Source organism: Rhipicephalus microplus, chromosome 2 (genome assembly GCF_043290135.1).
Source record: "Rhipicephalus microplus isolate Deutch F79 chromosome 2, USDA_Rmic, whole genome shotgun sequence".
Classification (NCBI taxonomy): Eukaryota; Metazoa; Arthropoda; class Arachnida; order Ixodida; family Ixodidae; genus Rhipicephalus; species Rhipicephalus microplus.
In genome coordinates, this window is record NC_134701.1 from 251,210,799 (window position 1) to 251,352,709 (window position 141,911).

Genomic DNA, 141,911 nt, shown 5'->3' on the forward strand with positions numbered 1-141,911 from the left:
CACAGCACAACACGCGCGCAACCGCAAACAAGGATAGCAACGGACCTAACGATATCCCAATGTCTGGTGGCAAATCCATTCCCGATCCCCTCGACGTGACACAGGTTGGCAGGCGCAACGAAGTCATCAGGCGCGCGGGTACCGTGAGAGCACGGAAATCTCCAAACCAACCTGAAAAAAAATCTGAAAGCGCTTTAGCGAATGAAGAGAAGCACTGCGGTCGCGATGCCAGTGAGACGGCGCTGCCGACGTCCTCGACTGCCAGCAAAAAAGAGGCGCTCTCGCGACTCATGGAATCGATGCGTTTGGTCGAGATTCCAGGAGCAAGCTGGGACCTGGCGCCGGTGTCGTCTGTGAAGGGAACGCCGCTGCGCCTCCACGAGTTTAATAACGACGATGTGAACGTCAAGGACAGCGGCGAGGTCACAGTTTGCATTCGGACGTCGACTCGACGAAAGTCCACCATGGTGTGGCCCTTCGGCACATCTCGATCACCCCCACCCTCGCAGTGAATTTTGTGTAATACGTATATGACACTATGCGTAGACATAAGACACTGCTTCGCAATATAGATTAATTTCGACCGGGGACAAATAATACACTTTAAGCGTAACGACGTAACTTTGCAACCTTTCTCTTATGAGATCGATGTACCGTGCTAGGCAGTCTGATGACAACGGAACGCTCGTCTTGTTGTTAGGCAGCGTCACCTGCTGTTCGTATATACGTTCCACGCAACGTTCGTTGCCTCTTCACGTCGATTCGATTGATACGGCACTTTCGTTGCGCGGACACGAATTCAACAACAGCATTCATTATTATTCATTATGAAAGTGAACGTACATACATGTGTCCAGTTTCTGGAAATTTCACCCGTAGAATAAACAGCACTGGTGGATCGCAGGGAGGTTTAATAAGTAGGGATCATAGCCTTGGTCGCATAGTTGTTAAAGTGCGGTATTCTACTGGCCTTTCAACGACACGTCTTTCTTCTGATCAATGATGGCACAGACAGCTGTTTAAAAGGCCAATAGCGATATCTATTTTAACGCACCTCTTACTTTAGGGATAGTCTCCCGAGGCTAACTTTTGTCTTTTACTTACCAGCGTAAACACTTCTGTAAGCGGTAATATATTGCCGGCTGTAAGCATATCGCACGTATGTCATCAATATAATGCCCAACATTATTTTCTTCATGGTACCCGTAAAGAAATGTAAAACCAGTCACTCGTGGCATAAATTTGAAAATTGAATGAAAAATGAATGCTCGTTTCTCAAACAGCACAGTTGTATGTATTGCAACCAGAAAGCTTTTATCAATGAAATGATGGCGGGAGGGAGGAGGAGGGTTTCAACGTGCGTATATACGCATAGACGCATGCTTATAAACACGTGCATAAATCGAAAATTTTCGGTAAGAGTGGGCCCCACCCCTATCTATGGAGAAGCGTTATGGAAGCGTGGATGCGCATTATTTTCAGCAAAGAAATCCGCTCATCGAAGTTGAGTCTCGAATATAGTCCCACTCTGAATGAAATGGAATGAAAAAACTTTATTTCAGTCCTGCAGGACGCGCGTAGCGGGTGTCTCCCACGTAGGGACCAACAGCTAGGGAGTACCTGGCGGCCACTTCGTGGGCCTGCTGGACGGCCAACGACGAGAAGTGAGCTCCCGAAGGCCCACTTGTTTGAGGTAGAAACGAGAGGAGTGTAACACTCCCAGAGCATGTGTGCGAGTGTCACCGTGTGTCCACACGAGGGGCATGTGTCGCTTGAATAATAAACGTGAACCGTGGCAAGGTTTAGGTACGTGTGGGTGTGTAATAGCTGTAGGGTTAGCGCCTGCGGTCTGTTAAGTTTCGGATGGGGGGTGGAAAAATGCGGTTTCAAGGTAAAAGTGCTTCGTTATGTCATTGTATAACGGGTGCATCCCGATTGGTCTCTAACTCAGCAAGATGAGCCTGTGGCGGTGCGGTCGGTAAGTGCGCGCGCTGCATAATGGGCGATCTCGTTGAGGAGGGCACCCGGCACCTGGCCGAGATGGGCGGGGAACCAGATGACAGTGTGGTGCTTCAGGGCACTCTGGTCTGCTCTGCGCAGGATGCGTAACGCCTGGTCGGAGATGGCTTCGCGTTCAAAGGCTTTGATGGCCGGTCTGGAGTCTCTGTAGATCAGTTCCCGTATGCTGTCGAACATAGCTATAGATATAGCAACTTGCTCAAATACTTCGGGATTTTGGGTGAGGATTGTGGTAGAGTTAAGAATCTGCTGCGCGGATGATATCACGACCGCGGTGAAGGCTCGGTTGTTGTGATAGGCAGCGGCGTCCACGAACGAGATGTTGTCCGCTTCCATGTCTATGCGCTTGAGAATGGCGGTCGCCCGCGCAAGGCACCTGCCTCTGTTGTATTCGGGGTGTACATTTCGCGGAATGGGAGCGATCGTGATAAGGTCGCGGATTTCATGGGGAATTAGAGTCAACTCTGGGGGTCGCTGGCCGTAGAGGAGAAGAAGCGGAGCTCGCGCAGAATATGGCGGCCCGCCTTGGTGGTGGTGAGTTGGGTCAATTGCACGCGTTCCTGAGCTTCTGCGATCTCTTCTAGCATGTTATGTACGCCAAGCTCGAGGAGTTTGAGCGTCGGAGTAGTGATAGGGAGGCCAGGGGCTCGTTTGTCCACCTTGCGAATAAGCGCATTGAGGTAATCGCCCTCAGCACGCAGCCATTTGTGTATAGCGGTAACATAAGTATAATGGCACAAAAACAAACTCGTGTACAATACGCAGCAGGTTGTCTTCTTTAAGGCCACGGTGCCGGTTGGCTACTCTACGTACGAGTCGTATGGCATTCTCAGCCTTAGTCCTGAGCTTGTGTGCTGTTTGGGTGTTGGTTCCGCGGGACTCGATGATCCCGCTCTGAACAGAGAGATAAATAAGCATGTACAACCGCACACACTGCGGCAAGCACTAGTAGGGCCCTGGAAGAGGCGCTTCACCTACACTAATTTATCATAATCGTCATAATAATCATAATAATAATCATCACCTCCATCCTGTCTACTCCCCCTTCAGGGAAGAGTCCTCTCCCCTGATCCGCTAATCAACCCGGTCCTGTGCTTTCTAGAGTAATTATAGATAGCCTTATACTGATCAAAGTTGTTCCTCTCTCTGCAGCACAATGCTTGCGAATGTAGTTTATTGACGGAATAAAATGGGCGCGGGCGGTTGCGTTAAACGGATGCTCCTCTTGGAGGCGACGCAGCGTGGGCGTTGGAAACGTCCTTGCGCTGTTGTCGGGCGAAGTGCAAGAACACCTCGGTCAGGCTGACGTCGCTGACCACGTACTCGCAGACAAGACCGTGGGCTCGCAGCTCTTCCATGCCGGCGAACAGCTTGTGCCACAGCTGCGCCATCACGTGGAAGCGCAGCAGGGCGCCGTGCTGGTGGCGCCGTCGAAGCTGCGCGCCCGGGAAGCGTTCCTCCAGAACTTTGCAAACTAAACCTGCAGCAGGCGAGCCGGGTGCAAATAAACAGTGTTGCAGGACTTGAGAGCTTTCAAGGGCCCGAAACCACTTGAATTCAAGGATGAAAAGTGTTTTTCTTCTCGCCGTTACTGCGAACCGAATCCGAATTTGGAAGTCCGGACGGCGTGTCACGTCACCTCACGTCAGCGATTCTCCTCGTCCGCGTGGCTCGCGGACGGATGAGCTCAACCTGTTCACATCGGGATTCTGGCGGCGGAACACCGCAGGGCCTGTACAAGCGCTACCCACACAGCCGCACCAAGCGTGGCGAGACACCTGCCGCACGCAAGCGGACGGCGAAAGTGCGTCGCCGATTCGCTCTTTTGCACTCCGCTTGCGTGCGGCATGCGTCCCGCCACGTGCGGTGCGGCTGTGTGGGTGGCACGTGTTCCAGGGCCGTTCCATGCGCTAGCCGCAACGCACGTGTCGGCACACTTGCCGCATCCGAACGCAGGGTGAAAGAGCGTCGCCGATAGGCTTATTTGTCCCTCGCTTGCTTACGGCAGGGGTCCCGGAACGTGCGTTGCAGCTGTGCGGCTAGCGCATGGAACAGCCCTTAGCGGACAGACAGGCTAGTAACCGGTACATTTTTTTCCCGCTCGAGCTATACAGTTGTCCTCGCAGTTGATTTCGGCTCTGCTTGTGTTGTTCATTTCTCGGGCCGCATATTTTAGGGCCGCGCGTTAAAATTGTCCATGCGTGTTCTCGTCGTTCATGGGTAGATAACTAGTGTCAATCAACTGTGGCACATACCCGCCTACCAGCTACACATAACCACCCATGGGTATGTGCCCCTATCTGGCAGGAAGTGTTTGACGACGTACGCGACGGGATTCGTGTCTTTCTTGACCAGCGCGTCATATTCGTCAAACCATCTTACCCTTCCATGCTATTTTGGCTTACGCCAAGTTAAGGTGACCACGAAAGCACTCTAACGTAAGTGGCAATATTATATATATATATATATATATATATATATATATATATATATATATATATATATATATATATATATATATATATATATATATATATATATATATATATATATATATATATATATATATATATATATATATATATATATATATATATATATATATATATATATATGCTCGGAAATGCTTTGCATTTAATAGATCTTTTTTGGTTAAACTTCGTTATCCGCGCTTGCTCAGTCGAAAGTGCGCAGAGATTCATCACAGTGACATCCTTCCATATTCAGTCAATGCATAAAACGACCACTGCCCCCCCCCCTTCTGTTTATGCAACTAGGAGGGCGGCCGCCTCTCTTTGAAGCTTGTTATCTTTCGAACTCGGCCAATTAAAATGAAGAAAAAAAAACGTTCCCCCCCCCCCCCCTTTTTAAGAAGTAGTCTTCACCCCAGTAACAGTTTTAGTACGGCGAAGCTCGCTTTAGTGTCGTTTGCGGCAGAAGGTAGTGATTTTTCTGTGTGGCGAGACTTCACCACACTCTAATGGGGAGCCTTGCTGCTGGTATATAGTGTAATGTGGTGCATGCATATATGCAGACATCACATTACACCAACTATGCAAGTGACGTGGCTGTGACTTACATTCGCTGCTGTTGCTATTTTCCCAACTCAAACTCCAGTCGTGGATTAGCGCCAAGCATGTTGGCAAAGTGCGCCGATCGATTAGGTGGGGCCAGAAGCAATTTAAAACTCAGAATGACCATTACGAATACAAAATAAAGACATACATATAAAAAGAGAGAACGCCATGCTAAAATTTGTGAAAGAGCCGCCCCTTCCTGAAAACGCCTCTTACGCACCGCTGGCGCATACCTCGACTGCACGGAGGCACAAATAGCGGTGGTGGGAACGCGTGTATAAAAAAAAAAAGTGCGAGCTTCCGTTTTAGTTGCTCTTGTACAGAAATAACAGACAGCAATACCAAGTATAGAGGATGTTATTAAAAGTAACTGCAATGAAAACAAAGATTACAATTACTTCTAATAACATCCCTTACGTTTTCCCTGGCATTATTGTCTGTTAGTTCACATTAATACTATGTCTAACAAAAAAAAACGAACCCTTAAATGTACGATTATTTCCTTCATTCTTGTACAGTCTGACCAATACGATGTGCGTGGAGCGCGGACACGAGGCATCCTCTGAACACCCACCTGAATCCTGTGGCAGGCATCGTGCGAGAATCGTGGCCCCTCGGCCGATGTCCTCTTTGAGCTGCTGCGTGGATCCGAGGCACGCGAAGCGTCCCTCGCACAGGATGGCCACCCGAGAACAAAGGGTCTCGCACTCCCGCATGCTGCGCGCCAGAAGGCAACAACGTGCGTACTCAACCGCCGTAACGCAATGTTCACGAAATTTTCAGTGTGCAGTAGCATATATTGAGAAGATATCCAGACATAAGCAATAGTCGGCATTGATAATGATTGATATGTGGGGTTTAACGTCTCAAAACCGCCATATGATTATGAGAGACGCCGTATTGGAGGGCTCCGGAAATTTCGACCACCTGGGGTTCTTTAACGTGCACCCAAATCTGAGCACACAGGCCTACAACACTTCCGCCTCCATCGGAAATGCAGCCGCCGCAGCCAAGATTCAAACCCACGACCTGCGGGTCAGCAGCCGAGTACCTTAGCCACTAGACCACCGCGGCGGGGCGTAATCAGCATTTCAGTAGAAAACTTTGGCGTGTGTTTTTTTTTTAGTAGTAGTCTTCACCTCAGTAATAGTCTTTATGCGGCGAAGCCCGCTTTAGCGTCGTTCGTGGCAGACTGCGGGAATCGTAGCGCTGAGCCATGCTCCCAACTAGGGCTTTTCCTTTTCTCAACCTCTCTCTCTCTCTCTCTCTCTCTCTCTCCTGATGTCAACTCAAGGACCAATCAACAGATCGATTGATCAATTAATGAATGAATCAATCATCCTAACTTCCTCATCTACGTTTTCACACTATCTTTTCCTACGATCTTTCCACTCTCAACTCTTTCTGCCCTATCCTTCTACTATAAACCCCTTAATTTCCCCCCTTCCCCTCCTACCGCATTTTTCCACGCGCCTTCGTGTGACGGAGAGGGCTGGCGCATTTCATCTCTGCCTGAGCCCCAACTGGTGGAAGCCTTCGCAAACTTTCACTCGCACATAAGCCATAATACGCGCAAGTGGGAGTTTTCGATTTGGATTTTGGGCGTAACATGACAGCAACAGCTAAAGTGAACCTCGAGGGCCCATATAGCTAGTATCGCAATACTGAATCTTTGCTTTAGCGTGTGGCTCGTGTAGATAGGATCTGTAAACAAAACAGCGGGAACCGTGTGCAGCCCACGGTTACATACCAGTGCGAAGTGAGCAGTATGGAGAGGTAGAGGTTCCGCTTGACGGCCGTGAGTATGTTCCAGATGCGCCTGCGTGCCTGAGGGTCGACGGAGGCTGTCGGCTCGTCCAGTAGAACCACCCTCGGATGGCCCACAAATGCAACAGCCAGGGACAGTTTGCGACGTGTGCCACCGCTACAAACGCGGCGTCCGTTTAAATGTGCACCTATACCAGATGTGTCATGTTTCGAGTTGTGTCACGCTTTTCCGTGTCCTGTTCGGGTCTCGCTATATTGCGGCCGATTTAAAACTATTGTGATGCCAACACGACTGGCGTCGCAAGTGATGTAACGTTTGCGTAAAACTGCGTGTGAAAGGTGGTGGCGGAAAATTCAAAACTATTGATCCGTCTGCGTACTTGTATTCATGTTGTTGTTCAAGAGAAAGTAACAAGGTAAAAAAGAATGAATCTAAACAGCCGCTGAAAAGGAAGAAATCAAATTACATCCACTCGGTCAAATCTTTAAACTACAATAACACGCTAAGCGGGTTTCTCAGAAAGACATCTTTTGTGAAATATCAGTTTATACAGTTCCCTGGATGTTAATAAAAGGTCACCTCTTGTATACCAGGTGATCGCTCTGCCATGTGACCTAACGAGGAAATAACAGCATATCGTAGCGCGAAGGCGAATTGACTGACAACTCGAGGCACAAGGCAATAGTAGTGACAGCCTTCTCTTTCATGTGTCCTCATCTTGCGGTATCTTTTAGGACTGACCTTTCGTGAGCAGGTACCGCATGCAAGCAACCGCTATACCCAGTTCGGGGATTATACCTGTACTTTCCGGTGGTGACGTCGGCGTACTTTGCCATGTCAACGAACTGCAGTGTTCGGTCGATGACCTTTTCCAGGTCCGTTTCCGGGATGCCGCGGAGCCGACCGAACAGCGCGAGCATCTCTCGTCCCGACAGCAGGTCAAGGGTGACGTCCGTCTGCGGGCAGTAACCGATCCGAGCCTGGTACTGCGTGGATACAAGCCACGGCAGCACGCCTCGCGTGAGCTAGTTATGGACCAAGATGTCCCGCGCTATTTGCTATCGTCGTCACAACAGTCGCGGCAATATTACACGGTGCAGTGTATATCAACGCAATTGCACAGCACAAACATAGATATAAGTTACTGCAGTAAGCATGGAAGCAACGAACAGCGGAATAATGTAATGTTGAGGACACCATTATTGTATCTGTGATGTTCATTCTGAGTTGCACATCGCATCTGGCATATGCGATACTTCCCGTCTCCCGGATCGGCGCACACTGCCGACTTGCTCGGCAGGGCTAAGTCGCGACCATGACGCGCTGGCCGAAATGGTGAGGTAGGAATGAAGTTGAGAGAACGAAGACGAGGTAGCATGTTCCATTACGGCCGCGATTCGATACAGCGATGTGCAAAGACTCATGTAGTTGGATTGTGAGGTACGCATAGAAAAAGCCCAGGAGGTGAAGATTGATCCCGAGTTTCGCACAAAGACATGTCCTCCAATCTTATCGTAACACTTCAGCTACCATTTTCAAACCGTCGAGAGCGAACTATAGTTTCACAATATAGGCCCATGTTTTGACCACCCCGACGTTCATGCTAGTTGGCCGCACGCGCTCATAGAACACACCGATGGTGCGCACTCAAGCTAGTTACTCGCGACACCACTCATATTATACACTGATGTCACTTACTCATAGTGCGCATTCATTGTACAACTTATGTTACTCGCTCAACTTACGCACTCATGGTACGCACTCACCTTTCTCCTCGAGGTGGCGAGATCGGCATCGCCAATGAAGGCGTTGCCCGCAGTGGGAACCAGATCTCCGGCCAGCATGCGGAACGTGGTGGTCTTGCCAGCGCCGTTCATGCCCAGCAGACCGAAACATTCGTGGCTGTTCAGCGTGAACGAGAGACCGCGCACGGCTTCAACGCTGCGGTAGCTCTTCCTCAGATTGTCTACGCACAAGACCACCTGCGTACATGGAACCCGGGCCCCGAAATTCGCCCTCTTAAATTTATCAGCTGGGTACGAGGTCGCTTACGTGCGCAATCGAAGGCGTTCAAAATTATAGTGCAGTCTTACACTGCACAGAATGGATGCATAATCATCATGATGGAAGCAGCGCACTGACATGAGAAGATGACACAGGGCATCACCTATCCTGTGTTATTCTCGTGTTGTCTTTTCCAGATGATTTTATCATGATGAACCAAACAACCTAGTTCTGCACACTAATGCGTCGTCAATTCAGCGAACACAATAGCACCAACATAGCCGCAATGCACATTCATAGCTGGCTGGGACACACAGAGCACTTACTTATTGGGTGTGATGTATAACAACTAGTTCAACTTCAATGCCAGTTACGGAAACGTCAAGTATACGTGACGACAAAAACATCCTGCAATTAGCTTGATGTTAAACGCGCACTCTGCAAACTAAGCATAAACATCGCCATTAAGAACTGGGCAAAACCAAAGACGAGCGAGTTCATGTTCCTTTAGCTTTGTTCCATCTTGATTCCTCAGTTTTCGAGAACTTTCAACTCAGTATATCAACAAGCTCGCTTCAAAACCTTTCTTGCGTAAGAGAACAACAGTTCGCTTACGATGTAATGATCCGACCTCGCCCCCCTCCGAAAAATATTTCGGAGTAGGGCGGGGTATAATCATTACATCGATCGAGACAAAAAAGTGGAAGAAAATGGCTTTCGCCTTCGAGCAGCTTTATCAGGGAATACACAAGGGACCATGAGTTTATGTGCCATGGTTCATAAGCTTTTGGCAGATGGTTGTAAACACACACCAAAAAGGGTAACAGTTTCGGTATTCTAGTATACATTCTGAGCGTTTTGCGCACTTCAGGGTTAACAAAAACAAAAGACACGACAGATGGGTGGACATGACCACAGCGGATGGTTCACGTTGTCGTCGTGTCCTCCATTCTACCCTGCCTTTGTTTTCTTCTTACGGCTATCTGAGTTACGCTAAACACCCAGAAAGAGACACACACAATTTTCCGTACCTTTGCTGCGACGGGGTTAGACATCTTCGAGCGCCGTGCGACGATCTGCTCGACGCGGGCGCGCTCTTCCTTCACGCTGCGGTGTTCGTCGACCGCGGTCGGGACCGCGCCCTGGATAGCCCGCAAACGTGTGACCAGGCTCTCCACGAGGCCCGAGTCGATGAGCGTGACGACAGAAAACAACGCGACTCCCACGAGCAACATGATGCACACGTCGCGACCGGCGCTCATCTTGTCCCAGGTCAGGCAACCCTTGGAGAGGATGCAGTCGCGGCACTTCTCTGGGCGCGGAATGAGCACTCTCACACAATGCTGAGGCGGCACAGTCTGTGCAGTTTCAACGCAGTTCATAGTCTTGACTTTCGTGTAGGCAAGCAGCGCAAACGATCCTATACACAAGGTTACAACCCACAAAAAAATGTTAGTCGACCCATATACTTCCAAGGCGTCTGCCTTTCACCTGCGGAAGACTGTCATGCTAGTTGGTTCACGCTCAAACCATAATTTTTTTTTCCTTTTCTGATTTAACGTAAGTCCTACGCATAACAGCAGCGAGAGGTTAGTCGTTAATACTGTAAGGCTCACAATACCGGCAACATATGTTTAGCTAAGCAGCGATGTCAGAATACCTGCCGATGTTTATCAGGATGTTCAAGTTTTCGGCCTAAATCCAGCTACGCAAAGCCGTCTGTATTGGAAGTCCACTATCGGAAACGCTCGAGAAGGGCTTGACATCACGAAAACGAGCAAATGCTATTGGACTGAGCAGTCATGCCAATTCACTGTGTGAGGGACAGTGATGGCTGCGTGCAGAGCTGACATCTTTCTCTTAGGTCGTAACAGAACAAAACAATTTGTTGCGTTCAATTAAGTCAACATTGCTTCCCGTAGAGTCGAAGTGCTCGCAGAAATAAATGTACCAATAAAACGTGATATTGAACTGGAGCCGATCGTGGCCACCGGATTTTCTCAAATGTCTAATCAGCGTGCGCAGAAGAGAACAGTTCACGTAGGGGACTTATATGATAAGCATACCGGTGTCGTTTTAAAACTTGCCCCCCCCCCCCCCCCATGTGTTCTGGATACAACTTCGGACTTTATACGGTACATGAAGGCGACAGCAACGCCAAAAATGCGCCTATGGTTGTTTTTGCAATATAATGTTATTGCAATAATCATAAATGCACGTGAAGTTGCCCGAGAGGTCCTAATTCACTGCTTAATATTTTATAAGATTTCCCGCAAAGGTGTTTCTTCAATATAAGATAACAAAAATACACTTTTATGATCGATGCAAGCAACATATTTAAGGTAGCATAGGTAATAACTTGTTTACAGCGAGGTCAACATGCTGTTTCCTCTATCATTCCAAAGTTTAGGAACAGCACACTAACTTGGACAGCACTCGATGAATCGATTGAGGTGATCAGGAATTTTCTCCAGGCCAAAGTTTTCGCAAAAGAGGAGACGATCGAAAGTCGACATATAACGACACATAATGCTTTCTTGCGAAATCTGCAAAGAAAAAAAAAACATATTGAGTTCGTTGTCAGCTAAGATTGTTACTAACGAAGCATCCCAGTATAATTGATTGATATGTGAGGTTTAACGTCCCAAAACCACCATATGATTATGAGAGACGCCGTAGTGGAGGGATCCGGAAATTTTGACCACCTGGGGTTCTTTAACGTGCACCCAAATCTGAGCACACGGGCCTACAACATTTCCGCCTCCATCGTAAATGCAGCCGCCGCAGCCGAAGCATCCCAGTATAGTAATATAGAAAACTCGATATTAACATTTGCGGGGAACTATATATAGACCTCGTGTTTAAGAAATAAGTGAATGAACACTACTGAACGGCAGTAAGGTGTCTGCATTTCGTGTTATTTCGCATGCGGTTCGCAAGAACGCATCCTCTTTGTGTCCAGACAGCAGTAGATTAACCATTTTAAGCGCACGCTCTGGGAGTGCGATTGTTTACAGCGCCACACGGGCCAATGAGTTGTGGCAGAAGCATTTTATTAATTAGTGGAGAGACACGACTATAAATGAAGCAACGCCAGGCTGTCCCGGTCGCACACAATGCGGCGGTGAGGCTGGGCCTCCCCGTTCCAACGTGGGAGCGGCCTGAAGTATCGCCCCTATGAAAACGGTGTGAAGATTCTTCCTTACTTCACTAAAACTTACTAAACTAAAGCTTGACTAAACTACCCACTGGTTTATTAGCACTATACTCTGTCGATATAAAGGCAAGTAAGAAAACGCATGAGATTTACACAAGAATAAAAAATAAGAGCATCTGTAACCACTCAAGACGGATACAAGGACTCCATTGATTGATATGTGGGGTTTAACGTCCCAAAACCACCATATGATTATGATAGACGCCGTAGTGGAGGGATCCGGAAATTTTGACCACCTGGGGTTCTTTAACGTGCACCCAAATCTGAGCACACGGGCCTACAACATTTCCGCCTCCATCGTAAATGCAGCCGCCGCAGCCGAAGCATCCCAGTATAGTAATATAGAAAACTCGATATTAACATTTGCGGGGAACTATATATAGACCTCGTGTTTAAGAAATAAGTGAATGAACACTACTGAACGGCAGTAAGGTGTCTGCATTTCGTGTTATTTCGCATGCGGTTCGCAAGAACGCATCCTCTTTGTGTCCAGACAGCAGTAGATTAACCATTTTAAGCGCACGCTCTGGGAGTGCGATTGTTTACAGCGCCACACGGGCCAATGAGTTGTGGCAGAAGCATTTTATTAATTAGTGGAGAGACACGACTATAAATGAAGCAACGCCAGGCTGTCCCGGTCGCACACAATGCGGCGGTGAGGCTGGGCCTCCCCGTTCCAACGTGGGAGCGGCCTGAAGTATCGCCCCTATGAAAACGGTGTGAAGATTCTTCCTTACTTCACTAAAACTTACTAAACTAAAGCTTGACTAAACTACCCACTGGTTTATTAGCACTATACTCTGTCGATATAAAGGCAAGTAAGAAAACGCATGAGATTTACACAAGAATAAAAAATAAGAGCATCTGTAACCACTCAAGACGGATACAAGGACTCCATTGATTGATATGTGGGGTTTAACGTCCCAAAACCACCATATGATTATGATAGACGCCGTAGTGGAGGGCTCCGGAAATTTCGACCACGTGGGGTTCTTTAACGTGCACCCAAATCTAAGCACACGGGCCCACAGCCTTTCCGCCTCCATCAGAAATGCAGCCGCCGCAGCCGGGATTTGATCCCGCGACCTGCGGGTCTGCAGCCGAGTACCTCAGCCACTACAAGGACTCCAGATAAAAGGCTTGCGACTTAATATCAGTGCAATTTGAGAGCAGGACTACATCAGCATCGATGATGATGCACGACAACAATACAATGGTCGCTACAGTTTGCACGCACATATATCCATAAGTTGTCGTTCATTGAATCCAGTGAATAATAAACAATATGACGCGCAGTGACACGCACAAAACAAAATTGCATTTATACTCGACGCTTGCACCGGGGACCAACCATTTTGAAGACCGGTCCACGATCTAAATGTCGTATGCATATATAATGTGCCTTTCACCGAAATATCTAAACATTATTCTTACAATTATTAACTTATTATTATTATTATTATTATTATTATTACATGCTGTCGACTCACTTGAAGGCAGTTGGAGAATCCCCAGGCGAGGGAGAAGCTGGGTATTGCCCTGAAGAGCCACAGGGCGGCATCTAGTCCCGCAGTGCCCCTCGTTTCGTTTATCGCCGGCTCGATGAGCGCCGGCAGCAAGTAGAGAAGCGACATGCTCACGTTCAGAATCATGCCTGCGCGCAAAACGCACAATGGCATGACGTATGCCTCAATTTGGCTGCCGTGCAGAGAGACAGGCTATAGATGTTCCCTGACAGCGCTCTAAAAACCACCGCTATCTCACTCTAGAGAATGGCTCTCTCTTGCGATGACAGAAAGAACAAGCCTGCCCTGCCGGTGAGCTAATTGAACTCCTGTCTTTAGGCTCATAGGCTCATAATTGCTACTTTCCGGTTACAAGTATATATTTTTTTAAAGCACGTAGCACTTAAGAGGCCCGCCTTGTTCGCCTGTGCATCTCTCGTGGCATGAGCACACTCACAAATAAGAGGTTAATACAGGCCTAAAACAAGGCTAGTAATGTACAAAACCGGGTTATAATAAACGAAGATGGTCTGAAATATCATAATTAACAAAAAAACAAGAATTATTAACAATAATTCGCTTCAAAGCGCTAATAACAATTAGGAAACAAGCAGCTGACACCACGCCACGCAAGAGAGGACGCCGCCGCCTCGCTGGGCGCGTGATTGCTCCTCTCACCGGCGCTTCTCTGATGCCATACAGATAGACTAACAAGAGCGCAACGGATATCGATGTGTGCCAGTGCTAGCACTCCCTCGTGTTTCACAGCAGTAGAGCTGCGTTTAGCGGATAATTGATAACTACGCCAATCGCTACACAGGAAAGACGTTAGCGCTACACTTGAACGACATATAGCACTGGACGTAGTTTGTAGCGTCTTTCAGCGACGCTAACAACTGGCGGCAATACATTTTTTTTTCGTTTTTAAAGCTGCGATTTCACAACAGCCGATACTGGTGACGTTGTTGTCACCACCGTTGTACATCGCAGCTATCACGCATGTACATAAAAAAAGAACGGTCTCGAGGTGGAAGGGAACCCAGGCACACAGGTGACCAGGTATATAGTACCCAGGTATATAGTAGGCTACAACTGATCTGCCCCAGAGTGACACGAGTACTTGAATATCCCGGGAAAGGACAGTTTACAAGCGTCATGTGTCGAGAGGAGACGCGTTGTCGCACGTAATATTACGGGGCAGAAGATTAGGGTCGCATTAGGCGTCACACTACGTGGACGGTGACACGAGAAAGTTGTACACCCATCACAATTGGCTCAGCAATTATTCATAACCCTCATCATCATCATCCAACGCAGAACCAATGAAGTCTGCACCCACACAGGTGCTCATATATTGCCCCAGGTAAGTGTATAGAAAGCGCTTCGCTACTTCGTAAAATGGCACGACTGATCGAGCAGTGTGTGATGATGTTTATTCAACTAGAGAAGTCGCAACGAGGTCGCGACGGAAAATGGGCGTGCGGCAAGTTCGACAAAGGCGGCACAGCTTCTCGCGCAATCAGAGCGCGGGGCTTTTCGTGCTCTTCCGAAGGCGCATACGCGTTGGTGCGTATGCTCCACTACAAGTGGATAACTCATAACTGCACTTGCAGGTGCCCTAAAAAAGTTAAGAGCGGACTGTATGAAGGCTGCTTTATGAAGGCGTTCTTTATTATGGGATATAGAGAAAGCAGCATGCAGTTCCTTCGTTAGTTTTTTGAAGCGCTGTTCCCTTTCTTCCAATACCACGTTTTCAATTTTGCGAAAAATAATATACAGTTCCCTTTGGTGGAGAAACTAAAGACAACACTTTCTATTTCAAAGTCTTACCGGTGACGATGCTGATGCTTGCGATAGTCACGTAACCCGTCGAAGGTTGGTCGCAGAACAGAGACACAATGTACGCGAGTGGAATCGACGCACACCCGTAGCTCATCATCAAAGCGTACAGGGAACCTGGAAAATTATGAGGGGTTACAATCGTTAGACAGGCATCATTCTTTATGGAATGAACTGCAAACGTCATTTCGATAAACCAGGCATAACCAGAGAGTATAAGGTGCTTAGGCAGAACGAAGTCAGGCTTTGTTGTATGCGTTGAGGCGGAATGATGACAATGGTATTACAGTGGGCAGCTTATTAAATTGGCCTATAGTTATTATAATTTAAGTACCCAACACCAACGACTATCAGCAATCAGTCATTTTTGGGCAACATTAACCGACATTAGTCAGACATACAGAGCTCCATCAAAACAGAATGCACATCTTAAATCGTTCACCTTTTAAAGACGGCCCTTTTGTCATACACGGGAACAGTGTTCTCTGGACATGGTGATGCGGACCATCCTTTACCAGCTTCGACCTTTAGAATACCACGCCGATCCGAAAGCGATCGATCCTAATCGTCAGTGGTCTATCAAATTATCCTAGACACTGGTGTTGCGCTTCACACGTTGCATCTATTAAAAGAATCTGCGGCGAATGTTGAGCGCACTATAACGAACTATGCCAAAGTCTCCAATATTCTCATGCAGGGATACCCCTGAACTTAACCACGGATTTCCCTCCCAGACGTATAAGGGTTGTGCACGTGCTAGGACGCAAAAATAAGTGCACTCAGATGGTCATTCAAGGAACGTACGCTGAACAGCATATGCCAGTTATCTCAACATTGAATGTATATATTGCAAGTATACTTGCGGTCGCTGGAAAGTAATGTATACCCAGCCTGAATAAGCGATACTCATGGCCGATTGCATGAGTATAAAATATTACAGCAAAGGAGCCTTAATTACCGCAGGCCCGTAGCCAGAATATTTTTATCGAAGAGGGGGGGGGGGCACTTGCTAAAAACCTTGACTATTAAAAACACCCATTTTTATTGCTTATTTTCAGTAATAAACCCCCTCCCACCATCACAAATTTGAGAGGAAAGGGGAGGGGGGGGGGGCTGCAGGGTATTTTTTCACAACTACGGGCCTGTTTTACCAGGTATACGTTCTGTGTATACTAACGTGAGCGCTATGACACGGAACACGCGAACGCGTTGTGAATAGCGTCAAGCCCTAATTTGACTGATACCCAGATGGCACTGAAAAAATAAAGGACGACGCCTTTCTGTGAGCGAATGCCACTCCCACCATGCGTCCATTTTTACGATGAGCGAAACATATCACACAAATAACAGTTTGATATCGTAACGTTCGTTGTAGAGCTCGAGCGCAGCAAAGAGCAGTACCGTTTTTTCGAAACCACATTTTGCTGTATCCTAATTTTGTGTCACATGCACACACACAAGCGAATGCATGAAAAAGCGATATTTTAAAAGACACTACCGCATTGTGCTCGGCATTTCACCTTATAGGAAGCATGCACCGACGTCATTTCAACCGCCATGTATTTGCACAGCCAGCGCAGTAAAATGCACGTTTGCTTATCTTGATGTGCTTATCTTCAGAACAGTGAAGCTACGAATTGTGAAACAAAATAGCGCAGGCTGACGTCACGTGAATGCCATGTATAATCACGAGCGGGCCGCAATAATGAATCAGCTGCAATGCTTTTCTTCTTTTTTTAATCAGCTATAGCTATAGGCGGCCTTGCCGACATATGGCAGGACTGTGGTGCCATTTCGGATTTCTTTCCCCCGTTGGGGTTTAATATCCCGAAACCCCCATATGATTATGAGAGACGCCGTAACGGAGGGCTCCAAAAGTTTGCACCTAAATTTCAGAATCAGAAAGATTGATTGATTGATATGTGGGGTTTAACGTCCCAAAACCACCATATGATTATGAGAGACGCCGTAGTGGAAGGCTCCGGAAATTTTGACCACGTGGGGTTCTTTAACGTGCACCCAAATCTAAGCACGCGGGCCTACAACATTTCCACCTCCATCGGAAATGCAGCCGCCGCAGCCGGGATTCGATCCCGCGACCTGCGGGTCAGCAGCTGAGTACCTTAGCCACTAGACCACCACGGCGGGGCGGAATCAGAATGTTATTTTTTATTTTCTAACGAAATTGTTGGGGGTCCGTCAGACGAAAAGCAGCATTTAAGTACACGATCGAGCCTCGAGCATTTGTGCTTCCATCGAAAGTGTGGCCGCCACGGACTGGATTAGATCCCACGACTTGCGCCGTAACCACTAGACTACATTGGCGGGCATTAACCACCCGCGTCGGACCCGAGGATATTTACGACGCGCTCGAGCGTTCCCACTCGTACTGGACACGTTAGCATTGTCCGTATGAACAATAGTCTCGAAGGGACGCTGTCGCCGACTTTAGGCTCATTCCCGCGCTTTTTCCTCCGCGCAAATCAGTTCGATTTGATTGTCGCACTGTGAAGAGCAACGCCGTACCGATCGTCGCAGTGTCCGAGTACAGCTGGTGGCGGTCAAGCATGAAGAGCGGGCTCAGGATCACCAACGAGCAGCACGCGTGCAACGCCAGGTCAACGGCGAACGCCGAGCCCCAGAAAGCAGCCGAGCTGGCCCCGCACTGCAGCTGAAGTAGCTTCACGTTGCGCACTCGTTCCTGCGACCAGTGTGTTCGCGTTACGCCACACCGAAAATGCTTCTGACTGTCGTAACCGTACAGGTAATTATTTTGCCGCGGCTTTGTCAGGCACCGCGTCGGAAGTTTGCTACAGATACGCGGATGAACTACATAGGATAACATGTAATTACAGAAGTTCAAATTGGCATCTGTAGCCTATTTTCATGTGTACAACTGACATTTGATTGATTTGTGGGGTTTAACGTCCCAAAACCACCATGTGATTATGAGAGACGCCGTAGTGGAGGGCTCCGGAAATTTCGACCACCTGGGGTTCTTTAACGTGCACCCAAATCTGAGTACACGGGCCTACCACTTGTGTACAACTGACAAAAAATTAAAAAAAAGAGGCAATGTCAAAACAATAACTCGAATTCCGATTTAAAAAGGTGGCTTCATGGCAGTACTTTACAGCTACGTAAAAAAGCTAGCTTTGCGGCCATACACAATTCTTTTCAGAAATTATTACTAATAGCATACTTCAGGGTGGGTGGGGGTTATACACGAGAAAATTCCACACTGTTTGTGAAGGGTGATTTGCAGTGTCGGTAAAATTCCAGTGGCGTTGGTTAGTGCGAAATAACGTTGGACAGTGTGCACTAAAGGGTGGCTATAGAGTTGCTAAGCGCTGGCTAATAATGTTATCCACAGTTTTGCCGCCACTTGTCTTCATACCAATACAAAAACGCGCGTGCACATTATTGATCTCCGAATGAACAAACGTCACGCTAAATAATCTCAGCAAATAGCGTGACATCGTTCATTGACACGCGGTCTCTGAAGTGGCCACCCGCCCTTATTACAGGGCGCAAAATGAGCTCTTCATATTGTCTGCCAGGATGCGAGATAAATTGGATGTTGAGCAACAATTAAGGGCATAATGAACAGACTTCCACATATGACTATGGCGGTACGTCTAGAAAAACTAGGCCCACTCTGACCCCCCCCCCCCCACACACACACACAGACATGCAGTCTCGCCTCGAGCAGGGGCGAAGCCACTAACATAATTTTGGGGGGAGGGGGGTCAACTAACATTTATGTGCGCGCGTATGTTTGTATGCGTCAGTGTAAATATGAACGCAAAATTGAAATTTTTCGAAGTGGGGAGTGTTGTGTCCCTCACCCACCTGGCTATGCCTATGCCATTGTTTCTTACGTCGCGCAAAGCATACCTCCACTGGAAAGAGAACGTAGGTAGCGCCGAGAAAAGCCAGCCCGACGGGCATGAAGACGGCGCACATCAAGCGCGTGGCAAGCACTATGGTGGGGTCCGGCTCCGGCCTCGGGTTCTCCTTGGGCAGCGGGTGGTTGACCACGCGCAGCCGCCAGCCGGGCAGGAAGGCGCGCGACGCTGCAACTATGGATACCGCTGAAGAATGTGGTGAGTAGCCGCTGTGCCATGCTGTCACCTGTACGCGCCGCAAGGTACAATATCAACGGAAAAAGGAAGTCACAGGTGACCGGCTGCAGGAGCGGCAAGATTGCGACAAGAGGCGCTGCGTTTTTTCCGAGCGTGCCGATATCGAGAATGTCAAGCACATTCAATTTTTTTCAAAGTAGGGGTGACCGGCGAAAACACTCCAACAGGTAGCTTTTTCAGGGCAACTGCAATACGGTTGCTCGCAACTTCAGCGAAAAAAAGGAAAAGAAAGGGACATGGGCCGATAAGCAAGAGCAAGCGTTTCTTTAAGATGTGACATTTCGAATGGGCCAAAAGCGAATTGGGCCAACCGCCGGTCCGCCAGCCACCTCTGCTCGGTAACCGAGCTATCGGCGTGCTCGTGAATAACGTCGCCACGTGTAGCGATTTTCTGGCTCCCTCCACCATTCAGTTGTATCAATCTTTTTGCGTTGAAACTGTGCATATTTTCATACAACGGCTACCTCTAGAAAAACTCACAGGGTCCCTTTGCATTCGCCTAAGACGACTCGCCGGCAAAATCCATCTTTTCTTCTCAGTCTATGCACTGATCCTCCTCCAACCCCCTACGAAAGCTTTCTGCACCTTACATGGTTTTGCATTGCCTCAAGGATCGGAGGCATGTCGAGTTTTCTTGACCTCACCTGGTTTTTCACTGCCTCCGTGATCAGCTCCTCTTTGACCATGAGGCAATGTCATGTGACGACGGCGCCATGTTATGTAGAAATACGCGACGTCATGATGACAAATTTGAGCTGTCTGCGATTTTGTGTCAACGTTATATGGTGACGTCATCACGTCATTATTTTTTCTTTTTCATATCTCGTGTTGACGCGTGACGTCGCAGGGCACTGACCCTGTTGTCGCCACTGGTCAATTTTCTCGTTTGATTATGCATCTAGAGCCTTAATATCACAATAAGTTTATAGGAACCCAGGAGACTGTCATAAAACGCTGTAAATCTTACCGGCACCAAATGTGCCAAGCTGTTAGAGTTTTTTTTTTTGGGGGGGGGAAGAGGGTATACATCAAAATATAAGAAAGCTTTATATAGGTTCATGCGGACATGTTTTCTAATTTAGCTGGAAGTTAGGAGATGATTAGCCGTGACATGCTGTAAATCAATTGAGTTCTGCTGCTCTCACCAACTTTGCTACGACGTTTTGTGGTCGAATTTTCCGGAGCCCTCCACTACGGTGCCTCTCATAATGATATGGTAGCTTCGGGACGCCAAACCGCAAACATGAATTAATGCTAAAACGGTTTAACGCTCATTTACATGTACCCACGGCATTAGGTACCAAAAAAAAAGAAAACATTATATGCTCGTAATGTGATTTCATTCACAGCGATGATGAGAAATTCCATACTTAGTTCATCATCTATGCTTCGACGTCAAGGTCAGCAAGCCTGCAATGAAGATTACTACAAAAGAAATATGTTGCTTTCGCAATAAATTTAATGTGCCATCACTCCCCAGTATAGTCGCACGTCGCTCACAGTTACATGCTACATTGACTTAATTCAAGTTCGAAAACGATTCACATACATCAAAGCATTATGGGAAGGCTAGTTGCACTACTACTAAAATCCCCCGCTATGCTTCACATTGCGATTTGTTGAAGTATTATTTCGCAAAAATTCTGAGTGTAAGATGTGAAATTGAACGCGGACCCACGGTAGTATCCAGGAGGTTCAGTGAAGCCACAGCGCCAAAAACGCGCACAGTGACCAAGGAATAGGACATGACGTGCAGACGTCTTGCCCTTTTCTTTGGTCCATGTGTTTTCGGCACTGTGGCTTTAACAAATGTATCAAACTGACTAGCTCATAAGTCTTTTTTCGTAGCCACAATTCTTTTAGGGAACGAAAGGGGGGGGGGGGGTACAACTATTCGGTATGTATACAGTCCTTAACTCGAACGACCCACAGCGTGTCCTTAACTATTTTCGTTGACGCCAACGCCTCATAACTTTGGGCTCTGTAGCTGAGATGTTACAATGCGTGTCGACATACTATCCAAGTATATCGAGGTATTATCTCGGCAACAGCGTCCAGCGTTTTGCAGTTGTAATCGGTCAAACCAGACCAGGCCACGCTGCAGAGCGTTTGTGTTAACCTTGCTGACGGCTGTACCTTCGTGAGTGTTTTGTATATGTTCGTCTATATATACACACGTAAAACTGTAGAACTTCGAGCGGTATAACCCCCCTCCCCCTTTTCCACCCCAAGCAACCTTCAACTCCGTGGCTACGTTCTGCAGTGGTGAGTATTGCGGTATACGTCGCACCTCCACGGCCGTCTCATTGTCCGTGTCCAGGCTACCTGGCAGGAAGGCGCTGTCCGGAACTCCGGACAAGTTGCTGGTGGATCTAAACTGGGCGCCGATGATATATTGCGAACGGTAGCGGCGGTAGTTGGTCAACGCCAAGTTCTGCAGCCACGGTTGCGGATCGGCAGTGCCAAGGTCGCGCACTTCGGCCCCTTGCTCACCTCGTAAGTACCTGGAAACATGTTTTGTTTAACAGGTGACAGCGTTGCGAGTTCACTACGATCGCCAGTGAATGCTCTTTGCCGCATTTATAGTCGACCAGCAGATAAACTCATCTCAACAGTGTCAACGAAAAAGCTATTGTTCGCTCCAGCCTTACGGACCAAAGTTACGGAGCTAAAATGAACACATAAAGCCGACGAAATGTCCTTGACGATTGCTGGGGCACCTGGAGTGTATTGATGGTATCCCATTCGCTATGTTGGCCTATGTGAATTCAAGTCGCACACAATGTTAAGATTTAGGTGCGTAGCCATTGCATAGGTGTAATGATGCCCAATCAACGAGTGCGTAGACAAGCTCAACGTGTGTTAGCGCCCCTTCGATTATCCTACATGAAAAAGAGTATGGCTTTCTCCAGAAACATCCATTCCTCCTCCTTGCTCGTTTCTCGTACAAGGTGTAGATTTGTGCCCGCACGATAAATGCATTCGTTGTCAATCGGTGCCCGTACTTGTGTGTTCCTTACTCGTCCATGTTTTCAGGCAGCGCTTTCACGCAGATCGAGGTCACTATATGAAACAATGAATCGATTGATTGATAAGTCGTACTTTGAGGCCTGTAGTGTCTATAAATTCACCATCATAGGTTTCTTAATAGGGCAGAATATCGAGGTCAAAGTTTCACTTTTAAATTTCGCGCCGAAATATCCGCGCGTTACGTCATGGATTTCAAAGCGCATTTTTCGTATTTTTGTGACATCGATGCGGCGGTCGGGCTTGGCCTGACTGTGCCAACGTGGGAGCGGCCCGTTGCACGTTTACTCGTCCATTTACAATACAGTTTCGCATCCATCCATGGGTTAGACGAAGTTTACTGAAAATTGTTACACTAAGTGTATCCATAGCCATTCTCAGATGACAGTGTATGCACTTCTTTTTTACAGATTAGGGACAACGGAGAACCTAATATAGACCGTTAAAATGTAACGTCACGTTTGGTGCGAGAATCACAATGTGGCGACTTAAATCACAACATCATTTTCGCGTGTTTTCTCGCTTACCGGGCGTGATTTTGGAACTGCGGAAAAGTAATTTACTGATACGAGAAACATCTTTTTTCTGTTCATTGTCCTTTTAAGTCAGGGGATGGCAGAGCATCTTACAGAGCATGCCCCTCGTACAATGCTACAGTGCCCCGCAAGCGGCGCTGTTAGCCCGCAGTTAATAGCAATTACTTTGCAATTAATCCCAATCGAAGGACAAGGTCGACCTCACTTTTCGTATTCCTGAGCGGCAGGTTCACTCGAGGTGGACACATCGGTGGTGTAAAACGCGACCGTGTGTCCGAAGACGTTCAGCAGCGAGTACTCGACGGGCCCGGAGTAGGTGAGCTTCCGAGAAATGTGCGTCTGGTTGATGTAGGCGAACAGCAACAGGACCTGCCAAAGCGCAAAGCGACACGGTCAAGTCCCACAGAGCAATAGACAGTTCAGATGTCATGCTGAGTCGCTTTATGAAGTCGGCCATGCGGATATTACGCTACGTCGACACTCGTACTTGTGATGATATCCATACTTCTCTCGCACTTGCAATTGACCGATTTATGGGCTTCAGAGCCAAGAATGAGAATTAGGCCCACGATCTCGAGTTGCGTTCAAATGCACTGCTTCTCTTCTGCATCCCACCCGCAGCTCAACGCCAACTGCAGCGAGTAGCGGAGTCGTGCTTAAAAAGACATGAAAGAGACCAGCACAAAAGAAACAGGACAACACGCTTAATTTGTTTACGTTTTTTTTATTTCATGATTTCTCGAGCATGAATGTGAACCATCCGAGTCTCCCATAGTGTTGAGTACCAAGAAATGTACTCATCAGAGTGGGATACAGAGTGAATGGATATGTAAGCAAACTCGTGAAACGAACAAACTAACGCAGAAAAGACGTTCTTGTTGTTGGAGTTTAACGTCTCGAAACCACCATATGATTATGAGAAACGCGTAAGGGAGGGCTGCGGGCCTCAAGCATTTTCACTCCATCGGAAATGCCGCCGCCGCGTCCGGGATTCGATCCCGCGACCTGCGGGTCAGCAGCCGAGTACCTTAGCCACCAGACCACCGCGCCAAAGAGAGTCAGAGTTAGCAAGGTGAGTGATCGAGTACACTAAAAAAAAAAAAAAAGGATTTGTCTCAGTGAGTCCTGACCTCTTACGTATGCCATTCTCTTTGAATCTCTTTTGGGTCACGAGAGTTTTCCACAAGAGTACAACGACCATCTCCTAAGAGAGTTTATGTGTTTCTTTAAAAGGAGCCGTTAACGTGATGAAGTCAGGACTCACTGAAAAGTCAAATTACTTTTTTTTGCTTTTACCGTGTAAGAGTGAGTGAAGTCACTCGTGAGAAAAGTGGTCGAGCAAGTAAGCGAGTCAGCGATTGAGCAAAGTTGTGAAACAATGAGCTATAAAAGGTGAGCGAGTGGGTCAGGAAAAGAGCAAGTGAACAAAAACGAAGCGAGGGTACCAATGAGAGAAACCATTTTCGTAACTGTAAAGTTAGCCTTTCTGCGATTAAAAGAAAACCAGCATGTTCAAGCGCAGTTTGCTAGCGCTATATGACGCGGTAAATATAGACTCAGCTCTTTCGATGCAGCCACGCATAATGCACACACCCGAGCATGTGCAACCTTCTGTCCACTCGAATCACAACAGGCACCGCCGTTAGTTTGGTGATTGTGCAGTGCAAAAAAGCGTACGTGCAGGTTATATAAAAAAAAGGGGGGGGGCTATGAGGAGGTGAATGGATGAGCCAAACTGAGCGAAGCACTGACCGATAGCGGCAGCAGCAGCATCAGTACGGGCAGCCTTAAGTCGCGGAGATCGTACTGTAGCTTCTTGGCGACGAGCGCGCCAAGCTGCTGACTCAGGTGGGGCCGCAGTTCGCCGGTCGACGAGAAATTCGCCTCGATCGCGGCGGCAGCAGGGTAGCCGACCGCCGGCTCTTGTCCCGCCACGTGAACGTCGGGAAGCTGCTGCTGCGGCGCCCGTTGCTGCGGTGGAGTGCTTCTGCGGTCCGAATCCAGCTCGACTCGCCTCATCACATCTTCGAGCGCCGCCACGTCGACCGAGAGCGATTGCAGCGCATGCCCCTGCCACGCCTCCTCTAGCTCCTTCAGCAACTGCGTGGCAAAACAAAAGTGACCCATATTTGCGACAAGAATGCTAAATCCGATAAGAGACGACCGGCCAGAGTGTTAACACCACTTTTTAGCTATCTTATTTATGATTTCTTAAATCAGTCCATGACACACATGAGGTTTTGTAATTTGATGTGTCCTCTCCAGTTAATAGGAAACATCTCCTGGCACTTCAGCACTGTACTGGTTCCTTATCTTCTTTGTTACCGGACGCCAGATACCGGCTACCTCATTGACATAGCGATTGCCGCGGTTTGCCATCCAGAAACCGCGATGTGATTATGAGAGACGCTGCAGTAAAGGGCTCCGGATATATCTAACAATCTGGGGTTTTTCCACCTAAATGCGAGTACGCGAGCGTCTATAGCATTTCGTCTTAGTCCCATTTTAGTTTTATTTAGTCCTATCTATACCTTTCTTCATCCCACTGGGACATTCAGGGGATGACCACAGGTTCTATATTGTTTGGTGACGGTGAAGTATACAAAACTCAATCCGAAAGGGACTGAACTATTTAGTAGGCAAACTTGTGCCCAGAATTAGAATTAAAACTCGAAGTGCGATTACAGCGGCGGTCACACTCGCCGGTAGTCTATAAAAAAACTGATCAGTGTGGTAAGGCACGCCGGCACTTTATACGCGTGATGTCGAAATTCAGCGTTATCGCTGGTGGCCACGTTAGTTGCACAATGAGCCCGACGGTTCGCGCAGTGCGCGCTAACTTATCAGACGACTCTAGGATAAGCAGGAAAGTTCTCAGGCATTGCGCCGCAGTTTGTGCTCAGAGCGACGGTTACACGTAAACTAAGCATCTGCATATAAATACAAAAGGGAGGACGCGTGACAATGTACAAGCAATATAAAGTGTTTGGTGATGCGATGGAAATACATATTGCTCGCGGCACATTAAGGACCTACAAATACACAAAATTAGATTGCTTTCTGTAGGCTTACAATACCCCTCAGTGGTTAGCTAGTCTGCGAGGGCTTCCAAGACAGCTTGCAACCTTACTAATAATTTTAGAACTTCAAAATTTTGTCAGGTGTTCTAGGTAAATAGTGTTATCTCACATGATCTATCAATTAAGGCTCAAGTTACGCAGTTATAGTTATCGTCGCAAAACTGCTCGTTTATGTAATTCGAAAGTAAGTCTTGCCGAAAATAAGAAATAGCAGCTTGAAAGTATTTAATAGCACACGTGCTAAGGAGCTTTATTTGCCGAGTTTTTCCTTATTTAACCGCAAGACCAAAATAAAACAAATAATATACTAACTTGAACTCAAAAAGTCTGGAACGTGACAAGTGTACGTGACACAGTGGCAATTAAAAAATATACAATTAAGTATTAAATAGAGGCCCCGCTAGAAGATCTCGAGCGGTTATATAGCACATAGATAAAGGGTAATTATGATTAGCAGCGTAAATACGAACTGCATGCAGGTGACGCTTACCTCAATGAGCGTATCGACCCGGACGTCTCCAACATTGACATGCTGCGTTCCACCGCGGCGAAGGTAATTAAGCGGCGCCGTGTACTCGCCGTCTTCGATGTGGGCTGCCGGTACGTGCTTTTGAAAGACGCGGGTCAATTCGTCAAGGTCTTCGTGGACGGCGCTTTCTTCCAAGGTCACGCGAATCCTGTAACCCGTACCTGTGCGCAAGAGAGTAACAAGTAGTCGCGGTTGCACGTGTAGACGTGCAACACTCGGGAATTGTAAACCGCTTGGACAACCTTCATCTTTGCGCCGAATAACTAGAAAAAGACCTTTTTGTGCGACGCAAACAGCGCTTATAGATTAACCATGGACCCGCACACCACTGGCGTAGCCAAGGGTGTGTGTGGGGTGGAGGGGGGAGTCAGCCCCGCTTCTCCTTTGAAAAATTTTCAAGCTGAAGTGTGTATGTATACACGCACATACGAACGATATATTTTATGATTGAACCCCTCCCCTCTAAAAAAATGAAAGTAAAACATTCTGGCTACTCTCTTGCTGCACCCACCTGCACAAACACTCACACGGGTATACATGCACGCGGACATGCAAACATGCAGCGTGAATTTTCGGATTCCAGGTGTCAGAATCACAATGCGCTGTAGTAGGGGACCGTCTATTCATTTTGACCACTTGGTGTTAACATGGCCATCGATTCAAGTTCATAGGCGTCTTTGCGTCTCGCGCACTGTGGCCGCCTCTTTCAGTTATCGAACACACGCCCCCTTTGCAGCGCCAAGAGGTGGCCTCTAACATTGAGTTTCCTAATATACACTAGAGGGAATTCTGGCGCTAGTGTCCATGGGAGCTGCAACGCGCGGCGCTTCAGCGAGCATGGGAATGATGGGTAGTACACACATTTGTTTAATCTTCGTACTTCTGGCCTGCTTCTGGCTCCGTGTGTGTTCGTGTGTCTAGGAGCTGTTTTCTCACGAAACAAAAATCGGCAAACGTTCAGCGGTTGTGCTTCACCACCTTATTTTTTTAAAGCTTACCTTTTCAAATCAGGTCACGCAGTTCAAAGGGATTCGTTCTTTTCTTTAAAACGAAACCGCAACCAGCAATAAACGAAGCCACAAGTACGAAGGCTAGGCAAATGTGTGTACTACCCATCACTCCCATGGTCGCTGAACGATCGCAGCGCCAGAGTCCCCTCTAGTTAATTCTAGGAAACTCTATCCTCTAAGTCCGCTCTGCGTGTGCACGCAGATTCGCACAGCAAGTTTCGGCGTGCGTGAACACAAGGGCGTTGCAAAACACCGAATCCGCATGACGGTGTATTCTAATCCCCACTGTGCACGATACCGTAAGTCTTGCGCAGGAAGAGCGAGGAGCCACAGCAGCATATCCTGCCGGCGGCCATCACGGCGATGCGGTCACCCAGCGTGTCGGCCTCCTCCATGCTGTGCGTGGTCATCAGCATGGTCTTGTCTTCGTGGAAGCGCAGGACGCACTCCCAGAGGGCGCCCTTGCACTCGGGATCGGCACCTGCCGTCGGCTCGTCCAGCACAACGATCTGCGAGTCGCGACTTCGATACTAAACGCCTACTCGTTGGAGCATGGGCCACTTCTGATCGCGGGGATTATAACTACTCCAGAAGCGGCTTTTCTACAGATGCGACCAGATTTAACGTTATATCTTGGGCAAAGAAAGCGAGAGCATCGCTACAGTCTTCGCAGTATTACAGTAGCCGCGCCTGCTTATACGCACTCAACCTGTATGTTGCTGTTAAGTACCATTATGTCGCTGTCAACTTCTATGTATAGTCCGACACAGCTTCAGAAGTCCACGGCATTTCCTCAAGTAAGCGCATGTACACAAGCCAGCGCCAATGGGTGTGCACTCGAGAATGACGTCATGAGTTGGACTTCTGATTTCCCCGCCTTCGGAAAACGCTCATGCCGAGTGCTTGAGCGGGATTCTTTCATAGCGGAGACGATCGAGTGCCGCTCTTCGCTCATTTAGGTGGTGCCGGTCTTCTCAAGTTTCATTTGGCGATAGTAACCGTATAAAGAGCTCAATTTTTAGTGGTATGACAGCTGCGTTTTTCACCATCACAACAACGTGATAATGAAAGTTGGACCTCGATGTAACGAATACAAATATAACACATTCTCTGTTATAGTGAAGTAGATAAATAACTGCAATTTACTTTCACACAGCGTTGAGAATACACGTTAATAACGGAGTATGGGACACAGTGAAGTAGTTTCCACGTCATGTGTGACATCGTTGTAATGAAGTTGGACTGTAAACGCCAGCTTTAGTTTACAGTCAATGCATGTTATTTATCGCATATGAATCAAGCTCCCCGGCACATTTCACATAGTGCTTCACTTACTTCACACAGAAATACTACCTTAGCTAGCTCCTGTCAATGCAAAGGGGCGACAAACTTCTGAACGCAACAACTTCGGCACCTCCTGACATCGCATACACATACTGTAACCCATTCCAAGACAAGCAAAAAACTGTTTTTAACTGGTTTGTCTTGTATTGTGCGAAGAGTGGACGGCAGTAAAAAGTGAAGTGAATGACGGTTTCACTACGCCAGATGACATGTTTCCGGGAACCCGGAGTGCTACAATTAAGGCTGCGCAGAACGACACGCTGCTGTCGAAGGAGGAAAGGCGCCTTTGTACGCCAAGCTGGAGTATAGCGAGTCTGCTATAGCACACGCGCGTGTTTGGAAAATATCAGAAAGCAAGATATCGGTGCAGGTGAGAAAGTATAGAGGTGCTTCTCAACTAGGAAAGCTATTAGATGTTACAGAACATGCCCATTAGAAGAAAAAAAAAAGGAAATGGTTACCTGAGGGTTACCCACAACGGCGATGCCAAGTTGAAGCTTTCGCCTCGTTCCCCAAGAAAGCGAGCTGGCGAGGGTGTCGCGCTTATCGGATAAGTTGAAGGCCGCGAGTATCTCCTCGATAGCGTTGTTCGCCGTCACCCAGCTGTCACCCCGAATCTGCACTTATAAAAACAGAGGAAAATGTTCTCTAATCATCTTAAATCTGATTGATATATGGGGTTTAACGTCCCAAAACTACCATTTGATTATGAGAGACGCCGTATTGGAGGGCTCCGGAAATTCCGACCACCTTGGGTTCTTTAACGTGCACCCAAATCTGAGCACACGGGCCTACAACATTTCCGCCTCCATCGGAAGTGCAGGTTCATCTTAAACCATATCCTCTAAATAATTAAAGTACTTCGACCACAATATTCACGCCAACCTAAAACAAACTGAAAGCCTTGCAAAACGAGCAACTCATCTTCTAGCACTTTTATTTTTTACGGTGCCTTCGCTACACCAGTGTGAAGCTTGAAATCATGGGGAGCTTATCATACATATTACCTAAACTACATATCTTTTCTTAAAACATTCGTAATTATAAATATTCGTGGTATATGTTGAGCAAAAGCACGGCTGAAAAAACGCAGGGTGAGCAGAAGCACAAGGTTGCTTCACTGATTAGTCATACCTATATAAGGAGAAAATAAATATGACCAATCAGAGTGAAAGATGGGGAAAATTGGCGAGTCTTGGTATTGGTACACTGCGCAGAACAATACAAGGACCAAAAAAAAAAAAAAACAGACGGAGACCAGCACAATCTGTTGTGTCGTCTCGTTTATTCCACGCTGTGTACAAATAATAACAAAAATATGACGCTACGAGGCTGATTATAATAATGCAACGAATTGGAAAGCTGATTCTTTCATTTGATTTCACTTTCACTCCAAAAGTAGGCCTAACAAGAGAGTATACAAACGGCAGGCTCTGTTCAGTATGATTGGTGAGGCTTTAACGTATGCGGACTCGATGTTCTGGAAAGGGTGTAAAAAACTCCTTAGTGGTGATGCACGGTAAAAATTGTATTGTGCCATGAAGGACACGCACAAAGAAAGTGAAGACACGTTTCACCATCAATATTGTTGCGCAGCTTCCATTTTTTTTACTGCGATAACATAGGCTTATCGTGCTCGATGCAACCTGCAGGCGTCGCAGCTGCACATTGCCGCCATCCCCAATTGGCTTATCAGCGTGGCGGTGAAAAATACGCCAACTCAACGCGACATAAATATGTATACACTGCCAGCAAATGTTATCATAATTCAAAATGTACTGTGCTAGCCATATTTGTCTGGCTCGAATTTCATTTCATCACGTTGCGCTCACTCCCAGAGTCGTTGTCCATCGATCTTGCATGGCTCTATTACGAAACTAATGCCCGTATTCACAAACGCTCCTCGACTCGACTTCCACCCTTCACTTGACAGAGTTGAGCCCTGCGCCACCGCTCGGCTGAAAATGACGCTGCGATACTCAAGAATCGCAGCAGATTATTGCTGATATGCAATGACTTGCCGTGCCTAGAGACGGCGCTCCCATCGGCTTTTTCAAGTGAAGGTGAAGCGTTGAGTGAAGCTAGAATACGGGGGTAAGTCGTTCAGGGGCTCACCCTAGCGAAGAACTGCAGGTGCTCTAGGACGGTTAGGCCGAGGAAGAGTATGTTCTCCTGCGGGCAGAAGCCCATAGAACGGCGCGCCGCGTCCGTGTCCAGCGCCACATCATGACCCGCCACGCACACGCTGCCGGCGGACGCCTCTTCCAGGCCCGTAATCAGTCGCAGCAAGGTCGTCTTGCCCGCGCCGTTGCGACCGAGAAGCACGGTGACATCACCGGGGTAGGCCTTGAGGCTGACGCGATAGAGGGCCACGGTATTCTTCGGATAGACCTGAAACAATGCACGCAGGGGCTACGATTGTCCCATGCAGCGATTCTTTAACTAACGCTAAAGTACGGTTTTGATTGATGTGTGGGGTTTAACGTCCCAAAACCACCATATGATTATGAGAGACGCTGTAGTGGAGGGCTCCGGAGATTTGGACCACCTGGGGTTCTTTAACGTGCACCCAAATCTGAGCACACGGGCCTACAACATTCCCGCCTCCATCGGAAATGCAGCCGCCACAGCCGGGATTTGAGCCCTCGACCTTCGGGTCAGCAGCCGAGTACCTTAGCCACTAGACCACCATGGCGGGGCGCTAAAGTACAGTTTGGCTTATAGATTAGATGAGAGTACATTGGTGGATGAATGCATGGATGAATCAGAAAAAAAAAATTGCTATAAACGACGCTAAAGTGGGCTTTTCCGCACAATGCCTGCTACTGAGGAGAAGCCATTATTAGTGAACACTTTATTGCTGAGAGCTGGAGCACTGGAGAGCTGCCGGCGCTCAATCGTAGATAGCCATTCAGTCGAATCACAAATGCCTTGACCATCAATCGACAAAATATATATCCATTAAGACCTAATTTACTTTTCAAGTGTACCCAAACAAACAGACTTCGAGCTCCGTTATACTACAAGCACGCAGCTTAAACTACATGCACCTGTAATTTCCTATTTAGAGCTGAAAAAGATATGCATCGTAGAAAGGGCCGCATCGTCGCAATGAAGTTCAATTCATTGATTGATTGAGTGGAGTGAGTGAGTGAGTGTTGCTGTTGAGCTACCGCTGACCTTCGTGACGTTGTCGAGCACAATGCCGGGATTGTTTCGGTCTCCGACGCTCTCCAGCGGAATACTCGCTTCTGTGCCGTCCTTCCTCGGATACTGCGAATTGCTGGCCGCCTTGGGATACCAGTAGCTCCCCTGAGAGACAAACATGCAAGAACAGGATGTAGTGGTGCCCTCGACCTGAGGCTAAATAACAGTATGCTGCCCTCGAACGAGCCACTCACTCTGGTGAAAAATAGAGGCTCCTTGGGGATGCCGTACTGCCACGGCCACACGTTGTCCAGGTACCAGACGAGGACGGCATAAAGCACGCAGTAGCCCAGGACGACACAAAACATCACCGTGAGGGTGACGTTGTCGTACGGCGAACCTGTCATGTCAATGTTGCTCCAACGAGCCCCTTGGTCTGGAAAGCAAGACAACATGTAGTAAGTAACACTATATTCAATCAATCAATCAATCAATCAATCAATCAGTCGATGTAAGCATACTAATTCACCAGCCTGCGTTTACTCTTTCAAAACTCACGAAAAAAATCAGGTATCACTACAATGATGTAAGATGAGGGCTGCAGCATTTGTGCACTATTAGTAGTTTCTCGGTTAAAACCAGAACAAAATATTTCAACAAAACAGAACATTGGAGCTAAAGTCAAAACAAACAAAAATTCTTGTTTGCAAAGTTGGATTGCACGGCCGAGTTTGACAGCTATGAAAAAAAAAACAATAATAATAACATCAGAGATATACGCGGGAATCATTTCTAGAACATTTTTCGGGCATCGTTGTCGAAGGGGCGTTATATGCAAGAAAATACTATTGAACAATGGATCTGGACGACCGCTCAAAAAAAAAAAAATTGCCCGCAGCTTCCCTCGGGGGAACACTGAGGAGGATGCGGAGCATATAATTGGTTAACGGGGTGTTAAAGTGCGACTTACTTGGGTCGATGGCTAAATTGGTTAACGTGGTTGTGAAATGGGGTGTTAAATTGCGACTTACTTGGGTCGATGGCTAAATTGGTTAACGTGGTTGTAGGAGGGGGTGTTAAATGAGTGAACACGTACACACGTATGCGAAAGGGCGGCGCTGGTCGAAGGGACGTCGATGATTGTGTTTGTGGATTCGTTGGAATTCATTTCACCGCGACCTTGGACGTCGACGTGCCGTACAAACCAACCGACGAGCGGCAACTGAGCGAGCGAGCGCCGACCTTGAGTATATATACAGCGCGACGGCGCATGAACTGTCAGCTGTCGAATGTTCGAGAAGGGGGAGAAGCGCAACGGCGCATGCGCGCGCGTCAGCTGCCGATGTTCTCGAAGCGCGACGGCGCATGCGCGCGCGTCAGCTGCCGATGTTCTCGAAGCGTGACGGCGCATGCGCGCTACATTATACAGCTAGCGAATGTTCGTGAAGAGGAGAAGCGCACGCGGTGTGTAGAGGAGGAAGGGTGCACAGATGGTGGAGGAGTGAAGCGCGCGCGGTGTGTAGAGGAGGAAGGGATGCACAGATGGTGGAAGAAGGAGGAGGAAGCTTGCGGACGGCGCCGCACTACAAGCCTCGAGTATTAGATGCTCCGCATCTAAAAAAAAAGTGGCTCTTTTAACTCCCACAAAACTTGCGCGATGGGCATATATGCATGCAATGTAATGTGGGAGAAAGATTGCTCGATAGAAAAGTTATACCAGAAGAAGTCGAAATACGCAGACTGCTTTTTGATGCAGGTTCACAGCAGGGAGTTTTTGTAGTTTTTCAGCTATTTTTCGGGCTTTAACGCCTCAATGTACGGTTTCATTTTGCTAATTTGTTTTTTTTTTCAATAAGAACAGTGAGGGAAGACGCTTTGGTGTTCACTTCATTCCGAAAATTTTCAAGCTTGCATGTGTATACACACGCACGTAATAAACAAACGCACGAATATGCATAATGGGTAAGTGGACACCTCCCCCCCCCCCCTAAGAAAAGGTAAATAAGGTTCTAGTGGGACAATGTTACCCGGCCCTACACAATTAACTAATCGGTTCAATAGCTGTCTCTTCCCTCTCTCTGTCACTTTCTCTCTCTATGCCTAACCCTAAAACCATGGTCAGCCGAGACACTTAACTGTTTTCTTCGTGTGCGCTGATGATGCGGACAATCCAGTGCAAGGCCATGTTGGGAAATATGGATGTCGTGACTTTCTAACCGAGCGAGAGATCGGCGTACTCGATGGAGCCGGGAAAGTCCATGAAGAAGACGGGCACCTCGTAAGTCAGCATCCAGAGGCACACGGTGGCGAACACAGCGTACACCGCTGCGTAAAGAGAAGCCTTAGTGAGATGTTGTGGGAGCTATAAGGATTTAAGATTTTTTCGCCAATATTAATGTCACAGTCCAATTTACACGGCGGTGGGGCCAGATATTACATGCGAGGTTACCGTCACATGGTGATCAGTCAAGATTTACCGAGATAGATCAAGACAACGAAAAAAAAGCCTTCGATTTCCTCGCTTCTTTAACAGCGCATGAATTAATGAAGGAGGCATGTAGCTCACGAGTCTTGACGACGCAGCTTATGAGCAGGCAGAACAGGTCGCAGTAGACAGCGTACAACATGAGCATGAACAGAACGAGGCTGATGTCGCTCTGAGGCAGTATTGCCGACTCGCAGAATATGGGAAACGTCAGAAACGTAGTGATGAGGACCGTCTCCAGGGACATCACCATCAGGCTGCTCAAGAAGGCGGAAAACCAGTAAACGGCGTCGGAGATACCAGCGATGCGCAGGAGCTCCTGCGAACATGCGTGAATGACACACTTGTACGTTATCGAATAGTACATGTAAATGATTGCTTTTAATCAATATCATTCGTGTTTATTTTCTCTTTTATGGGCGAAGCTCCTTAAAAGGGGTACTGACACAAAAACTTTGGTTTCGCGTTTTTCTGCTGCAATGCGTTGCCGGGGGCCTGTTAGTCATCACACGATACATCGTTCGCTGCAGCACGCGACAGATAATTATTTACAGGCCCGTCATTATCAATCAGTCTCAGTTTCGGTTTGAGAGAGTTCCAAAAACCACGTGCAACTGTCACCACCTAGCGTGTGCAGCTCTTGAGAACGTCAGCACATAAAACTGTGACGCACTTCCGCACGGTCCACATCAAGAATTATTTTCCAATAGGAAACGGGACGGGAATGTTGCCAAACACAAAACTTTCTACGCGTGCGCCACGGCCACGCACTCGTAACCAGCCGCCAAGAATTGTAGACTTCGGGAACTAACGAGGCGAAAAAAAAAATGGCGCCTATGACGTCATCATAACTTGTTTTGTTGACCGCAGCGTGGTGACGTGAGGGAAATAGAGGGTCACCTCGGGGTTCACCTCCGAAGGTGTCTATAGCACTACGGAGTCGGTCGCTCACGCAAGCTTTAAAATTAATTTAAAATACCTTCCAAGCTATATTGACTGTTCATATCTTGCAGATGATATGCGAATGTTCACGAGAATCGACCCCGCAGGCTATCTCGGCCCCAAAATTTTGTGTCAGTACCCCTTTAAGGCGTGGGTCTGTCCATCCTCCGATATATGTAGTAGTAGTAGGTAGCCACCGGTGGCAAATACTCGCTCTAGAGCGGGTATGTGCCACAGGGGATGTGAGATGTGAAATGGCGGTACTCAGAGTGTTCACTAGATGGACGCACGGACTGACAGATGAACAAACTAGCAGATGGACGGGCAGATGGACGGGCAGATGAACGGACTTACGGACGGGCGCATGGACAGATGGGCGGACGCGTGGATGGACGCACGGATGGTCACGCAGACGGACGAAAGCAAGAACGAACGGACGGACGGAAGCACGGACGGGCTGACGGACGCTTCACCCCACTCATCACCATTCACTCAGTGGGCATGCTGTGATTTCTTTTTTGTATTTGATAGCGGTCACTGTTCTCTGATTACTTTTTAGGGGCGAAGCTCCTTGGGCCGTGGGTCATTCTTTCCTTCGTATGTGGTATGTAGCCACCTCTATATTAGGGAGTTTTAGTGCTCGGTACCCAAGCGGCTTGCGTACCCAGGACGTTGGGGCGGCGGTATTGCGCAGACGTGAAACCCCAAACAGATGCGTCGCAAGATCGCTGGGGCGATGGGGCCATGCGTCCACGCGGCCATAAACAACGCTGCCACCACTGGCCTCCTAGCGGTGATAAGCTGCCCCGGCGCACATGCTGGCGCATCATGTTACCTTCACGGCGAGCAAAGCCGAGGCTGGGCAGAGCTACCACTTCGACTTTTAAGTTCTAAGCGCAAATATTATAGTGGCTAGCCACTATACAAATAGCATAGCACAAAGGCGCGAAATCTCGGACGGCATGGATCGGCCACCTTCGCAAGAACTCACGGTATCCGCACTGCGGATACTCCAGCCTTCGAGTTAAAGTAAGCCAAAGTGCGAGCACTTATAGCGATTGCACGGTTTCAGCCAGCTTACCAAAGCTAGAATGACCTGGAACATAAAAACTAAAAATATGCCAGACCCCGACCAGCTGAATAGGTGGCGCCGTCTAGCGCGGCCATGGTGAAGCAGACAATCACAACATTGTTATTGCAGAAACATTGCGCATTGTACATCTGGCGCAAAAACTGCGCAGCGACAACATTACAAATGAGTAACCTTTTTATTCTTTTTCACCTCTAAAACATTACGCGTAAGCTAACATGTTCATGACTGTGGTTGCATGAAGTGTCACAAGATGCGGACACTGTCGTTACAGTAACCTTGTATTTTTCACTTTTTTGCGTATACCGGGATACTATACACAATAGAAAAAGTGTCCTGATCACTAGGTGTGTTTAATTTAACATTTTGAATCATAAAGATAATTAAATAATACTTATGCGACAAGACGCTATGACGCTGCGAGCGCGTGTGACCTTCGTGCGGCTTGCGTTTGCGTGCGCGTTGGGTATGGGTGGGGTACACAAATCCGCGCGCCCCCAAGCCCGCAACGCACCAAGAGCTTGCGTACCCGGCACTAAAACTCCCTATTATTACTTGCTCAATAGATGACGTTGTGTGTATATGTCTTTGGAAATAATATAACAAGATGGCGTTAGTAGTTTTCACAGCATATCCACGGAGGGAGTGATAACGAGTGGGGCAAAGCGTCCACCCGTCCGTCCGTGTGTCTAAATATCTGTGCGTCCGTCCGTTCGCCCCCCATCCATTCATGCTTCCGTCTGTCTCTCTGTACATGCTTCCATCCGTCCATCCGTCTGTCTGTCCCTTCCTGCGTCTGTTCCTACATCCGTTCATCTCTCCGCCCGTGCTTCTGTTCGTCCGTCCACGCTTCCATCTGTGCACCTGTACATGCGTCCATCAGTCCGTCCGTGCTTCCTTCCATCCGTCCGGAAGCACTGACGGATGGACACACAGACGCACGGACGGTCGCTCCGCCCCACTCATCATCATTCACTTTGTGCATATGCTGTGATTTTTTGATATAATCAATTAGATATAAACTGATACCTTATTGGCAAGACAGAATGTGACGTAAAAAAGACCTTGATTATCTGTATTTGGTGCAACTACAGTTGCACGCCTTCTTTCGTGGAATGCGGCGGTCGCATGGATACGCTTTTTTTTTTTCGATAGACGAACCTGAGCGCTACGTACTCAGCCCGCGGGATCATGACCCGAGCCCAAACGTCACGTGTAACGTGGCTGGTAAAACAGTACGTCGCTGATGACACTCGCTCTGGCAGTACTGACGCTGGCAAACGTAACAAGCCCTGAGCAGCATGGCATGTGTTGAATAGCCTGCCTTAGCACGACGAGAGGGGACACGCTCGTCACCACCCTCCCCTGTCACCTTTTCCTTATGTCCAGCTATAGTTTTGTTTTATTACATTGTCATTCATTGATTCTCAGACAGTGTTTCATAAACTACCTATCGACTAAAGTGACTATAAAATAAAGCGCCACGGCAAGCCACCCGGTCACTGTTCTTGTTTGTGCAATCATAGAATAAGCGATTCAATTTCTGCCAACCGTGGTTTTCTCACCGTGAATCGATGACTAACTTTAATTTCGTTACAATAGGCTTTTCGTTGAAAATTTGCCGGACATTGTGGTTTGAAAGCGAGCGAATATTGCATATGAACTATTCCCCTCCCCTCCCCTCCACATACGATACAGGCAGTGGCAAAAGAGCAATACGTATGCAACACCAGGGAGAACCTTCGCTTTCTTTCCACATTATGCCGTGGTGGCGTGACGTCATACATGACGCATTTGCGACTTCAAGCAATTAAGGTACAAGTGGGCTCTCCGGGAGGCCTACAGCCATTCATTGATTCTCGATCTTTGTTTCATTAACTATAGCCATCCATACCGTGATGTTTGTGATCACTGCGTCATAAAGTGCATGCCCCAGATACTATGTATACAGGGTGGTATAAAGTTCCCAAGCTGCACAGCCTTAGAATCACATAAGATGGTGGCCTGCGAACTCTTGTTCACTCACTGCTCCCCAACCCTCTTTTCAACATACGACCATGGCCTCCACAGAAGCTCTACATGAACAGCACCTTCATTCCGACTGATTTTTCATCCGCAATGCGCTTGACGGCGACGGGTGCCAGGACGATGAAGCCGTAGATGACGCTCACGTCTGTAATCTTGCGCGCGCTCCTGGAGGTGTCGAAGCCCTTGGGCGAGGGAAACCGACGCGTCTGGAAGTATACCGGCGGTGGCTGCTCGCCATCGGCCGTGCTGGATGCGATCTGCGCCACGGCCATGTTGAGCCTCGACATCATCGGTAGCAGGATACCTGAGGCACAGGGAAGAACAAGACGTGAGGTCTGGAAGCTTCCACTATGCTTGCAGTGAAGTATAGAGTGCTCGAGCGCCTTACTATCTCAAAATATACCGATAAATCAAGGGATGTGTGTTTCAATACTTAATAAGATTTAATGGCGAAAGCCATACACGGCTAATCAAACGGGAAAAGCGGCCGTAAACGTAGTCTCCATCAACACGAATGGTACAAAACAATCGTAATCAAAAAGTTAATTATAATTATTAATTACGGTAATGATGATATATATATTATAAATTAATACTGCGATCAATTATGATTTAACACTGATGGTCATGATGACAACACTGCCACCCCAGATGGCTTTCGCTTTCTAGTCTTTGGACGAATGCATGAGAGACCCTTTGAGTTATTAGCATCTGCAGTGAGTCCTGTCTTCTATTAGGAAACTTTATGCTGCCTTCAGTCCAAGGGACTAACGTGTTGGAAATCATTTCGAGTAGACACCGCTATTCTGTTTATCCAGCGTTTCCGTCTATCTTTGTTTCGTTTATTCAGAGAACACCGCAATGCGCTATTGTAAAGAAATTATCAGTTTAATGAATGAATGAACGAACACAGGGTCAACTTCACCCGAAAGCCAAAATGGCGGTCGTATGGTGGCGCCCCCTGGCCGCATTGTCTGCCTGGTGTAGAATTCCTGCCAGGAGGGAAAGCGCAGAGTGTAGCTGAGCGCGCCTTGCTCAGCCTGCTTGAACACCACGCCGTAGTTATTGGCCAGCCCGAGGGAATTGAAGCGCGCACTTAGGTTCGCCACCATCACAGATTCGTCGGCGAACTCTTCGAGCTTCGCAAGGGGGAACGCGAGGCGCAGAACTTCTTCGCCGGAGATGTTCCCAGCTGCACGCAGATGCAACGCCGAACATATCATCAGCTTCAATGTGCCATAGATAGAATCGATGATTGCGCATACGTCTGAGCAATCTTTTGCGAAATATAAATATTTTAATAATTGCGAAATCAATGAGCGTAGCGAACGAGACTCGTTAAGAGCAAGGCAGGCGTACACTAAGTGCTCATATATAACGTAAGTTTCACCTCCTATGATGCACCGTAGGCGTGCAGAGGGGTCAAGTGTCACCGTAGCGAGTACCCACACAATAAATCAGTTTACACCGTGCACAAGGGACTTTTACTTGGTCTATACCTAACACCATTACAACCTAGAAAAAAGGCGTTTTTACGAATCAAAACACCCATACCATGGGGTGTTTTCAATGGCCTAACATCACTATCATTGACAAAAATAAAATCTTCCAGTGAGGGAACATACAATTACAGAATACACCACCATACAGTGCACGTACGCGCCAAACCGTACACACAAGATAGCATAATGTAAAATACTCCATGAGCGGAAAGCTCACGCTAAACAGCGCGAGCTGTTGAATGAATAACATGAACATCAATGACATGAATAACATGAACATGAATAAGATGAAAAGAATAGATGTTAAACATGAGGTACTTGTTGATATACCTGAAGCGAACAGACCTACCCACCCAACAATTTGTTATTAATCCTATACTCCATGCTGTAATCTGGCATGCTGTCGCGTAGGACATCTGTGTTTCGATAATACATAACACCCTTTGCTCCTAAATGGTGCTTTAGGGTATACGTATTATCACTCGAAGACGCTTTGGGAAAGGAAAACACCCTCACCTTTGCAAATTCTAGTTAGGCAAAAGGCTGTTTTGCTTGCTTGAAGCCACCTTAAGGGTGCCAAGTAGTTTACAGTGCATATATTCGTTATCGCAATAATACAAATAAACAAATTGTGCTTGCTTGGCGCCGGCACGAAGGCGATGATGGTGGGGAAGTAGAAGGACGGCTTGACCACTTGCTCGGCCTCCATGCCGCTGACGTTTAGACTAGCGAGAATTGCCGGAGTGGACGTTCCCTCCGGCGATGACTCCTCGCGGCTGCAGTGCAAGTACGTTTGCACCAAAGTCAGCAGCAGCGGCGTCAACACCTCCAGCGCCGTGATCGCCCAGTTTCGGCGCAGCTTGTACAAGTAGACGCTCTTCCAGAGCAACAGGCGCAGCTGTCGCCATCGAACGGATCGAGCGTGCATGTGGACAGCCTAAGCAGTATGGTGGACGACGTGTCTTCAGTCTTCGATATCCTGTGCACGTGCGCAGATACAATCAAGGACGAAGCAAGAACGCACGCAAACGAAACACATGTACATAAAGATTTATCGGATAAAACGTTGCAAATGACGTCGTGGATGCCATTTCTAACCGTACTAGTGCTTCAAGATGGCTGCTATGGTTACGAAACCTGACTCCATGCAATAACGACGTCCCAGGAACGTCTGAAATCGCAAGCGCCGCGTCTTCACAAGCTGGTGTTCCAAAACCACGGTTTCAGCATCGTCATCTTATATATAACATCAAAACGGTATCAACCAATCGCTATAATACAATGATGCTATAGTTGGTTCATACCACTGCTTCGAATACGGGAACAAAAAATAAGGTTCGGACAAGAAAACATGCTGTCTCACTATATATGACAACCACACCTTGCACCTTGTGGACACCCCTCATCTCATCGCAGAGACTGCTAATTCAAGGCGTACCTTGAGCATAAAGATCATATACATATATACATGAAGCCATCGATATTGAGATGGAAAGAAGCGTGTGCACGCATAGGCGTGTGACGGGGTGCATCCACGCGTCTGTTTGAAGACCCATATATGTACGGGACTTAAAACGACCAACGCGTTGTGAAACACCCATCATGGTGAAATTATATACTTTTTTGCCACGACAACGAGACTGTAATACTTAATTTCCTAATGTATGTAGTAACATCTAAGGGCCTGCGCGTAAAGTGCTTTGGTTTAACTTGCGCTGCCTCATGAAATTCATCACCAACCACGGTGTTCTATCGGTTATGAAGCTTGACTGCGCACTCGAAGGTCGTGGGATCGAGTACCGGCTGCGGTGCCCTCATATCGATGGAAGCGAAATATGCTAGAGGCCCGTGCACTAACATTTAGGTACATGTTAACAGCAGGCAGTCAAAATTTCCGGAGCCCTTCACTACGTATGTTCATATCATGCGAGGTTTTTGGACGTAAAACAATGATAGCTATATTAAAAATAAAGCTAAGCTATTACTACAGCGACGTCCTTGTTTGCTTTTCCTTTCTCCATCATTTTCAGTGCCGCTGTTCGAAGCAGTGTAAGTTGCATATGGACGCGGCGCATATGGGAGCAGCACTGAATAAACGTAACACTACACAGCTGTACATAAACAGCGCGTTTACTTTCTTACTACAAACAAGGCCGAGCATCGATACGTCAAAATCAGCACAGGGCAAAGTGTCACCGTTTTCCGTTAACATTCACGCAACCACTCAAAGGCAATTCTTACCTGCCAGCTGCCTAGCAATAATGTGTTGTATTGAATTCACCAAGAGCTAGCTAGCTCTTTCAACCCGACTTGTGGGGCCCGTGAGCTTGAGGTAATCAGAGCTTGGTGCGAGAACTTGTTTGTTTGTTTGTTTGTTTGTATCCTTTAATCCATGGCTCGTACCCACTCTGGGGGATTGGCCAAGAGAACAAATAGTCTCATATGAACGATAACTGCATTATTGCTTACAACGAAAAAAAAAGGGGGGGGGGGAGTTGTATAGTTAAGACAGTATGTTGGAAAAAAAAGAAATAAACCAAAGATTTAGATAGTGAGAAAAAAAATCAATAACAAAGTAGATACTAATAGCTACAACTTGATTTTGGGAGCCGACCAGACAGCTGGTTTTGCCAAACCCGATTAATTTGGTATGTCATGGATTTATCCAGAATAGAAAATTACTTTTCGACCCGTTTATTTTTTAGTATTTGTTAACGAGGGCTTTATGTTGAAAAACGTTTAGAGTCTTGAATAAAATTACACACCGCATCGAATGCATCTCTGTGGCAATTTCCCAAAACAGAGGCACCAAAACTTAGAACATTTTCTGCGGTTAAATTTAAACCTAGCTTCGCAAATGGAATATCTAAAAGTCGTTTCCTAATTAATGCATAGTTACGACATGAGCCAAAATAATGTTCAATAGTTTCTGATTCTTCGCAGAACGGACAAAGGGGGGAAAGTGTCAGACCAGCTCTGTGTAAATAAAAATTTAATGGGGGGACACGGCACCGGAATCTAGAAATTATAATTTCAAGTTTTTTTGACGGGCTCCACTGGGCTTTCCATGGAAATTTGAGATGCTGATAATCTGTCCATTGTGTGATATTTTCTAAACTATCTGTAAAAATAGCGAATTTCCTATATCTAACCCCTGATAAGTATTCTAACTCGGGAAGTACTGAAATTACTGGTCCATCGAGTGAAGCTCGTGCCAAAGCATCTGCCAATTCATTTAATTGTAATCCGCAGTGACCTGGGACCCACACGTCGGCACGAGATTGCGTGCCGACACGAGAACCGAGCGAAAGCTTCTTCGTCTTGTTATGTGGATGAAGACGAAAGTACAGACTGATCCCGACTTCTTCCATTTGTGCCTCCAGTAAATAACCACAAACAACAGTTTAAATAATTTTAGGTACACCCAGCAGTGCCGGCCCTAGACAGTCACCCTGAATACCTTACCAAGGATGTCATTTTTTGGGTGCGTGAGATATCTGAAGAATAGCCTCAGTAAACATTCACACATATTCAACTAAAAACGAAAATATAGTGAAATAAGCAGTTATTGTAATTTTTCTAGTTTTCTTTCCCAGTTATATACAATACCCAAAATGATGCTTCGTGCTCCATTGCCATTTGTTTTTATTTTTAATTTGAAAAATAGTTCACAACAGAGAAAGCACGTGCCAAAATCAGTGCGCTGTTTGGTGGCAAGCCGTCTTCTGTAGAGAGTGTTGCCCTGGCGGCCGAGATTGCGTGCCGACACGTAATCTCGGAGGCCGTTTGGTTGCTCACTACCACGGAGGAAGTGGTGCTCACTACAGTAGGCGTATGGAGGCGGTGGTTGTGATTGGAAGAAGGAAAAGACGCCTAATTTAGAATTTAGGGACCATAGTAGGTGGCTCGCCACTAGGCGGCGCATACGGCAATGGTCCGAAAAGGGGAGCGGGTGGTAGAGGCTCTTCCTAATGTAAGGCCAGCTATGATTGAAGTCGATATTCAAGTCAGCGGAGCTGTTCAACGGAATCTCCCTGACACTTGTATCACGCCGCGACCATTCGGCACATGACGTCGGTCGAAACGCCATGACACAAATCGAGAGCGCACGCGCCCATTGATTCAGTGCCCCGCCCACCTTTCGTTTTTTTTTTTTTTTTTTGCCGTGGCACGCAAAACACAAAACTACACACGACCACACCTGCTTGCCCGGCCTGCACTTCAAATCAAGCACCCCCCCCCCCCCCCAACACACACAAACAAACTGCCTATGCTTCTGGTTCAGGATGACCATTTTTCTTGGCACTGAAGGGAAAGCTACGGAGGCAGAGGTTCTGCACAGGTAGTCCGTTTTGGTAGTCCGTTTTGGCACGCGTCTCGTAACGCTGTGGAAAGTGACGGGGGCGCACCGACAGCATTGTCTTGTTGACACAGACGCCGCTTAGCGTTTGAAGTGCACGTAATAAGGCGGGACTTATTCACGCGTTCAAAAACGCGATGTCACAATAGAATAACTAAAATAAATACGAAAATCTCGGACCTTTACCTCTCCTTACATTCTTCAACACATGTCCCCTTCTCTTTACCCGTCCTGCTCCTGTAAATATTGCTCCACACGGAAAGCAAGTCTTAATCATATCACGTGGGGGTGCCCTAAGCACCCCCTTCCACCGTCCCTCTGAAAAGTAGTTAGTAATAAGGAGCAGTTGGAGGCTGTCTTGGGCAGCTTGAGACCCGACGTTCCGGAGGCCATCCTGGGTTGGGCAGAGAGGGTTGCGGAGGACTACCGAGCAACCTCTCCTAATCTCTGTCCCATTGTTTCTTTCCTTTCCAAAAGGAAAATAAAGTTTTTTTATCTCCTACCTACAAGTGTGAGCTGCGTCCTGTCTCAAATAGCTCTACGTAGAAAATGACGTCACGTTTCTTTTACATTTACTAACACAAACATATATATGTAAACGACTGAGTAGCGGGGGGAGGGGAGGTCGTTTACGAAGTGAATCTGCACCTATTGATCAGAGAATTAGTTCTCCTTTGTTTACAACACTTACTGTTAGACGAGCTGCCTGATAATAATCAGCATTTAAGAAGACAATTTAGGGTATTTTGTCCCTATAGTTGTTAGGGGTGTGCGAATACTAGAATATTTGGAATATTGAATCGAATAATGTTCTGTTTCCTATGGTAGTCAAACCGAATAGTGCAAATTAGTTATACCAAATATTCTTTGTAATAATAAGCAAAGGTGAAAAAATCACACTATCTCCCGCTAAAAGGAACCATGTGTAGATGCGAAGCAGCTGGCGCTAACGCTTAAACTGGCGGCGGCGTTGCGCAGGAGAGAAACCTGGCGAGGCGCCAAGAACGCAGTGATGGACCAGTGTTTCCTGCTGGAACCAAGGAGGATTTAAAAAAAATTGCTGGAGTGGAAATGGCTGCGCAGAAGTGAAGCCGTTCCTCTGGCAAGATGGCGGCTGTAGCGGCAATCTAGGGGCATTAAAACGGGGCGTTAACCTCGCACGCCCAACAAGTTTACTGTGGGAACTTTTTCGGGTCACATAGTGCTTCAAGTGCGTCTTAGAGTTAATAGTTTTCTTTAGTGAGCCTCTAATGGGAGGCAAAGTTCTTTGATGATTCAGTCATCCATACTCGTTTCTGTATGTTATTTCGTCGGGAACAACTGTCTTTTAATATAGAACTAACGCAGCATTTGCATAACATATCAAAGCCACTTGATCTTCAAGTGGGCACTATCAGAAAAGAGCATGTTTCCGCCATCTTGGCAAAGGCAAAAGCTGGCTTCACTTCTGCTGGCAAGGCAATGCAGCAGCTTCCACTCCAGCAATTTTTCTTTAATCCTCCTTGGCTGGAACATGCCGATCGCTACTAATGGGCAATGAGAGACAGAAGACGCTGATTGGACACATAAACCCGCAGTCCAATTTTAGTTTATTATCTCCCACCGGCACTACCATGGATGTATTACACGGGGTAGCCAGTGAACGGTTGTGCAGCGTGAGCAGTCTGTTTTTTCAATCCAGACACTCGCTAGCAGACGCTGCCAGCGTTGTGAGGCGAGAGATGGGGAGCGTAGGAGAAGGAGCGCGCATGCACAATGAGGGTGTAAACACCACGGCGAAGAGTGTCTAGAGGAGAGAGAGATCGCTGCCTGCGTGGCTCGACCCTAATAAGCTTTGCATCAACAAAAAAAAAAAAAAAAAAAAAAAAACCAAAGGAACGAAACGTTTGGAGAGAGAAGTAGCGCTTGTTCTTTTAATCAGCGAATTACAGACATGCATGCAAGCCAATGTTTTACGGGACTACGGATGCTATATTGATGACTTGGCTCAAGGCGCTTCAATTTGGACGATCAGTGCCTCCGAAACTAGCCTATCTTTGTCATAGCATTCATGATGTAGACTCAAATTTGATATATCCTTGTCATTTAAAGCTGCTGAACAGTGCCGCCTTGAGTAATGTGGTCACTGCTGTATTTCTACGTGCAGCTCAGATATTGCAAAGGCTCTGGTTACTGCTGCACATGTGCTAGCTCGAGTTTACACAATCAAGGCGTTATTTTTCATGTTAAAAGTAATTTCAATGTTCCTATGTTAAAGGTTGTGACATTTTGTTTCAAACAAAATGTGGGATTCATGGGCTGTTTTAAAAACGGTTACTTGACCATCCTACGGCTGCTTTGAAATTTACATGATTTTATTTGATTCAGTTTCGAAATTCACTATTTGCACATCCCTAGTCATTGTTACACTGAAATACATTATTTACATTTCAGCAATTATTAACTTACCAATTAACCCATTTCAGATTACTACCAGAAACACCTTTTCTCTTGTGTTTACTTGCTCTAGTATCTCTGAATACTTCTGAATTGTTTGATATCAATGTTAGACCTACATTGAAACCAATCACACTCTTCAGGGAGTGCTACCAGCTACACTGGTTTCGAGCTGCTTTTCTTGCTTCAACACTGCAACTCCAGATGCCCGGCATACCAGCATGAAGGTATCCTTGATGGAAAAGTAGCACGCAGTTTTCAATGTCAGAAATGAATGTCCAGTCATCGAAAGGCTCCCAAAGGATGCAGCTGACTTATGCAACAAATTAAATCCTTGAGACATCAAGTGTATAACGCAGCAACAGCCGATAAAAGCTTCCTTAGAAGCATGCGTTATTTAAAGTACACTATAAACACCATAAAAACTTTGCTAGTGCTGCAACTAGTATGCAGATTTTCTTTGATAGAATAAGGTTGATAGCAACACAGATTACAGTAGCTGTTCAAAATATTGCTCGCATTTACAAATACCACAGATCACATGCAATGTGGCACTGTACATCAGCTCATAAGTCACTTTCATGGTATTTGCATAGACTGGAGTTTGCGTTATCACTGAACATCTAGACATTTTGCTAAGACAGCTTTTCAAGCTCACACTGTCTTCTAAAGTGTATGCTGCTCAAACCAAAACGACATGTGTGAAAGGAGGCAAAGGGTTTATTGTGCTTTGCTGTTTTAACGGTAGGACTTCTGGTATCTGGCACGGGCACCAGGTCCGCCAAACTTCTTGGGCTCGCAGCGCCTTGGGTCAGCCACAAGCAGCGTGCGGTCGTACTGGATCAAGGTGTCCTTGATCTCCTTCTTGGACTGCTCGTCCACATCTGCAAGCAGGCAAAAAATCCAGTCAAAAATATGCAGATAAAGCAGCAAAAAGACAAATCATGCACCTTAAATTAGCTTGGCCTCTGTGAGCACAAATGTAAAGTCTCCCTCAATTTTATCACACCACAGGACAACCACACGCCAAGGATCACTAAATCCTACACAAGCTCATACTACAACAGTGTGGTGAATTAGACTGCCATAGTGGAATAAACTGAACTTGACACAGTGAACCTTCATTGAAGTTCACGGAAAACCAAACACAAAGGGCTTTTGAAAGAAGTGAGGGCCTTGTAGACATTCGCTGTTTAACGTACATACAAGTTGCTAGCATTTAAAACTGAATTTTTCATGCAGTGATGGTACCCCCAAATAACCAAGTACTGCCACACAAATCTGAGAAAGAGGGTCCATAGCATCCAGCCAGCGATACTATTTCCAGTAGGGCTAGAAATATTCTTTAAATATATATGCTCACGACATATATGTCGTGTAATGCAGCCGGAAACAATAACCTGCTGACAACACTGTGTACATACTGCTTGAGGCACTATGTACACCGGAGTAGCAAAGATGAAAACTGATTAAAAATAGTTTTGAACATAATGCACAGGTACTAAGGTAAAAACAGCACATCCTGTGATATAACAATGGTGTACTGTACAGGAAATGATGCTATCTGCTTACTGAACAATTGGGAATGATCACTTTCTCCATGCATTAGACAAGAATGATGAGAAGTTAGTGTTATCTCTAATTGCTGCTGGATGAATTATCTGTCCGTATATCACGTTAGAAAAACTTCATGTGAGTTGAAGCAAAAGCTTATTTTGACTTCCATAAGAACACAGAAGCGGCCCTGGCATCTATAGGAACACAAGTTGCTAAAATTTCAGTTAGAAGAAATAAGAATCAGCTATCATTGTCTGACATTTTTTAACTGTGTGCCTGCAGCACAGCAAGGTGCTCTTTTCCAATGACCGTGCAACTTCATATGTTGCAACGAGTGCTACAAACAGCGCCACCGAGTTGAGGGCATAGCAATATCGTACAACTCACAAACCATCTCTTGAAACTTTAGAAATAACTTTTTCTATAAAGGACATGTCAACTGTGTGTGGTTCCCTCAATGAATGAAAAAAAGCTGAGTGAGGAAGCCCTATTTTGAAGTGTTCATGCTATATAATGGAAACTACCATTTAATTGTAGACAAAAAATAGAACGGTCTAGTAGTATGAGAACCAAATGTGGGCTTACATTTCTGGTAGTATGCAACGAGGGCCTTGGAAATGGCTTGCCGGATGGCTGCATAGGAGAGAAGCATTTAGCATGTTGAAAAACCTGGGCTAAATGGCACTGCGGTGCACAATACGGTGGTGCACCAAAGTAATAAACATTTCCCTGAAAAAAAAAAATTTCTTTAAATGATTTCTTGCAATACATAGTGTTCCTGTGATGTCACTCCCGCCATGCCCGGGTACCTCCCCGGATACCTACGGCAGTTCGCGCGCTGCAGCGCGGTTTGTTGGGGGCTCATCATCTGTTGCTGTGTGCGATGTTGAGAGGGAAGCATTGTGGTTTTGGTTGTCGTACTTTAACGAGCTCATCGGATCAGGAAGGCCTAGTTTATTCACTCAATACAAGACTAGAAAATCAAGATGTGTGACACGTATACCTGCCACAGCGTACACCGCTGCCCGCCACGACCTACGAGGGCCCATTATCTCGCTTTCACTACAAACACTACAAATTGCGTGGCCCAAGAACAAGTGAAAGCCCAAAGTCTCCCGAGCCGCAATTTTAAGAGTGGATGAGCGAAGCACAGCAGCTCCCACCGAAAACGAGTCGGGCAGTGTTAGGCAAGTTTACAAGAGATATAATATTAATATATTGCTGCAGCCCACGCCACCTAAGTAGCAGCCCCCCCCCCCCCCCCCCCGCCAATGTTTTAAACAGTGCTGATGTTGAGCTTCTTTGATTGAAACTTGTGGAAACAGCAGAGGAAAATATTATGCGAGGCAGATAGAGACTTCGCGTGGTGCGTGCCGCGGTAATGTCAGTCATTATTTTTTTGTTCACGTATGTTTTGACACCTTTTTCACCTTGTATTTTTACTTTTTTGTACGCTAATGTACAATGACGTCCCTGAAAATTAAGGAGGCCGTGTTAGAGAATTGACCAATTTTTAAAAATTCTGACTCCCTAACTAGAACCTATCGGCTATACTTCAAACTGAACTAATATTGTTTCGCATCCAATTTCAGTTTGAATGCAATACCCGAATTTCCGCGATCACCATCCCTATTTTACCTGTCTCCCCGACACCTTGATTGTGCACGCAGTGGACGCAGACAAGTTTGCATGTACAGTATCTTGGTAAGCTATCTCTGTAGGCAGGTGAGTGCTTGGCTATGGCACTTACCCGGAATGAAGTTACACCTGAAGACGTAAATACCATTGAGTTTCTTCAAGTAGTCTTCTGTTAATCCGCGCCAACCAAACACGCCGGTACTTTTCGGAAAATCGCTATGTGCGTTTTCAATTTTAGGTAATAACTTTTGGCGAAGAAACACCCCGAAGCTCTGCTCCTTCTTCAAAGACTACTCAATCAACTCGTCTCACTAGCAGCCCTCAAACTTGCATTGTGAGGCAAAACGAAACAAGCGCAAGCACGAGGATACAACAGGGCAGCAATAGGCGACAGAGTTGGTAGGTACCCAGGCATGTCGGTGGCGCATTTTGGAAGTGACAAAAAGGTGCTGCGTGAGGCACGTGCACACTATGTATATGAGCACCAAACCACAATCCTCATGAAGACTCTGAACTCGACAGGTGATAAACGTAATCATGTTATGGCTAAGATGAGTTCAGAGTTTCACTAAAATAATATGAAACCTTCTATTTTTACAATTCAAGTTCTTAAGCCTGCATAACGAACCAGCAGTGTGTGTAAGCAAAATATTGCAGTTCCAGGCTAGAGAGCAGAGAAACATCAACATCTGCAGGCACTTGACTCTAGTTAACCAAACACTAGATGCACTACTGTGGGATCGAATAGCTTAGCAGAGATATTCAGCTGCACTTCCCGTGTACATGTTGCTTGCACGCGTGTATCAGTCAATTTACACATTCTGAAGTGCACACCCAAAAATGCCAGCTGTTGAAGTGACAGCACATTAGGACTACGAGGGAGGAAAATTGCACAGTGATGACCAAGGCCTCCTACTAAATGAAACCACGTACCATAGATCTGGGCCACGTTACCACCACCCTTGACACGGATCCTGATGTCAACGCCAGCGAAACGCTCCTTGCCCAGCAACAGGATAGGCTCAAGCAGCTGTGAAGAAAGGGGAAAGCATAACTTACTTTAACATATTCGTAAAGTACAAACTCATCCCAATAGGAACAGCGTTGTCGACGACGAAGTTGTCAGGGGATCCCTGGAGGAAAACAGGTGTGGTAAACAAGCGGTACCACTCAGCTTTGCAGCAGTGTTGGTGGGCTGTGTACAACCTTACGATTTGTTTTATATGTCACAAGCATCGACCATAGGTTACGATAGTTCATAGTATCGGCAAGAATGAACGTGATCGGCGATATATCGGTCAGATAATGCTGAAAGCGTGCATGCATCCAAAGGCAGCGTAGCAGATGGCGTTCGCACTTGCGCATCGCAGAACACATTTCGTTACTTCTCACGTATATTAGATGCTGCCATGCCCTGAAGGCAACGCTTGAACATCCGTAGAAAATACGAAAAGCGTGACATGTGAGAACACGGGTCAGCTGGCGGTTGTAACGGCACAACGCTCGAAAGTATCGCATGACAACATACGACGATCCCTATGCGTCGCCCACGGTTCCTTGATAACACGTACACACGAGCACCTGACAGCACGCTTACCTTGTAACGCAGCGTCAAGGGCTCAATGTTCTCCAGCGGCCGGCCGTTCACTTTGAGCAGTCCATTGCCGCGCTTGCAGTAAGCAACGGCAGTGGCCGTTTTCTGAAAACACGCATAGCATCGTTAGCGCTACCATACTAGTATTTCGATCAGCGGGAGATGAACACAGTCCATATTATCTCAACTGTCACAGCACACGACTCGATAACGCCGGCATCCACGTGTAGTGGACCAAGCCCGGTGACCAACGCGTCCACAGAACACGCCGTACTAAGTAATTGAACAAAACCATCCGCATCTAGTGAAAACTTAGCCCGAGATACAGTTATTAGTCATAAACACCGCAAAGTACGAGCAAGCTTCGAAATCAATCTGGGACACCTCTGACGAGCGGGATTTGATATTAGGCCTACGCACTCACCTTCCTACCGAACACTTGAACCGATTGTATAGTTTCTTTCGTGGGCCTGCAAAAACATTGGGACGTGAGTATTTGCCCTTAAAGGAATGACAAAATACCCGCAGACGAGCCTAAATATTGGGAAAATTACTTACGCTGCCATGTTTGCGAGCAATCAGACCCAAACGTGGTCTGTACCTAAAAAACACGAAAGAGAAAGGAAGGATCGAAGTAAACTCTCGTTGAGGTCTCGTGGAATCTCGACTAAAATCACTCAGCGAGTGCAATCCGATGTCATAGCCAAAGCCATAATCAATACAAATACAACCAGCCAACGTCTGCCAAAACGAGTCAAACGAGTGTCGACTGCTACACGCAACGCAAGTATGGATAACGCAAGTCAGACTGGAGCATTGCAGACCACACTGACATGCCCGAAAACGCTCGGCTAAAGTGTAGCAGAGGTGATTTGCTAAAATTAATGTGCACCTGAAAGATTTCGATAATTAGTTGGTACTGCCACCGAGATGGCTGTAGCAACACAGGAAAAAAAAAAAAAAAGTTACAGCATATCCACGGAGTGAGTGATGATGAGTGGGCCCGGGCGAAGCGTCCGTCCGTCCGCTTTTATCACATTAGAGCGCGCATCATACAACTAGGCGGTCGCATACAAGGGATGGATAGACCCACAGATTTTGGAGCTTCGACCCTCAAATGGATTAATATGGCTTGCACAGTGGTGCCATGCCTGAAGAAAGTGCAGAGCTGGACAAACACCTGTCAGTAACCTAGCCAGAAATTTAATCAAGGGCGGGGGGTTTTGTCATACTTTATCTATGTCTGTGCGTGCGTTTGTATGTGTGCGTGTACGCAAGCAAAATTGAAAGATTAAGAACCCTCCTCTACTCCACTCCTTGGCTACGCCCATGCCTGCTTTGTTCTACACTTGGAAACAAGTTTAGTAGATTTTCTTCTTTTTTTGTGTGTGTGTGAAGCTCAAAAGCTTAAAGATTAGTTCTCGAATATGTCATACCAAACATTAAAAGCAAACGTTGCTTAATCATTTTTAGTCCTTCACAAAGCACCTAAAATACCGTGTGCCTTAGGAACACCACTACTGAACCGCGTAAAGCTTTAGCTCGGAAACCGTTTTTCTATGCATACACAAGCCCTAAGTAGGTTGTTTATTTATAGCACTTAAATCTTCTGACTGTAAGAAGCTATCATTTTATAAAGGAATAAATCTTAAAAACTGCAAAATGAAGGGAAGTATTCAGTATCACAGACAGAATTTATTTTACATATGCATGCGTAGTTGGGCTATGTAATTGATATGATAACTGCATAAACTGCATAGATGAAAGTTCGATGTTGCATGTTGTGTAGCAATGTGATCATGCTGGCCATGTACTCTTGGCCTTATATACAACCTTATTTAAAGGTCCCCACACTAATGTGTCAAATGCATCATTCATGACTCACCTGCAAACATGCGCTCCAAGTTTGAAGGCATTACACAACCATCAAAAACAGAATGTGCTAAAAAGAAAATAAGTTCTGACTACAAGTGCCATAAAATAACATCTCTTTATTGACACTGGTACTTTGTCTGTAGGCAACACACCTCTACATACGTAATTTTAATGTAGCCGTGCAGATAACAAAATAAACAATTTAAATTGGGCATGACTAATGAATATTGCCACATACGCAATTTTTTTAGTAATTTGCTCCCGAGAGAGGAACACAATATCAATCACTATGTGAATGAGATGCGTGTCATATTTCCTAGTGCAGCTTGCCAGCTCTTGCTATCATTTGGCTCTTAACTCTGACTGACCTAACCAACGTTAAACATTTCCCCTCGAAATGCAAGCCTCGAAGTGAAAGGCTGGGACGGGCACGTGAGCATTACCCACTCATTCAATTCTTTTGCTGGCTTTTTAACACAGTGCTCGGAATCTTCTGTTTTCACTGACGACTTTTTGTCAAATGCTTCTTGAAGAGTTTGTTGCAAGAGGCCTATGGAGTGTGTCGTCACATCACTAGAAGTTCTAGTTTCACTCTCATTTACATCACTAATCATCACATTCTCCTCTTCTCCAGCCACATTCTCCTCTTCTCCAGGGTTAAGCATAACTTCTTTAACTTCTGCTTTCCAGCCAGCTGCCGCATTTACCATAATGCTTGCAGATGTATTAAGACGGTCAGTGTTATTGCTGCCAAGTCTGTCACCGACGCCATCTTGAACACGATTCTCCTTGCCCTGGTTACCAAACTCTGACACTTCGGCATTGTCTTTGGCCCCATCAGCTTTAGCAGAATTCGCAACCCCACTGTCACCCATCCCAGCGGAAGAGTGAACCACTGTCTGGACTGACTCTTGAGAGCCAATGTCAGCATCTAGTGATGTGGAGACAGGTTCCGAAGAATTGAGATCGGCGGGTTGCTCAGCAGGCTCAGTTTCATCAACAGCTTCAGTTTCATCTACAGGTTTACTATAGTCATTACCTGCCGAAGCTTGGTTCCTAATGTACTCCTCAATTTCATCATCGAACTCTTCTTCATCTCGGTCATAGTCATTAGAGCTTTCTTCCTCAGAGGGATCAACGCTGGTCTCCGTCGAGACAGCTTGGGGCAGCTGTGGTTGCAGTTTATCGGTATCACCCATTTCAGTTGCACCAGATTTTGTGGAATGTGGGTAGCCTGCAGCCACATCCTGCATTGAATCGCCCGCTTCACCATTACGGTCGGTAGGAATATGATCGTTCTGCGACAGTTCCAGCTTGGTGGCATCCAGTACTTCACCCTCATTCTTTAGAGCCTTGTCACCACTGTCAGCACTCGACAAGTTGGGCCGGTGGCTGCCCTCGGCTTCACCAGTCACCGAGTTCGTTTCATCATCCTCACCTTCTCTGTCTGAACTTAAAAAACTGAAAATTTGGGCATCAACATCATTGGATTCGTCCTGCTGCACAACTTCCTTATCAACTTTGACATTGTCTGACTCTGCATTTTCTTCTGCGGCTTTCTCGGAAGAGAGCAGGTCAGTGAAAAATGACGTGGGATCACGAGCGGGAAAACTTACAGGGGCTGAGGGAGATGAAGGCTGTTTTTTATCTGTAGATGATTCGGCACAATGGGGCTTTCCGCCATTACCAATGTCGTCTGTGTCGCCAACATTTTCGCTTACCCGCAAAGGCTTGATGAAGTCGTCTCTGTGCTCGTCCAAAAGCAATTTGCTCACGTCAAACTCTTTTGCAAAGTCTCGAAGCGCTTGGTCCTCCAAAGCCTTGTCTACGCTGCAACAATGAACCGCCGCCACATCAACAGGGTGAGCCTCAGTGTTGAATATGTAGGCTCCCGTGTCTATGATGCACTCTCCCGATGATGTCTGTATAATGTCAGCAGAACTGCCATTGTTGTGGATGAAGTGATCGGGAGTGAAGAGGAGGTAGAGATACTTGGTCGTTTCAGCCAAAAAGAAGGACTCCATTCGGTCTTCAAGAGTATGGTCTCCAACCTTCTTTATCTGAAGAAAAGAATATGAAAAAAGATATTACAGGAGTTTTAATCTCCAGATTTTCTCAGAAGGCAGATTATCAATATATAAATGAAAAAAGAAAATTTCCAAGGGCTTGATTCTTTGTTTGACACAACCATGATGAAAGCCAAGAGATAATGAAGCTAAGGGAGGTGTAGGGAACGTTAAATGTACTGCAATAATTGTGCTGTGGATGTGAAGAAAGTAACACAGATGAAAAGACAACTTGTCGCTGGCCGAGACTGAACCTGCAACCTTCGAATAATCAGCGTCAGAAAGTTGCAAGTTCGATCTCTATTGGTGGCAACTTGTCTTTTCATCAACTTCACTTTCTTCATATCTATAGCACAATTACTATAGTACATTTGAAACACTGTAATTAACATTTTCTGTACCTCCCTTGGCTTCATTATTTGATGGTCTTCATTAAGAGTATTACTATACCATAAAAACTGTGACTAGCAACAACGTTGCAGCAAATGGAGTATTTTTAATGCAAGAGCACTGAGCACTGCTTTGTTTACGACGCGACTGAGCCTTTTTCAGTGAGGACAAGAAATCTGTGGCAAAAAAAGACTGCACAAATTGCATCAACTTACAAAAAAAGGAAATTAGACAACCACCTGTTTGTGGCACGAAGACGAAAGAAAATTCGTACAAATTCCTCAGAAAGAAAAGGTTCTTAGTCGCCGAAAAATTCATCCTGGTTTGGGGATCGAACCCGGTATCAACGCCTTTCTGAGGTGGTCGCTCTACCAATTGAGCTAACCGGGAAGCTAGCAATTGGCAGCGCGAGGGCGAATTCATCAGCAACTCGAAGCATGTGGACACAAGTAATCCAAATGAGTTTAGCGAAGACCCGCAAGGTGACGGAAGGGTTAAGAAAGAGAAATTAGACAAAAAAAAAAAGGAGTGAAAATGGTGAGCATTCGGAACTCACCAGCACTGCTACATGTTTGTAGGCGAGTGCACTAACCACAGCATCACCATTTTAACAGGTGACCATGATAAGTGGTTGGACACATGCTTTGTCAACCTAGCAGCCAACTTTCTAGATGGACCGGCACACACTACTGTTCTAAAGTCCCTGAAAAGATACTGCTCACCGTGCTGACACTGGCCGAAGGTAAAAAACCTGGATGCACTGCTCTTTTCCTGACAATGGAGCTGCTTGCTCTGCCATTGGCATTGTTGGACATGCACACCACTTCACACATTGTACTTGGTGACAATTTAGCATGTACTTGAACTATGACAGCTCTATCTTACGTGATTATTGCTTATACATCAGCATCTTTTCCTGTCCATACCCTTTTTTTTTCCCACTATCAGACAAGATAACACCATCCAAACACCAAGTTACTGCTTCATTCCGCATTTTGGTGGCACATATGACAAAGACTACTTCAAAAACGAGTGCAAATGCTAAGTAAAACCTGCTCTTACAAGTGAAATGCAGAATCAGGCATTTTCACTGAAGGACTATATCAGTGCTCTTTTTCAGCCCAAGAATGCTGCACTGCACAAGGCCAACCCGGAGGTCATGCTTAGTTGGTCACTGTCTCATGCTATGAGCCAGCTACGTCGCAGCAAAAAGAGTGCTGGAGCAAATAACTTCCCATGACATAGTCTTGTGAAGTTACACCAGTCAAAAGAGCATCTTCTGTCTCATTGAAATAATTGAAATACAATATTATTCTGCCATATGCTATTGTAACAGTCGCAATAAATTACCAGTGGCTGACTTTATTTGCCATGTAAAAATATACATTCATCCATTTATAGTGCAGAAAGCTGGCTGGAACTGTTTTTGTGCGATAGCAGCTCCAATCTTGTTCAATGTTTATGTCAAGTTTCTGTTCATGAAGTCTGTGTTCCCAGTTAGCTGACACATTTACTTCACTTAATGTTTGCCTCAATAAAAATGTCGGGTCTCTTTAATATGCAATCAATATAACCCAAGTATCTCAGCATGCGCAGTTAGGGTAAATCAGGGATCATTTGGCAAGACCTTGTTGCTGCAGTGGACGTCAAATAGGCTCACGATAATGATGATGATACCCAACACTCAACAGACAAGTTCAGCACATCCCAAAAAGAAAACCTTTTCTCACCGTCTAAATTCAATGGCCAAATTACTCCGTAACTGACACATTTAAAACTGAGCAGGTTCACTCACGTAAGGGCCATCGTGGCTGCAATGCCCAAAAAGAAGCAGCAAAGAAACTCACTGTTGCATAACCACATTCTGTCTTGGCGCTGTGCCTGATTGATTCAAGGATGTCGACGCCAATTTCCAGAAAATGTGGATCCTTCGTGGCTTGGTACAGATAGACTAGGCTTTCGACAAGTTCTGTAAGAAATGCAGACCGTTTGAATGACATAAGACAAGAACTGAGACACCACAGCAGAAGGAAAAGCTCAAGTTTAAGGAATATGAAACACATGCCAAGTGTGCAGGCGTGTGGCTTCCCAGCACCTATAATACTGCACAGAGACGTTATATTTTACCCCTACATGCTAGGCAAACTCATTTCATGAAATCAGTTTGCCACAAATGAGTTACAGTAAAAATAACACAGCTGAATTTGCCCAGTAAAACTTTGAAATCCTAGCCTAAACACTGATCTGTCCTTTTTTACTTCTCTCATAATAATTTGCTTCACCGTGCATCTTGTCTTAAAAGAGTCAAGCACAATATGAAATGACATTTTCCATTGTATGCTCGAAGCTTGCATTTGCTTAAACATCGGGCAAAGTTGTGCATCATAAAAATATTCACGCATAAGCTGATTTGCATACACCTATGGGGCCTTTCAATTAATTTCGACCAGCTGAAGTTCTCTTAGACACACCCTCTGTAGTGCACCCACTTACACGGACAACTTGTCCAACATGAATGTATTATGTTGAGGTCAAGCTGAGCGAGAAATGTACAACTGCCAGTAAACAACCGCTGAAAATGACAAATTAACAGGAAATTCCATTGCTTCTCTGTCGTCGTCAACTATTGTGGCATGCTTCTATCAGTGTGGATGCACACTTTGCGAAAGAACATGACTGCGCATATTGAAATATAGTGTGGCTAAGGGTCATTGGTAACACAGAAACATCTTAATATGCCCATGTTTTCTTAAAACGTGAATCCCGCTGTCTTTTAAAGTACCAGAAAAGTCTTACTGGTTCAATCTTCCTTGAACATAAGACCAATAACTGTCTTCCACCACCTATCATATTGAGCAACACTATTACTTGTCTGTAGCACAGTGCCAAGATCTCTCAATATAATCAACTGAACTCTGACGCCTGTCATTACTGTAACGTTATAAGTCTGTGTTTTTTAGTTGCGACAATATGAAATTTATATTAGTAATTCTAAAGAGCAGTATTATGTGCTACTGCACCAAAAACCTTAAGATACAACACGTAGCAATTACAGAACTGCTTCAGACATGGGGTTATGCAATAATAATGTAATGTCATAAAAATCTTGCAACAAATCAAACACCAAGCACATATTAAATTACAGCTAATGATGAGGTAGTGAGTGCCATGTTGCCGCACCATTATCAGGTATTATATTCAAATAGGTTGGTGCCAAATTTGGACTGCATAAATATAATCAGAAGCGAAGAGGCTACTGAAATAGTATGTGCCTGTCCTCTCAGCTCAACCCACAATCAAGCCAGGGCCCCAGTAACGACTCACCTGGCCTAAGTGGGTAGCCATCTCGCTTTGGGTGAGCTCTTCCGTGCACCACTTCGTAAAATTCGGGAGTGAAACCATACTCCCTCCATATCTGGTGGTAGTTATATAGTGACTTGCGTGCATTGTCCAAATCACCTATTAGTGTCTGCGGTAAATGTGATAGGAGAGAAAAACGAAGCAAGAGATAAGCAGGTGCCGTAAGGCTTTCTATATAAACATGGTGAGGGCAACTAAACAGTTTAAAGAGGACCGACTGATGGGATAGTTGGTAGTGCATAACTCGAAATAGTAGTGCAAAGAATAACACGGATGACGACACGATGCAGCAGGATGAAGACAAGATGCAGTGCTGCGAGCCGTCTTAATCTGTCGTCGTTTGTGTGATTCTTTGTGCCAGTGTCCCGAGTTATGCAACTAAACAGGTTTGTGATTGTTGGTGCTGCATCCCGTGGCCACCACCTGAGCCTGTGATGTTGCGCATAGCAATGTAGCAATATTGTCATGAAGCCCCTTCAGCGACATCAGTGAATTCAAAATTCTGTGTAACATTGCTGCAACAGTGAAAATACCAAAATACAAAAAAATGTAAAGCCAGGCAAAATAATAAATGAAACTGCATATCGAAATAAATAAACAAAATGATTACGCATCATCCTAAGAGGATGCATAATCAGGAGCTAATAATTTTGGCGTTACTTAAATCGCCTTACAACCAGTTTTTTCTTGTAGAAGTTTTATGAAACCTCCAAGCTGTATGACGCAGCGACGTCTTAAGCAATAGTTTGTTAGAGCAACGAGACATACTATGCTACTCGACTAAAGAACTTCACAAGCTCATCGAAACACACGCACCATTCAGGTTTCGTTATTTGAGAGACCAAAATGAGGGAGTGGAGAATACAGTGCTCAAATCTTTCTGACTTATGTTGCCAGCTAATATATTCCAGCTTTTAACATTGTTCACAGCTTAAAATCCTGAATACTAGCGCAAGCTAACAAGACCTCAGTTTACATATGCAATAGCCTCAGCAAACATCATTCAGGAATTGAAATTGGACCAATGCAGGAATGAAGCCGAATGTTCCGGCGTCAAAATAATGTAGTTGTTACTAACCAACAAACCTGGCCAAAATGCCTCGAGGCTCTGGAATACTGGCATGGTTACTTTGCCGGAAGAATTTTCCACCCAGAAGTACCAATCATCACGTTTCATATACTTGCTTATCGTTTTCTCATATTCTGCAAGTGAACAACGAAATAACAAAACCTTAAGAGGAACAAGCAAACTTTCTCGATGCATTTAAAATGTGACAGCTTTCCCACCCATTCCTTCTTTGAAGAGGAACCTGTCACGAGACACTGCGAAGAGTTCCAAATTTTCAAACAAGACAAAAATAGAGAAAAAGTAAGACAAAACAACACACACTTGAAAGAAAAAAAGCTCTCGGAAGAAAACTCAAAAGTGAATATTGTAAAACTGTTATGCAGTACTACCAGAATATTAGGGCTATGTCCAGTATAGAGGAGGCATAATCCTAACAGACACATGTGCTATAAAATACCATAAGAGATATTTCAATCATTCATTGTTTAAACAAAGACACAAATGTCACATGATGTCATACCTAACAGAGGAATAGTCTACTTTTTATGCTACAGTCCTTTCTTTTCTCCACTGATGACTCTCTCTAAGTAGTTGTTCTCCAATTGAACCGAAGGACTCCATGCACAATAGTACTTCAAGAGCAGAGTAGCATCACTCGAACCTTTGAACATGCGCATAAGTTCGGGCCTCTGCAGCATGATGGCACCTTTGACCAGGTACTCATAATAAGAATCTACGCCAGCTCCTATGCCAGAATCTGTAGCAGTCCAGATGCCAAGCTGAACATCAATGTGGTTGCCGACCTGTAAGACAGCAGCAGGTATATGACACAACTTTTGTCAATACTGCTGATTGAAACACACATATAAACATTCACAAAACCAATGCATCTAATGATACATACAAAGTGAAGAAGTACTCATGCGCTGCATCATACGTACATCGCACTTAGGTATTCAAGGCTCACTAATGCTGCAGACACTGTCAGAACATGCTGAAATGCAAACAGCAGCGCACATGGTTTCCATGCAGCCAAGGGAAATCGCTGGGTTAAGATTTCTTGTGAAGGCTGCGGCATGATACGAAATCACTTATGCTTAAAGGGGCTCCGCATTACTTTTTTGAGTAATCATGAAATGGCTTCACTAAAAGAGTTTATTGCCCCGAGAATCAACTGCCACCAAAATTTTTGGAATCCATCAAGTACGAACAAAGTTGCAGGGATTTCTTGAATGCCTGTAACTGCTTTCTCTTTTCTCCTGTCTCGACAAATGCACTGGAAACTAAGCAAGGTGGGATGGCAAGGGGAAAAAAATGTCGTGCATGCGTCATGACCTCGAGCACTTTCTTTTATCGAACGCGTGGTTTACATTCAGTGCGATTACAAGCACATGCACGAGACAACCTCGATAACTTCATAGCTCCCAAGCTTTAATCAGCCAATGAACATATTGTAGGAATGCCAAGGCAGACAGGTTAAAAAACAAGTCTTTATTAGGGCGAACTTGTGCCCACGAGTCTAATGACTATGGTCGTCGAAGTCCGAGTAGCTGAATGGCACAGCTCCGATTGTCTTCCTCGTAGCCTGAGCGCATGAATGCGTGGCACATGCCAGCCGGGTCTTGCCTGGTGCTCGTGCCACGATGATTGCGGCGGGCTACTTGAACGTTGCCAACCTGTCGCGGCATGGCACCATTTGTAACAAGGGGAGGAATAATTTCTAGCTGACTGTGAAAATTAATTCTGAATTCCAGGCTGTGTGCTATGATATGTGGCTCATGTGCTCTCAGAAGCCTCGACTACCGATCGGCAGCGTTATCTGCTCTTTCCGACAAAGTGTTCCAGGGCTTCTTCCAGATAACTTTTGGTTTGGCAGGTTGGTGTACATTGATATTTGCTTTAAGGCACCAGACAGCAAAATCACGAGGAAGGGCATAGGATAGAGTGCCACTAACAATTGCTTCATTTGCAAAAAAGCGCGTACATACATATCTTTCTCAGAGCCTGCGTAGAAAACATGCCATAAATTGTGATAAAGTTATGCACCCTCTAGGAACTTCTCCTCAGAAGTGTACAATACTGTGAAAGTGCCGCTAATACACATGCTGCCTTTTTTGCTAATACAGAACACTTAAACTATTCTCCAGGCAATAACCTGCATATCAGAAAAGCACAGCCCACAAGAGCTTGACGGGCTATTCTTAATATGAATTGTAACAGAATTGAAAGTTGGGCTAGTTGTATATGCACGGTATAACTGTCAGTTCAAGTGCAACAATAAACAGAAAGGAAGAGAAGACAAGGGTCCTCTCTTCCTTTCTGTTTATTCGTGTGCTTGAACTTACAGTTATACCATTAATATGTTTAGGCAAATTTGGGCCCCATTTATTTTGCACAACCTTTTGTTGACTTTCCCTAACCCACTCATCTAAAGCAACCAACTTGTTCTATACAAGAACAGCCACACGTAAACAAAGAATATCATAGACTAACCCTTCGGCACATCTTGTGAACGACAGCCTATGCTGAGTCCACATGCTATTACATTACCCTCTCCTTTTTTATTCGAAAGCAAAGTTCTCCAAGCTTCCTAAAAGCTGAAAAGATAAATGAAATGCCAAGTCTTCTCGCAAGCTTTTTCAGATGATGGGCCAACTTGTGCACGTATGACACGACCGCCAGTTTGGCCTTTTGCAAGAGACCTAAGCTTTACGAGTCCTATTCATCTTTTTTTTTAAATGAGAATTTGAGGAACACAAATCACACTTGTGTGTTTTTTAGTAATCAATAATAGTTATAGCTATATCTCCGACAAAAATCTATAGCAGGCCACATGGCTTTTAGCACTTCAATTTAAGCAAAATCTACAACAGCTGTAATTTACAATGCGCAATTCGAGAAAGACTAAGGTCTGCAGGTTACCAGGCCTATGGATGTCCGGGCTTTCCAAAGAGCTCGCAAGGCTCGCAGAGCCACCTGTTCGAAGACCGGATTGCCTGTTAGCCGGCTGAGGGTGGCAAACTCGATCAAAAAGGTCCCCACGCCAGCTGTGCACGTGATACTGGTCTCTCCCAGTGGTACTCCGTTCATTAGGTTGACTGTACCATATGGCATGCCAGTCTTCGTGTCAAAAGCTACACACAGAAATAACATTGTCTCAGTCTTCATGCAAGGCTTGTAGCTATTTTATCCCAGAGACCTTTCACCATCAGAAAGCTGCTGCCACGTGACAAAAAGGTTTTATAAGTATGTAAGACTGCTTCAAAGTGAACAAACTGTTGGGTTTATTGTTCTAAAACTGCATGATGAGTAATGGATGATGCTATAGTGAAGGGCTACAGAATATTTCTGATAAGGTTTAGGTTCCTTTGAATATGCCCTTCTAGATGCAAGAGGTATACCCAGGAAACAAACCCATCACATGTTTTACAAAACAGCAACCCAGTCAGGAAGGCATGATAGAAAGTACAAGCACCGTTTTACAATAGAGAGAGAAGCAAAGTTGAAAACTTTGGTAATAATTTGCTGCTTGACATTTCTCAAAACATGTACAGCCATTTGAAACATAATCATAATCAGTGCCAGTAGACAAGCACTTAGGACAGATGACACCACAGTGATAATTGTGGTGGCATCTCTCTTATGTCCTTGTCTGCTAGGGCTGAATATGTTCTGAAATTCAGCTTACTAACACACCCCAAAAAATGGCAATGCACAGCCATGTGTTGTATTATCAAGCTTAAGCCAGCTGTCGAGATATCAGCCCAAGCAATGTCTTGGGCTGATGCGATGTGTAAGACGACAGAGAAGACAGCCTATGTTAGCTCTGTCAGTAACCAAATTTACTTCTCATAAATATTTTTCACTTACGAAACTATGAGCTTCAAGCAGTATATTCTTTTTTCGCCCATTTCATTTAGTTGCAGCTGGCCAGCCGCATTGCCATGCAAAAATCTTGGCTCATTAAGCGGCTTGCTGTTTCCCAGAGATAAACGAAGCAAACTAAACAAGAATAATGAAAGAAATACAACACCTGGAAGCAGTCGTGTGGCCACATCCTCGGCAAGGCGCAACAGAGGTCCCGAGCAGGGCCAGCCTGGCTCGAGAGGCATTTGAGCTTTTCGGTACAGTAGATGTGCAGAAAGCAGGCCTCCAACAACTGCTCCAAAGAAAAAGGAATGTATCAGAAAGCTGTAATTAAATGCCAAATTAAATGAAACCATGCGTAGCAGAGCATTATGCCGTTCGATAGTTTTTCAAAGTTTTTCGACTGCATATAAGCAATTGTTCTAATACTTAAAACTTAGTTGTTAACTTACAGAGCAGTGCATTGCCAGCACTACACATGACTAGAAATAGAGCACAATGCTGACTGGACCTGCACATTGTGTCCCTTCCCCCGACTTTTACACATCTTGCAAGCACTAAAAACAACTACCAGTGTTCTGTAGGCTAGTATCAGGGGATTTACCTGATTGTATGATGAAAATTTGCTTCTGATGGTTATTGTGAAATCCTCGAGCCTCTTGTAAAAATCACTTATTCAGCTCATGAAAGAAGGCAAATGCGGCATGCAAACAGGTGTTTTTCACACTTCAAAAGTCACTAAAAAAGAATCGATCGATAGATCTTTTTTCTAGCAGTTTTCCGTCGAAATTTGCCTCTTAAAGGGACACCTAATCAGAAAAATGATTTTTCTTGCATGAGTAAATCGCTCTTTCACGATACCAAAGTCACAGTTACCATGAGACGACGCTTGGTAAGCGAGAAAACGTGTAAAAAGAAAATGCTCGTATTGACACCTCCTCGAAATTCCCACATCAATTGCTAGAATGTCACAGATTTTGACAGTGTATACTAGGGCATATGGCACCCCTAATCGGTAAAAAATATGAGCATTAATCTCTGATAGGGCGACAGACCTAACATAACAAATTTCAAGAAATTTCTTTGAGTCAATGTCACCGAAATATGAAAATTACACTTCGAAATTCATGACATCACATGTAGAGATACAAGCATGAAATTTAAATGTGAGACTTTGACTTACATTGACTTCTCCTCTACTAATGGGAATGTGATGGTAAAATTAATATTAAGGCAACATTCAGAATCAGCTGTGCTGGAAATATATTGACGTAATTGTTTTAGCACCCGGCTAAAGCACCAAGCATCGCTTATTTCGTGATTTTCTCATGACATTACTCAATGAAATGTGCACAAATGATGGTGTTTCGTATTTCGGTATTGCGACTTTATCAACTTCAGCCACTAATGCTCGTCCTGCGTCCTTTCTTCATGTCGCCAGTCCTTTTTATGCCAATGTGAAATTTGTGCACATTCGATCATAATTGGATAAAAGCCCTGAATTCATTTACTAACAAGGGTGTGAGCATATGGCAGGGACAACCTGTGCATGTGGTGAACTCACCTCGAATGTTGGTCTCAAAGACCGAAACATTGATGTTGATGTTGAAATTAATATTTTCTGCGATCATTGCCGCCACCTTTCGGAACTCTGTGTAGTTGCCCATAATAGCCAACGTGTCAAGTGCATCGATGAGTGTGAGTGAAAAACTGCCCCAAGTGTCAATGCCGTCGCAGGAAAGTGGTCGAAGTTCGTCGTAAGGGTAGGCGTACTTCATGTAGCCGTCGTACGCGTGCTGGAACATCTCCAGCACATGACTCCTGCAAAAGAATCACAAGAAACACGTTTATATTTGGCCACAAAACCAAGTGCAAGTTTATTTTAGGCAGCGAGACCAAGTATTTGCGATGCAAACAAAGTGGTTGACAATAACTACTGTTTGGGTTTTACACCTCAGAAACCACGATGCGATTTTGAAAGATGCGGTATGGAGGGTTCCGGAAATTTTGGCAATCTGGTCTCGACTAATGTGTGTCTCAACCTCCCCTTTACAAGAACATTTAGCACTTTACCTCCATCAAAATAGGATCGCCGCAGCCGGTATTAGATCCCATGACCTTTGGGTCAGCAGTTGCACAACATAACCACTGTGGCAGGTAAGTAGATTGTTTAAGTTGACGTAACACATCCCCGGCATCTGAACTTTTCTCTGTAAACCCAGCAACGTAGCTTCAGAACACATAAAGAACTTTAAAATGTTTAGCCGTTCACTTTGCACTTTCAATACATGCCTGTACATCATGAATGATTCATAAGGTCAGCAATAAGATAACCAGCAACGTCTAGCAGTAAGTCTATCACAGCTATAGATAAGCAGAATGCTACTACTGCGAGCAGTCTTGCAGAACAAGGTATGCATGAAGCCAAGGTCGCAATGCAAAGGTTCGCCGCAAAGTACACTGCTGACACCAATAATTTTTGCAGCATGCTCTTGCAACAACTGATGACGCAGTTTCCACTAATATGTTTCTACTCCCGTATTATGCAAGCTGTTCACCTGTCAATTTTCTTATCTTCTTGCGCACGCAAGTTAGAAGAACAGATTGCGAGAAACTTCGCCTTAATTTATACTTGAGAGTTCCTTTTGTAATTTGTCACACAACAACCCAAAGTTTTCAGTTACTCTCAAGAGTTAATAAAGGATCGCCACAAGTAGCAGAGCCACAAATGTAATGACTTTCGAAAATCACCTACATTTGGTCAATTCACGAATGCAAAATAGTTAAAGTATAATATAAAACAGGCTCCGTGACGTCCATGACATTCAATGCCCCAACAACTCGTCCTTGCGAGAAAAGTGCGCTACGTTTCGTTCAACGTAAGCAAGCGCTACGTAACGTAAGCTTCGATGCCGACACAAGTGAAGACGAGAAAGTAATTTGTTTGATCTACCTGTAAATTCCCAGTTTGCGGTCGCTGATTTTTTCGGATGAAACGTGAGGAATGATCATACATGACAATAATAATATTACGTGTACTAAGGAGCCCATGACACGAACGCAGACGCTTTAGCACCGGTGAACATGTGCGTGTCCGAAACTGGAAGTGATCGGCTAGGCTGTCCAGCAGCTGCTAGCTGTGAGGCATTGCACGTGGATTAGTTCGGTCCATCATTCAGTGGTCATTTAACCACATCATTCTCATTAACACAGTTTACATGCCTCATAACATTGTCAACGACGGCGGCGTCTGCGTCCTAAGCTGCGTTTACATATTTATCACGTGACCACTGTGACCACGTGGTTAGCATAACCTCGATCACAGCGCAGAAGCCACCGGAAACGCACGCATGGGTCTCTTCCTTTTCCGCTAAGCTTTCATGTCGGGAGCATTGTAGCCGTTCAAAGGTAAGCTGAAAATCCGTCGAATCAATCTCTTTACTAGCATCATTCCTGTTTAGAAATCGTAAGTACTATGCTGCACTGCCTATGTGCGTGTTTGTGTGTGTTATTTAAACGAGGTAAAAGTTCTATCGGTACTTATTGGTGCTTGGCCCCACAGACTTCACGCCTGATCAGCCGGCCTGCAGAGTTTGTAACTATGTTACGAAGACCCGTGGATTGATTCCCGTTTATCGTGTTGTTAAATCGGTTTACAATGACCGCATTTTTTTCGTTTTGTGTTTTTGTATGCTGTAAACTTTGCTGTTTTGGCTCGTCGTAGACCGTCTTCGCTTCTGTTGTGCGAATAGTCATCGCTCTTCTCTTGGCAGGTTCAACATGTTGATGCCTAAGAAGAATCGCGTGGCTATCTACGAATACCTCTTTAAGGTAAGCAAAAAAATATTCTGTCTACTACAATTTGCGGGGTATCGACTTGCTTGTGCTGGTTGCGCGGCTTGAAGCAAGATTGCCCGCCCGCCTAAAGACTTGCATGCTGGCTGCGGAGTCGACCACGGTTTATAATGTTCGTAGCGCGGTGATTTAAAATAATTAGTGCGCTGCGGGGTTGCCTTCAAACGTATTCAGGGTTATCAACCATAAGTGCGTGTTATTCGTGTTTGAACGAAACTACCTTCGATTGGGCAACATAAAACTGGGTTTGGATGTATTGAAAGCTTCGGTGTGAACCCCATGACGCGTTTCCCGCAGTGAAGCCTGTTTTGTGTGTCAGTTTTTGTATTGGTTGAAAAGCTTGTGACGCATGTAAGTCGATCTTTCTCGGTATTCTGCACACACCGCGTGTTCAAAAAGCACGCGCAGTAGAAAATTAGAATTCGCCGGTGTTATGATACGACGCGGCCTGGCCACAAACGACTTGGAGTTAAATATACTAGTGTCAAGTTAGATCATTGTGCCGCCGTGTTGGTTTCGACTCGACGGTATTTGTGGCACGGTCATCAAAAACGCTCGGTCTGCCATGATGCCCCTTTTATACCCTTGTAGGAAGGTGTCCTTGTGGCCAAGAAGGACTTCCACGCGCCCAAGCACCCCGAGCTGGAGGCCATCCCGAACCTCCAAGTAATCAAGGCGCTGCAGTCCCTTAAGTCGCGCGGCTATGTGAAGGAGCAGTTCGCATGGCGCCACTACTACTGGTACCTCACCAATGAGGGCATCCAGTATCTGAGGGACTTCTTGCACCTGCCACCAGAGATTGTGCCCGCCACATTGAAGAAGCAGTCTCGCCAGGAGGCACCAAGCCGAAGGCCAAAGAGTGAGTGCACTTGATTTAACACACTAGCTGGCTTTTAGCCACTGTCACTCTGCATGGTTAAAGTACCCGTAGTTGTGTGCTGGTGTCTATGGCATTGAAAAGCGAAGCACAAGGCTGCATGTCCAATTCTCAGTCATGGTGGCCTCATCTCAATGGAGGAAAATGAGAAAAAGCCTGCACACTTCACTTTAGGTCTAGGTGGTCAGAAAGAATTGGGGATCCCCCACTGTAGCTTTCCTTGTAATCGTAGATTAATTTTGGCTTGTGAAATGTTTTCAATAAGGAAAGCTAGATGTGTCAAGTGCTTCTCTTCATTGACTACTTTCTCTCCATCTCCATTATTTCAGTTAAGAGTCTGTAATGGTGACAGACATGCCACATTTGTCTAGCTACAGCTTGAAGCTTTCCACTTTTTTTTTCTTTGGTAACTTTAGTACTTTGCGTGGAATATATTATTTGGTGGACTGCCACTATTTCATTCACTGAGTGTACATTTATACTCCTGTGTACTGGTCTGGGGAGCATTTTGTATGCTGGATACCATCTTTGCCAGGCCTCCCTGAGCCACTTCAGGTAGCCTCAGTATCAGATTTCATTGCCACTTGTATCGATTGCCACAATAGATTCACGATCTAAAGAATGAGCTGAATTAAAGAGATTTGTTGCGCACTTTCTCATATTGATGAGCACGTCGAAAGCTACATCAGTGTGTGCCACAACCTTGAGCACACATGAAATATCACATCACCATGAAAGCGTGATAGCACACATCATGAAAGCAAGAGGGATGGCTCAGGACCCCTTTTCATTTTGGGATCGGACTTTTGATGTGGGCACCCCACAACTATGATAACACTAAAGAAGGGCTTGTTACAAACTGCTTAGACACCATTTGATTTAAGCCCTGCCGTGGTGATCTAGTGGCTTATGTACTCGGCTGATGACCATGACCCGCAGGTTGCGGGATCGAATCCCGGCTGCGGTGGCTGAATTTCCGATGGAGGCAGAAATGCTGTAGGCCCGTGTGCTCGGATTTGGGTGCACGTTAAAGAACCAAAGGCGGTCGAAATTTTCGGAGGCCTCCACTACGGGGTCTCATAATCATATGGTGGTTTGGGACGTTAGACCCCACATATCAATCATTCGTTTGCTTTAATGTTACGTCATTTCTTTGGTGTGCTGCTATAGAGAGAACGTAACTTCGTTGTGTTACTGTGCTATTGGTCTTTTGTTTTATTTGGCAAAACAGCTTGTTCGTTCCAGTGAACTTGCTACCTAGATTCGTTGTCAACATTTTGTTTAGTTTTAACTTTTGGTGGAGGCGGAAGTGTACGAGGCCTGTGTACTTAGATTTAGGGGCATGTTGAAGGGGCCTTGCAACACTTTTTGAGTATGGTCAGAAAACTTTGCCGATCGGTAGTAGAGGCTCCTGACAACATGCGAGCCAAATATTATTGCACAGCATGCAGCCTGGAATTAACAAATTATCAATGTCAGCTTAAAATTGCTTTTTTTTTTCTCTTTACAAATCACGCAATATTCCCAAAAATCACACGTAGTAAGCCGATCTATCAGCCATTGGCTGATTTGAACATGGCGCGCTCACTCGTTCGAGAGATAGGTGCGGCGGGCTGCTACTTGTCCGCGCGCGCGATCACACTGAAAAAGTTGCGCATTCGAAGTAAAAAAAAAAAGTGCTCAATGTCGTGAAGCGCATGTGACGTTTTTCTGTGGCCCTGCCATCCCTCCCTGCTTAGCTTCCAGCGCTTTCGTCAGGACGAGAGTATGCAATTGCAGCATGCAACAAACCTTTGTAGCTCCACTCGCACTGGACAAATTCTTAAAATTTTTGCGCCGTTGAATTCGTGAGGCAAAAAGCTCTTCCAGTGAATTCATTTTATGGTTATTTGAAAAAGTGTTTCAGGGCCTCTTTTAGGACCTCAGGTGGTTGCAATCTATTAAGGGGAGATGCTACTCGAAAAAGGTTTTTTTTTATTTCATAACCCAGCTCCTTGAAATTTTAGGTGTTAGTAAAGCTTGCAGTGCTGATTTCATAACTGCAATTATTTGTTTGATAGCTATAGTAGTTCCGGAGTTACTACAACTTTGATATCAAAATATAGTGTTTTTTGTGCACATAATAAAGCTTACTAAAAATTTTCACACAGAATTGCAAAATGGCTCATTCTGCTGCACTTGAGCAGTACAATACAGAAAAGTACCTCAAACAGAAAATTTATTTGCTACATTAAAAAAAAAAATTAAAAGTACTAAATGCATATTTTACATCTCTCTATCAGTGTATCAAGTTGTGTAACAAAAAATCTGTGATGTATAATGCAACCTAAAGTAGATACTTGTATTCTAGAGTGGCTGATTAAGCTCTGTGCAAAATTTCATCAAGATAGGACTATTTTATGCCTAAAAAAGATTGTGCACAAGATGAGAGACTTACCTCAAAATGGAAATCGAGAAAAATGCATTTGAAAGTTGTAAATATGTTTACTCATGATTACACAGTGCGATTTGCACAAAACTTGGTGATATCATAGAAGGGACACAGCTAGAGCACCTAAAATTGTCCTGCTCCATATGTGGATCCTTCTCGCCGCTTGAGAAGGGAGTCATCAAGGCGCGCTTTCTTTGCCACGTTCCGCCGATGGGCCCTTGCCTCGGCTGTTTCACACGCAGACATTCTTTCGATTCTCCTCTGGTCGCGGGATCGGCCCAGGGTGATCAGTTGATCTGGTGGGACTACACCAAGCTCCTCTAGCACGTGTTCAAAGCTTGAATGTCCTTTATTGAACCACAACACGGCCATAGCAGCTGCAGTTTCCACTGTTGTCCGGGAGGCAAACTTAGTCTTCGGACACAACAACCAGATTTTGCTGTTCAAAGATTCTGCAGCGTTTTGGGTCTTCCCTTGGATACAACGCACCAGCAACTTTTCATCTGTGAGCCGCTTGTAAATGGGAAGCACAGGCAATCCTTGAGCCTTGGTCAAGATTGGTGTGTGGTCGGGTGGGGCCTCCCCAAGCGCTTCAGCTCGCCTATGCTTGCACCAGGAAGTCGCTCCTTCTGGACAGTATCGGTGGCTGCCTGCTGTGTTGCTCGATGATGAATGGAAATATGAGGCCCAGATGGCACGATGCATTTTCAGAATATCACCTCTGTTGTTTGTGATTGCAATACGGTAATAGTTCTGCAGCTTCTGAATTGTGCCATCTGTCAGCTTTTCCCCTCGTGGAAGTCTTGTTGGCAGTTTCCGAAGTGCAGTGCCTAGACGCTTGGCCACATGGTTTGTGCACTCCTCCTTGTCCACAACAGCTTCACCATATACCTTGGCCTCAGCGACAGCGGTATAAGCTTTGCTGTCCCCATCACTGAGGAACTTGGTGAAGCGCAATGGTGTTGTGTATGAGGATGTCCTGCCCCATATGCGCAAAGCTGCCTCAGTCTCCATGGCATGAGAGGAGCACTCTGTATTTTTTTCGCAGACAGGTGTGCGGAATGCTTGCCATATTTCTTCCTCATCACCCAAGTCCTGGTGCCGGCTACAGGCAAGGCAGTAATTCGATAGCACTTCAAAATCTAGGCACAAACCAGTGTCCACAGACACAGCAGTGCCGATGCCATTGTGGCTCTTGTGCCCTCTTTTTTGCCATGTGCCATCATACATGACAGCAACATCAGCCCCATCCACTTTCTCTTTAGTTATCATCCGCGCTTTCGCCAGGTTTTCTTGCACAGCTTTGGTAGCTGCAGCATGAACTTTTTTGCCAATTGCAATAAAAGTCTTATGATGCATAGGTATTGGCAGTCCAAGAATAGCGCAAAAACGCGACAGCTGTTCATGCCCAATGCCTATTGCACGCGCAGCCACAACTACCTTCACATTGACAGCGAAGCTGTCACGCGAGCTGCCGCTTCGGTAGCTCCAGTCATCAACGGCATCGGTGGGCTGTCTTTCCGGCAGAACACGCCGCGAACTATGCGCGGCAAAAACCACTGACTCAGGACACTCACTGTTATCACAGTGCAGCTCGAGGAACGAAGAGAGGCCCTTACGTTTACTTGCGGTGTCGCGAACGACGAGTCCAGCGGTGTGGCATGTTGGACAAACAGCACGGCTTACCATCGATGTCAGTGCGCCGATGTCACAAAATACTCCGCTCACAGAGCCACAAACACTCTTCGTTCTTTCGCTTTCGAACTGTTCAATCTTTTTTTCTGATGCGCTGATGAACTTGATCGCGGCGTCGATTTCGTCAAAGTTCCCGCAAGCCGCCGTATCCCCGCTGCCTTGATTAGGCCTAGTGGCCCGCGGCTCGCATTCTTCTACCGCTGCTTTGCGCTTCGGTTTACGTCGACGCCCTTGGTACTTGTTCTTGCTTGCAAACTTTCGTGCTCGGAAGTCTCGCTTCTTCGAGTTATCCATGGTGAACTCGGAAAAACGTAGAAACGCACGGCAAGTGCCGATCGTCGCAAGCGCTCAGCGAGCGAGGCCGATCAGATGTAGCCAATGGCGGCCTCGGTAGCGTACCATGTGACCGGTAGAGATGCGCGAAGCGGCTGCAGCTTGGCTGCAAACCGACTTGGAAACGACTGTTTTGTGAAATTCCTCACTAAAATACGAAACTAGGGGGACGCCTGTACACTAGAAGGAGCCTTGATCTACACCACCGAACAAACCCCGATGGCGGACGTCATCGTGTTGCCGAGTGGCGGATTTTCAAAAATAGCCGTCGGATGCGTGAATTCGCGACTTCGGCAGCTACCTTCACTAGCGCAGATCGACTTTTTACCACTTTCTCGTTTGAATTCAGCTATGACCTTTGGGGAAATGATAGTTGAATGATCAAAAGTGATTTTAGAAGCAATATCTCAAAAGTGGAAATTTTCGCAAAAAACGCGATTTTTCGACCCGCATCTCCCCTTAAGCCCTCCATTACAGTGTTCCTACAGTTCATTACAGTGTCGCTGTAGTGTAACTGATAAATGTCTTGCTTTGTAGTGACGCAAGACATGCAGAGTAAAACAACAGACGACCGCAGTGACTACAGGAGGGCACCCGGTCTGGACAAGAAGGGTGACGTCGGACCAGGAACAGACACAAACTTTGACTTCGTGAGTTTGCCACATTAGACCGTTCCATTTCCTTTCCTCGTGTATGCCTTCATCAGTAGCAGAGTGCACATTTGTGCATGCAATTTCTGTCTTGTAGACATGGAAGAAGCATAAGTGTTGTGCTAGTCATGTGACATTTTCATTTGCCACTTCATTTGACTGCAAATTACTGTTACACATGGCTTGTTCAGTAGTGTACTGTAGTGTGTGGTGGGATGGTCAGGCAATTTTTTGTTCTCGAAAAGGTTGTAATTTTTTAGCCAGTGATTCAGACCTTGCGGAACTGAATTGTACATTTACTGATTCCACAGTCAGACTTTTTTTTGTAAATATAATTACTTGTTTAAAAATACATAAAGGATTTTCCTGCAACCATTGGTTTCTATCAATAGAATGCTGCCACCATCAGTTTATGCACTATTGATTTGTCTTAAAATAGGTCTTAAAATTAATCTGCAGAATACAAAAGTAATGTACAACAACCTCGTAAGAGAGCAGTGCTTCGAGACAGTAATAGTGCACTTGAAGTTGTAAAAGACTGTCTACTTAAGACAGGTAGTAACCGCGGAGCCGAACCACGATACTGAAGCAACTAGAAGAATAAGAATGGGGTAGAGCACATTTCGCAAGCACTCTCAAATCATGACAGATAGATTGCCACTATCCCTCAAGAGGAAGGTATATAACATCTGCATCTTGCCGGTACTTAGCTATGGAGCAGATACCCGGAGACTTGCAAAGAGGGTTCAGCTTAAATTGAGGATGACACAGCAAGCAATGGAAAGGAAAATGGCAGGTGTAACCTTAAGAGAGCAGAGTGGATTAGGGAACAAACTGGGTTTAAGGATATCATAGTTGATATCAAGAAGAGGAAATGGACATAGGCCGGGCATGTAGCATGTAGACAGGATAACCGCTGGTCAATAAGGGTAACTAGCTGGATTCCTAGAGAAGGCAAACGGGTTTGGGGGAGACATATGGTTAGGTGGGCAGATGAGATTAAGAAGTTTGCGGGTATTAATTGGCAGCAGCAGCCACAGGACTGTGTTGACTGGAGGAGCATGGGTGAGGCCTTTGTCCTGCAGTAGACGTAGTCTGGCTGATGATGATGATTATTTGTGACTAAAGGGAATACAATTGAAGCATATACAGTGGACTCTCATTACGGGGAGACGTGGCCCTTGAAAAACTGAAAACCGCGAAAAAAATCTGTAATTGAAAACCCATATTTTTCGGTTGTATGTCAGATAAACTGCCTATTCTGTAAATATTAGCACTTAATTCAACCCCTAAGTGCACAAAATATGCTATTTTTGAGGTCGCCGCAGTTCCCAAAACACGCACAAAGGCCAAAATCAAACCAAACTTACGCATTCGCCATTCCGAGACCATGCGGCCATCGTTGTGCCGTGCCATCTTGGTCTTATTATCATCGTGAATTCTTTCTCTCTCGTTTGCCGCATTTTAAAATGACGTCAACGGCACGGTTGAGAAGCTATACGCGTTTCTACAAGATGATATGCGGAGCGCTGATCGGCTAGAGCAGCGCATTCATATCTCGCGGGCGAAAGCGTGCCTGCCATTGGCTGCTGCGCTGGAAGCGGGGGCAGTCCCTCCTGGTGATGGCACGTCCAGCGTGCTTGTCTCACTGTTGCTTTCTGCTCCATCTGCTTCGATAGACGTTTGCTTATGGGTCGCTTTTTGCCTTGCGTTGTATTTTCGATCAGTTTCGTTTCTTTTCTTTTTTTGCACAAGTTTTGTGCCCTTTATTTTGGTGCTGTGCATGATCCTGGCAACCAAGCTGAAGACGGTTCGGATCGCGGAAACACGTTATGCGGATCTACGAGAATCGAAATACCGCTTTTCTGCTGCAAAGGCCCAGTGCGTAGATGCTTGCTCCGGCGAAACTGTGCTGTTGGGTGCCACCAGTCAGAATCTGACATACCGTGTGTACCTGGAACTGCAAATGCACCGAGCGTGTCCGAGATCGCCAGATCCAGCACGTACTCTGAATCGGTACCGTCGAGCGTGACACCGAGTGTTGCTGAAATGCCAGACCTAGCACTTTGCATTGGGGCCAATAGCGTGCATGGGCCATTCACCCTTCATCTGAAGACGCGTTTTCTTAACTAAGGCAGAAATTGATGCAAATGTGAGAAGCCGTTCGCGCTGAACTCGCATCTATGCCATCGACGCAAAAAATATTTGAACTGATGCAGCCGGCTCTTGAAAAAGATGCCCTACGTCTGAAAAAACATTCTAAACGGCACTTAAAAAATATGGAGGGAAGACAAAAGAGGAAAAAAAGTGCCCAAGGACACTTCGAGCTACTCTGCTGGAGCTTTTTGAGAAAAACACATGTGCAGAACTTTCAAAACCCGTTTTCTCAAAATGGATTTTTTAGTTGTGGTGCTGAGGGAAGCTATTTCTCAAGAAATGCTTATCAGATTTGTGTGCCGTTTCTTTTACTCAGTTACAACTCATTATCGCTAAAGTACATTGCCTAGTGGCTCTTAAGGTCTGCCATTTCCGCGGATTTGCGGCGAAGTTGGGATCAGGAATAGACACACCGCACCTAAAGTTTTCGAATTAACCAGACTTGTGCTGACCTTTGCTTAAAATTATCCGCTCTAACTTGCATTGCGAAATACGGGACCGCGGAAATACTTTGAATCAAGTGGGATTTCGAAATAACAGAGTTCTAATTAACGAGGTTTTACTGTACTTTATTAAGGTGCACTCGTGGTTCGCAGTACAGTGAAACCTCGTCAAACCGTACCGGCGTAAACAGTAGTTTCGTTTTAAGAGTAGTGAAGTCAAATCCACGACTCGGCGGCTATTGAACATAATGCATTTTGTATCCACATAAGGCCTAGCAGCATATCGCATATGTATCGGTTAATAAGTAGTTTTTCCAATTTTTGTTGCGCACTCGCCGCGGCATGTCGTCCCCCACTGGGTAGTCTCGACAGAACAGCAAGCCCCAGAGATCGAAACACGCTGCACTTGTTTGTGTTGATGATGGTGGTGGCTGTGTTGGTGAACGCCATCTCTTGAATTTTTCTGCAACAAGAAGCACTCGGCCGGCTAGGCTTCTGGTGTTCACGCGATGGCGCTTTGCACTGGCACACAAACACGGTGTGCGCTTGCTTTGCTTTCTTTGTTCCTTTGGCGCCGTGCATAGGTGTTCTCTGGTTGATCCGTGCCGTACAGCTTTGCACTAACACACAAACACGGTGTGCGCTTGCTTTGCTTTCTTTGTTCCTTTGGCGCCGTGCATAGGTGTTCTCTGGTTGATCCGTGCCGTACAGCTCTCGCGTCGTTTTTCACGTGTTGTGTATGTGTGCTTGTGCTGCTTTGTACTTGCGTCATGTCGAAGCTGGGACAAAAGCATCGAGTGCTAAAAATAGAGGAGAAATTGAACATAATTCATGCTATTGAAAGTGGCACGAAAAAATCGGCGCTGGCAAGCAAAAAGGACCTGCCGTTGACCACGGTGTGTGGAATTAGGAATTCCAGAGAGAAGTTGTTCGGCAGTGCTGCTGCAACTGCGAAAAGGTGCCGGCTACGCGGTTCGGCGTTTTCGGATGTAGAGGAGGCGCTGGTGAAGTGTCTAAAAGCTGGACGGTCAAAAAATCTGCCTATCAGCAGACCCCTGCGTGGAGAAGGCCCTGGTTTTTGCCTCGCAGCTCAACCATAACAACTTCGTGTGCAGCAATGGCTGGCTGGCCAGATTTAAGGCGAGGCACGGCATTACCATGAGGACTGTTTCGGGAGAAGGTGCTGCTGCTGACGTGGATGGCGCAGAGCAGTGGCAAAATGGTCAGCTGAAGAACATCTTGGAAGACTATGCACCTGATGACATCTTTAATATGGATGAATCGGCACTATTCTTTAAGCTGCTACCAGACAAAACGCTCGCGTTTAAAGGCGAGACGTGCACCGGTAGCAAGTATGCAAAAGACAGAATATCAGTGGCGTTTTGTGTAAACATGACTGGAACCGACAAAACTCCGCTTCTCGTGATTGGAAAGTCGGCGAAGCCTAGATGTTTCAAAGGCGCCCGGTTGCCATCAGGGGTCATCTGTCGCAGCAACACCAAAGCATGGATGACAGCAAAACTCTTTGAGGAGTACGTGCGCCTCATCGATCGTCGTTTTGTGGCTAAGAACAGAATTGTATTATTTCAGACGACGCTTCGGCGCTTGGCACCCTGGACAACCTGATGGCTGTGAAGTTGGCGTTTCTGCCACCAAACACAACAGCGATTGCCCAGCCCTTGGACCAAGGCATCATTTGAGCTGTAAAACAGCTCTACAAGAAGAATCTGCTGCGCAGATTTCTTCTCGCTATTGAATGTGGCAAATTATTCTCTATCGACCTGATTGGCTCGATTCACCTGTTCAAATACTCGTGGCGGCAGGTTAAAGCAACGACAGTTCAAAATTGCTTCAAGCGTGCTGGCTTCAGTGTGTGTGCGGGCGACACAGATGACGCCAGTGACATCATCAACCAGACTTCGGACATCGTAGACGAAGCTTGCAAAACTCTGCTAGCTGAAGTGCTGGAGCGGCAGGGCGTTACGGAAGGCATTTCCTTCCCCGACGCAGACAGCGATGTGCCCACATCTCTGGACATGTTCGATGAAGCCATTGCCTCGGTTGTCGAAGTGTCGCCAAATGATAGTGATGAGGACGACATAGAAAGCGACAACACGGGTGATCCAGGTCTGACAGTGGCCAAAGCTGCGCATTGCGCCAGCGTCATGCTGGTATTTGCCGAGAAGAGGGGGTTTGAGGCCGCTGTCGTTGCTGCTAGGCCGCCGCGTCGTCAAATGAAGATTACAGACTTTGTCACGCGAAGTTAATGAATTACTGCACGTTTTTTGTTCTTTCATCGCACTCCCTGAAGGTTTCTTTTTTTGACAGGTAAGTGAGCGAGCTGACGCTATTTCGGTTAAGCAGTACTACCGTTTAGTACGTACTTTTTTTGAGTACAGCGACAGCATGACGTTAGATCACGGGCAAGTGGGACGCCGTAGAAACAGAATAGGACTTATTTTCGCGTCTAAGTGTTTACAAATGCGGTTGTGCCGGCCACATCGAATTTTTTTCTTTTATTTCTTTCTTTTGTCGTTTTTTTAATGTGTACGGCTCATTTTGGAGCCACCTAAACAATGATGCATTTGCAGAATTGCAATATGAATCCTGTACTTCTGCTGCGACCCTCTCAGTTAGCAAAAAATGCCTATTAGAAACGTGTGTTCTCGCTTGCGTTCGTTTTGCGGATGTTCTCGCGGTCAATTGAGGGTCTGGGAAATCGGATGTCAACTGTATTGGCCAAACGGGCCGAGTTGGCAGCACTTGCTTTCTTCCTTCATGTCTTTGTAGTGTGTGCGCTGAAAACTTTCTGGTTTACTCTTTGCTTTTCTTGTTCGTGTTAAGTGGGGCTGTATTGCTATTTCAACCTTCTCCAAGAATATGCACTTGTACTCTAAACTTATGCTGCTGCAGCATGGTGAACAAGTGTAAGACTCTAATGTTACTTTTTCCGAGGTGATAGGCTGAAGGGTGCTTTGCTGTGATGGCTGCATACTGATAGAGGCACAACACATTGTCGTTTGCTTGCATTTGTAAAAAAAAAAAAAAAAAAAAAAATCAGTAAGTACCCTCAATCGGCAGCTGACCATTATCAGGCCTTAAACACTGAAATTGCACTTCTTTTGTGACTATAAAGCAGCCGAAAATGACTGCCACAGAGTAAAGTATTCTTGTATATGCATCAACACTGTGTTTTGCTTGTAAAGTTGGCTAAGCATAACATTTCAGCAATTGTATATTGTGCTGAAGGACTAAGCACTTCCTTGCATTCTGGAAATACCAGGCAGTATGCTCAATCTGCAGCTGACCATTACGGTGCCTCCCAGCATGAAAATTGCACATCTTTTGTGGCTAGAGGAGCAGAAAATAACTGCCACGCTTAAGTTTCCTTGCATATTCATCGTTTTATTTTGCTTGTAAAGGAAGTATAACATTCCAGCAACCGTATACACATTCAAACCTCATAACGAGGTTGCATCTTACACGAAAATAAGTTTGTTATATTCAAATATTTGTTACAATGGTTTTTTGCTAACACTATTCCTATGGCAAAGCTGTGCTTAATTTACTTTGTTATAACCAACATTTCGTTATATCGAGGTTTGAGTAATGCTGAAGGACTAAACGTGTTTTCGCATACAAAACATTCGTGCAGAGTTGGTTGAGTGTAAGTGCAGATTGGGGATAGGTTCTGCTGGCATGATGTGATCTAACACAAGTTCCTCACTTCCTTTTGCAGCGGGGTGGCTTTGGACGTGGCCGTGGAGCTCCACAGTAAAGCACTTCAATGCCCGTCTAGGAGCTTGTGAATAAAATAAAACTTGCTTCAGACAAAGCAGTCTCTTCATTGCGAAAGGGTATTGTCACGAAAGAACCTGGCATTCCTATATGGATAAAGCTGCAAAACAAAAGAAATGCACAAAATTAGTGTTTGTGCTGAAAATTGTACAATATTACTTGAATGTGCAGCTATTCATGCATCAAGCCTTCTAAAGAAATCACTAAGTACCCTTTTTGGAATATGAGAGGCCTTTAGGATATGGGGACGCTTTCAAAGAGAGTAAGTGCAGTGCTTGCCTAGTTCTCTCGAACTATAGAACCAGGTTTAATGCAGCTTTTCAAAGCATGGGCTAAGGCAGGGCAGTGGTCCTAGAGATGAATCATAGAAAAGTGTTTCTGCATGTATAGTATTTTTGTAACATCGGTATTGCCACAAGTGCCGACAGTTTTTTACATCTTGGATTGATATTCCAGCCGCAATTAAACAGAAAAGGCTCACTAAGTAATGTGCTGCCTCTGAAGGACGAATGCTGCTACAGTAGGCATGCATGCTATGTCCCTGATGGCTACGAATATTCTAACAAAAATACTTGAATATCTTGTGTTAAATGTGGCTCAGAATGAGCTTTGTTTTATTGGAATTTTTTTTGGAACAAGCTTTTACTTAATTCCTTGAATCAAGTTTCTCAAGCTCTAGGTTAGCTACAGCTATAATTTTTTTTTTGCTGCATAAAGTCTGAAATGCTGCACGCACATTGTTCTATAAATGTTTAAGCTGTCTTTGTTCATTTTAGTAGCTGTACTGAAACACGGAATTTCAATGGGCTGATAAATTGCTAATTATTGTTATATTTGAAAAGTGCAGTGTTTCAGTGTTTATTCATTTTGCTTTTCATGCATGTGTGAAAAACATTTTTCGGCCCTGTTTATTATTATAGTGTCACAAAACAATAGAAATTAATTTTACTATTTAAATTATCCAAAGTAAAAATTACTGCACTATTAAAATTGGCACAAGAAAATGCATATTTTTATATCGAACATGTCTAGAAATTTAAGATAGCCCCAGGTACCTGACCATTGAGTGCCTCTTTTTTTTTTGCTTAATTTAAATTTTTCAGAGGAGCCTAGGAAGAAATTGCCCTAAACTTGCTTCAAGTGACCGCAAAAAAACAACATATACACATTTTTTATTCTTCAATAACAGCAACATAATTTCTAAAAAAAAAAAAACGCCTATGTATACTTGTTCAAACATTTAGCATTGCTATAAACATTTGTACTACATAACTTAAGTGCACTAAGTGGTGTCAGGTGGAAACTGGTGGGAGAAAAGACACTGTTGGTCCAGTCAACGTGATCTCACCACATATTCTTTTGAAATGTCGCTTGCTCTTCAACATCAGAGTCTTAATTATTAAGTAACTCCTCCTATGACTGATGTTACTGAGCCACATTCCAATCCAGAGAAATTGCCGCAAGACTCGTTTGGCAATGCACTTTTATATCGCAGACAAACTGAGTGGGTGAGTGCACTGAACAAAGCTGTGTAGTTGTGTTTGTCAGGAAAGCAGAAAAACTTATAATCATTTATGTCATTGCCAACGAGACAGTAGTTTTTGCAAAGTCCCCGAAACTGGAAATGCAACTACAGCAGCATCGTGTATGCGAGTCAGTGTCTGCACAAAGCGCTTAATTGCGCACAGCAAAGCGATCCATTTTGCAGGTGCAATAAGCGGGAACCTGAAGGATGAAACCGAAACTAGCTGGCACACTGCTGCAGTGAAGCTTAAGAAAAATGGGACATCAGTGCAAGCAACAATTTCGGGTATTCGCGTGATGCGAAAGCACTTTTCAAGAAAGAAAGGTGATGGAAAAAGGTGCGATTTCTAAACATGCAGGCAATGACGTATACATGTATGTCTTTGACCGTGAAGTAACTGTTAGCGAATGATGTACACATACATCTTTGACCCTCAAAGGGTTCATTACAGTTTTCAAAAGGAAAGCACTGGATAGCGTAAAAAAAGAAAAGAAATTTCTAGAACAAGTTTCTGATCATGCAAGTAAATAGGGTACTGTAAGCATGTATAGAAACATACGAAGAAATGACCCATGGCAAAACACTATTAGAAATTGATGTTACACTCATGTGCTGGAGTTTATGGTGCAAAATTTAAACAAGTCATTCTTTATATTTTTTTTCCTCAAAAGTAGGGTACTACTTGTGAAGTTGACCATTTCTCTATTGTCTGCATAATAATGTAATCACTTTAAGATAAACAGAGGCAGTGGTCATTTACCAAGAACAAGTGCTCTGACACTTACCAAGCCCATTCATTGGCCACAGGATAGATTCCAATGGCAGAGTTAGAGCAGCTGATCGACTTCGCAAGCGAGCACTCGATTCTAACGTGGACATCCAAATCCGTGATTGGAATGTAATGTGCGCTTCCGGAGCAAGAAGGAACCAAGTGCTAGAGTTGATCAGAATACCTTGTGTGTAGTTATTCCATTCTGCTAATTCCACCGTCGAATTTTGTCAGATTTCCACTCATACCCAGCAGTTTCAGTGTCGCTCTCCGATGAATCGCTTGTGCAGGAATTCTGGATGCCGCTATTGATCAGTGGAAGCAATGCCACATGATTTGCCCAGATGCCCATGTCGTCCGTCATTACTGTCAATGCACGGGACACTGGCAGCGCCCTCAAGCAGGCAAACGTGCCAAAGAAAGTATACCGCTCTACCGATTTTGGCAAAGCAACTTTTCATTCTTCACGCAGTAACTCCCGCTGTGAATCCACTCCGACTCTGCCCTTGGAATTCAAGATAATTTCCAACGAACGTGGCAACTCGACAATTAATGCCTTCTTTAATAAAGCAGATAAGCTGATCAGAGAGCCATGTGTAACCAGCTTTCAGCGACTGTTGCTGATAGGATTTCAATCATTGCACCAAGCTGGCACACCAGGATTCAAAAATAGTTTGCATACTACACGTGACAACAGGATTTGAACTCCTGCTTTGAATCAACCATAACAGTGAAACCACCATACAGAAGAGTTGAAGTTTTTGTTTATAAGCGCAAGAGTTTAAATTAACAAATCGGGCAGATAACTTCAAAAAACACCACTCATGCAGTAAGACTTGCTGCATTATATGTGGTCTATATTACGGATCTGTCATTTCAGTTCTTTGCTGACTAGTCTTATCACTTCTTGAAAATCTCATAACTTGAAAAATCTGTGCATGTATCTTACAACATGTTCTTTCTTGTTTAATTACTGCCATTGTTGAGGTGTCCCACAAAGTAAAAGCAGCTGTTGCTTATTTACACTTTCCCTACTTGTCGAGATGCCTCGGGTGTGCCTGAGCTCAGATGCCCCCCCTATAAGCGAGTGCGGCATGCTAGAATAATGAAGCATGTAAAGTGACTCTTGTTTGACAATTACATAGCATTATCTTAACATTTAATGCCTGTTCCATTCAGACCAGTGTACAGTTCGGCAGGAATGCTTGTGCACACTCACTCACACACCATTGATGCCAGCCTCAGTGGTAAACCCAGGACAGAAACTGAGTACAGTGTTGACGAAGCCTTCACTAGGCTTTATTGTGGTTTTCGTCAAATACCTAGAGAGGCTGTAACTTACTACAAGACCAGTGTGGCTGATAGAGAATGCTCAACTCCAAAGGTCAATTCACTCTGAGTATCCCTAAGTACTACTGCAATAACAAACAAAAATAAGCCTAATTTCTCACGTTACAGGCCATGTGTGAACATATCTAAGATTGACCAGCAGTGAAAAACATTTGACAGTTTCAGTTACATATGTATCAGTTACAAAATACTTGTATACAGATGAGTATTTTTTGGTGCATTTGGAAGCAATAAACTGAAGCCATTAAATGTTTTTTCAGTGCTGAAAAACGTGAGATACGTTTGCATTAGGAGGCTATTTTTTATGTGAACTGTAGAACAGCATGATTGAGAAGTTTTGCAAGCAGTGCTACCAATTTCAGAATTTTTTTTCTCTTGAAAATAAATAGAACTTTTTAAACGCTGGCCAGTATAAGGAGGTTGCGTTTCTCAAATACATTTATTTGGTTTAATAATTAACTACTGAAACTCCTATCATTAAGCAACAAAAGAAAAGTTGCTGTCTGCGTGTTTTGAAGCAAAGCAACGCATGCACCCTTGTTCTTTCATTAGTCTGGAAGTGGTGGACAATCTGAAGCCTTACCCTACATACTGCTCGTCCCCTGACAAGGCCAAGTGGAACAGGGCCGTATGCACGGGAATCCGTCGAGTTCTCCTTGTTGTCACCTTCAAGCCAGACATGCCCCTTTGGTATCTGCCAAAAGATTTAAATGTGTAGTTTCATGTAGTCTAGGTTCAGGGTGCTGTTACAAGGCCATTGATTTCACTGTCTATGCATGATAGTTTGATTCCTTAGAACAGCTACTCAAACAATGGTCCCGGTGCACATACTCGTCCATCACAAAATGAATAAATGCTTTACCTATATAATGGGTCTATACAAGCTATTCGGTTGAAATACAATGTCAACGTGTGAACTGTGCAGAATAGCACAATTTTGAAAGTTGCAAGTATTGCTTTCGATTTCAATAATTTTCTACCCTTGGAGATAAATGAAGCTTTTAGAGTGCTGCTCAGGTCAGAGTTTTCTTCTTCATGTGTGTGTGTGTGTGTGTGTGTGTGTGTGTGTGTGTGTGTGTGTGTGTGTGTGTGTGTGTGTGTGTGTGTGTGTGTGTGTGTGTGTGTGTGCTTGAGGACCTAGCGCTGTTTCCACACTGACACGAAAAAGCACACACCACGATTCTTCGTTGCGTATTCCATTTTCCCTCCATTTACTAGTTTAACGCTTTAACATCAACAACGTTTTAGGCGTGAAATGTCGAACGTACCCTCTGGACGAAGAGCCCCGAAATCAGCTGGTCTCCGTGAACGCCGACGACTCTCTTGCAAATGTATTGCCGCGGATTGTTGGGGCACTTCGCTATAACGATGTCGCCTCTGCAAAAGATGCGATTTTTTTTTTTCCCGTGCACCACAGTTTTGACTTAGCACGCCGTACGCGAGTTTACCTCCGAATGCGGTTCATGTGCACAGATATGTGTTCAGTGAGAAGGATGTCGTTGGACGCAATCGTAGGCTCCATGGAGGAACCGCTGCACTGAAAAGGGGTAAAACGTTTATCTATCAAAGTCGAGCATTCGTGTTTGTAACGTAAGCACTTACTATAACCAGGTCCCCGCCGAACTCGACAACACAGTAGGCGATGGCAACGCTTTGGACAAGGAATCCGGTAGCACGCGCACATCGCGACAACACACGACTTAATAGCGTCATGTGACAGTTTTAAGTAGACGCGATCGTAATTAAACGACAGTGCTCCTCGCGCAACAGCGAAAGACAAACATTTCCGTTATTCGCTTTAAATGCACGAGAAAAGAGTAGATCAAACGTAACAACTCACGCTCTCCGCACTGGCTTTACGCTGCGGATTGGATCGGCCGGACTAAGCCCGTTGTTCCAGGCGGCTTTCAAAAGTTTTTGTTTCAGTTTCATTCATGGCTGAAGCATTTCATTCATCATTCTCATTGCTTTGAAGTTTCACATAATGGAGTGCATACGAAGGCGTTTCGTCATTCACTCTACGGATGCACCACACACGCAAAGGTTCGTACACTTGCAACATTTCAAATCTTGTCACTCATGGCTTATTGCTACTGCTTCATGCGGAGGGTCGGCGCCACTGCGACTCTCTCGTATCAGTGTACGTCTTTCACAACGAATTATTATTGAACGGTCCGGCACCTTGCTTTATTCACATAAATCATTACCGATTTATAATGCAGCTTTACGAGCATAGCAAACGGAGCTCGAGGTGCATTATAGCAGATAGAAAAATAATGCATAAAAATTCCGAAGACACGAGTGTGCTACGGCGGCAATCTTTCTCGTGCCCACGTGATAGGGTACATTTAACTTTGGAGTGTTTTGTCATAACTACCATGTATAGTGTTACTTGTCCTCATTTAATGTAGGCCGAAATGTTTCCTCAATAGTGAATTAGTAGGTTCTTAGCAGGGTCCAAAAAGGGCTCGGTATTAGCAATAAATTACTCAGCACGACAGCTGTTTTTGTACAAAGGCTTGTTTACAAGCAACATATCTTTGTCATATTACAGTGACTTTTTCAGCACTAATAATTTTACTGTGATTCAACTCAATTTATTTTCTATAAAAACCACATGCATTTACCCATAGCCTTACGTGTTCGGTCAAATATACAATTTGTTTTACTGCAAACATGGCCACTAGGAAAGCAATAAAAAAGATAAAAAATGCACAAATGTATCCTGATATGCCTGCTTACATCACAGCAGCAGGGTTTAATGCCCACGTACAAAAGTACCGGAGGAAAACTTGAAACGCAAAAATAACTGTGAGAGTAAAGAAAAAAACAATAAAGCAGGTCAGTGAACTTCTGCAGCCTCAGCAAAGCCAACACGTGAAGCGCCGTAGTCAAAAACAGTGTAGTATCGGCCTATAAAAACGTCGCCAAAGATCCAAAGAGGCCCCTGTGGGGCTGGTATGTCAAGTCCAACAAACCCCGAAAGACACAGGCTGCGGCGAAACTGTGTAATCTGAAAGGCCACATGGAAGAAAAAAATCATTACATTAAAGCCAGAAATAAGAAGTGAGAAAATTATTCAGTGAGCTGCCTTAATGAATGATTATGGAATGGTTCAGAATAAATGACTTTGCATAGTACAAAGTGTTAATTCATATTATGACAGTATGTTCACATTTAAACGAGACACTAGCAGCATATTGCGAAAACAATGCCACAACTTGAATAGTGTGCTCACTATAGCACTAGTGCCTCAAAAGAGATGAGCACGCGCCCTAGTCGGCATGAATATACCTAATTTTTGGTAATGGCAGTGCACATCAGTAAACATTCGTAAATTATTGGAGAACCAATGCACACTACAGCCAAGCTGCCAGATGCCGTGTGCATTCAGCATTTTGATGCATCTCAAGGGGAGAATGAGTCAACATGCATTTCCACGGGAGGTGAACTAAGGGATGGGCCACATTGAAATCATTCAGAGATACATCACATGTATGGCATGGGTGTAGCGAAAGGGGGTTTAGGGGATTCTAACAACTCCCAAGTTTTTCGATTTTGCTTGTGTATATATACACGCAGATATACAGATGCACGCACGACCATAGAGTATGGTTTGATCCCTCCCCACTGAAAACTATCTTTAGCTACACTCCTGATGTATGGTCTTTAAACTCTTCACTCAGTTTGCTGGCTGGCGTTTAAGTATAGTCTGCGATACACACGGTTGCTACATTCGTGTCCAGCTACATGGATGTCCCAGTGGTACCTTAATTATAGAATCAACAGCCACTTAAATACACAATGAAAGTGCGATGCAAAATTTTTGGTCAACATTCCTTCACTGCAATTAAGCAAACATATTTGTCAAACATCAGCCAAAAGAATTGGTAACTAATCTGTAAAGTAGTGGTTATCACACATTTGCTGACATCCACTGCTGCGAGTAATTCATTACTGAAGAAAGGCATGATTCTCTATTTCACTGTTGTCATGGGCCAGATGTTTAAATCTTATGACTCCTTGGATACAAGGCAAGTGATTTGTTCTTTGTAACACGAAATATTGGGCTAGTTGGTTGTGATGTTTGCCCCAAGCCGTTCTATTACGTCTTGTTTTGGGTCGAATGCTCAGCAGCCCCACAGTTCTATTTTAGTGAAAAGCTCACAGCGGTTCATATTAAAAGGGACTGGCACATTTACCGTAATCACTCCTCAGACACTAAATGAAAAGATGAAATACGTAAATGAATGTTGCCTAGTGAACCTCACCTTTAGGACATAATCATTTCCTGCCAAAGTGTAAGTACGGTTTCCTATATGGAATGTGACCGCTGGAAGCTTTGGAATGTCTTCACATTTGACTGTATACTGAAAAGAGAAAATTTAGGCATGCAAGGACGTTTACAACAACTGTATATGGGAAACAAGCCGTAACTTGCAGGTAACAAATAATGCCGTCTAAAATAGGCAAATTTAAAGGATGTAAAACAGCAAAAAAACAGATACTTTCACAGAATAAAATGTAAATAAAACTATTTAATGATTATTTAAAGGTGTTTAAAAAAACGAGGCATCATGGTGGTCTATATTATTGAAACACGGACACTGATATTGCTTTTGTTGCATGTGCTACGGTATTCTGTGAGCAGCATAACTTTTTTCATATTTACCATTTGTCTTTATTTATGCTATTATGCTGGGGTGTATAATAGTACACAAAGCATGAGCTGTATGCACTAAAATTAAAATGTTGGAACTGAACAAGGACAACATAAAGATGCGTATCACTGGCACACACAGCCTGTCAGTGTGTCCCTTCTGTGTGCCTCTATGTAGATTTTGCCATGCTACGCCATTTTAGTTATATCGCATTTCAGCCTGCCCTAAAATGAAAACTTATCAAATACCAGCTGCCTAACTCCACAAGGTCAGAACTGTCCTTACCTGACCATGCGAGTAAGGGTAGGCACCAATAATCTTCTGAAGCTTCATCACTTCTAAGGATGGGCCGGCCATTAATGATGTGCCCGTGTCTGCAATAGCCTGACAGCCATTGACACAGAATTTCATTGTGTTGTTCTCGACAGATATCCTGCAATGTATGAAGAATGCAATGTGTCATATAAGAGCAGCCCAAATACGAGTGGCAAACTTGTTTTTCTAGGAAATTGCTCCAGCGCTCTCAATCCTGCTATCTCTGCTCATAAATGCCTTTCTCTGATAGTATTACCCTAAACGCACGTGAAACAGACTACAGACCTCTATTAAAGAATCAAACCAGGCCAAACAAGACAGGACAGAGTAGGCTAAATGTTATTCATTACCATGATCGGACTACTAATGTTCACTACAGGATGAAGGCCTCTAATCTACCATGTTTCAACCCTCATCTTTAATTTTATTCAACTGAACTGTATTATCAGCGTAACCCTAATTATGAAATGAGGTTGAAAAGAAGTAAAGAGCTTCATTTTTTTCGAAACATACATCTTCATATAAAAATGCGCTGCGAAACTAGTTGCAAATCTTACCCATCAATTGCAAACTGCCAGTAGCCTTTTTTTGTGACGGGTACATAATCAATAGAGCCCTTGTAGAAGCGCTTGTCTATGCCACCAAACGTGATTTCACCACCAGTTGAGGAATTGCCATTTCTAAAAGGAAAAGACAAGCATAAACGGAATTGTCAGCCAATGAAAAAATTCAAGCATCTCCACGAAGTGAATCACGATGAGTGGGCAAAGCACTGGGAATCATCCTTAGTGTAAATAATTTGTGACATTGCTCACTCGCACATGTAAATGAATGAAAGCATGTGTGTACACTATACACAATGTGCTTTTGCCGTTGAGTCACCGTTTCCAGCGTCCTCAACTACGAGGTATCAGCTTGTGGTCGAAATTGCCATTTTGCTGTTGCTTCCCAAGCTCTCACCTCCGGGGTAGTTTGTTGTCTGCTTCTGTGTAACCTCTCGCGAACGAGAGCGCATTCACGTTCGTTTTCATCCATCTTCAGCGTCATCATCATCGTGATTGCGCTTATGCTTAATCATCATTAGCCTCATCCTCATCTTGAGAACGAACAACACACAACGAACAATCCTAGACACTAAAAGGCTTCACCCCTAAAATAAGGCCATCCTCCATCATTAACCACTTGAAGTTAAAACAGCATTCCTATAAACAATCACTGCCCTTTCCTTCAATTTTCAGCTGCTTCACTGACTTCTGAATGCCTTTGTAATACGAAGGTTATGCAAGCACTTGATTAGACTGAACGCAACGATACATAAGTATTTATTGAACACCGTATTGTAAACTGATAGAAAAGCAGAATTGTGCAGAGAGCAGTTAATGGAGGCATTAGAGTCAACCTTTCTGTTCATATTGCACCCGTGTTCTTTGATTGCCTAAACCTTCAAACACGAATTCTGTGAGAGTAGCTAAGCATGCTAAGGCTTTATCAAGAGCATAAAGATGACGAGGAGAAAAAAGCTTACCGATTCAGAAAGAAAGAAAAAACAGGTTGTGGTACGAGGCCCTGCAAGACCATGTTGTCAAACACGGTGTTTGCACCGGATGCAGCAATGTTCTTAAAGCCCAGACCTAGGATGCCATCGAATTTCGCAGCCACAAAAGTCAAACCTGGCTCAGTGACCGCTTCAGCAAAAGTCTGGTTTTGAATCTGCAATTATAAAATGAAGGCGTGCATTTCTCTGCGTAAAGCTCAACGATGCTTGTTCAAAGTAAGCATTTTTCAGTGAATAATATTCCGCAAAAGAACAAACATTTAAACATTGAGTAAAATTGAATGGGGCTGAATGTGTGAAAGTATCACTTGCACAAGGACAGTTCATGACAGCCTGACCCATCAATACTTTTTAATATACCTAATTCTGTGTTATAGTCAGGCATCTGTCACATTCTTGCCCTCGTATTTCATGCTAAGCCTGAATCACATCAGTCTTCCCACAAAGTGCCTCACAAACATATTGTGGCTGCGGCATGTAAAACCTCTGAATTTATTCCTATTGCAAGGGAGTTTATCAGCGACGCCAGGTAGTAGGCAGACAGCCGGTACGGACACAAATACTCAAACAGTCCAGCGTCCACAGCTCGTGCACATGCTCGCGCTTCGCACTCAGAGATGGTCCCACTGGTCATTGCCTTGTGAATTCCCAGTACACTATCAACGTTAACTTAGAAATACTCCTTAATCGAGTGTCTGTCCACAGTGTCTGCAGCTTCTTCATCTGTAGCTTCAGCACAGTTTTGAGAGGATGCGTGATAGGTGGCCCCGTGTAATACTGCTCAGTGAGAAATGGGTATGTCCAAATGCACTCACATCAACACCAGAAAGTGAAACTGTGTCTATGCTCAAGAAGCCAGTCATGCTGCCAGTGCCATAGCGCAATGATATAGCTGTGCCATTCTTGCGGTACGTCCTTGATTTTGTATGGTCATACTTCTTGTGGAGCACTGTAATTGGAAAAACCAGGGTTAATAGTCATATTTTTGTGAATTCAGGTAGAATAAAATCGTTGTAGTGTGAGTGATTATGTAAGTGATTATCTTAACAAGAAGAAAATATCTTGAACTTCCTGAGAGCATATTTAGGTAAAATGCTGCTGTTATCACGATACATTTTCTTGCTCTTGCAAGCTACTCTCGAAATACAGGTTCCTCCCATGCATAGATGTAATAACTAGATGATTGAAAGCAACACTGGAATACAGCTTGCTCCAACTGTACAGCCTGAACAAATAGTTTTCATCCAAATATGACATTTTACTGGAAATTGTGCACATCATACATTACCAGCAAGAGAAAAATCATCTTTTGTACATATCAAAACTTGATAATGCAATATGTCACTGCAATATATTACACTGACTGCTTACATTATTAGTGATGCTATATCTACATTTTGCAGAAACTTGGTGTGTATTGTCAAGTTCAGCCATTTTTTCCTAGTGGGCAGAATATTTGTATGTGCTATTTTTGACCAACAAGCTAATGTAGGCATATTCAAACAATTAATTAGCTCCAGTGTCTAGACATGAATCCAGCTACATCTACAATGATAGCATTAAAAGCAGAAAGTTTTTCTCAGCACAGAAATTTAGCAGTTAAACATGTCAAAATTCAACATTTCGGGCAACAGACAAAATGTATATGAAAGAAAAAGCATCCACAAATTATAAGTCGCTGTTTAAGAGCCAGGGAAGTTCTTACTGTGGGTTTAAACAAAGTATAAATGGCAGCTTACGACAGGCAAAATTGGTCCACTTGCAACGTCTCGAAGGAACCCACAAGTTGGATGAGCCCGTGTCAAAAACAACCCGAAAAGGTTGCGGAGGTACTCCTATGCTAATAGGTCCATAGTATTGAGCCTGGAACAAGGTGCGTTAGATGAGAACATGTGAGTAAAGACATTCATATCTATATATCCCTCGTCTTTCACTTAATAAATCGAATTTCAGTGATAATATCAAAGATCATACAATATCTACCCACAGTAGTTGGCAAAAAGAAGAAACAGCATGAAAATGCATCACGATGCAGCGGGTCATTGTGTGCTTCACAAGCAAAAACTTCACAGGCAATAAATCGTAGCTGGTTATTGCAAAACAGTGGTAATTACAGATCACAGTGAGAAGATTTCATTTATACTGAAAATTGGCTGATGATTGAAATCTTGAATATTGACAACCTCAAAATCATTGTAGAATATCTTCAACGAATGAAAGAATGAACTTGTGACCTTGCATATCAGATCTTTTTCATTTTTTTTTCTTTGTGAGTATAAGCCATTGCCACAGCGGAATAGGTCAGTAAAATTGCCCAGCAACCAGGTACTGCTTACTTTCAATCCTGGGCCCATCAAGTATTATTTTTGGCAGCTGTGTACGATTAGCAACACCAAAAAGCAAGTACAACAAAGTGAGAAAGATAAGCCTTTAGGTAAATGAGTGAGTACTCACGTTTCACAGCACCTAGACAGACGAGAAAGAAAAAAAGTATCGGCATGCGAATTAGAAACTAGAGAAAACATGCTTAAACATGTCATTTGTACTAGGTTATAATGTTACAAAAAAAGATAATAAATTTCAGTGGTTAATCCAACATCCAAGTTCTTAGTTACTTATCAGCCCTGTCTTAGTCATTGCTATTAAAACTTTCACATGCATTTTCACTTTCATGCATTTTCAAAGGTGGCATGCAATGCTTCTGTGGTATAGTATAGAATGAGGCATCATATGCAAATAACTATAAACACAGTGCTGAAGCACTTTTTATGCACCACAGCTGAAAGAAAAAACAGACAAGAAATCAGAGCACTGTGCCAACTGCACTAATGAAAAGCCAGACTGTTACTTTTAGTAAGAGAAGCCTGCATGCTGGTGAACTGATGCACTGAACGGCAGCATGCTGATAACTCACATCAAGGTAGTTTGACAGTGGCTCTGGAATTGGCAGTTGAGCACCTCCTTCACTGTAGTATTTCGGCTGGGCCACAACTAGTGCGGAGTCTACTTCACCCAAGGTTTGTCTTACAGACTTGAATCGGTGTAAGGGAATACTGCAAAGAAGAGCAGCAGGAGCGGCACCACGATTACTTTACCGGGGGGGGGGGGGCGTCCATGATAAGCGAGTTATTTTAGGGGGGGGGGCAGTGAGGCGAGGAATTTGACCATTGTGTTACGACTATGTTCCCTCTTTGAGGGGTGGAAATGGGGGGCAGGCAAAAATATAGAGGGGGGGGGCGATCTATTCCCACCCCCTGGTGCCGCCCCTGAACAGAAGAATACAGCTGTTAAATTGCATAAATAGTATTTTCTTCGACAACCTTTGAAAATTTGTATCAGAAAAAAAAAAAAACTTTCTGGTAAAGAAATGGGAACAGAGTGGAAGCGACAATGGCTGTTTCTTAGCAAGCACTTCTGGTGAAAATCAGTTATAAATATATTACTTGAGCTATGATTCTAAATAACCTTATATAGGGCTAATGTGGCTACATGGATAGCATATGACATTAATTAATACAGACTTGCTATGTCATGTGCACTTATGGTAAGCAACTAGTACTGTAAAGGTAACTACACTGCTTGCGCAATATCAATATGCTTGAGGTGAGAGGCATAACTTTCCCATTTTGCAGAAGGGAAAAGAGGTGAACGCCTCACAGAATTTTATGTATGTGCACATTTTGGGAAGCATACAAAATAATTGTGATCAAAATTTAGAATTTCAACTATGCACAGTTCACATCTTTTGCGTGGCCATAATTGCCTGTGTGCTGCTCATTCCACAGTATGAATTAGTAGAAAAAAACTCAGCCACATTGATTAGATCCGCCAAAGGTTTTCGAGCCCAAAGGAAGGGGGAAGGGTTGTGATATTATGCTGAGCGTAAGCGCTGTCGGTTTTTCATATCAGGCACTGGTGTAGCCAGGGGGGCTGAGGAGTTCCCCATATTTATCAGCTTTGCAAGCGCACACAAATAAACGCACGCACGAACATACATAAAGTATAGTTACCCCTCCCCACCACCACCCCGGTCCGCGGCCGAAAAATTCCGCCTAAGCTATTGATATCGGCTATTACGATTTATCGGTAAATTCAGCCGTGCGCTAGTAGTTTCGCTTTACTTTCGGGTGACGTTCATAGCGCCGCTTTAACTAGCTAGAAAAAAAAAAAAGGGGGGGGGGGGGGAGTGCGGAGGGGTATAAGAAGCTTGCAGAGGTACGGCGATCGTACGCACCTGATGAGGGATGTCGTCGACGCGACCAGTGCCAGAAGAGTGAAAACGCGGAGCGATTCGCCCATCTCCTCCGCCAACTGGGCTCGACGAGAGAATGCGACTCGCGGCCGTCGCCTCGAAGCCGCACGCTCCGGGCAGCTGGGATGCGTCGGCCGGCAGCAGCAGGTTCCGTTTCGAACTTGACCTGCCCGAAGCATCGACGGCGCTCTCTCTTATCGACGCGGCCTGGTTCCATTTATGTGGCTCACTGGTCCCGGCCCATCAAGCACGAGGGCATTCACACTGCATGCGCGCGAACCAGTACGTACGTGCCCCCTCCTCGACGCCGGAAAGATTGAAGCGGGTAACTTCGGAGTGGTTTGCATACGATGAGAAAGGAGCTACCTGCGTTACTTTCTCACGAGGTTTCCTTAGTTTTTTTTTTTTCATTTGTAGCAGTCTTGACGCGATCTAATTAAGCACCCGCTCATTAGAGAGCTTCAAGCAAACGAGGGCGGCGCGCGGGGATTTTTTTTTTTTTTTGTGGGAGGGGGGGGGGGGGTCACTCCCGACAAGTCAGTTTCTTTAAGGTAGCGGGAAGTATGGGAACATATGCGCTGTTATGAATATGCTTGCTTTTGAGGAGGTAGGCGAAAATTTAAGCCCCCCCCCCCCCCCCCCCCCCATTCTTTCGCAGGTGGTGCACTTCTACCGAAACGGCACCTGAATACCCCTGAACCACACGCATTTCTTTCTTTTTTTTCTTTTGGCGCAGGCTTATCTGACAAACCCACAAATTGCGCTCACAAAAATATAAATTAGACTTCCCGATAGCCACAAGATGTGTCGGAAGTGAACAGAAACTCAGCAGAGACGGCAACTTACCAAAGGTCTTTGTACAAAGACATGTTTTCCTTTTCTTGTAGATTGTTCCTTCATTAATTACAGAAGATTTCCCACAAAACATATTAAATACATACAAATAACACATTTGTGACAATATCCTCACGAAGGGGCTATATGAACATGTAACAGTACTATATAAAAAAAAATTGGTGCAAGAAAAAAAAAAGGAAGACGGTTGTATGCAATAGGTCTTCGCTTTTTATTACATTAGTATATAAATGAAGATATTCTAAAAACAAATAATCGCTAATCTTATGTAGTGCATAGTGCAATAACACGGCCAAGGTCACATCAGTGCTATGATAAGCAGCATGCATCTTAATCTTAGGTGTGCATTCACGCAGTAAGTTTTGTGAGCATGTTCTGGATTGGCTTCTTCAGCAATGTCCTATTCGCACTGACAACTTTCACAATGCTGTCCAAACAAGCAGATGACATCTGTTAGGGAAGAAGGGAAACAAGAAAGAGAGAGTTTACTATGCATACGTCACTCCATGGTGTCGCATATTACATTCTGACAGCTATGCAGAAAAACCACACACACACAAAAGAGGGTGTTACCTGTGGGGCATAAAAGCTGACAAAATCCATTAGCAGCTTTGAAAACTTGCTGTCCGTACTTCTTTCATCTTTGACACTAGCAAGCCAGTTGACTAGTTCTGTGAACACGCTTTCCAGTGGACCCTGGAGAGATATTCAGGTACAGTTTTTTTTTTTACGAAAAGCAATGTTTTTCGTTCTACAGTTCTTACCCTCTTGAGGATTAATATGTGAACAAAAGTGACGTTGGTCTCAATACAGGTCCTTGACTCTTGCAGCATTCTCCTGCACAGTGGTGTCTTATGTTACACAGCGTGCTGAGACATCAATCAATTCATGACAACACGCTGTTGTACAACTAAGCAGAATTGCATTGTTCACAGTTTATATGCTTTAAGGCAAGCAGCAAATTCATAAAGGATGCCTAATAAGACTGTCTGCGGAATAACTGATTTTGGCTATTATGAGCTCTCAAAGATTGTCCTTATTTTGTCACTTGGCCGCAACCTCACAGCTAGACTGGGTGCTCCAGAATATTGAATCACAGTGAGCTTTTAGCACAACATAAATGGGATTATTTTCAAAAGGTGCTACACTCAAAAACAGTGAGACTGTTCCTTAAATATAATTCTGACCAGCAACATCACAGCATCACCAAGTTATGCACCATCAGCATAAGTTGAAGCATGGAGGAAAACAGAACCGCCATGACACGTAATTACGTGGACATGCAATGTGTAACCACTGCACAGCCGGTTTTTAAACACAGAGTAATACTACGCGTAAGTTTTCGAGCCTGAAATGCAAGTGAATTGGCATGACACACTAGAATAGTTGTTGAGATCGTTTGTGCTTCACCCTTTTTACAGTACATTGATGAGTGAAGTAAATAACAAGTGGATGTAAATGCTACAATACTTTATCTGTCCAGTGATGACGTATTGGCTTTCCTGATGAGTGCTTCATTTCAGCAAACAATTTTACTATCTTCACCATGAAAAGGCTGCATATTTTAACTATGTCATAGAATACATAAAAATACAGCATTAAATAACACACTGTTTTGTGTATAGCTACAGGTTTCTTTGGATAAAAATCAGTAAAATGACTTGAAGAACACTCTCCATACCAAGTTCCGAAAAGCAAAAATTTGGTACTCAATATGTAAATGGCGAATAAGTACCTCAAGCACATTGCAGCATAGTCTTTCGGTATTCCTTCTTTGATAAGTGTCTGTACAACATCAGTCTGTGCCTTGCCTGTATAAGAAACATAGAAAAGCCACGACATGATTTCACGTAACGAGGTCACAATATTAGTTACAGCATGACTAAGGACAGACATATGTACATACATAATATGTTTGTAGACTAACCCATGCTCTCAGCAGAAACCAATGGGACTAGAAGGCCTTCAACTGTCACATGTGGCATATCCTGTGCGAAGGCTGTGATTGAATCTATGAGAGAACGTGCTGTGGTGCCTTCTTCCAAGTTAGCAACCTAAGAAAGAAACTACAGTAAGGCGCACAGCTTCTCAATACAAAACTACTACGTCCTACAAAATTAATCGAGCCCTTGACTACAACTTGAGACTTCTCAAAATATGTTTTGTGCAAGTTGTCCCACACAGAAAGGCGTCAAGAAACAATAAATAATAAGCGAAATTTGCAAGTTATTGCTCAGACATGCTTTTGCCACTGTGGCAACACTTTTCGGTAATTCGCTAAGCGGTAAAGTGAACTTGCTAGGTTTGCTATGAGACTTCAACAGTACTACTGGGCGCAGTTCTTATGTATGAGTGAACACAAGGCATCACTGTACCTTAGGCAGGAGTGCGCACTTCACGAAAACGACACCATTGATGAGGCTTATCTCCGATTTCAACTCTGAAAATGAACGTAGCAGTAGCTGCATCTTTGTATCAGCTATAGCGTCTGTCTCCAGTTCATCACAAACAGCTGCAACCTGAAAACGCCCGAGGTCACCACATTAGAAACAATGCCTATGCCACCTCATAATACAGCAGTAAAGAATATGTAATGTTTTTTTTTTTTTCGTACCGTCTCTGGTTTTGCAGCAACCATGAAGAACAGGTCAGCTGTGCGAATATCCGTCTCGTCACATGAGTGTAGCGCCTCCTTAATCTTTGAAATGTTTACCTGCAACGAATAGCAATCGGCCTTAAACATCCTCGCATGAAAAAAATCTGATGGCACATAGCGTAACACCCTGCTACCTGAACGTCTTCTGGAAGGTCGGTCAAATCGTCCGGGGCCCCACATACTTCGAGTTCGTCCCTATCGGGTCCTTTTTTCGAAAGACCACTGCTAGGCACAATTTCTTCGAGCTTTTCTTCGTCTTCAGACATTTCCACGTCAAGAACATCCCCAAATGGTTCCGGTTCAGATTCCCGGGGAAAGAAGTGAAACAACGGTTCGCAGCGTTCTTCAACACGTACGCATGGCGCCTCAGATCGCTCATTTTTCTTCTTAGATTTTAACTCTTCTAGCAACTCCAATACCAAATCGCGCTTGCAGTCCGCGTAGATACGGCCGTGGAGTGGAAACATACTGTATTGTAGCACTAACGATTTCACCGATAACACACCGTATAAATCAAAGAAAGCGCGTTTGTAAACACGATCAGACACTACAGACACTTCGGATTGCGTCGACTCTTTAGCGTTCTACATTTGGCTAGCAACGTATCTGCCAGCAATATTTTGGTTTCGGTTTCGTTTTTTTTTGTGCACGCATTTTTATTTTTTTGTGCGCTTTTATGAGCGCAGTTAACCTATTTAAAGCCACGGTGCTCACCACACAATCCGAATGGGGTGAAGAAACTGTCACCGCTTTAGCACAGGCGGCGACCACCACCTCTAACGTCGTAAGTGATAGTAAGACGGCTAACCGCCACCTAACCACGGGCCTAATTTCACCGCAAGCGAGCCGCATACTCGAAAGCACATCCACATCTCGCCGCCGCCAAGTTCATTTATTCTAGGCTCTGGGCCATTCGGGCCTTGCCATGAACGAAGCTGTTCACGACGTTGCCTGAGAAATCGTCCAACGGGCGCGCCACTGGTCACCAAAACCTGCCCTCTAGACGAGCCCGGCAAGCCGAAGACGAGGAAGCCGAGCACTGGTGCAGCCACGCGAAAGGCAGAATGGTCCCTAATGGTGAAATTCTTGTGCATTACCGTAGAACAAGATTGAACTCCCACCTCCTGTCAAATCGCACCAGTCTATATAAGCACTATGGCGATTATTACATACACGAACGCTCCCACACCGGCCGCTATAGTCTCATATACCCGCATGTTTATACACCAAATACAAAGCTTGCGGAGCGGCTAGCATCAACATTGAATTCATTATATGAACATATCTCACAGTGACCCACAATAAAACTTGGTACCAATCCTACGTTCAGGGTAACCACTCCCTAGCAAGCCTGGCTACGTTGCTCAGCGCGTGCACGGATGACCATCTCTGGGCAGTCCAGTTGGCCAATGACGCCGCCAAGACTCAAGGTCTGGCCGTAGCCCGAGAAAGAGGCAGGGCTAGTCTGACCGGCCCGATCTCCCTTGACTCCAGCAAGGTAAAAAATTTTGTCTCTCTCTCTCTCTCTCTCTCTCTCTCTCTGCTCAACGAAGAATCTGCACTCCACAATGTCCCGGCGCTCCACTGCACCTTTATCCCAGTCATGGAAAACCGCTTACACAAGTTCTGTAGGACCCCTTACAAACCGGGACTGTGTATTTAGTTGAAGAGGCGCACCCAGTTGGCAAGATTGATTTATTGACCCTGATGAGCATGTGCGTTCATTTACTTCGGCAACGAGGCACAGTCCAGTTGTGCGTGCTTGGCGTTTTCTATAGCGTCCACCGTCTTGCGTGCGGCGCGCGTGAGCGTGTAGTTGCCAAGCTTGTTCCAGCTTCTGCAGCTGTTGGACCAGTCGTCGAACTCAGCGTCATAGACAGCCAGACCGACGGGTCCAACGTCCTCCAGGGCATTCCGGGCCTTGCACACCTGAGCAATGGAGTAATTTGTCAGTATGCTTGAAATATACGGAATTTGAAGGTGCCCCATTCCAAGGATTTGGCCACATATCTATACGGGGCGCAGTCTCTCAGTGGCAGGGCAGCAATGGCCCTCTGCGATAACTGAATGGTAAATAGGCGAAAAATCATCTATTTCAATTAGGCTAGTTAATTATCGCAATCGGCTCCGGCACCTATATGCAGCAGAGACCTTCTGGAACATTTTGGTGAAATTTCAGTATCGCACTACAAATTGTGGCTTCCCAGGACAATTGAACTACCCCCATTGAATATACATGCCCAGTAAAAGAAAAAAACATTGACACCAATGGGGAAATCCAATTGGTTTTAAAATTTGTCCCAGTTGATGTGACCCATTATCCAACAGATTGCAATGGGTTGCTCTGCAGTGTCCAATTTGAATGCTAGCCCATTGGCTCTTCTTCAAGTGGTCCCCCAAAACGGTAAAAAAAAACTCACTTGGTCCAACTGGCCATTCCAATTATCTTTTAATGGGATTAGGTAAATCCAATTGGGACCTTGAACTTCAATGGGATAGCGCGATTGGAATCGGATAGTACAAATGGTCATGACAACTGGTGCAAATGTTCCATTTCACCACCCTTTTGGAATTTCAGATAATCCAAATGCTTGTGCAATTCAAATTGAGGTCAGTCTATGTGTTCATGTAATATTAGACCTTCGATTTGACATTTTTATATATAGGACTAATTGGAGATTGTTACACGTCCAAATGGTGCTCTATATAGGACAGTTCCTGGTATGACTTAATACACAAACTGAATCTATATTAATTATATTTATTATTCAGCCGAGAGAAATGTGCGAGGGTTCAGGTTGATCGAATGATTAATCGAGAGTTTCGTAGTAGAATTTATAAATAGGAATGCGCTAGGGACCCTTTACACCAGGTATGGTTCTAATGAGAATTCCACCAATTGATTCCAAACGGACTTTACTAATTGCCAATTGGTTTCAGTTGGACATCACAGAAATTAATAAAGCTGTAAACCGAGAAAATAGGCCATAGAAACATGTTTGCAAATACATCTATACTCCTGAAATAGAATATCTTTACATTCAAATATGGTCTACAAGGCGGGTCATTTATTTCATCTGTTCACTTTACAATGAGCCACAAAAATGACTCATTTGTTCTTGGGACCTGGCACAACTTACTAGGCTGAAATTACTGGCATGTGAAGAGAGGTTATGTTCAAAGAGATGATCGTGACAGCCTTCACTAATGCTAAGTTCACGCAATCCAACAACACGGTTTTTAAAATTTTGATGCACCTCCTACAACATTAACAGGTAAGACCCTTAATTCAGAGCTTCATGGTGTTTCCAATTGGAGAGATTGGATTGATTAATCAACCTAATTGGTCAAACCATTTGAATTAAGTTTATGCTACCGGTTGTTTCAGTTGGTTATACCCATTAACACAACTGGTCATCCAAGTGTAACTCTTCGCTGTTTCCAATAGGTGAACTGGGTTCACCTGCTAGTATAATTGGTCAATTCATTTGGTTATTGATTGTGTCACCAATTGGTTTTGTTGGTCAGGCTCAATCAAACCTAATGAGATGACCCTTCGGAATTTTCCAATTGGTGCCCCAAAACACGATTGGCAATTTTTAATTGGGTCCAATGGGATCTAATCTTAAATTTCTAATTGGTCTGGGTCTGGGGAATTTTTTGACTGGGCGGGACCACATTTTTAAGTATTAAACTCCCTGGAAAGCCACGTGGCTGGCAGAGTACATTGTAATTTTAAACTGGAGTCGTTTATAACTCGCTTCTTTCATCAGGTATTTTTCTCGCCTATTTTCCATTCAGTTATGGCAGGCCACCGCTTTCGCCGACGAGAGATGACGCTACGTACAAATATCCCCAAATCCTGGTCATGGGTACCCCCTTTCTTCAGGCCCAGCACACAACTGCCACCATCATCATGTTACATTTGTCATTGAATCTGCTGTTTACTTCCTGGTTGTGATGACATGCATAGGCGCACGTGCCAAAAGGGGATGGGGTGGGACGACTGAGTTCTAACCTAAGGTGGTGGTCCAAAGCTTGCCCCACACCTTCATGAGACGTTCCTGTTCCGTCATTGCTTGAAGAGAAAGGTTATGACCACGCAAGTTCTTGGCGATAATGAAAGCTGAAGGCTTCCGATGTTGCATAACTAGAACTCTTTATTTCCTATATTTTATTACCTCCAGAAAGCCAGGATCTAAAGGCAGGTCATTGGAAGGCACGCGTCATTGTATCATTTTCATTTTCTAATCTCATTGTGAAGCGCGTGCCATCTCTTTTACTCGACCACCAGTGGAGGGGTAGGGCGCTGCGATGAAACGTTACCCCCTTCTTCCGCTCTAATGAGGAACCCTGCGTACACCTATGATGGCATTCCATTATCAAAAGACAGAGTAAAAATCACATCATTTTCTCTAAGGGAACCCCGATGATATGTGAACCAGCAGCGTTGCGCGTGGGTGGCGTGTTATGGGTTGAACGGCACTAACGCGGGTGCTGCGGTGAGCGCTGGACAATTCGTTTGAAGCGATGTCTGGCGTAGGTCTTGTTACACGTACAGACATGCTTCAACGCGTACGTTAGGCGCGCGTCAGGTTTATTGCGCATGAGCCGACGAGTCAGTGGTGTAGCGAGCGGTGGTAGCGGAGAATGTTGCGGTCGTATGGACAAGGAGGCAGCTGTGGGCGCCTAGGTAAGCACGCGGCAGGTGAGGGAGAGAGTGATGGAAACGCGCAGCTGCGGCGTGACCTACTTGGCACCGCTCCAACCCGTGCATCGATGGAATGCGTTGCGGCGTGTTCGTACTGACGCACGTACGTACGGCGTTACACACGTGAGTCAAAGAGCTGCTTCACAGCTAAAGAGGGATGGAAACGGACGCAACATGCGATAAGCACTCGCCTTTGCATACAGCGTCAGCTCGCTGTCGAACACGAATGCCAGTCCTGCGCTTCCATCGTAGGTGCTCATCACCTCGTGCTCTTCGTCTCTCGTCACATGGGCTGCGTAGTGCTGCTCGGTACAAGCCTGCGTGGAGAGAGTGCTACGTGCTTTCGAAAACTTCCGCGCTGCTCTCATATCTGTTACAGACTTTCCTGGCCATGTGTATCACTGGCAGAGCAGTATACAAATTGTGAAACGAATTTACCCTAATACAGGGTGATCAAAATGAAGTTTTACGATAAAAAATAGACACCTGGAAATACGTAAAGGCCTCTTCAGCAATTAAGTTATGTGGTTATGGGAAAGACGAGTTAAAAGAAATATTATCGCTATTAGCTGCCATCGCTATTATCGCTATTAGTTGAATTAGACTTGAATAATTAACTTTTTAATGATTGTTGTGGTGGATGTATTTGTGTTGAAAAGTTGTAAGGAGTCGTACTTCTACACTGTTCCACTTGTCAGAATTCCTCCAGCGGGTCCGTGCTCTGAGACTGCAAACTTTAATTGCTGCCCGCACGAGTGCGCACGCAGCCATGCGCAATCGTTACGCGGCCGCGACTGTTCTTGCGCACGCGCACTATTCCAAGAGGCGTGTTTGTACGATTGTCACACATGTCCCGTTTATTAGGGAGGCGATCGCCGGGCTAATTCCAAGAGCCGAAGTATCGGCCCCCCGAACCGCACCACGAAAGCGTGGACAATTTAGAAGTGGTCCTTATTGGTGCGCCAGCGGACGCCGGCTGTGGCCCAAAGAACAAGACAGAGCCGAGAGTTGATAAACAAACAAATTATATTCTCAATAATGGCAGATCGAAAATAATACACAAAAATGCACACTCCACAATAGTTACATACAATACGTCACCAATCAGACAACGTACTACACAGTACAATCAGCCACACTCAAAACAACTGACACAGACAACAATACGCACTACAATGCAGTCGCATGCATTGAACAACCAAGACACTTAAGGACTAAAGAGATAGAAAACCTATTCAGTCCAAAGTCCTTGGAACAAAAGTCTGAATGATACTCTTCCGAGAATCACTCACTCAAAGTCCAGCGTTGTTGTCGTTCCGTAGTTCTCGAAGTTTCTCTTCCAGGAAACCTCGCGTCCTCAAATGGCCACTCTCCAAGCTTCAAACTTCTTCGCCGGAAATCCGTCGGCTTCACACACGCAGCTGTTGCCCACGTCTTCGCTCGATAGCGGTAAACCCACGCTCTTGCCTGTAGCTCGAGCCGTCCCTACGGACCACAAACTTCGCCGACTACACGGCGGACTCTCTACGCACTCTGGCGCTCTCTTTCCGTCTCCTCCTGTTCTGTCACTACGGGCAGAACCTTCGCCGACTCCACGGCGGAATCCCTACGCGCTCCGGCGCTAACTTTCCGTCTCCTCCTGATTTCTCGTCTCGGCTGCTCGGTTAAATACCTTGCGCGCGACTTTCCAGATGTTTCTCGTCATTTCGTCGGCGCGATACGCAGCGAAGGCTGGGGAGAGGCACGAGACGGTTCGACTGCCCTCTCCCGAGGATGATTCACTCGGTCTGACCCCGCCTCCTTCGTTCTAGAAAAATCGCGGTCTTGCTGGGCCGCCGATGTGGGGTGAGGAGGATCGTCTGCGAAGCCGTGCTTCTGCGGGGAGAGCGCGCGCCCGGGAGCCCTGGATGTTTGCTTTCTTTTTTTTTTCTTTTTACCTCGCGGCGTTTCTGCCGCCCGTTGTCGCAAGGATTTGGCGGCGCGCTCTAGTTTAGCGCTCGTTCTGTGACACTGCCCCCCACTTTAAGAATATTATCTCATAATATTCAAAAACCACACAGACGAGCGCGAACAGTCACCACACATTCTCACAGACTGTAACACAATCCGTCGCTCATGACACTTCACATTCACAATATATCACTCAATACAATCGTACATTGTAGTTCAATTCCACAACACATGAAATATAGCCACAGGTACATGCCTACAACACTTCCTCACACATTCTAAACAATACAACCGTACAAAGTTCTGTCTATCCAACAATTATACAACACCATACATCACACCATCGCACAGAACACTGACTCACTCGACATACACTTGAGACACAGGATAACAAGAACCTTAACACAACATATGTCACTCAGCCCTGCCGAACACATTCTGATTCCACCTCAGCACCTATCTTGAGTACTTCGAACAGCGCTTGCGCCCCTTTTTGCGGTGCTCGCTCGATCTCTTCTTGTGCTTCCACGTTCTTTTTCGGCGAGCCCTTTCCAACGACGATATCTGAGGCGTCGTCTCAGCCATCGTTGTCTCTTCCGACACCGTTAACGCGTCATTACATTCGACGGGTCCTGTCTGTTCATTTACCCGCTTGATCATGCCTCTACATTTTGCCCGGCGGGCCAACTCCGTCTCCTTTACACTGTCGGTCGGTTGAGGTCGTGCAGACGTAAGTCCGGTTGCTCGGCCCGTGAACTTATTCGACACGATCGTCTTCTCCTTCGCTGTCTCTTGCGCCGCAGCTTCACCTTGGGCTCTAGTGAGACCCGTCACGGGATGCTCCTCCACTGTATCTCGCGGCCGCTGTGTTGGCGAGGGCTCTATCTTTGGGTCTTCTCCCAAACATTCTGGATCACTTGGCCCTCGCGCCCCGTCGATGTTTCCGATGACAAGGTCATACAGGGGGGTCGTCATGCATAAAGCAGTAACCTTCCCGCTGAAGTACGGGGTTTCCACCTCAATCTCTGCTTCGGGAAGCATCCGAGCTGTACGGTCAATTAGGCAAACCGGTTTCATTTTGCCTGTTAACTCACTTTCCCGTACCAAATTTCTCCGCACGATAACAGTGGAACTGCCGGTATCTCTTAACACCGTAATCTTTTTGTCCGCAACTTTTCCAGGCAGCGTTGGCATTCCTTTCGTAACACCGGTTGGCTGTTTTGACATTACAGCACCAACAATAGGAATTTTCTCCCCATTTTTCAATTCTACGAATCCGTCGGTGACGACATTATTATCGGATTTCGGTGCTGCTTGCACACAGGATACCTGGTGAGTTTGACTCACTCCGTTTCGACATGCATCTGCTTTGTGCCCAGTCTGACCACACTTGAAACATTTTACTGCCGTAGTGCTCGTAAAGATTGTTCGACAGTTTTTCGCGCGATGACCCACTCGGTTGCACCGAAAACATCTCTGCATGCTCTCTGGTGCACGCTTCTTTTCTTCAGGAGCCAATTTCTTCGAATCATCGGGACAATCCTTCTTGACCTTGGCCAAATTAGTGCCACCTTGCGCTTCCAAGAATTGATCAGCCAATTCAAGCATTCCTTCAAATGACTCAGCCTTCCTCTCTTTCAGATAAAGCGACAGGCTTGGGTGGCAACTAGTAAGAAATTGTTCTCTAATTAGGAGCTCTCTAAGTTCATCGTACTCCTGCGCTGTCCCTGAAAGTTCAATCCATCTGTCGAAATAATGGCAAAGTCGGGCGGCATACTGCGTAGCCGTCTCACCATCAGCTGGCTTTCCTGTCCGAAATCTGTCCCGGAATCCTTCCACAGTGAATCTAAATCGCTTCAACAAAGCAGCTTTCACCTTTGCGTAGTTGGCTGCATCGGTCGGCGTAAGCCTACCGTACACACTGAGCGCTTCACCACTCAAGCAAGTACTCAAAGCAGTTGCCCATTGATGTTCCGGCCAATTCTGGCTCCTCGCAATCGTCTCAAATCTGTGGAGGTACGCGTCTAGGTCGTCCTTCCTTTCATCAAACGCTACGAGCAGCTTGCTTGGGTTCAAGCGGAAGCCGTGATCTTCCCGTTCGCTGCTTTCAACTCTAGCTTGGACGGGAGTTTCGCTTCGCTGTTGCAAACGGAGCCGCTCGAGTTCCATCTCGTGCTGCCGCTGCCGCTCCCTTTCCTCTCTTTCTTCTTTCAGCTGGCGCTCTTTTGCCTCTCTTTCTTCTCTCGCCCTTTCGGCTGCCAACTTTTCTCGCTCCAGCTCCAACTTCAATTGCTGCTCTCTTTCTTCTTTCGCCCTTTCAGCTGCAAGCTTTTCTCTCTCTAACTCCAACTTCAATTGTTGCTCTCTTTCTTCCTTCGCCTTTTCAGCTGCCAACCTCTCTCGTTCCAACTCAGCTGCTTTTTCTTCCTTGGCTCTCTCAGCTGCCAACCTCTCTCTCTCCAACTCAGCTGCTTTTTCTTCCTTGGCTCTCTCAGCTGCCAACCTCTCTCTCTCCAACTCAGCTGCTTTTTCTTCCTTGGCCCTCTCAGCTGCCAACCTATCTCTCTCCACCGCCTCTTTCTCCTTCTGGCTTACCCACTTCCGTAGTTCGGCGCCAGAAAGACCCATCTTCTCACCAAGAGATACTAACTTTTCGAGATCCATGGTGTCTCGCAACTCGCAAATAAAACCTTGCCGCGTGCAAAAAGTATCTGCCTAAATCAGTCTATCGGAACACTCCCCTGCACTCGTTAACGAGAACACTGAACAACACACAAAATCGTTCCGATAACACTATCAACAACTCGAGGCTCTTTCCTACTACTTTGGACACACTGTGCACCAAAAGGTCCTGTATCGCGGACGCCAGATTAATTGTCACACATGTCCCGTTTATTAGGGAGGCGATCGCCGGGCTAATTCCAAGAGCCGAAGTATCGGCCCCCCGAACCGCACCACGAAAGCGTGGACAATTTAGAAGTGGTCCTTATTGGTGCGCCAGCGGACGCCGGCTGTGGCCCAAAGAACAAGACAGAGCCGAGAGTTGATAAACAAACAAATTATATTCTCAATAATGGCAGATCGAAAATAATACACAAAAATGCACACTCCACAATAGTTACATACAATACGTCACCAATCAGACAACGTACTACACAGTACAATCAGCCACACTCAAAACAACTGACACAGACAACAATACGCACTACAATGCAGTCGCATGCATTGAACAACCAAGACACTTAAGGACTAAAGAGATAGAAAACCTATTCAGTCCAAAGTCCTTGGAACAAAAGTCTGAATGATACTCTTCCGAGAATCACTCACTCAAAGTCCAGCGTTGTTGTCGTTCCGTAGTTCTCGAAGTTTCTCTTCCAGGAAACCTCGCGTCCTCAAATGGCCACTCTCCAAGCTTCAAACTTCTTCGCCGGAAATCCGTCGGCTTCACACACGCAGCTGTTGCCCACGTCTTCGCTCGATAGCGGTAAACCCACGCTCTTGCCTGTAGCTCGAGCCGTCCCTACGGACCACAAACTTCGCCGACTACATGGCGGACTCTCTACGCACTCTGGCGCTCTCTTTCCGTCTCCTCCTGTTCTGTCACTACGGGCAGAACCTTCGCCGACTCCACGGCGGAATCCCTACGCGCTCCGGCGCTAACTTTCCGTCTCCTCCTGATTTCTCGTCTCGGCTGCTCGGTTAAATACCTTGCGCGCGACTTTCCAGATGTTTCTCGTCATTTCGTCGGCGCGATACGCAGCGAAGGCTGGGGAGAGGCACGAGACGGTTCGACTGCCCTCTCCCGAGGATGATTCACTCGGTCTGACCCCGCCTCCTTCGTTCTAGAAAAATCGCGGTCTTGCTGGGCCGCCGATGTGGGGTGAGGAGGATCGTCTGCGAAGCCGTGCTTCTGCGGGGAGAGCGCGCGCCCGGGAGCCCTGGATGTTTGCTTTCTTTTTTTTTCTTTTTACCTCGCGGCGTTTCTGCCGCCCGTTGTCGCAAGGATTTGGCGGCGCGCTCTAGTTTAGCGCTCGTTCTGTGACAACGATTTCGATAAATTATATGTTAGTCTGCGTTCGCCTTGTCTTTTCTACTCATGATATGTTGTTCCTAGCGCACAGTTCAAGTGCTCAGAATAATGTGTTACCAACCAGCCCCCAACACTTATACACGCTCTTGCAGTGTCTGCCGGGAAACTCTTGTGCGTAAACACGTCGATCGTGATTCTGACTATATCGCTTGCCTCCATGTTTGCGCTGGCGCTAGAGCCGCGTTGAAGTGCGAGTGTTGCAAGACGAGGCACATTGGTCTTACTGTGATTCGGGAGCCGAGTTCTTCCAAGCCGGTGCCGGGCTCAAAAGGCTTGCACTTCGCGCCGACGGCATATGCGTCTTTACCGCTGCCTCCCTCCAGGGATGCGTACCATCGACCGGCCAGCGATACAGAGATGAGCAGCAACGTGGACTCGCCAAAAGATGACCTCCGCTGCTGTAAGTAGTGCAGCGTGCCTTCCTAGGCGGAGGCAAGTGAACAGGTCCAGGTCGTGAGCTTCAGGGGTCAGTAGCGCTGCAGAGCTCAGGAGGCTTTGTACACACTGACGATGGACGTGTGAGCACATCGCAGAGACGTGTCACATTCACTACTAAATGCTGCTGGTGATGTACAAGTGATGTTAACGAGCGCCATTTTGTTTGATTCGCAGTTGCCACTGGGCTCTGGAAAATTTTCATAACTGTGATTCTGGAACTATTCACCCTCAGTCCAGGGCTCCGCCTGCTACTGCCACTCTGTGGGCCCGGTCAGTTAGACTCTGCTGATATTTCAAGGTCTAGCTGGCCAGCAGCTCTTATCATCGCACCACTGTGGGATTTTGTATGGGTGATAGGGCTTCAGTGAGCTGAATTACCGCTGTGGTACATAAAAGCATTGGCTAAAGAACCAAGGACGGTGAGGAGAGTATGCCGAAAGATTCATTTTACTGAGTCTAAATGAATACACGATTCATTCAAGCAACGTACGTACATGCCAAGTGCTGCTGGTAATTGGGTCTGCTAAGACATGCGATTCAGGATGTTGACCTCCTCTCACACCGTAACGGAAGCCTCCAGGTTACATACATAAACTAGCGGTGCTTCTGGGGTACGTTTAACATTTTCGTTCTTGCAAAATTATAGTTGCCAGGGACCTCGCCGAGCACCCTTGCGCATATTACGTAAATCGTGCACTTGCGATGCTTGGGTGTTGTTCGGCGACGGGCTCGCCCCACACTGTCGATCCCGTGATGCGGCAGTCACCCCGGTTAGCGTCGTCTCTGCTGCCGAGGTGCGTGCGCAGGATGACCAGCTGTAATTCCCCGTTGCTGCGAACGTCAGTGAGCGCAGTGTGCTTAGTGTGAGTGCCGTGAAACGCACACTGAGACAAGTGTTGCGCATGTACGGGCAGAACCTTCGCCGACTCCACGGCGGAATCCCTACGCGCTCCGGCGCTAACTTTCCGTCTCCTCCTGATTTCTCGTCTCGGCTGCTCGGTTAAATACCTTGCGCGCGACTTTCCAGATGTTTCTCGTCATTTCGTCGGCGCGATACGCAGCGAAGGCTGGGGAGAGGCACGAGACGGTTCGACTGCCCTCTCCCGAGGATGATTCACTCGGTCTGACCCCGCCTCCTTCGTTCTAGAAAAATCGCGGTCTTGCTGGGCCGCCGATGTGGGGTGAGGAGGATCGTCTGCGAAGCCGTGCTTCTGCGGGGAGAGCGCGCGCCCGGGAGCCCTGGATGTTTGCTTTCTTTTTTTTTCTTTTTACCTCGCGGCGTTTCTGCCGCCCGTTGTCGCAAGGATTTGGCGGCGCGCTCTAGTTTAGCGCTCGTTCTGTGACAACGATTTCGATAAATTATATGTTAGTCTGCGTTCGCCTTGTCTTTTCTACTCATGATATGTTGTTCCTAGCGCACAGTTCAAGTGCTCAGAATAATGTGTTACCAACCAGCCCCCAACACTTATACACGCTCTTGCAGTGTCTGCCGGGAAACTCTTGTGCGTAAACACGTCGATCGTGATTCTGACTATATCGCTTGCCTCCATGTTTGCGCTGGCGCTAGAGCCGCGTTGAAGTGCGAGTGTTGCAAGACGAGGCACATTGGTCTTACTGTGATTCGGGAGCCGAGTTCTTCCAAGCCGGTGCCGGGCTCAAAAGGCTTGCACTTCGCGCCGACGGCATATGCGTCTTTACCGCTGCCTCCCTCCAGGGATGCGTACCATCGACCGGCCAGCGATACAGAGATGAGCAGCAACGTGGACTCGCCAAAAGATGACCTCCGCTGCTGTAAGTAGTGCAGCGTGCCTTCCTAGGCGGAGGCAAGTGAACAGGTCCAGGTCGTGAGCTTCAGGGGTCAGTAGCGCTGCAGAGCTCAGGAGGCTTTGTACACACTGACGATGGACGTGTGAGCACATCGCAGAGACGTGTCACATTCACTACTAAATGCTGCTGGTGATGTACAAGTGATGTTAACGAGCGCCATTTTGTTTGATTCGCAGTTGCCACTGGGCTCTGGAAAATTTTCATAACTGTGATTCTGGAACTATTCACCCTCAGTCCAGGGCTCCGCCTGCTACTGCCACTCTGTGGGCCCGGTCAGTTAGACTCTGCTGATATTTCAAGGTCTAGCTGGCCAGCAGCTCTTATCATCGCACCACTGTGGGATTTTGTATGGGTGATAGGGCTTCAGTGAGCTGAATTACCGCTGTGGTACATAAAAGCATTGGCTAAAGAACCAAGGACGGTGAGGAGAGTATGCCGAAAGATTCATTTTACTGAGTCTAAATGAATACACGATTCATTCAAGCAACGTACGTACATGCCAAGTGCTGCTGGTAATTGGGTCTGCTAAGACATGCGATTCAGGATGTTGACCTCCTCTCACACCGTAACGGAAGCCTCCAGGTTACATACATAAACTAGCGGTGCTTCTGGGGTACGTTTAACATTTTCGTTCTTGCAAAATTATAGTTGCCAGGGACCTCGCCGAGCACCCTTGCGCATATTACGTAAATCGTGCACTTGCGATGCTTGGGTGTTGTTCGGCGACGGGCTCGCCCCACACTGTCGATCCCGTGATGCGGCAGTCACCCCGGTTAGCGTCGTCTCTGCTGCCGAGGTGCGTGCGCAGGATGACCAGCTGTAATTCCCCGTTGCTGCGAACGTCAGTGAGCGCAGTGTGCTTAGTGTGAGTGCCGTGAAACGCACACTGAGACAAGTGTTGCGCATGTACTACGAGGTATGTGCCAAAAGTTCATTTAGTACATACGTATAAGGACATTACTTCACGCTACGTTTATTGAAGTTGGGACACACACACACACACACACACACACACACACACACACACACACACACACACACACACACACACACACACACACACACACACACACACACACACACACACACACACACACACACACACACACACACACACACACTTTTTTTGTGCATTAGCAGCATGGTCCACACAGTTACCTTTTACATTATTGTCATTCCAGTTTTGTTCGATCCTCTTTGTAGAAATGCTCTCGTTTAGAAAAACATTACAATACTAAGAAAACCGAGTATACACGTGAAAATGTATTTGCTTGTACATGCTAGATGCATTTAGGCGCACTTCGAATGACGATCACTCTGAAAGGTAATTCTGTACTTCTTTCTTCACCCTGCGAGAGACATCTGAACCGCTAACAACCGCGGCTGTGGTACCACCGGATCACATTACGATGCAGCGAACCTCGATTAGCCACAACTAGCTGTGGTCCTACCTTGCGGCCTTTTCGATGGCTGTGTACACTTCGTCGTCGGCGTGCTTCACGTAAGCAATGCCCACACCGAAGTACTGCTTGATCTTTTTGCCTTTGGGAACGTGTCGGGCGTGAACATTCCTGAGCTTCTGCAGCACGTGAGACAAAATAAAAAGTGGTAGACGGAAATACATGTTTCAAGTGCATTGTTATGCCGTAGTCCATTGCGTGCAATCGAGAAGGCTTACGGCGCACATAAACCTACCGCAAAGAGACGAAGAACGGTCTGCACATATCGTTCTTCGGTCAAGTTGGTTGGGACGAAGTCCAGTACTCCATAGTGACGTATGCCAGACGCCCGCAGCTGGCGAAACGTCGCATTCGCTTTTGTATTCGAGAGGTCGTGTCTTGCTTTTTCGACACTCCTGAAAAACGAAAAGAAAAACCACAAAAAAAAAACCGGCCAATGTCTATTTCAGCTGAAGCGTGAATGTACTAAAGTTGAAGGGTCGTACGCAAGTGTATCGTGGGTTATTGTGATTGGCGATGTTCCCATATGCAGACAACCACGCGCCCTGTACTGTGATGTGCTATGGTTCTTTTTTACGTTTGCTGCTTCTAATCCACTTAATGTTGTCTGCAGGTCACATTCGTTGTTCTTAGCTTGTTAGCTTAGAAACTTGAGAGCGTGTTGCAACAAAATTTGGGAGATGCGTCGCGTCCGCGTCGGTGACTACGTACAAGTGCTGTTGAAAAAAAAAAAGAATTTTACGGTGCGATGCGACGCTAGAAGGTTCCAGAGGAAGATGTGGCGAGAATACTTCTATTTAAAGCGGTATGCACTTCGCCTTCGTCACATTTCCGTAAACACCTGGTGTTATTAAGGGACATGGTTTCTTAAATGTAGAAAACGCGGGAAAAGGGCAGTCAGGAGTGGTGGTCGACATCATCACATGAAGTCGGTTAAAGTCGCCAGCATCAGCACAGTTGACGAGACCTGCTCAAACGCAATTATTTGGCGCTCTCCTCTTCCGAAGGGCTGGTGGAACCCCTTCCTTCCGTTTTCTTTGTCAACGCAAGTATACACTCCTTTTTTTTCAACATGTCGACCCTCCTCACTTAGCGCACCCTTTTATCCTCCGCACCACTTCGAGGTGGAGAAACGGTAAGTCGCATAAACAAAAAAAAATACTTGTGGCCGTGACAAAGTGCGTCTGTCGAAACGTCCTCCCCAGCGACATTCTTTGCATAAAAATGATTATTATGAAGGACAGCGGCCCGCAGAGGAAAATTATTTTCGCGTTTGCTGAAAGCGTCGAGTGAGAAAAGTTCTCTTTATGTGAGCACCGTCAAAACCCACACCATATAAGCTTTGTTGCCCACACACATGTCCCTAACTTTGGTCTACTGGTTCCGGTGAACCTCGATCATGGGCGCATCGAGTTACGTTCAGCAATGATGCCGTGAATCGAGCTGAGGTCCGTGAGCGATGAGAACTGGCAACGCCTGATTGTCTACCGTTTGCGCTGGCTGATGTTTCAAAAGAAAGCCTAAATGATTTTTTTTTCGATTGTTGTCAGCTTATTAACTTTCTTTTTATCATCTGCTACTGCTTTCCTTCATTATAAACTTTGTCAACACCCAACTGCATTCTTACAGAGCCAACGTTCTCTCTTTACTCACACATTTTCTTATCTAAGCTTAACAATTCAGCGAGCCTCACATGGATGTCACCGAGACGCCAGGCTCTGTGACATTGTACTCCTGGACGGCGGCTAGCCATCGCCGCAGGTCAGCCGTGAAGTTCTTGCCGGCCAGGAACGTGTTGCCTCGTTGTACATAGAGGGAGTCGTAAAAGATTAGGTCGCACAGACCGTCCTCCGGGAAATGCATCTTCCAGTCGGTGCGGTTGCCGAATACGCACACGAGGGGGTTGCTATTAGTCACCGGTGCTTCTGGGAGGAAAATTTTAGCGCAGAAAATCTCGGACTCACTCACTCACTCACTCACTCACTCACTCACTCACTCACTCACTCACTCACTCACATGCACACACACCTAACCCAAATCTGCTTAATGCCACTCGTATACAATTTCACGCAATATTCTGCTAATGTCTACACACACACAATTGAATGATTTGTAGTGAAAAACTGGTAGTATGAACCTGTCATGGAATGATGTGGTCCGTACGGCCTTTATTCGCATGTCTTAACGGAGGTTTACTGGTTACAACATACCTCACTACTGGATACACCGAGTCACCTTAATAAAGATAATGTGGACCAGCCTCCAATGAATAGGCTCGTATGACCGTAAACAATCGAAATCATTGCTGATGCTGATTTATTTTCTGTAGAGGCTATTTTTCGTGCATGTGGCAAAATAAGGGAACAGAAAAGTTGGTCGCCTGCCGAAACTTAAAAGCGCCATAGTGATGAGCAGACGTTCGTCGTTCGAATCGAAATGCTGAGTTAAATAATAAGACAATGCGAAGCAGATTCAGTGTATTTTCATTACAACAGGGTACTTCCGAATCTTCCGTATGCTTTCTACTTGCATGAATGGTTCTACTCATTACACCAGTTGTGGAAATGCGTGCAATTATTTTGCCGAAATTTAACAATACAATATCAGCTACGGAAGTCTGATCCTGAATACATATCCAACCCGTCTTTTAGCAGTGCGTCTAACGCTTGTTCTTTTGCAGTGTCTTTTAACACTGCAACACGCAGGTGCAGTGCCTTTTAACACTGCACCTCCGTGTTGCTCATCAGTGTAGCACTCCCCACTCCCCTTTTATCATACAGCTACTTACTCCACTACAGAGCTACTCACTCTTACGCTCGCGACCGCTTGGAGTTGTAGAAGTGGACTTCCGGTTGATCACGTGTCCACTCCCTATGGCGTGGGCACCGGTGATCCTGCCACCTTTTCCTGCACTCTCGTCGGTCCTTGTCGCATCCATGTTTGTGTGTTCAGCTGGCCTGTCTGTGCCGTCGGTGGTGCTGCCGTCACTGGTGCTGAGGCCGTTGGTGCGTTTCGCGCCACGCCTCACGACGCCGCGGTGGCCACGGCGTCCTGGATTCGCTGCACCGGCTCGGCCACCTTTGCCCTTTGGGCCTTTCGGGGTGGGCTTGGTGGTGGAAGCGGTAGTGGGTCCAGCGCCGGCGTCGTCCTTGAGCGCGCCACTATGGGGATTTTGGCCCCCTCCACCTGCGCATTATCCCGGTGCATGAGAGTAGGGGCAATTTTATTTTAAATGGAAGCGCCTCATATGCCTCATAAATGTGATAAAATTGTCCGTCGGCTTCCCGCGTCGGCGGCGTCAACAAGAGTGATAAAAATAATAGGGCAATAACGTCACTTTCTCACGTCATCATGATGCCTGAGATCATCAAATTTTGTCACGTCATCGCGACGTCACTGTGACGCTATCGTAACGTCACCACCTTATACCGTTGCTTGGTTAAAAATGGGTCCGTCAAGGAGGCGTTACAAAAGCAGGTTAGGTGAAATAGGCTTTCGGAAGGTGCTGTAAGTAGATCGATACACCGACTGAATAGAGAAAGGTGGCTTTCGCCTTCGAGTCATTTTAGGCGAATGCGTAAGGGACCCTGTGAGTTTTTTGCCAATGCCGAACTCTAAAGTTGGGCAAAAAACCTGTACTTTGCCTGAATTGTGATTGTATACTTTACGCCTTGGTAATCCCCCCCCCCCCCCCATGTATTGCTCTTCGGGCCCTTGGAGTATCCAAATAAATAAATAAATAAATAAATAAATAAATAAATAAATAAATAAATAAATAAATAAATAAATAAATAAATAAATAAATAAATACATACAGAGGTCAACACGCTTGTTTAGAACACTAGAACGTCGTGCTCCAGACTGCACCGTTGGTGTTTGTCGATTACACCTGGTTTTAAAGAGCCCAAATTATAGCAGGCAGAGTTATCGGTATGCATACGGTGCTGAAGCGTGTCGTTCCAGTCTTAAAAAGGCAAGTGCGTTGACCTATATACAAACATGCTCGGCCAAGAGCAATCGCTTTGTCGAAAGGGCTTAGTATCCACTAATATAAGCCGCGTAATAAGACTAGCTTTATACAGAATACGGTATGGTCATATCGAACTATTTTATAAAAAGCATGCGCGGTAGGCTTGTCACTATTGGGGCTCTCTGTCTTTCTTCTTTGAATATTTGTAAGCAGTAATGAAAAAAGTCACAGCTTTGCCCTAAAAGCGAAGCAATGAATGGAAAAGCAACAAATTGGAAGGTCACGCGCAGAATGCAAGTAGATCGAAACGTGCACCACGTTTCTCACGCACAAATGACGCACGAAACGTACTCTCAGGTACAGATGAGCGCGAATAAGCGTCTCAGTTGTTACTTCGCTGTATTTGAAAAGCACGCCATGTACAACGGAGACTGTGCAACGATTGCAGTGACCTTTGTGCGCCCGGTAACTACAACAAAATCGTTCCAGTGAAAGCCCAATGCCAGCCAAGACGTACGATCCTCCTCGCCACGCGGGTGCGTGAGAGAGCGTCCATTCCCCTCCTCTCCACGGCGCAAAGTACGCGTGGGGAAAGAGAGCACGCGCCGCTGCGTCGTCACGACGTGGCGACGCGTGCTCATTGCGCCATCTTGTTGATAATGCTGGAAACACGGTAGTAACCCCTTCCCGACATGCCCGTCACCACTGGTAAGTGGTAAATACAAATAGCTTGCGGTTTTATCGTTGAAGGAGATGGGCCTCGGTGGCTCAGTGGTTAACGCCTCGCATTCACTACTCAGAGGTCCTACGTTCGATTCCGCGCACCGGAGTCTTTTTCTCGATTAGTTTTCTTGCGTTTACACACACACACACACACACACACACACACACACACACACACACATATATATATATATATATATATATATATATATATATATATATATATATATATATATATATATATATATATATATATATATATATATATATATACGGTCAGTGACGGCGACGTCGACAGCAAAATCCAGTAGAGAATGTACATATAATTGCTATTGGATGGATGAAAAACTTTTATTGGGGTCCTGAAGGATTCCACCCCCGTTTTAGAGGGGTAGGATCGCGGGCCGCTCCCATGTTGGGACGGGGAGGCCCAGCCTCACCGCCGCATCGTGGGCCTTCTGGACAGCCTTGAGTTGTTGTATGAGAACCGGACTCGTGAGCATTAAATGAAAGGAGTTCTCAGAAAATTCTTCATTTTTTCTTTGTAAAGAGGGGCACCTCCAGAGCATGTGGTTAAAATCACTGCGATTCTGGCAGTCCGGACAAAGTTCTGAAATATCGGAGTAATGGCTATAGGTTACGAGGCTAGGGTATGTTCCTGTCTGAAGAGAGATTGCCTGTGGCCTAGACAACTTTTCGTGTGGCAATGGAAATGACCTACGGCCTAATTGATAATGCTTCGTGATCTCGTTGAAGGTAGCCAAAATGTCCCTAAAATGAAGGCTGGTGGCTGACTCCTCTGTCTGAGAAGCACAAGTCCCGGCGCGGTAAGTGAAGCCTCGCGCCTTGTAGTGGGCTAGCTCGTTGACATTGGGAAGGCCTCCGACCCTCAAGCCAAGGTGAGCAGGGAACCAAATAATTGTGTGGTGGGTGAGTTTCTTTGTGAGCGAGAATTCTCAAAACTTCCTTGCACACGGAACCAGAAGTGAAGGTCCTAGCAGCGGATTTAGAGTCCGTATAAATATCAGTCCTTTGTGGATCAAGGAGTGCTAGTGCAATGGTCATTTGTTCTGCTTTGTAAGAAGAAGGGGTTCGAACCGACGCCGATGATAAAATCTGACCCTTAGTATCTACGGATACAACCGCAAAGCGAGCGGAAACGCCATACTGGGCGGCATCAACAAAGCATGAAACAGACGAGTGTTTGTGAGCTTGAGCTAAAAGAGAGGAGGCTCGAGCGACACGCCTGCCCGCGTTGTACTGTGGATGCATATTTCGTGGAAGGGGGCACACTTTGATGCGAGAGCGTATATAATCATCGAGTGGCGTATTTTGCACTTCGTGCGTCAGCGGGTTGACTCCAGTGTCAACCAGAATCTTTCTCCCCGCTGGTGTGATCGAAAGCCTGGCAACCTGTGCCGTTTATTGAGCCTCGATAACTTCTTCAAGCGTGTTGTGGACTCCAAGTTTCATAAGGTTCTCAGTGCTTGTGCGCATAGGAATGCCAAGAACTTTCTTGATGCTTTTCCTTATGAGGATGTTCAATTTCTTTCTTTCATGGAGTTGCCACCTGTGCATAGATGCGACATAGCTTATGTGGCTCATCAAGAATGCATGGAATAGTCTGAGGAGGTTGTGCTCTCGAAGACCACCCCGACTGTTGGAAATGCGTGAGATTAGTCGGATGACCCCTTCCGCCTTAGAAGTCAGACAGTCGATCGTGCGGCCGTTCCGTCCATTAGCCTCGATAATCATGCCCAGAACGCGTATGAAGTCCACCCTTGGAATACGCTGCCCCGATGCCGTGTGCAGCCTAATGTCGATGTCAGCCAGTGGTTGCCAGTTTTTGGGTTTGGGTCCCCGTCTCGTGGGTCGATATAAGAGAAGTTCGGACTTTGCTGGCGAGAGCTTGAGGCCCATTTCATTTATGTAGACTTCAACACAGTCTACGGCCTCTTGAAGAGAGCTCTCCATGCAGCCCTCCGAGCCACCGACACTCCATATGGTGATGTCGTCCGCGTAGATGGCGAACTTGATGCCCTCTTGGTTTGAGAGCTTTAGAACAAGGCCGCACATTGCAATGTTAAAAAGCAGTGGGGAGACGACTGAGCCCTGCGGGGTGCCGAAGGAACCGAGATCGTAGGGCTCGGACTTGAGATCCCCAAGCTGTATAGTGGCTTTTCTATTCCTCAGGAACGAGCTGGTGAACTTGTGAAAGTTGGCTCCTAAGTTGAGAGAAGAGATAAAGGCAAGTATGTGGGAGTGCGAGACATTGTCAAAGGCCTTTTTAAGATCCAGACCGAGAATAGCTCTAACGTCTTTTGGCTCCTGATCTATGATGTGATGCTTCAGCATTTTCATGACGTACTGAGTAGATAGGTGTGGTCTAAAGCCACCATGTTGTACGGAATCAGGTTAGTCTTCTCTAATAATTGCTATTGCAATAAAAAATATAGTTTTACTATGATATGGTCATGCACACAATGTATAGAAACGCAGCTTTTATAGGTGGCACAGGCGTTGACAAAGGTCGGTGTTGTATCTATTAATTTTAGTATTTTGAGAATTTTAGTGTCAGAGTAATCTCACAAATTTAAACTATATTTTTTTCGAAATTTTGACCAAATAGGCTGAATAAAATTTTTCGAAACTGACCACATTGGTATCTGGTTTTCTTAGAATACCACGCAATTAATTCTGTCTTAAAAATATATTTGTACAGGCCCTAGCCGGTGCCGTCAACATTTATAACGTCACATGTTGGTGAGGAATATTCTATACGGCGTCGCCACCTTTGCGCCTTTTCTATCACCGTTGTGCGTTTAACTGCTTTTTGCATTGTAGAAGGGTAGCTTATTACCGCGACTGAAATCTTTCTTCCATTCGATGTCTTCTTCATTGCAAGTTTTCCTAACTTAGCTTTGCTGCAATACAACGCTATACAGTGAAGCGTGCCTAATGGTTAGTGATGCCTTGAATCAGTAAAATGAAAAATATGTGGCATGGCGTTTGTAATTTGTGGGCAAAGGTCTGTGTTGGGCTCGAACTTCGTGCGTTCCCCGAATACCTTATGTTACCCACCCAGCGGCCGGCGACCCCTCGCCAACAAGGAAGCAGGGCCACGGGAATGCGGGACGATGACTGTCTGCTGGCCACAAAGGACGCGACAACTCCCGTGCAGCTGTCGGGCTCAATTATGGCGCCTTACAAGAGACCAAGCCAGGCTGCAGGTGGCCGGTACACGTGGAAGGTACACGTGGAAGGTACACGTACGCGTCCGCCGGACAATCAGAATCAGTGGAGGCGACGGCATTAGCGCAGGGGCCAATTGTATTGATGGCCTGTCAACCCGGCATCGCGGGAACTTACTCGGAGGCGCTTTTCCACGACCTGGTAACGCCCGTCGTCGACCGTTCCGGGAACCGGTGTGAAAGAAACCTGGGCGACGGCGGAGAACCGATGAATGGGCAAAAGGCGGTGGGTCTTCGAGGTTGTGGCGAGGAGAGACACATCTGTGCGTTTTGATTGGACTATAAGATTGGTGCGTTATGATTGGACTGTAAGAGTGGTTGAATGGGGAGACAGGGGATAAAACCAGGGGTGCAGGGACAGAGAGAGGGAGGAGAGAAACGAATAAACGCCTCTATATCCAGATGATGTCGGAGCGGTCATTTCCTCAAGGTGCCAGCAGATGAAAAGTTCTCGTCTTCGGCTTCCTTAGCGGCAGCAGCAAATGTCGCTCAACAAGCGAGAGGCGAGTGGAAAGAACCAAACGGAACGTAACTGGCGCAGTCGAGCAGGATCTGCATGGCTGAACTGAGGAGGACATCGGGGAGCGACATCGGCCGAGACTGACGACAACCACCTTCAACTGACTACCACGCTGCGGGATCAACGAAGCAAGGCTAGTCCACCGGATTCCGAGGACGAAGAGCGCACCGCAAAACTACTTCGGGCGGGTACCTCTTGATTTTCTTTTGGGCGCAGGCGATGACAAAGCATTACAACTTGCGAGACAGAGAAAGAGACAACTCGGAAATGAACGGGGACGGGGCAGGAAACTTGCAGGCGTTGGGAGTCGCCGACAGCGGCACGGGGGGTCATGGTAGTGGCACGTCAGATACGGCGTCGGAACAGCAGCTAGCGCTGCTCCAGCTTCAATTAAAAATTGCTGAGGCGGAAACGGAGAAGCAGCGTTTGATGCTGGAAAGCCAGCGGCTACGAGCCCGTAATGGGGCAGAGTCCAACGAGAGCGATGACAGCGTAGCGCTTGGCGGAAGGTCAGAGGAAGACAGGCGACTGAAATTCGCAAGCTTGTTAAGGGGTGTACTGGCACCAATGCCGAACCAAGAGGCGCTTGCGCCAATGTGGTTCGAGGATGTTGAGACAACGCTCGAGTCGTATGAAGTTCCGAGCGAATGGTGGGCCGGGCTAGTTTTGCCACAGTTGAGTGAAAGGGCACGCGGGCTGCTGTGCAGGCTTACAGCAGAGGAGCGCAAAGCTTATGTTAAGCTTAAGTCAAGCATTTTGGAGGGTCTCAGGCTTTCGGCGGCGGAGTACAAGAGGCTGTTTGCGGGATTGAAAAAGGGAGAAAGGGAGTCCTGGGATCAGTTTGCCGTACGCCTTGAGAATTATTTCGACTATTATGTCCAGAGTTCAAAGGTAGGCACGTTCGAGGAACTCAAGCAGCTAGTCGTCGCGGATCGCTTGAAAGAATGTTTGAGCCCGGAAGCGAGAGCGCATGTCATTTGTAATCAACAGGAGTCCTTTTTGCTGTCCAGTGGCGTGGCTAGGCTCGCGGAGAGATTCGAGGAGAGCGAAAAGTGCAAGGCAGCACAAAAGAAGGCAAATGTAGAGGAGTGGCCAAAGAAAGCTAAAACAGCGGTAGATACACCCACGGACGGAAAAGGGAAAAGGCGATGTTTCGAGTGTAAGGGTGCCGACCACATTGCCAGGAATTGCCCCAATAAGGGCTCACGTGCAAGGCAAGGCACTAGGCCAGCAGGACAAAAAAACGGTCAAGTGGTCGCGAGGGTGACGGCTTCTGCAGTCGGGTCAGAAATAGCAATGGCAGACAGGTTGTGGCAGCGCAAAGAGCAGAAACAACCCTCACTGGAAACTGTAACGCTTAAGAGCTCAGGTCGATCATTAAACGCCGTGGTAGACTCAGGAGCGGAGGTGAGCGTTATCAGAAAGGCAGTGGTACCTCAGTACGATGGTACGGGTTCGCAGATAAAGTTGACGGGAGCGTTCGGGCAACAGGTAACCGCTGAGTTGGCTTACGTGCCGCTCATAGCTACTGAAGGAAGTCCTTACGTGATGTCCGAGGCGGTGCAGTCGGCCGTGCTTTGTGCAATCACAGATAAGCTGCTAGACGGCACCGACGCGCTGATCACGCCCAACGATTATGCACAGCTTCTCGAGGAAAGGGTTAAACGAGACATAGTGTCAGACGAGTGTTCAGGAGTCGAGGAGACCGAAGCTATAGTAGAGCTGTCAGATGAGACATGCGAGGAGCAACGGGTGATGGCAGGCGTCATAACCGCGGAGAGCAACAGCGAAGGTTCCGAGCCGGTCAAAAGCAAACGACAGGAGTTTCGTGAGGCTCAGGAAGCAGACCCGGCTTTGCGAGATGCTTGGGCGCAGGCAAAGGCCGGAACGCATGGTACGCGAGTTCAAGACGAGCTATTATATCATCAGGAACACCTCGCGGGTCGCATCTGCAAACAGTTAGTGCTACCATCGCACAGACACAAAGAAGTGCTGAAAATGGCTCCCGATTCACCATGGGCAGGTCATTTAGGAGAGCGGAAAACACTACAACGAGTGAAAAGCTCATTTTACTGGCCGCAGATGTCGCGAGATGTAAAGGAGTACGTAGGACGCTATAACTTGAGGGCCACAGGCAAACAGTTTGTCACAGGGGACCAAGTACTATGGCTCGAGAAGGAAGGAGAGGGGAAGCTAGTGGCGAAGTGGAAGGGACCGATCACAGTGGTCGAAAAACTGCGACCGTACAGTTATTTAGATGAGCTCGAGGACGGTTCACGCAGAACCATTCACGCTAGCAAGCTTCGCGCATATCACGCCCGAGTAACTGCAGTAGGAGTTATATTCGAAGGCGGTCCAGAGAAGGTCAGGTCGATAAAGCAGATCCCGGCTCCCGAAACAAAGGGACAACTTCGTAGTTTCTTAGGGCTAGCCAACTATTATAGGGGCTACGTGCCCGAGTACTCCAAAGTCGTTATGCCTCTGACTAACCTAACTGGCCGACGTATTCCGCAGAAATTAACTTGGAATACAGAGGCGCAGGAAGCTTTTGACAAGGTGAAAAACTGTCTAGTGCAGGCGTCGGCGTTGCAGGCACCAGACCCGGGGAAAGAATTTATCCTCGCCACAGATGCGTCCGATTACGCCGTTGGTGCGTGCCTGGCACAGCAGGATCTGGTGGGCAAGGAGCGCCCTATCGCTTTTCTGAGCAAGAAGCTTAGCCGGGCTCAGACCCGAGGGGCCACAATAGATAAGGAACCTTATGCAATCATTTGGGCACTGGGGAAGTTGGATGCTTGGCTGTTTGGCGCTAAAATCAAGGTGATTACTGATCATAATCCACTCAAATTTCTGACTCTAGCCACTCCGCAGAGCACTAGGCTGACACGCTGGGCGTTGGCACTACAGAAGCATAACCTGGAAATTGAACACAAAAAGGGGTGTCTAAACGCTAATGCTGACGCAATGTCGCGGTTAGTGACTCCTAACGATGACGCAGAAAAGGGACGGCGAGTTAAGGGGGGTGTATGCTTTGTTAGCGCGTGCGCGCGACGGAGTCAACGAGGTACGAGTGACAGTTGGTGCCTCACGTGTCGAGCCAGTGAACATGTGTGCATATGTGGTTGTGTTTGTGTCACATGTCATAGATACAGTGCAACACAGTTGGAGGGGAGGTGTTGGGCTCGAACTTCGTGCGTTCCCCGAATACCTTATGTTACCCACCCAGCGGCCGGCGACCCCTCGCCAACAAGGAAGCAGGGCCACGGGAATGCGGGACGATGACTGTCTGCTGGCCACAAAGGACGCGACAACTCCCGTGCAGCTGTCGGGCTCAATTATGGCGCCTTACAAGAGACCAAGCCAGGCTGCAGGTGGCCGGTACACGTGGAAGGTACACGTGGAAGGTACACGTACGCGTCCGCCGGACAATCAGAATCAGTGGAGGCGACGGCATTAGCGCAGGGGCCAATTGTATTGATGGCCTGTCAACCCGGCATCGCGGGAACTTACTCGGAGGCGCTTTTCCACGACCTGGTAACGCCCGTCGTCGACCGTTCCGGGAACCGGTGTGAAAGAAACCTGGGCGATGGCGGAGAACCGATGAATGGGCAAAAGGCGGTGGGTCTTCGAGGTTGTGGCGAGGAGAGACACATCTGTGCGTTTTGATTGGACTATAAGATTGGTGCGTTATGATTGGACTGTAAGAGTGGTTGAATGGGGAGACAGGGGATAAAACCAGGGGTGCAGGGACAGAGAGAGGGAGGAGAGAAACGAATAAACGCCTCTATATCCAGATGATGTCGGAGCGGTCATTTCCTCAAGGTGCCAGCAGATGAAAAGTTCTCGTCTTCGGCTTCCTTAGCGGCAGCAGCAAATGTCGCTCAACAAGCGAGAGGCGAGTGGAAAGAACCAAACGGAACGTAACTGTCTGTAACAGGGATTTTCAAAGGGCATTCTCGGAGCCATTTTTGGGCTGCGTTCTAACCATCCACGAAAAAAAAAAGTCACAGCTTTGCCGCGAAGGCGACGCAACGAACGCGATAGCAAGAAATTGAAAAGTCACGCGCAGAATGGCAAGCAGATCGAAACGTTCCACGCGTTTCTCACGTACAGAGGACGCACAAAACGTACTCACAGGTACATATTAACGCGAATAAGCATATCAGTTGTTACTTCGCTGTGTGTGAAAAGCGCGCCCCGTTTCGCAAACGGAGGCTGTGCAACGATTGCAGTGACCCTTGTGCGCCCGGTAACTACAACAGAATCGTTCCGACGAAACTCAAAGCCTAGCCAAGACGTACTATTCTCCCCACTGCAAAATAAGGGCGTGCTATCGAGCGCACTCCCTTTATTCTCTACGCGGGCCAAAGTACGCGGAGAGATGAGAGCCGCCGCGCACTCACTGGGCCATCTTGCTGATAATGCTAAAAACACGATAGCCCCCCCCCCCCCCCCCCCCGAGACGCCTGCCAACAGCGGTAAGTGGTAGATATGAATAGCTTGACGTTTGAGAGTTGAAGACTGTACCTCTCGGTGGCTCAGTGGTTAACGCCTCGCCTTCACGACGCGGAGGTTCTACGTTCGATTTTCGCGTGCCAGAGTCTTTTAAATGCGAAGCATTTCTTAGCAAACTTCAGCGACCTTGAGCGTATCTATCTATCTATCTATCTATCTATCTATCTATCTATCTATCTATCTATCTATCTATCTATCTATCTATCTATCTATCTATCTATCTATCTATCTATCTATCTATCTATCTATCTATCTATCTAGCCCCACCGTGGTGGTCTAGTAAATAAAGAAAAAAAAGCCGTGGTGGTCTAGTGGCTAAGGTACTCGGCTGCTGACCCGCAGGTCGCGGGTTCGAATCCCGGCTGCGGCGGCTGCATTTCCGATGGAGGCGGAAATGGTGTAGGCCCGTGTGCTCAGATTTGGGTGCACGTTAAAGAACCCCAGGTGGTCGAAATTTTCGGAGCCCTCCACTACGGCGTCTCTCATAATCATATGGTGGTTTTGGGATGTTAAACCCCACATATCAATCAACTATCTATCTATCTATCTATCTATCTATCTATCTATCTATCTATCTATCTATCTATCTATCTATCTATCTATCTATCTATCTATCTATCTATCTATCTATCTATCTATCTATCTATCTATCTATCTATCTATCTATCTATCTATCTATCTATCTATCTATCTATCTATCTATCTATCTATCTATCTATCTATCTATCTATCTATCTGCCTACGACTTTTAGCTCTCCTGGTCGTTTCGATAATTGTATCAATACCAAACTTAGTATGACATAACATGTCTGTATGAAGAACACATGACTAGTCATAAGATGAACATCATGTATGTCATGATTGTCATGATTTACATTTCATGGTCCTACAGCTCTTCCGGTGGTTTCGTTCACATGGCGTGTTGCAAAACCGGTATATAGTATGGCATGATTGCATGGCGAACACAAGCGACAGACCCTTACATGAAAATTATGACATGCGTGTCATGTAACAACATGACTACATGCCACGCTCATGAAGCGTTCGTGGCCATTTCGCTAGCTTCACTTATGCCGATTTTGCTATTACGGGACGTGAATGGATGACGAAAGTATGACACTGAAGCAAACATGATGAACATGAGATGCGTGTTATGTAACAACATGACTACATGCTACGCTCATGATGCGCTCGCGGCCGCTTCCCTAGCTCTACATGTGCCAAATTCGGTATTACGTGACGTCAATGGATGACGACGGTATGTGACTGGTGCAAACATGCTAATCATGAGATGCATGTCATGTGAGAACATGACTAAATGCCACAGTCAAAGCGCCAGTACATTTTGACGTGACGCGGTGCGCGTGCTCACAGGCGTTCATTTCGTCGGGTCACGCCGGCGTTGCCACGCCAGGCACCGGTCCTGCCATATACACGCAGGCACGCGCTACGTTGATTTCACGCATGCGCGTTTCAGCGCGTCCGGCGTCCCTACGTCACGAAAAGATGGAGACGAAGATTTGTCCTGGTAACGCATCGGCGCGAAATGCAGCATGTCACATTTCGCGCTGGTTGCCGTCGGGCCGCGCCGACGGGCGCTGGTCGCGCCTGGCATCAGACTATGTAGTGCTCGCGTTTTGCTAACGTAGCGTCGCTGTATACCCAGCGTGCGCGCGCGTCACCGCTACATTGTATTATATTGGGCCCTTCGTGATGCGCTCGCGGCCGTTTTGCTAGCTCCACATATACCAAATTTGGTGTTACGTGACGTTAATGAATGACGAAAGTATGTGACTGGTGCAAACATGATAATTCTGACACGCGTGTCATGTAAGAACATGACAACATACCGCGCTCATAGCGCGCTCATGATCGTTTCGCTACCTCCACATATACCAAATTTTGTATCACGTGACGTGAATAGATGACGAAGGTAGACGACACATCCCGACATAATAATCATTACACGAAAGTCATGTACGGCATCATTTACCTCCACCTTCTAACGTTGTGCTTAATTTAAAGTGACATATCAACCTTTCTCATTCGTGCTTCGCATATCATCGATTCGCACTGTACGTGGGATCTGCCAATTTTTTTCGTTTATATATGACCCCCTCGTTCCCCTTTTTATCTCATGGCAAAAGGTGCCTGATCACTTCCACCAGGCCAAAAAAGGTACCCACAACACCCATGGTCGAGAACCACTGGTCTAGAGTGTGTCTACTAGAGCGCCTACCCCCGAATCCCGAGAGGAAGAAGAGGACGACTACGACGACCACGGCTAGCGCCACTCCACCGCCGATCATCAGGTAAGTGGTCGTAGGGTTTCCGGCCTCCGGTTCGTCACTGGACGTGGAGCTGCGAAAAGATTGCGTTTCGTCAAATTTCGATTTTTAAGCTGTAGCCTACTTTGACCACAACCATTCAATAAAAAAAAAAGTGTGGTTCGTTGCATGCCCTGAAAACAGTTGGTGCTATCTAGTTGAACTTATTGCCGCTGTGGCGCCACAAGACGGGTCGCAACAAAGTGGACTAACGAACGTGCGGGTGTCTGGGTTGCATGTTTTGTTGAGGAGCCTCGATTGGTGGATTGCACGATCGGCATCCACCGGTCGCGACGTGCTTCCGGTGCCGATCTCGGAGGCCATGCTTGAACCCTTGGCAAATAATATTTGGAATTGTGTCATCGACAATGCTTCGGATGCACTATTTTATTTGCGAACAACTATATCTTTCTTTATTGTAATGACTACAAGCGCCATTAAATGTCGCATGGAAATTCGTGGCGCGCTATGTCGACATTCCTTACTGTCGTTCAAGAACACCGTCAAACGTAGTGGGTTTTCGCCGTGCCAATAAATGAGAGAATACAGCGTTTCGTGCTCGTCACAACATTGTTTATTTGTTCTTTGCTCAAAAGACGTTTGGCTGTATTTCTACTATAGCGCCAACGCGGACGAAACTATCAACACAACGTTCCCACTTGTGCCCGCGTGAAGCGAGATGCAATTCCCGTACGTTTCTTTGTGTTTTTATTGAGCGGCCGTCGTTTCACTTTCGACCCTAGTTTGACAATTACGCGAAAAATTTAGTCCGTTACATGCCGTGTAAACCATACGTAAGCGCGCGTGTGTGACATCATGATGGTAGAGGCGACAGCTAAGTCTTAATTTCACCGCCGCCGCCACCACCACTTCCACCATTTCGAGAAAAAACTATTTTTTATCATGGTCACCATAAGCGTTTATTTTGTTTCCTTATTAAATCCCCCTTCTGATCATGGGACCTCCGTGACGCCCACTACTAGTACTACATTACTATGCTATTACTACAACACAAGGTTTAACAAGAGTCTGGCTATTGAAAAAACGCCTTATCCAAGAAGTTCTTCGCTGCAGGAAGTGCTGCGGAGCTTTACTGAACGTGCACAGTTTCAAGACACTATCCCAGCGTACACGTGGAACTTTTTATACGAGTGCGTATAAGACTGATTACGAGCAGATCAATTCGTCTGTTTTTTGTCTTTTAAAGAGTTATCTCTTGACTCTTCTAACGAGAGAAACAAATGCTCATTTATAACTTAAGGGTACCCTATACTAGGGACTCGCACTTTATGGCAATAGTTTGCTTACATGACTCTGCACGCTGCATTTATAACTAATTAGGGCAAATTACACACAGAAAAAAAAACAGGCAGGAAGCAGTGAGTGTCTGTTTCCTTCACCTTAGTTGTGAATGTAGATGCTGTACTTAGCTTACACGTACGCATTGTTCTAAGGAGTCCAACAAATGATGAACGACATTCAATATACTTATCGCCCCCAATACCTAATTAACAGTTGACTGAGTGAGAATTGATTAAAGGGTCACTAAAGTGAAACAATGCACGGCATTTTGCTTTGACAAAACCACTCTCGAAATTCTAATGACGTTAATTTTACCATCATAAAGTAGAGGGGAAAATAAGGTCATAGAGGTCATAAGGTTATTAAAGGAGAAAATCAAACTGAGAATGTGATTTTTATATTTCGCACCTGAAAGTTTCGCCTGTAATGTTACCGATTTCAAAGCGTATTTTTATTGTCTTTTTTATTTTGTCAAGATTGGTTCAACGATATTTCCAGTAACTTGGCGTGTTAAGTCTGTGTCTTTCTCAGAGGACAATGAACTTAATTTTTTGCCGATTATGAATGAAGTAGGTTCTAGAGATGCCTTCACAATCAGTGTTTGCTGCGGGAATGTTTTACTGCAATGTTTGCTGCGGGAATTTCAAGGAGACGTCACCAGCCGCATTTTCTTTTCGCGCGTTTTTTCGTCTACCAAGCGCCTTTTCGCGGCGAACATGGTGATTTTGAACTAGTGAAACAGAAATTTACGAACGAGAATTTTTTATTGTTTAGTTTCCTTCTAAACCCACACTTTGGGCACTTTTACTTTAGAGTAGCACATATATTGTGCACACAGAAAAGAAAGGACATCTGTTTATCCCCATCACCGCATGAGTTTATTCATAAAGCTTGTTTAGAAATATGTTCAAGAGCCTTCACTTGAAGGAACGCCTCATAAAGATACGGGCAGAGCTGGTACAACTTATGGCACTTGGTGCCATAAATCTGCTAAGGCTAAAGCCTGAAGATTTCACGAAACGCAAAAGGTGACTGTGGGTGCCAACAGAAAGTGGTATAAAAAGTCACGTGTTCACAGATGACCTCATGATACGTGATATGCGACGTTATCACCAAAAGTCAATCACTAGGAAGTGCTAAAGTACTTACGTTTTAATTGCCGAAACCAAATCTGTAGAGATAAAAAAACATATAATTTTAGATTCACCACCCTTTTTAATGATTGAGGTTGGCACCAGACGTTGGTTTTGTCAATATGCTTCTACAGATAGCTGCAGATTTCAAGTGTGTCGTGACATAAAAGTAAAATGATCACTTTTTCGTTTGCAAGAAATGTCAGTTATAAAAACACTATTACCTCTTATGATCTCAGACAGTTGGCCCGTATTTGTAGCCTATAAAGCTTAATGTAATCGCAGGCTGTGGTACACAGGCAAGGTGTAGGCACATGGAAATGTGTAGGCTGTATTAAAATGCGCGTTTGTCGAGTAGCTAAAGAAAAAAAGTTATTCATGCCGCAATGGTGAAGCAGTGACTGGAATAGCAACGAACTGGAATGCCATACAAAGAACAGAAGCTCATTCCTTTAGAAAACGCGGTCGCTGCAGCGATCGAAGTGGCCTTAACAACTTAAACGCGAACTTTGCGCTGAGAGCAGAACATTTACAAAGCTCTGAGCCACGTGTTGATCCTTAAAAAAAATTGCCCGCAGCTTCCCTCGGGGGAACACTGAGGAGGATGCGGAGCATATAATTGGTTAACGGGGTGTTAAAGTGCGACTTACTTGGGTCGATGGCTAAATTGGTTAACGTGGTTGTGAAATGGGGTGTTAAATTGCGACTTACTTGGGTCGATGGCTAAATTGGTTAACGTGGTTGTAGGAGGGGGTGTTAAATGAGTGAACACGTACACACGTATGCGAAAGGGCGGCGCTGGTCGAAGGGACGTCGATCATTGTGTTTGTGGATTCGTTGGAATTCCTTTCACCGCGACCTTGGACGTCGACGCGCCGTACAAACCAACCGACGAGCGGCGACTGAGCGAGCGAGCGCCGACCTTGAGTATATATACAGCGCGACGGCGCATGCACTGTCAGCTGTCGAATGTTCGAGAAGGGGGAGAAGCGCAACGGCGCATGCGCGCGCGTCAGCTGCCGATGTTCTCGAAGCGCGACGGCGCATGCGCGCGCGTCAGCTGCCGATGTTCTCGAAGCGTGACGGCGCATGCGCGCTACATTATACAGCTAGCGAATGTTCGTGAAGAGGAGAAGCGCACGCGGTGTGTAGAGGAGGAAGGGTGCACAGATGGTGGAGGAGTGAAGCGCGCGCGGTGTGTAGAGGAGGAAGGGATGCACAGATGGTGGAAGAAGGAGGAGGAAGCTTGCGGACGGCGCCGCACTACAAGCCTCGAGCATTAGATGCTCCGCATCTAAAAAAAAGAGCGCGATCACATCCTGTAAGTGAAAAATTTCCTTCGGGAGACACGCGTGCCCCCTGTTGCGACGCGCGCCTCCGACGACGTTACGAAGGGCGCCTCGAAATCTCACCGCTGCAACCACTGTTGCGAACGCTGCCACCACTGTTGCGAAAGACGGCGACGCCAACACGGTCCCGAAGGCGCCACTGCTTCGAACTCCGCAGGAAAGGTCACCAGCCGTTTGGTAGCGTAGGTTTCTCAGCTCGCGACTGAGCTGATAGACGAGCGGACGAGACGACGGTGAGTTAAACAAGGTTTATGTACAGCACTCGAAGAGCCGAGCTTTCCTCTCTAACACATAAGTCTGCTCTCAAATAGGACTGCTCTGACACACATGTCAGCTCTCACACACGTCTGCTTTCACCTAGGACCGCCGATCGCGACGCGCCGCAGGGCTTCTTTTATATGCACCGGGTCCAACCCAAATGTCCAACCAAAAGTGCCGCTGGTCGTCAGGTCAGACTCCTCCAATGGGGGTCGCCGCTGGGCCGCGTCCTTCTTTCGCATCGAATCAGGAGAGGCTGCGCTGCAGGTGGCTGCACCCAAGGACGAGTGACGTCGCCGCGCATTTCGTCAGACCTTCAGACAGGAAGACGCCGGTTGTTTACTCGACGGGCTCGCTTACTGAGGTGACTCACTGCACGTGCACGCCAGAAAGGCGCCGCGCGTGTTTACGCCGTTGAGTTGTTCGCGTCAGGCGGGCTGGCCATGACACAGATTGCCTTCTTCAGAGGCACGGGCGTTCTCTGTCGACTCGCAGGCATAACAGCACCCCCGCCGCCAGACAATGCGCCGAAAAGACGAGCTGCTTCCACAGGGCTCGTATGTCAGGCGCGCTCGTTCGCCAGGTCCCTCCAGGTTTGCCTCCAGGGCCATAGGGAGAATGCAGCTTCAGACTCCGTTCCGGGAACACATCCCATTCTTGAGGACGGATCCCAGCTCCACTGGCTTGTCGCCACAACTTGTCGATCAGCTTCACTCGTCTCTTCTGACAATCTTTGGTTTCAGCACTTGTCGATGGTTCTGCAACTTGTCAAGAACGGATCGACAACAGACAACACACGACACAAGCAAGTGCCCTCGGTCACCCGACAGAACACCAGACAAAGTATAGTATAACATATACCCAGCTAAGTGTCTATCGGAATTTTGTTCCCTCTACATCAAGAGGCACATGTGGGACACAAGACTCTTAAAATGACAACTCAATTTATTTTCCCACGTCAAACAACGTAACGAATTAGAATACAACATAGTTGGCTCGTTGAGATCACTCTGAACGAGAGCGCTCAGCAAAGGTCGTGATGAGGTCAAAATTTTGCCCCGAATCGCCAGCGAGAAACCGAAAGGTTGAGAGGGTACTAGCTAGAACGCACTGCTCAATGCACCTGCATTAGCGTTAAGCTCCCCCCCCCCCTTTTTTTTTAGCGAACGTCAAAGTTGTGCCGCTGGAGTATTATGCTCCACCTCAGTTACCGGCCACTTTTAGGCGACGATACCTATGCGGTACCAAGAGCGGCTCACACTTGCGACGTTGCAAAGGGGAACAATGATACGGCTTGCTACGGATTGACTTCTCACCGCTTAGCTCGATATCGTGTTTGATCACCCTCGTGTTTCCGGGGCGGTCCCAAAACACGTCTTGAAACTCGGAAACAATCCTTCTCAGGTCCTCCTTCTGGACTTCACTTAACCTAGGCTCTAGGTTCAACTGTTCCAAGATTACCTCCGATTTCCTTTCGATTACCTCACTAGAACTAAAACTTTCTGCTCCTCCTTCCTCTGGAGCATTCAACAGCAGATTTACGACCACTTGACGTTGAACGTATGGTTTCAAAAAATCACTGTGGTAAATTTTGTTCGGCCGCCTTCCTAATTTACCTTCACAATTGGTATCAGAAAGCGTCGATACTACTTTTGCGGGCCCTTCCCGATGAACCTCAAGCTTGTTCTTTTTGGACGGCCGCAGCAGCAATACCTGACTTCCTACTTCAAAAGCGCGCTTCTTCACCGATTTCTCGTAGTGCTCCTTCGACAGCACTTGTGCCGCGTTTTTGTGGCTTTCCACTAGCACTTTAATCGAGAGGTCCTCACGGTGCTCTCGAATGAGCGTCTCTGGATCAACCCTCGACTGCTTACTCCTACTTTCCGCTACAGGCGAGAGCGTTGCAGCCCTCTCGCTCTGATTCAATGGCGCCATGTCGTCTCCCCCTACGCATACCGCGCCGGTCGCTTCGGCGACGGGCCGCTCGCGTGACTACTCACATGACTCACGCGGAAAATTTCCTCTCTGAGGTTCCGTCGACCCGCCGACAAGGTCACTTGAGAGTTCACCGCATTGAGCAAGATCAAGCTTCTGCGAAAGCTTCCGTGCTTGCGATCGCGTGAGGGCCATGTACGCTAAGTTGGGGAAGAACGATTTACCCTGCTCTTTGAGAAGCTGCTCTGAGTTGTTGGAGAAAAGATAAGGAAAACGATCGGAAAGCGTGGCAGACACAGCCGCTTCGGTTCGAAGCTTACCGAACAGGCCTTCAATGACAACCGTAGCGATTTGTAAACAAGCACTCTGCTCCTCGGCGACTTGCCTGATCCACGCGCATTCTCCTGTAAAGTCATCCGGAGACACCAATGAAGGATGGACAACATCCATGATTGCCGCTGAGTCTCTAAGTGCTCGGCACGTTTTCCCATTCACCCTAATTTCTTGGAGATACGGCTCCAACAACCGCATGTTTTTTTCCGATTCTCGGATTGTTGCAAAAGCAAACTTTTGGTTACAGTTTATCGCGATGTGCCCTTCCTTTTTGCAATTGTAGCAGATTGGTGGCTTCCGTTTGTTTTCCGATTCTAGGATAGTTGCAAACATTTGCTGACAGTTTATCGCGATGTGCCCTTCCTTTCCGCAGTTGTAACAGATTCGCGGCTTCTGTTTGTTTACCGATTCTCGGATAGTTGCAAACTGTTGCTTACAATTTATCGCGATGTGCCCTTCCTTTTTGCTTTCATCCTTTTCTACGCGCACTGCCCTGCTATGCAACTTTCGGCGAGTATAATACTCCTCAGCTAACTCTGCTGCCTTGTTTAGCTGTACTTCACCAAGTTTGTCCTGCAGCCAAAGTTTGATATCCTCCTCGATGCAGTGGTAGAATTGCTCCAATGCAACGCATTCCACCTCTTTATCGCGGTCGTCATAAAAACCTTCGCCCTTGAGCCATTCAAATAAATCGGCTTTAAGACGAAACGCGAAGTCAACATGTGACTCATTCCCCTTTTTAGCATACCGGAACCTTTGCCTGAAAGCCTCGGGTGACAACTTATAACGTCTTAAGAGCACTTTTTTAACCTCGTCATAGCTCTCAAACGCTTCCCTCGACAAGCAAGTTATCGCGTCGGACACTTCGCCGGGAAGAAGAGCTAACAGGTTCTGCGCCCAAAGAGACCGCTCCAAAGCGTTTCGCTCACAGACGTGTTCAAACTTGACGAGATACTTCGCCATGTCCTCGCCTACTACGAACGGTGGCAATTGGTCCCGAATTCTATAACCGCTGACCTGAATCGTCAGAGAAGCTACGCTAGGCGCGTGCGAACAGAGTAGGATTGCCAATTCTAGTCGTTTCAACTCGAGGCGCTCCTGTCTCTCGGCCTCCTCGCGCTCGCGAAGTTCGCGCCTTTCAGCTTCTTCACGAGCTTCTCGCCTTTCAGCTTCTTCACGTTCGCGAGCTTCTCGCCTTTCAGCCTCTTCACGTTCGCGAGCTTCTCGCCTTTCAGCCTCTTCACGTTCGCGAGCTTCTCGCCTTTCAGCCTCCTCACGTTCGCGAGCTTCTCGCCTTTCAGCCTCCTCGCGGCGTGCTTTGATATCTACCCAGGCCTCATCGACTTCCTCAGCCGACACTCCCTCATGCTTCATGATCTCAAGGATCGCTTGCTTTCGTTTCGCACGGCCCAAAGTAACGCCGAGTTCCTCACAAATTTCGATGAGTTCCTTCACTTTAAGGTTCTCCATCGTTCACACTATCCTCTTGCTGTTTGCCCCTGTTAACAATTTACTTGCCGTACCCACTATAAGTCAACTAGCAAGACGCGCAAGCAATTTTTCACACTCCCGTGTTTACCCCCTCCGCATTAACTTTGGTTTCAAAGCGCTTCGACTTGGCTTGAAATGATCAAAGCTCACTTCAGTGCTTCACACAGCCCTTCTCTAAACTACTACAACCTGAGCTAGAGTAGTCTGGTGAACTGAGGGGAAAACATCAGGCACTCACCGCATCGATGTCGCTGACGCCGGCCGATCCCACCACTGCCACCACTGTTGCGACGCGCGCCTCCGACGACGTTACGAAGGGCACCTCGAAATCTCACCGCTGCAACCACTGTTGCGAACGCTGCCACCACTGTTGCGAAAGACGGCGACGCCAACACGGTCCCGAAGGCGCCACTGCTTCGAACTCCGCAGGGAAGCTAACCAGCCGTTTGGTAGCGTAGGTTTCTCAGCTCGCGACTGCTTCTGCGCAGAGCGGACGAGTGGACGAGACGACGGTGAGTTAAAGAAGGTTTATGTACAGCATATTTACAGAGGCGTTATTCGGCACTCGGGCCGACAGAGACTCGAAGAGCCGAGCTCTCCTCTCTAACACATGGGTCTGCTCTCAAATAGGACTGCTCTGACACACATGTCAGCTCTCACACACGTCTGCTTTCACCTAGGACCGCCGATCGCGACGCGCCGCAGGGCTTCTTTTATATGCACCGGGTCCAACCCAAATGTCCAACCAGAAGCGCCGCTGGTCGTCAGGTTAGAATCCTCCAATGGGGGTCGCCGCTGGGCCGCGTCCTTCTTTCGCATCGAATCAGGAGAGGCTGCGCTGCAGGTGGCTGCACCCAAGGACGAGTGACGTCGCCGCGCATTGCGTCAGACCCCCAGACAGGAAGACGCCGGTTGTTTACTCGACGGGCTCGCTTACTGAGGTGACTCACTGCACGTGCACGCCAGAAAGGCGCCGCGCGTGTTTACGCCATTGAGTTGTTCGCGTTAGGCGGGCTGGCCTTGACACAGATTGCCGTTTTCAGAGGCACGGACGTTCGCTGTCGACTCGCAGGCATAACACCCCCCACCCCCTATCTCCCCAGCGCTCTTTTTTCCAGCTGCTATCCTCCAGCTTCTAACCAAGTCGACGAAAGACGGGTGGGCCGATGTCTCATTACCACGCCTTTAGGTGATGTGCGCCACCATGCGGGTAAATTGAGAAGCCTCTACCGTTGGCCTCCACGACGCTCAAGCAGCGCAGAGACACACGTACCGCCAGCTGTAATAGATGTCCATATAGCTTTCAGCAGTATATATGTGAGTGTAGAATCATGGTCGAACGCTTCGCGCCGCGGATCGAAGGATGGCTGGTGATAATCCTCAATAAAGGCTCGTGTTAAAAGCTCATTCACACTGAAGGCGGCGCGTCAAAGCGGCCAAGCGGGTTGTTTCGAAGTGGCGAGGAGGCGAGTGCGTGAACTTGTCAGACGACCAGCTTCCCATGGATCGCCGCGCGGCAAAATAGGAAGCCAAAGCAACGCATGGTGGCGCTACGAGTTCGGACAAGCAGCGCCATTTGTGGTAGAAAACTAGAAAGCGGGGATGTAGATGGCGCGTTTCCCCTTTGCTCCAATACGCTGCCGCTCGCTTACGTGCTCGTGCAGAGAGCGTGCGCTGCGTTTGAGGCACCTCACAATGCATTGCCGGCAGTGCGGCTTCACAAAGATCTCTGAGCTGGACAAGCACTTACGAGAAGCGAATCGAACAAAAGGAGCAAAGCTCGTTAGTCAAGTTTATGATGTGGAACAGCCGACGGAAGAGGAAGACGCCCGAGTCACTGCGAAATGCATTTCTCGAGTTCTCCCTGATAATACCGTGCACGTATGTCTCGAGGTATGTCTCATTCTGCCGACATGAATACGAATACTCTATCGATGTACTGTATTGGCGTTTATGTATGCGGCGTGTTGAAAAAATAAATAAAAGCTAAAGTTATACGGTCGTGGCATTAAAATGTCCGAGAAGTAATAGAGTCATGCCCTCCGTGCCGCGCATGACCCGCTGACGTCGCCGTGAAGCAGCAAGCTAAGTTTAACCACAGTGAGTCAAGTGCTCGCCTTTTTTTTCCCGGCTTTTGTGTCATGCTTCCTCTATCATTCGCGAACGCAGATGTGTTCGCCAGCTGTGACTAGGTGGGAAACTAATATAGCTTTACACATGAAAAGCGTCCCTCGGTGTTTTCTGCATTGTTGTGGCAGCTGACAACACAATGCTTCGGACCTCGCCGAGGCTTCCGTGGGGCCGTTTCTTCCATCGCGGAAAGGCAACTTTGCACAGCGAGTGTCTCGTTTTAGCGGGTCAAGCTAATGGCCATGGGGCCTAAGTTCCCCGCAGCGACTTCAGAACGCGTTGTGCGCGCGTCGCATGCGCGCCCGTTTAGGCGAAACACACTCATTCGCCTGCGACCTCTACTGCGTCTCTCCTCAAGTGTTCCAGAGCTCACCGCCAGGGTCAAGCGCGGCGTTGTCATCGCTCCGCAAACTTGAGCTTCGGTTCCCTATAAGCGGATAACTCGCGCTTTCGCCCATGTGTCCCTGTGACGTATCAGCAGGCGCCTCCGTTGCGTGGCGTTCTGACTGGCCGCGGCAAAATGGGAAGCCTCGTAAGGCGGCAAAAAATTGCTCCGAGAGCGATCGCCCTTGCCGCCTGGTTTTTCTCCCGCTTTCGCCGCTTGGAGAGGTGGTTGGATCCGCTTTCCGCGTTGCGGCCTCGCCGCTTTGGTCGCCCCGCCTTCTGTGTGTGTGTGCGCACACACACACACACACACACACACACACACACACACACACACACACACACACACACACACACACACACACACACACACACACACACACACACACACACACACACACACACACGCACGCACGCACACACACACACACACACACACACACACACACACGCACACACACACACACACACACAAACACACACACCACCCACGCAACACACACACACACGAACTCCAAAAACTCAAGTGGGGGAAATACACTGCTGCTGCATATCGACCTGCTCATTCCTGAGAAGCTAACTAGTTTATTTATTATGTTTCATGCTGCACTCACTAGGTTTTACCCATGTTTTTTTTAACTAATTGGCTTTTTCAAATAAAAATAAAAATTTGGGAAGTTTCCCCTCTTCATTTATGTTAGATTGGCTTGAGCCCGTTATACCTCTTGGTGGTACGGGCTACCCCCCTTTTTCCTTTTAGTTATTTTTACATATAGGGGGCGGAAAAAGCACACACACACACACACACACACACACACACACACACACACACACACACACACACACACACACACACACACACACACACACACACACACACACACACACACACACACATATATATATATATATATATATATATATATATATATATATATATATATATATATATATATATATATATATATATATATATAATATTAATCAGATCTAACAGACAATAATGCCAAGGAAAGTATAGGGGAAGATATTAGATCGAATTGTAATGTAAAAAATGAAGAAAAGTGGGTGAAAAGATAACATGCCGTGGGCAGGATCCGAACCTGCTATCTGAACTCGCAGGTTCGGATCCTGCCCACGGCAAATTTTATTTTTCACCCTCTTTTCTTCATATTTACATTACAATTTGATCTAATATCTTCCCCTATACTTTCATTGGCATTATTGTCTGCTAGATCTTATTAATATTGTGTAAAAACACGGAAAAACGAGCCCTTAGGTATACGCGTCTTTCTGATATATATAAATATATATATATATATATATATATATATATATATATATATATATATATATATATATATATATATATATATATATATATATATATATATATATATATATATATATATATATATATATATATATATATATATATATATATATATGACATGATGGCCATGGGAAAAACCGCCGAGAGTGTCAATATATATGAACAAGCAAGGCACACGTGCTTACTTGGGTGGGGTCCGATACCGAGATTGTATGGGTCTGAAAGATTGTACAAAATAGCTCACTAAGGTTGCTCGAAAAATTCTGAAGGATCGCATCGTGGCATGAGAGGCAGTGAAATACTGTAATATGTTCACTGGAACAACACAATTTCTCACTAATATGAATTGCGAAAATGAACTCATCGCTTCTTTTAAATTACCGAAGTCGATTTTTGTTGTTACGAAATACGAAACTGTACTTACCGGAAAAATAGTCGTCCCTTGGCAAAGGGCCTTCAAAACTGCCTTCCCTAAAGCCGCGGTTATAGCCTTCCGCTTCTACAAAAATTGGAGAATGAGAGTAAATCCTCACGAATAGCAACTATCAAATCGCCATCGCAAAGCACGATATTTGTCAATGATCTTACTTACTCGACTTAATATTTGGTTTCTAAAGCAAGCTTCGGCACGGTACAGTTGTGCAATGAGGTGAACCTTATATATTGCATGTTGGTGAAGCATAAAAAAAGTGCAGAAAAAAACAAATAATGAACTCACGTTCTGACAGGCTAAGTCAGAGCTTCTATGTAATGCGATCGCGAGATATAGTAAAGCATATAGTCATGCCATGAAGTGGAAATTACCTGTTTATTATAAACTCGACATGATAAGCCGTGGCTAGAGCGGTCGTGCAACAGTATATTTTAAATGCTGGTCGGGATTAGCCGCTTTCACTTAACTATATAATGTCTTGAAGCTTAATGTGTGAACCCACTGGCTTTGTGGTTATTCAGCTAGTAAAACTTCTGGCCAAGCTAGAAATAAAGAGGCTACTGTCTAGCTACACTGGAACTCCACTTGTCCCCGGTATTTCGCAACAGCCATTCCGTTAATTCAGATTTCTGAAGCTTGTCGTCATGCATTGGTGACTAATATAGATAAAATAAGAACGCGGTCACAGGCGCTCGACTGGTAGTGTCCACCGCTGCCATCCGCCCTTTCAATTCTCTGAAAGGGGGAATGTCGTATAGCATTACACTACCATTGCCTATATTTCGTTCAGTTTGCCTCTACCAGTTTCGAGTTCAGAGCGCTTATCTATCGATTTTGCGCAATATACATATACAAGCAAATGTTCAATTTTGCTTCCGTATATATAGAGTCGACCTAAAAACGCGCGCAGGAACACACATAAGGTATGGTTAAACCCGAACCCCCACCTCCGGAAAATACGTCTGCCTACGCCCCTGGCACTGACTATAGTCTTCGCTATTCGCACATGCAACAACGTAATGAAATGGCACATCAATGCTGTTCTATCTCACCCCATGCTATACTTCGGACACCACGAAAGTTCCTCTCGGTGAAATGCGGCGCAGGTTTTTAATTTGCTTCGTCTTTCGTGATATTTTAACTGTGAAGGTGCCGTTTTTTTATTTTTACAAATCAAAACGACGATTGTCGTGTTTGGTTCGATTTAGGGTGCTACCTGACAGGGTGCAGTGCATGAAAATAGTCGTGGTTCTGACTTTTATATATATATATTTTTATCAGAGTGTAGACGAGTCGTATTTGTCATCTCTGCGTCTCTCGCCCCACTTCGCACAGCTCGGCTCAAAGGGCCTCCGAACAACCTTT

The 141,911-nt window shown here is 46.1% G+C and overlaps 9 protein-coding genes and 1 long non-coding RNA gene across 12 annotated transcripts; 1 reads left to right on the top strand and 9 right to left on the bottom strand.

Annotated features, from left to right (window-relative positions):
* Positions 1-3,227: 3,227 nt before the first annotated feature.
* Positions 3,228-27,079, bottom strand: LOC119169282 (phospholipid-transporting ATPase ABCA3). Its single transcript, XM_075885904.1, has 15 exons — positions 26,708-27,079; positions 24,890-25,237; positions 23,343-23,506; positions 21,865-22,078; positions 19,327-19,563; positions 17,956-18,130; positions 15,421-15,546; positions 13,576-13,739; positions 11,294-11,414; positions 9,900-10,180; positions 8,631-8,846; positions 7,663-7,850; positions 6,847-7,020; positions 5,671-5,813; positions 3,228-3,499 (listed from the first exon to the last, which is right to left on the bottom strand). Exons 2-15 carry the CDS (start codon positions 25,154-25,156, stop codon positions 3,228-3,230), a joined length of 2,742 nt encoding a protein of 913 aa, XP_075742019.1. The 5' UTR covers positions 25,157-25,237; positions 26,708-27,079.
* An 801-nt stretch (positions 27,080-27,880) lies between these two features.
* Positions 27,881-35,110, bottom strand: LOC142787941 (phospholipid-transporting ATPase ABCA3-like). The gene is made up of 7 exons (XM_075884758.1): positions 34,814-35,110; positions 34,384-34,572; positions 32,502-32,683; positions 32,281-32,412; positions 31,216-31,491; positions 29,562-29,717; positions 27,881-28,265 (listed from the first exon to the last, which is right to left on the bottom strand). Exons 2-7 carry the CDS (start codon positions 34,430-34,432, stop codon positions 28,032-28,034), a joined length of 1,029 nt encoding a protein of 342 aa, XP_075740873.1. The 5' UTR covers positions 34,433-34,572; positions 34,814-35,110; the 3' UTR covers positions 27,881-28,031.
* A 3,370-nt stretch (positions 35,111-38,480) lies between these two features.
* On the bottom strand, positions 38,481-40,122 carry LOC142787957 (uncharacterized). The gene is made up of 2 exons (XM_075884759.1): positions 39,718-40,122; positions 38,481-39,096 (listed from the first exon to the last, which is right to left on the bottom strand). Exons 1-2 carry the CDS (start codon positions 40,013-40,015, stop codon positions 38,840-38,842), a joined length of 555 nt encoding a protein of 184 aa, XP_075740874.1. The 5' UTR covers positions 40,016-40,122; the 3' UTR covers positions 38,481-38,839.
* A 7,670-nt stretch (positions 40,123-47,792) lies between these two features.
* Positions 47,793-52,573, bottom strand: RpS16 (ribosomal protein S16). The gene is made up of 6 exons (XM_037421181.2): positions 52,438-52,573; positions 52,304-52,349; positions 51,883-51,984; positions 51,219-51,315; positions 49,233-49,280; positions 47,793-47,974 (listed from the first exon to the last, which is right to left on the bottom strand). Exons 1-6 carry the CDS (start codon positions 52,443-52,445, stop codon positions 47,829-47,831), a joined length of 447 nt encoding a protein of 148 aa, XP_037277078.1. The 5' UTR covers positions 52,446-52,573; the 3' UTR covers positions 47,793-47,828.
* Positions 52,574-53,850: 1,277 nt separating this feature from the next.
* On the bottom strand, positions 53,851-67,747 carry LOC119170127 (uncharacterized). 2 transcript variants are annotated; one of them, XM_037421180.2, is made up of 9 exons: positions 67,460-67,747; positions 66,071-66,327; positions 64,673-64,798; positions 63,562-63,773; positions 61,301-61,442; positions 60,649-60,773; positions 59,535-59,679; positions 58,058-58,179; positions 53,851-55,814 (listed from the first exon to the last, which is right to left on the bottom strand). In XM_037421180.2, the coding sequence occupies exons 1-9, from the start codon at positions 67,555-67,557 to the stop codon at positions 54,123-54,125; spliced, it is 2,919 nt and encodes a 972-aa protein (XP_037277077.2). In that variant the 5' UTR covers positions 67,558-67,747; the 3' UTR covers positions 53,851-54,122. The 2 variants fall into 2 exon arrangements, with proteins under 2 accessions (XP_037277077.2, XP_075735635.1); XM_075879520.1 differs by lacking the exon at positions 67,460-67,747 and adding an exon at positions 67,262-67,286.
* Positions 67,748-67,814: 67 nt separating this feature from the next.
* LOC119170126 (small ribosomal subunit protein eS10) lies at positions 67,815-80,782 on the top strand. Of its 2 annotated transcripts, none has more exons than XM_037421179.2 (5): positions 67,815-67,914; positions 68,280-68,337; positions 68,953-69,220; positions 74,235-74,347; positions 80,687-80,782. In XM_037421179.2, the coding sequence occupies exons 2-5, from the start codon at positions 68,287-68,289 to the stop codon at positions 80,723-80,725; spliced, it is 471 nt and encodes a 156-aa protein (XP_037277076.1). In that variant the 5' UTR covers positions 67,815-67,914; positions 68,280-68,286; the 3' UTR covers positions 80,726-80,782. The 2 variants fall into 2 exon arrangements, with proteins under 2 accessions (XP_037277076.1, XP_075735661.1); XM_075879546.1 differs by lacking the exon at positions 67,815-67,914 and adding an exon at positions 67,948-67,972.
* LOC119170125 (mitochondrial inner membrane protease subunit 1) lies at positions 80,773-86,241 on the bottom strand. The gene is made up of 5 exons (XM_037421178.2): positions 85,992-86,241; positions 85,838-85,926; positions 85,658-85,766; positions 84,973-85,083; positions 80,773-80,845 (listed from the first exon to the last, which is right to left on the bottom strand). The coding sequence occupies exons 1-5, from the start codon at positions 86,100-86,102 to the stop codon at positions 80,792-80,794; spliced, it is 474 nt and encodes a 157-aa protein (XP_037277075.1). The 5' UTR covers positions 86,103-86,241; the 3' UTR covers positions 80,773-80,791.
* An 869-nt stretch (positions 86,242-87,110) lies between these two features.
* On the bottom strand, positions 87,111-95,455 carry LOC119169340 (lysosomal aspartic protease-like). The gene is made up of 9 exons (XM_075879526.1): positions 95,155-95,455; positions 93,835-93,973; positions 92,660-92,783; positions 91,736-91,869; positions 90,891-91,075; positions 89,923-90,045; positions 89,336-89,483; positions 88,661-88,759; positions 87,111-87,402 (listed from the first exon to the last, which is right to left on the bottom strand). The coding sequence occupies exons 1-9, from the start codon at positions 95,349-95,351 to the stop codon at positions 87,232-87,234; spliced, it is 1,320 nt and encodes a 439-aa protein (XP_075735641.1). The 5' UTR covers positions 95,352-95,455; the 3' UTR covers positions 87,111-87,231.
* Positions 95,456-96,214: 759 nt separating this feature from the next.
* LOC119170124 (Fanconi anemia group E protein-like) lies at positions 96,215-99,246 on the bottom strand. Its single transcript, XM_037421177.2, has 8 exons — positions 98,818-99,246; positions 98,642-98,740; positions 98,403-98,546; positions 97,955-98,081; positions 97,763-97,838; positions 96,792-96,864; positions 96,601-96,723; positions 96,215-96,477 (listed from the first exon to the last, which is right to left on the bottom strand). The coding sequence occupies exons 1-8, from the start codon at positions 99,148-99,150 to the stop codon at positions 96,376-96,378; spliced, it is 1,077 nt and encodes a 358-aa protein (XP_037277074.2). The 5' UTR covers positions 99,151-99,246; the 3' UTR covers positions 96,215-96,375.
* A 13,161-nt stretch (positions 99,247-112,407) lies between these two features.
* Positions 112,408-113,569, bottom strand: LOC142776241 (uncharacterized). The gene is made up of 3 exons (XR_012887389.1): positions 113,395-113,569; positions 113,151-113,278; positions 112,408-112,532 (listed from the first exon to the last, which is right to left on the bottom strand). It is a non-coding gene; the product is annotated as an uncharacterized LOC142776241 (long non-coding RNA).
* Between the last annotated feature and the right edge of the window lie 28,342 nt (positions 113,570-141,911).

What these genes read in the sequence shown, in the direction of transcription:
- LOC119169282 (XM_075885904.1), bottom strand. Translation starts at nt 25,156, where the DNA reads ATGAGGCGAGTCGAGCTGGATTCGGACCGCAGAAGCACTCCACCGCAG. An exon ending in CTCGGACACTGCGACGATCG is followed by an intron (nt 15,547 to 17,955) that starts GTACGGCGTTGC and finishes ATAATTTTCCAG; the next exon opens with GTTCCCTGTACGCTTTGATG. An exon ending in AAGCATCAGCATCGTCACCG is followed by an intron (nt 13,740 to 15,420) that starts GTAAGACTTTGA and finishes TTTTGCGCGCAG; the next exon opens with GCATGATTCTGAACGTGAGC.
- LOC142787941 (XM_075884758.1), bottom strand. Translation starts at nt 34,432, where the DNA reads ATGGCCTTGCACTGGATTGTCCGCATCATCAGCGCACACGAAGAAAAC. An exon ending in CAGCGCACACGAAGAAAACA is followed by an intron (nt 32,684 to 34,383) that starts GTTAAGTGTCTC and finishes CTTGCTTTCCAG; the next exon opens with ACCAAGGGGCTCGTTGGAGC. An exon ending in TGCTCGACAACGTCACGAAG is followed by an intron (nt 31,492 to 32,280) that starts GTCAGCGGTAGC and finishes GCATTGTTTCAG; the next exon opens with GTCTATCCGAAGAATACCGT.
- LOC142787957 (XM_075884759.1), bottom strand. Translation starts at nt 40,015, where the DNA reads ATGATATGTTCGGCGTTGCATCTGCGTGCAGCTGGGAACATCTCCGGC. An exon ending in ACCGCCATTTTGGCTTTCGG is followed by an intron (nt 39,097 to 39,717) that starts GTGAAGTTGACC and finishes CCTGTGCCTCAG; the next exon opens with GTATCCTGCTACCGATGATG.
- RpS16 (XM_037421181.2), bottom strand. An exon ending in TAACGTGGCCCAGATCTATG is followed by an intron (nt 49,281 to 51,218) that starts GTACGTGGTTTC and finishes TCTCCTATGCAG; the next exon opens with CCATCCGGCAAGCCATTTCC. An exon ending in CGTTGCATACTACCAGAAAT is followed by an intron (nt 47,975 to 49,232) that starts GTAAGCCCACAT and finishes GCCTGCTTGCAG; the next exon opens with ATGTGGACGAGCAGTCCAAG.
- LOC119170127 (XM_037421180.2), bottom strand. Translation starts at nt 67,557, where the DNA reads ATGGGCTCCTTAGTACACGTAATATTATTATTGTCATGTATGATCATT. An exon ending in CTTTGAGACCAACATTCGAG is followed by an intron (nt 64,799 to 66,070) that starts GTGAGTTCACCA and finishes TCTTTGGAGCAG; the next exon opens with TTGTTGGAGGCCTGCTTTCT. An exon ending in CAGAATGTGGTTATGCAACA is followed by an intron (nt 55,815 to 58,057) that starts GTGAGTTTCTTT and finishes TCTTTTCTTCAG; the next exon opens with ATAAAGAAGGTTGGAGACCA.
- LOC119170126 (XM_037421179.2), top strand. Translation starts at nt 68,287, where the DNA reads ATGTTGATGCCTAAGAAGAATCGCGTGGCTATCTACGAATACCTCTTT. An exon ending in TCTACGAATACCTCTTTAAG is followed by an intron (nt 68,338 to 68,952) that starts GTAAGCAAAAAA and finishes ATACCCTTGTAG; the next exon opens with GAAGGTGTCCTTGTGGCCAA. An exon ending in CAGACACAAACTTTGACTTC is followed by an intron (nt 74,348 to 80,686) that starts GTGAGTTTGCCA and finishes TTCCTTTTGCAG; the next exon opens with CGGGGTGGCTTTGGACGTGG.
- LOC119170125 (XM_037421178.2), bottom strand. Translation starts at nt 86,102, where the DNA reads ATGACGCTATTAAGTCGTGTGTTGTCGCGATGTGCGCGTGCTACCGGA. An exon ending in TCGGCGGGGACCTGGTTATA is followed by an intron (nt 85,927 to 85,991) that starts GTAAGTGCTTAC and finishes ACCCCTTTTCAG; the next exon opens with TGCAGCGGTTCCTCCATGGA. An exon ending in GGGGACGAGCAGTATGTAGG is followed by an intron (nt 80,846 to 84,972) that starts GTAAGGCTTCAG and finishes TTTGTTTTGCAG; the next exon opens with CTTTATCCATATAGGAATGC.
- LOC119169340 (XM_075879526.1), bottom strand. Translation starts at nt 95,351, where the DNA reads ATGCTTCGGGCAGGTCAAGTTCGAAACGGAACCTGCTGCTGCCGGCCG. An exon ending in TCGACGACATCCCTCATCAG is followed by an intron (nt 93,974 to 95,154) that starts GTGCGTACGATC and finishes TCTTCTTTGCAG; the next exon opens with TATTCCCTTACACCGATTCA. An exon ending in TGGCAGTTTGCAATTGATGG is followed by an intron (nt 89,484 to 89,922) that starts GTAAGATTTGCA and finishes CATACATTGCAG; the next exon opens with GATATCTGTCGAGAACAACA.
- LOC119170124 (XM_037421177.2), bottom strand. Translation starts at nt 99,150, where the DNA reads ATGTTTCCACTCCACGGCCGTATCTACGCGGACTGCAAGCGCGATTTG. An exon ending in TATGCTGCAATGTGCTTGAG is followed by an intron (nt 96,865 to 97,762) that starts GTACTTATTCGC and finishes ACCACTGTGCAG; the next exon opens with GAGAATGCTGCAAGAGTCAA. An exon ending in TCAGCTTTTATGCCCCACAG is followed by an intron (nt 96,478 to 96,600) that starts GTAACACCCTCT and finishes CTTCCCTAACAG; the next exon opens with ATGTCATCTGCTTGTTTGGA.